Raw genomic sequence first — 144,179 nt, forward strand, 5'->3', positions numbered from 1 at the left:
TAATAGAAAAGATTAATTGAATTGTATTAAACCTTTAAAAGACAAATCTGATACATTTATAGTGTTGTTTTTGTATTCGAATGGTAATTTCATAATTCTAACGTATTTATTATATATACTTTACATCTTAAAACATTTCCCACGACCTATTTTTGCCTGTTGTACCCATTTTACGTGTATTTTATATTGTGCACTTGCCAAATTCTAGTGGTTAATCAATAAAAAGATATGTAAAAACATGACAATATCAGCCATGGGTGGTGTTCATGATGCAATTTATTGTGCTGATGGAAACCTTTTCTCGAAGGACATCAATTACATTCACATTATCGAAGACACGCATGTACTGTTCTTGTGTTGCATGAACATTTTTCACTAAATATCGACATTTTCAATACTTTAGAAGTCAACAGAAGAGGAGTGAAGAAGGGTATACTGGCATATTGCAACAGTAATGTAACATGGATGATAATGGGACGCAGCTATCCTAACTGTGTAATGTCAATTAGTGTAAATGAGTCTCATAAAAATAAAGTGTGTTGCCGCTGAGGAACGTTAGAGAGTTAGCATAATACATAATGGTTTCATACAATAATATCACACGCCAGCAGCACACATAATTAGAAGTCACAGTAAAAATATCAGAACATTTAAAACAACATCATTTCCCTGCAATCCTCATTGTGAACACTGAGGTTTTTTTTTTTTTTTTTTTTTTGTATTTCAGTCTAGTCTGTGTTTTATTTATTTATTTATTTTGAGCAACCCATCTGACTCTTTTCCCAAATGAGCAACCAGGAAAAAAGAACAAAGGCCAGAACACTCCAAAAATAATCCACACACACGTTATAGTTTTTAACAAGTTAAACTACATTTTTATCTATTTGTCCCCTGCATCAAAATGTCCGACATTGTTCACATTGTTGAGTCATTCCCGTTGTGTCCCAGTGGTTCACATCCAGTGTTTCTTGCTTTTAAAGACCCTGTAAAGTGAATTCAGAGACTTGTTTCTAAATACATAATCCACGTTTGTAGCGAACTGCTGAGAACATGAAAGAGAGAATTGTGTAGCTTGAGCACCTTTCATTAGCATCAGCGGTTATCAGGTGCATTTAGCTAGCTAGCTATGCATGCACCCTGAAAATACATCTTCCCTTTGGATAGTCCGGTGGTGTGGCCACTTTATAGAGTGTCTCGTTGTTGGCCATGAGTGTGCGCACATCATGCAAAGAAAAGCGCAGAGATGAGGTGAAAAAAATAAAAGGTCCAACGTGACAGCCAGCGGCCTTGCGCTGGCGTGCCGCTTTAGAGCGCCTCGTTGTCATTGCATGGAAAAGCCCCACGATGACCTGGTGGGATAGATTCCAGCAGACAAAGTAGCATCCATTTTTCTCAGATGGCGTAGTGCTATTTGATTAACAGTTGAGCTGGGTGTGGTTTCAGTCCATTCAGCGATCACAGCGTTTTGAGAGCGGAAACCTTTGCTTGATTTTGCATAATTTTGAAGCCTCATTTAATATACTTGATTTTTTTTATTTAGATTATTATTATTTTTTTTTAATTATTCAAATTTGGCAGGGATGCTAACAAAACTGCCGTGTGTGAATTAAGAAGTATTTATTTTCACTTTACAGGATCTTTCAAATTAGGTCTAAATCAGGCTACAATTGGCTAACAAAAAATAAATCTCTTCAAACAGTTCAGCTACATCAGTATCGTACTTCTTTATTTTAATTATTAGATTCAATAATACGGGAGTCATAATTACTGAAGGTTATCTGCCAAGCCACGTTTCGGTACCCTTTGGTAGTTACGTAAAGGGCGGGGCTAGAAACGCTGCCATCTGTTGATTGGTGGAAAGAACACCAACTGCCATGATGACACGCGATTGACGTGGCTGACGCCGCACCGGAAACAAGTTTGATCGGGATTAACCATTCCAAACCAAAGTCGGTGGAAACTCGGGATGAGAATTGGGAAATTCTGAATTTCTGATGTCACGCTGTTTAGCTAGTTCACGCCGCTAATTATACTCAGCCGACACAGCACAATCCAAACCATACTCAGACACACTTATCCCGCTTCTATCGCGCCTGTAAAACTAATCCACCTACACACACACAAGCACAATCTGGATTTAGCATCCTGAACTGCAATGAAATGCGGGAAGGACAGTCAACTAAATATCTTTAGTTGTTGTTGTTTTGTTTTATTGATTATACAGTGAACCCCCGGTTCATCGTTTGCACCTGTCACAGAGTTGTTGTTGTTTTTTTTAAGTGTGCAGGCATGTCCAAATTTCGAGTTGTACCACGTTGTGCTACAACATGCCAGGCAGCACTGAGGTCTACTGGAAGAACGGCAGCAGAATTACCAAGAAGAAGAAGAAGCAGAGAGCTAAATCATAAATGAATGAATACATCACCGATAGAAGAAAATATATGCCTGTGAGTAGTATGCGTTGCTGCTCTGTGGCTGTTAAAGTAGTAGTTGTTTGAAGGGTTATAATTCCTCTAACATCTGTGCTAATTCCGTTAACCCATATATGGCGTTTCGCATTATATGTTAGCATTAAGCATTTAGCGGACTAAGTTATACAATATTTGTCTTTTGTTTTATGGGACAGCCAGAGTCGTCTTTTCATTTCCTCAAAAAGATATGTGATAGTCTTTTTTGTTTGTTTTTTACAGCGAGTATTAAAATAGGTGCTAAGGAATACCTTTAACAGTGTGTTTTAACAAGTTTAAATGTGTTTCAAGTGTGTGGGAGGGGTAAAACTATTTAAAACAGTTTCATTATATGGTCTATATTGCATATTTGTACCTATCGCAGATGGATCTGGAACACACGGGGTTCACTGTATGCTATTATCCGAGCAGCTGTGCCATAAATTCGACTTGTTTGCGATAGCTGACTTCAGGTTTGCCTCCGTTGCCTTCAAGACATGATCAATCAATTGAATCGCTGACAGGATTATGAAGTTTTAGAATGTTGAGGCGTTTGGGATGAGCCACATCAGGCGCGTTTACTCTGGTATTTTCCTCTTGGAGGGAGGCAGCAGATGCGCCGGCAGCTCGGTGGGCAGCTCGTGTCCCTCCAGCTTGACTTTAATGAGGTGGTTGGCCAGCGCGAACTCGTCGTCGTCCAACATGCCGTCCTTGTCGATGTCGGCCAGCTTCCAGATCTTGCCCAGCACAGTGTTGGGCAGCTTGGACTTAACCATCTCCCGCTTGGCGTTGGCGCCCGTCACCTTGCCGTTGACGGGCGACAGCGTGTAGAAGATCTCGTCGTAGGCCGGCTTGTCGCGCGCCACCACCCACTCGGCCTCGTCGATGCCCTCGCCGGCGCCCTCGCCGTAGCCGTGGCCGAAGGGGCCGTCGAGCGTGCCGTCGAAGGCGCCGCCCTTGACCACGGGATTGGGGCGCTTCGTCTCCTCCTGGCGCACCAGCACCATCAGGCCGGCGATGTCGTGGGCCAGCATGTCGTCCACCGCCTCCAGGAGCTTGGACTTGAGTGGCTGGAACTTGGTGAGGTCCTGAGCTTGGAGTTGGTCCTGGAAGGGAGGCAGAGATGGCAGAAGTGCTCAAAGTCCCTGGAAAGTCAAAATAAATGTCTTCTACATACAACACACCACAGAGAAGAGTGTTCTTAACAAGTTGAATGCCGCCTAATTTGAATGTGTGCGTCACATTGCGCTGTTTAAGCCACGCCCTCAAATTCAGAAAAAGGGTTCAACGCTCCTTCTCCATAATTGAGTGCTACATTGATCTCAGTCTTTGCACGTTTTCAGAAATTATCTTCAAAGATTTAGAATGTATTTAGAAATAAATCTCTGAATTCACATGACAGGGTCTATATTTTGACAAAGTAAAGAGTCGAAATTCCAGAACTGTTTGCCCTTCCTTTACCCGTTCCTTACCTGCATCCGCTTCAGATTTGGAAAATCTCCAGGCGATATCTGATGCTCCCTCTCGATGCGCTTGTAGATGTCTCCCAAGCTGGTGATAAGCTCCTTCTTCTTGTTGTCCCTGCCAAACACCGCCGGCATCTCCTTCTTCAGGGAGCTGATGATGTATGCGTGGACCTGCGTGACGGGATTCAAAGATGCAATCAGGGCAACAACGCCGGAATGCAGGACAAGAAAGAAAGTGACAACATCAAGTACAGCTGCACACAAAATTCTACTTTTACTAAGATGGTAAAGCTCAGTTTTGGGGCTGAACCGGACAGTGAATAGCGTTATAATTACATTGAAAAAAAATTCTTGAATAACCAAGGATAAACCACCATTAAGTGTTTTCAGGGGAAAAAATAATAAAAAATTGAAAATAATTCAAAGGAAATAGAAAAGAAAAATACACAAATAGTATTTGGGGGTCCACTGTATTCATTGAACACTTATTCTGCATGCACATTTTTTTGTTTGTTTGTTTTTTTACATCATAAGTTTAAAGAGTGAGTTTACCCGGCTAGAGAAGTTAGCGCTCGGACTAGAAAGTTAGCATGCAGGCTAGCGAATTTCGGGGACAGGTTAGAGAAGTTCGCTCTCGGTTTGAGAAGTTAGCACTACACAGGCTAGCGCTGCTAGTGTGCAGACTAGCGAAGTCCTAACTTTTACCCATAGTTGATCAGGGAAATCAGTCATCCTTAGCAACAATGTGTTTCCTCAAAGTCTGTCTCATGACCTTGAAGTTTAAGAGTTTTTCCGACAAGTCGCCGAGTGTCTGTCCTCAGACAGGAAAGAGGAAATCATTGACACTGAGGTGAAATCGTGTATGATCCCATTTGTTCTAACATCTGGTTCGCTGATAGGAAACACTTGAGTCCTGGAAACACGCAAAATGTACATATGGGACTCTTTTTGTGTGCTAGGCCCTTTCGTAGCGTGTAGACACAAGAATTGGGACAGCAAGCGTTACCTTGGCCAACCTGGCCCGCTTGATCAGGTCGTTGAGTTTCCTCAGCGCGGCGTTCCGCGGCAACGACTGGATATCCTTGAACAAATCCTGCTCCTCGGCCTCGAACAGCTTCCTGTTGTCGGGGATCAGCAGAGGGTGCGACCAAAAGGAGCCGATGTACACGCGAATCACCTGCCGGAGAGGAAAGGGAGATTTGCTTGAGTGTTTTGCAGAGGTCGCCTTGCCTCGCCGCAAAAACTGAAGCGAGCTAGAAATGGTGCGCACATGCAGGGATGTCAGATTCATGTGTTATGTCACAATCATATCAGAGCTTTTAAGTGGCACAAAAACTAATCTAGGGAGGAGTAATTAGTTCCCTATGTGCATCGTATTCACTAAACGTGTTGATTTTAAAATATATTCAAACGCGCCGATCGCTACAGACGTCTTTAGCTAGTCGAGGTTGGGTAAACACGTTTTGCTCTGACCGACCAATCAGAGGATGGAAAACTGCTTACGTCATCGAGGGCCAGAGCTCTGGCCCTGTGAGGCAAATTTGAAATCTGATTGGTTAAAGAAACAGTCCTATTGCTAAACATCTGACGTTACATTGGCCAGCAAAGCTCCTTATAAACGCCCTGGGAAGATCAGATTGACATTCATTCCTTTTCCGTACGGCTTATCCTCACGCGGGTCGCGGGCGTGCTGGAGCCTATCCCAGCTATCTTCGGGCGAGAGAAACCCTGAACTGGTCGCCAGACAATCGAGATTGACATTCAGTTAGGACTAAATTAAGCCAATTTCATGGAACAAATATTACAATTGAGATTGTTAAATGGAGGTCAGTGCTACTTATGGCGTCTTGCCGTCCCGCCTACTTCGGCCGACCGTTCCGAATGTTTACCTCGGGTGTGTTGACTATTTTGCCCAGTGACCACATGAGCGCGCCGTACACTCGCATCAGCTGCTGAGTCTCGATCTGGTCAGCCTTGTTCAACACCACCCTGACGACAAAAACAAAACAAGCCTTTGTTTAACATCACGCGCGGGTACAAAGGTCCCGTCTTGCCGTACCTTATCTTGTCCTCGTGGTTCTTCAGCGCCTTTATCACCTCAGAAAACTCGTCAGAAATGTCCAGTTTGTGAGCGTCGAAGAGCAGGATGATCCGGTCCACGCGCTCGGCAAACCACTCCAAGACGGCCGCAAAGTCGTAGCCTGGAAAAAAAAAAAAAAAAATGTCAATTTTTAACACGTGAAGTTATGGATCATAACTGTTCTGTCACCATAGAAGCAATTAGAAGACCATTTTGCAACATGATGTACAAAAATCGGATGAAATATTAGCTGACTTAACCTGACAAAGCATGCAAAGTCCAATCTATTAGCATGTTTAATACTAAAAGACTGCAACCAAGTAGTAGTAGTAGAAGCACTTTTTACGTTTTAAAACATTTTTTTGTGTTAATGCGCAGCTTCTTGTGCAAAACCAACGAGACGCCTTGATGGTTTGCCCAAGAACGTGAATTTGGTGGCGTAATCTGCCCATGGTAATGCAATTGTAGTTCTATTATTTTTTGTATTATTTATTTTTGCAACCCATGTGACAAGATTCAGGGATTTAGAAAAAAAAAAAAAAAAAAAAGGAGCAAGAAACAAGTCCCCAAATTCCTCAAAGCTTACAATAACGCATTGTTAACTTCTGGATTAGCAGTATGTTGACATCTATCAGAAAATACCTCCATAAGGACATCTACGGAGGCAGCTATAGCCTGATAACTCCTCCTCTGGACACACACACACACAATATACACACATCCACCAACAGGGGTGCACAGAGACGAAATAAATAGTAAGACAAGAGAGAGACAGGAGTGTAAAAATAAAGCACGGAAAGACATCGTATATGTGAGAAACAGTGGGCGAGTGCGCAAGTGGGAGAAATAGTGCCGCGTTCGGTGATCCAGCTCCTTTTGTCCGTGACGGCCGTTGGTATGGCAATGCCGCCGTTTAGCGTTGGGAATGCCGCTCGATGGAGCCACAGCACACTGAAAAGGATGCCGGGAATTGCCGTTTGCCTCTTATATGTCTCTTAATATTTGGTCACTAATACACAAGTTTTAAAAACGCGTAAACACTGGATTATATAAAATGAGACGCTGGTTTGTATACAGCTAAAAAGCTTCTTCATTGTGGCAATGGCGGCCCCAGATCACCTCCTTTAACAATCTCAACTTTTTTGAGCTGACCAGCCAGGAAACACCGTGTTGTTGCATGAGTGCTAGCCTTTGCGCGAATGTTACTACTCAGATTTTGTACACTAAAATCAGGATCACACTTTGAGCATTTCAAAACACGATATTGCAACAGCACGGAACGAGACAAGAGACAATAAGTTCCGTTAGTGAGTACATATGCGTCCATTAGCTTAGCATTTTTAGCCTCGCACTACCTGTTGTGTGAGTACTAGCCTCAGCGCTAATGTTACTGTTCAGATTTTGCACACTAAATGTTATTTCTGGAACAAATGTAAACCATGAACAAGTTCTGTTAGCTTGTGCAAACATTAGCTTAGCATCTTTAGTTTCTCGCCACATCTTGGCCGCTAAACAAATACATATTTTCCACAGCTTAAAAGTAAATTCAACTTTATAAAAACGTTGGAGGTGCCCACAACTCTTCCATATTATTGAATTTTTACCATCAAATTTTAGAAGAAAAAAAATCTTAGGATTCAACTTTGTTTAGCGTTCTGGTAAATAAGACGACAACTTGACCATTTAGGATCTCAACAGTGTGCGCATGAACGCGAGAGCGTGCCCAATCAAAGCTCATTTTAGACGCTTCTTCCTGTTCTTTGAAACCGCAGGGACATAATCCTCCTGAAATGCTGACTTTGTAGGATTCAATGGGAGCAGACTGGTCGGGCGTTAGGTTAGCTGAACGGGTCCGCTGAATGAACACACACACACTTATATCACGCAGGCACATATACATACACACACACGGGCATGAGCAGCTGGAGGTAAAGCGTCAAAAGAGTGTGTTTTACCTCGGCTGATTCTCTGTTTCTCTCCAGAAAGGATCCCTGGGGTGTCAATCACGCTGATGCTCTCTAACACCGGGTTCGTCAGCTGAGCGCACACGAACCTACACACACACACACACAACAGTGTAAACGTGTCAAAACAAACCCACCAGTAGGCTGTGTAAAAATAATGCATAGCCTGTTTACATCAAATGCATTTTACCATTGATAGAACACAAGTCCTCCTCTTGTGATTGTTATGAGCATTATATTTATGATAAGATGTGCTAAAACAATAAGAGGGGCTTGGGTCAAAATAGAAATATGTGGCCACCACTATATGTAGACAACCACCACCGGACAGCCTCCTTTTGACAAAAATAAATGTCATATTTGATCCACACTGAAACAGGGGCTGCACTTTTTGTCCGGTAAGAAGATCCCAAGCAAACACAATACATGCGCCAAGGAAAACAGTGACCTCTGTTCTCAGCGCACAAAAATTTCTGCTGTGTGTGTTTCCACGTGTCCCAGTAGGATTCTGTATTCCTTGGGAGGAGGTGCGAATACTCTCAACCTTGCACCTTAACTCTTTCAATCACCGCTCGCTATCATTTCACGCCACCAAACTCTCTCAGCCGCGCAGCCTAATGCGGTGAGTCACTGAAAGTGCCGTCAGTGTTTAGTGAAAAAGGTCATTGAAGACTCAAAATGAAGCGTCAGGAGCAGAGTTTTTGCATGGACTGTGTACGTTTCTGCTAGAACGGAGCGCCTATGAAATCTTCAGTGCGGGACCTTTAAGCACAAGAATTTTCGAGTTTCAAACTTTGCTGCCATTTTCCAGCCCCCAGCAATGACCAAAACTGAAACATTTCATAATTTGGTGTCGCCCATCCTGTCTGCTATATGTACTTCAACTTAAAACATTTCGAGTAGTTTGTATTTGGGATTGTGAGGGAGTATTTGTGGGGGGTCTACTCATGCCGATCAAATTCCATGCTGCAAAGTGAAACTGACTTCGGGGGCTGACTTTTCCCCAAAATGGCTGCTTCAAATTAAAATGGCAGACTTTGTCTTTTCTAGCATGGCTTGATGAGACTTTTTTTTTTTTTGTAGGGCTAGTTATTGATAGAAATGCCTCCCAAATTTCATGTTGCAAAATGAAACCAGCTTCAGAGGCTACATTTTCGACAAAATCTATGTCGTTTCAGACCAAAATGGCTGACTTCCTGTGTCTTTTAGAGCAAGGGTTCTTGAGACTTTTTTGTGGGCCTCCTCATGACAGACATTTACAGTACTAGGGGGCGCTACCGAGCCAACTTTTGTGGTTCACGACCTCGACAATTACCAAATGTAAATTTTCACCGGGATGACCACACCTGTGCCCCCCCCCCCCCCCAAAAAAAACAGGCTTTACAGTACTCGCACCTTTAATTTGATCTCTTCTGTAAGGACGACATGAGAATTTGATTTTTTATTTTTTTGGGCATGACACACACATATGCGACACATGACACTGGCAGGTAGAGCAAAGCCTGACTGGTGAGTGCCAGAAATTCAATCACAAAGGAATGTTGCGCGGCGCTGCGGATTCTCACTTTGGCTCACTTTCCAGCCGCCACTTTACATACTTGACAGCGTGGCGAAGCGCAAACCTGTTGAGGAAGGCGTTCCCGAAGGCGTTCAGCTTCCTGAAGGGCTTCTTGGGGTCCACCACCAGGGCGTTGCCGGGGATCACGCCCTCCGTGTCGCCGTGCATCACCGCGATGAAGGAATCCGTGGTGGGCTCGGGCCCGATGCGCATGCCGGGGAAATCTTGCTCCAACAGGTAGCTGTGGGACAAGTGAGGCGTTCGATGACCAGATGCCTTTGATAAGATGAGAGCAGCGTTTCAAAAGCACTTTTTCGACCAAGCAGCACAGTTAGGCTCTGGTAAAAGTTGGAAAGGGTACCAATATAAGACATACGTACTACTTTTGGGCATCCTTCCGTTGGGCTTTTGCTTGCCAGCAGTGCCCCGATTGTTTTTCGTGCTCATGTGACACATTTGCTGCCTTTTGCTAAGCACAATTGGCCATCCACAATTGCTATGCTAGCACTAAGCTAGTATTTCTCAACAACTAACAATCAAGTGATAAGAATTCAACGTCAACAGACAAAAATGGAGTGCAGTACTTGGCTGCACCCAGCAGAGGCACTGTTGATTCACCTTCAACGAGTTCCAAATCAAGTCATATGCACAGTCCTTTCCATGTTGAAACCGATCTCTTTTAGACAACCTTAACTATTTTTAGAACATATTTGACCAAATAACATCGTCCGGAGACTATCACGGGATACATCTGTGGGGAGTCGCTTGGGTTAAATGACGTTCTTTAGGATAATCAACCGCGCTTCTCCTAGTCACAATTTGTTAACTTCCCAGTTTCCCAATCAACCCGGGGCAGATGGTTCGACACGGTTTTAGTGGCTACATGGGAGTAATCCCCAGCGGATCCGCGCAACGTGACCTAATGCTCTTTATCGTAACAACAAGGAGATGTTTTCGGAAATCTTCTTTTCGTGGTGGCACCTGACAAACCAGTTTGAGTAATGAGTAAATTGAACACGCATTGAACAGTGTTGTCTCTATGGAACGATTTGAGACAGTTGCCCGGGGGCAATCCAGAGCTGCAAGAATTTGGCAGCACATCTAGCGCTTGCAATGCGAATGTTTGGATGCACAGCCTGGTCACGTGCCGGCTGTTAATGCAAACCGTGACGAGGCGATGCGCAGGAATCGCAATCTCAAGATCACAGAGTTTCTCGCCATTTATCGCTATGGCAACACAGTCACGACTCCATTTGAACCCTGTTATTGGACAACAAAAAAAACACTAAAACAGAAAATATGAATTATAAATTGTTCGATATTAGCATTACACGTCTGATGGAAATAAGTGTTATGACCAATTAAAAACTGACACCCTAAGCATTTTGCAATGGTTTTCTACATTTCTATGCAGCATAATAGTTTTTTTCTAAAAGTTGTGACCTATTTTTAAAAAGTTGGAAATAAAAAAATCTATCAAATTTGAATTCACACATTTTAAGTTCATTACAATTGAATGTTTTTCCTAAAAACTGGCATTTTCTATGCTTTGTCATGAGGTACCTTTTTTTTTTTTTTTTTTTTAGGTTACCAAAAATGCTTCCTCACCCAACAAAGTGGTAAAAGTTTGGAATCTTCCTTCCATCGCCAGCATGCATTTTACAAGCAGGGGGGTTAATCTTACGATGTTGTGTTATGTCTCGCGAACACAGACCGTGAGTGGACTATAAATGTTCCTATCAATGTTTTATGTGTTAACAGATGACAGATTTATGATTTTATTATTGTTTTTTTTTTTTTTTTTTTTTTTTTTAAACATCCTTACAATGAACACACACACAGCATACACACATATACACCTTGGAGAGGAGCAAGCAGTGCCTGGTGGCGCCATCTCGGCTGACGTAATGTGTAACGGGCACGTACGAGTGCGTACCAGTGTTTGATAGCACCTCAGGCAAACGTGTATCCTCCTTTTGGTGTTCACTTTATGGTCTATGTTTAAAAGCTTTAAAAAAACAGCACTTGAACTCGACATGACAACCCCTGCTCGCCATTCGGGGCCCTCACAGGCAACTTTACCAGTTAAACTGTCACAAAGTTGTTACTTAATCGGACACGGAAAGTGAAAGAGAAATCTTCCTTCGGGAATGCCTGAACAGCGACACACTTGGTGGAGGTAATAAAAAGCTTATTTGTTCCAGATGAAATACTGAATCATGAATCATTCATGAAGTGTGACTGCAGCCGGGTCTGACCGAAGGTTACCGAGCATTTTGCACATTCCTCATTGTCGCGGTAAAATGTCACTGTTCAGGCTGCTGGCTGGGGGAAGGGTGGCGGTGGGGGTGGGGTGCTAGTTGGGTGTTGTCATCAACGAAAGAGTGATGAAGAGGGAAAGGGAGGAAGAAGGAGATGGGATGGATGCAGGAAGTTGCTCAAGCGCGTCCTCGCTGGCTTGAAAGGACTAATTAAGTGTGTGTGCGCGTATCAGAGACATTCATAATCCTAATTTATATTCTTACTGAACTGAGTACAAGGGAACGGGATTTGAACCCACAACCTCTGAACTATAAGGCTGACGTGCTAACCAGTTGTCCACTGTGCCGCTAACTTAAGAGATTTGTTTCCAAATACATGATACGTTTAAGCCATGCAAAGACTGAGAACTTTGCAGTGCTACTCGTATGACTGCAGTTTACTGAGTCACAGTAGTCGTGAAACGCTTGTTCGCTCGAGTCTGCGTGATTGTATTATACTGCCCCCGGTGGCCAAGTCCCACACAAAATACCTCAATAAATGAATGTTTTTTAATTCTTTTCACTCTACTTAATTATGTTATTGCTACATGGTTTTTTTTTAAGTACAAGTAATCAAGCTGTTTTCCTAGGAACAAAACACACATTTTTCATAGGTGTTTTTTGGAGAGGATTGAATGGATTAATGCAATTTCCATTCATTTCAATAGGGAAAGATGATTTGAGATAAGAATGCTTTGATTTACAATGTGGCATGGAATGAATTTAACTTACAACTCAAGACTCCGCTGTGAATTAATATATTCTACATTCCTCTATTTTTTTATAAGTTGGAACTTAATGACATAAAAAAATGATACATTCAGCTGGAAAATGTTTCCACAAAACTTTGAACTCCAAATTGTACCACTTTAGGAGACATCCACTTTTTAATATTTGTTTTTGAATGTTAAACTGTCGACAATGCTGGGAAAAGAAATAAAGCAGCAATACAAACAACGTCTCCGCATTTCAGCATGAGGAAGCGGACAACTCTTTTATCGACTACAAGTGACATTTCAAGATGGCCGAGGGTTCAAAGGTTTACATGAGTGAAATCTTAAAAAAAAACCAAAAGATTATGTCACAAAAAGTCGGCCTTAGCTAGCGAGCCGTGCCGCGGAGAGTGAAAAAACCCAGAGTATTTGATAACCTCACCCCCCCCCCCACCCCAAAACAATATTCACAATTCTCCTTTATTAGTTCTTAAATACACATTTTAAAAAGGGCTTTTTATCGAGTCAAAGGTTCATTTATTGAGTGAGTGAGTTCAGTCAGGCGACATGCCATAATAATACTGTCAAATTCAAAAGAACAACTAAAATAAATTGACAAATTCAAAATAGTTACATAAAAAAACGGACCCCTATCATTAAAACATTTTTGTTCCCAAAATGACTCCAAATCAAAAATGTTTATCTAATCAAATAATTTGGTAATGGATTTTTTTTTAAATAATTTTAAAAAATTACATTTAAAAATGTACTTGACATTGCCTGTACAAATGAACTAAAATGAATGACATGATTGTTACAATGACATGATATGATATGATCCATCCATTTTCCATAACACGTATCCTAGAGATGCGGATAAGTAGGCCCCGATCTCAGCTGACTGGGCGAGAGGCGGAGTACCCCCCGGACCGGTTGCCAGTAAATCGCAGGGCGCAAATAGACGAATAACCCTTTACACTTCCGTCTTAAAAAAAAAATACAAAATAAATAACGCTTTCCACTCACATGGACACTCGATGGGCAATTCAATCTTCGATGAACCTAACGTGCATCATTTTGGACTGTGTGAGGAAGCCGGAGCGCCCAGAGAAAAGCCACGCAAAAACGGGGAGGAAATAAGACGGGAGCCGTGTTTCGAACCCCTAAGCTCGTGCTAACCGCTCATCCATCCTATTTAGAGTTGATATCATGGAAAACCCAAAATGCTGTCATTCTTTTTTCATGATCTCGTCAAATGTGGTTTAAAGTCATGTGGAATGGTTCCAGCGGAGGGAGAACAGAAAGTTTGGGTGTGTAACATCTCCATTTCCTCCAATTTGTGTGGATTTGTTTTTGTTGTTCTCACCGTATGAAGCTGGTCTTGCCCGTGGAGTACTGGCCCACCAGCAGCACCATGGGCTTGTTGTCAAAGTCGGCATCCTCCAGCGCCGGCGAGTGGAACTCGTGGAACTTGTAGTTCTCCTCCAGCGGCAGCAGCTTGGTCTTGTAGAGCTTCTTCAGACCGTCGCTGACCGTCTGGAAGACCTCGGGCTCCTTCTTCCTGCGGTCGTCGCCTCCCAGCCAGCTGAACATGATGACGGCTGCACTTCGCTTGTGGTCTGCTGGCCGGTGAGTCTTGAGATCTTTTAGGGCACACAGAGGGCGGATGGCTTCTTCATATATGATAACGTCAGAAATAAAGAAGGGGGTCCAACTAGGGCCACTAAGCGCAACACGCCAACAAAACGTCTTTTTCTATTTAAATGGCAAATATCATCATATAGGCCATATACGTTTTACATTGAAAGTATTGCGTGTGGTTCTAGGCAGCTAATTTGATTCTATTAAAAGAGAGCGAAAAAAGTCAGTACCCAAGCTGTCAAAGATGCTTTGTGTGTTGTGCCAATTACACACGACGCTCTAATTGCATTCTCTTCATCCGGGTTCTTGCAGCTTCTTCTAAGCCCCTGATGTTCCCCAAAGGGCAAAAAGACCGATTTTGCCTCAATATATTGTAAGACTGTCATAAATAACGGCGTCCTTCCGCAATAATACCGCTATGGGGCCGTGGGCGAGCACAGGAATCCCATCAATGATGCACTGAGCTGCCGTTTGTTGTTGTTATTATTCCTTCCTTCCTTCCTTCCTTCCTCCCTTCCACCGCCACCGTTAGCGATCAAAAGTGGATTTGTATCGTTTGGAATTGAAAATAAACGGCAACGAACGATTAGGAGGTGAGGTCCAAGTGTTTCGGCAGCCGGTCCTTCGCTCTCCTCCTCCCGCAGCTCGTATTTAAATGCCGACTCGCTGGGAAACCCGAGCCCACCGGAAGTGGGCCACTGGCGGCCTCGTGGCCCCGCCCAGTGATGCGGCACCGGTGGTGCGCCACCGAGAGGCCAAAAGCGGTACGCGACGGGACGAGCAGCTTTCCCTGCGGGGAAATACGCGGGCGGAGGCCCCGCTAACGCACCAGTAAAGTCATCCTATTTGGAGGGAAAACACCTCTAAGGCCACAAATATAAAACAATCAACTGAGGAAAAAAAATGATGACGGAGGTAACTGAGCGTGCCGCGTGACCGCGGGCCCGTAAGTCTGTCGCTAACAGACACTACCACAGTAGTAAAGTCCTAACTAAAGATATGCACGAAAAACACCATAAAGAGACCATAAATATCATCAAATGGCGGGGAAAAACAAGTCATTAAGGCGGTGAAGTGAGTGGGCCGTGTGACCAGCTATTGTTAAGCCATGCCAAGTCCAGGGATGTCAAAGTCGTTTTAGTTCAGGGGCCACATTCAACCCAATTTGATCTCAAGTGGGCCAGACCACTATATTTTTCGCTTAAGCTATAAATAACGAGTATTATATATGAATAAGTGCATCAACATCAGGTGTTAAATCTCGAGTAGCGGCCGATATCAGAATGTCATTTCAGTGGTACTCCGTATGCCCTCCATTGGACAAAATTGGCAGAAACTGTTACTTTATTGAAAAATTGCAGTTGTGTTCTCTATCCCCACAGGCCAGGTTGGACGCCCCGACGGGATAGTTTTGGCCCACGGGCCGTACGTTTGACACCATGCTGTCATCTACCGCTAAGGTTTGAAAACTTACTGCCAAAATACCTTGGTGAGTTCCTTCTCATGACATACTGTAGCTTGTGAATACAATTATTATTATTTTTTTTTTAAAAGAACATTCAAGGAACACTTAGTCATGTTCGCCGAGCAAACAATGAGGCCATCATTCATGATAATGTTAAGTGGCATTTGGGAATAACAAACACCCCAAAAGGTAATGAAGGACAGCAGATAAAAGTATCCTGTTGTCCGTGCAATCCCACGTAGTGAAGGTGCCGGCGCTTTGTGCGCACGTTCAACGAAGGAAATGGATTAAAAAAGGATTTAATAGAGCCTATCATCGCTAGTTAGAACGTAGCGGAATGTTCCGGCAAGCGGTCAAGGATGGACATAGTCGGCAATACATTTTCAATCGCTTTATTGGGGGGAAAAAAACAAAAAAAAGGCGTGAAAACAAACACGTAATCGACACATCTGGATGGCCACAAGTCACTCCGGGTCTCTCAACATGCACACTGGCTAGCGGGTTCGCCGGGTAACAACCAATCGACTCGACACACTCGTTTCCTGACACGCACGTGACTCGCCGGGCCGGGCCCTGTCAAGTCCAAGTAGACAAGAATACCAAATCCAAAAGATGTTGGGATCCGATTACTCAAAAAATTAATGGCCCAATACTAATTGACTGAGAATATTTGATTCTAAAACTATTCCATAGCCGCGGCGTGAAAACCACGCATGTAATGGATCTGCTTGCTGGGAGCCAACATCTTGATTTCTTTCTTTCTTCTGTTTCAGCTGTGATGCTCCGATTTGGCACAAAACCGTCACGAAACGGGCTTGTTTCGACGCACTTTCACGCAGCTCCAAGTCCAAGTACGGTGGCCCCCCGAAGAGTCAAAAAGGTGCAAGAGTGGAAGGAAAGAAGAGCCCATGCCACAGGTCAGTGTGTTAAGGCAGTGCTACTCATTCACTGGAGATGACCAAGTTCCATTTTTTTACAATTTCGTCCACCTCCCAGCCTGCGGCGCCCGCCGGCCGCGGCCCCGCCTCTTCCCGTGACGCTTGCCTGACAAACACCTTTTCCAACCTCAGATCGCCATTTGCCACCTTCTCGCCGCCTCCTTCGCCCTCCCCCCGACTCGTCGTCTCCAGCCCCGGCAGCACCAGCTGCCTCATTTGAGGGTCCCAGTCAATGCAGAGCGGTCCTCCCTCCTCGTCTTGCTCGGCGACCGTCGGCACGAGGACGCCATAGTTGTCAGCGGTTAGCTTCGAGGAACCAGCGTGGCAGGCGAAAGGGGGTGGCGTGCCTTGAATGTCTTCCCTTCGCATCCGGTATGGATTCCCTGTCACCTCCTTCCCCTTGGTCACTGGCATCCTTAGGCCATTTGGAGGCGTATTCGCCAAATAACATGTTGGGAAGTCTGCCTGAGTTTGGGCCACATTTTCCAGAGGTTGTCTGCTTTGCGCTTGCGGCAAGTAGCGCTGAGATGCGGGGTGGCTGGCATTCTTAACGCGCGGCTCTTCGGGGTGGGCGTCGCCCCGTTCACCGCCCTCCGTCGTAGCCACCCCGATCACGCCGTAGCTCGGGAAGTAATCGCAGGGTTCTTCTGGCTCCGGCGGCGGTTGTGGATGCCAGATGGCGTTGGAAGGTCCGCAGTCCGATGCGCCGTTGTCCTCGTCGTCCGAAGAGCGCCCGCTTTTGAGGGGGGTGATGGGGTCGTGCGGTAAGGGCATGGTTTGATGTCGAATCAAGAACAAGTCCTTGAAGGCAAAAAGAGAGAGGCGTGAGAAGAAAAGGTCAGTTTCTTGGAATGTTTCATCGTGATCAGTGGCAGAGCATGTCAAATTTGAAGATAGGATGCCACGGATGAAAAAAATGCCCAAGGCTCAGGAATTGGCACGGACAGGTTGTGGGGAGCAAGCCGCGTTCTTTCCTCAAGACACATTTTTATACACGCTCGTGACACAACAATTCCAGGGAGCCCGCTCGGTTTCTCAGAATCATGATGACTCTCTAACCCGCTGGTGTCAAACTGGTGGCCCGGGGGCCAGATCCCGCCCGCCACATCATTTTATTGCTCTTATGCATAAACACAGCGCGTGAGCTGGGTTTTGATTTCGGCCGGCGATAGCAAGTGTCTAAACAAAGGGTAGGCCCGCTATTCGCATTACCAGGGTATTGGGTCTTTTCTGTCCATTCCCCATCAGGTAGTGATAGAGAACGTAGCCGACCACCAGAAGAATGCAGATGCACAGCGACGGAACCACAATACCCACAGCCACCGTCCGCACCTGGCCGGTAACAGGATCTGGGGGAAATAACACGTGCAGGTCACATCGTAATATGTTTTTCAAATTGACAAAAAAAAAACCCCACATTCAGTTTGTACCTTGGGTCGTGGTGATGCAGTGCCTCTCGGACTGGTGGCAGTGGAAGTGCGAGGAAAGCAATCTGGTTTTTGCACAGAAGCAGTATTCCGTGTCATAATCCATCAGCCTGTATTTGTACGGGCCGAAGGTGACTGGAAAATGGTACTGCCGAATAGTAACGGGAGATTTTGGTTTTGGTCAAAGGTGCTTTTAAAAACAGTACGTGTGAGATCTGCCAGAAACAAAAGCTGGACTGGTGTCACAAAAGATATTTTTCAAACCTAAACTACAAACTCAAGTTTTCCCCTTCAATGTTATAGCCCCGGAGTTGCAGCCATTAATCAGCGTATTTTCCGCACCATAAGACGCACCGGATTGTGAGGCGCAGTCTCAATTACGGTGTCTATTTCTGTACTCAAGCCATAGATAAGTATTAGCACCGTATCATTCGGCGCATGCTAAAACAAGGTAAACAGTGAGTTTGGTTGAACTTTATTCTTCTACGTATTTCAAAATACACTCACGTTATTTTTTTCATCAATCTTTTGTCACAAATCCATCGAAGTGCTCATCTTGTGTATCTGAATTGAACAGCTGGGCAATTTGGCCATCAAACACGCCGGGTTCCCTCTCGTCATTGTCGGAGTCAGTCTCGTCGCCGCGTGGCTGTTCGGCAATGACAACGGTCAAAGCGGATACCTTACAATGTGACCGGATTTCAGGAGAGTCATCGCCTGGTGATGAGTCAAGGGCCTTCGCGTACCACCTGCAGACCAAACACCAACGCCTTCAAGTGGAAGAGTCCGACTTCGGCAAGGTCGAAGAAAGCGAGACACGCAAAGTCTTCGTGATCGCATTCTTCCACGTGACGGACATTGTACCGTGCGTTCGTCTCCAGGGGAATTACTTTGTTGGGAAAAAGATGGAGTTTGTAGTTTGGATTTGAAATATCTCCTATTGAGACACCAGTCCTTGAACTTTTCTGCCACACCTTGTAATCATTTTTATTGCCACTCACCACCTGCTCTTGGCGCATATTGTAGACTGACAGGTTATAGGTCATCTGCGGGTAGATGGTAGCCATGGAAATGGGCGGGGCGTGGTCGTCTGGCTGGTACCTGATTGGTCCGGTCAGGTAGATGATGGCGTTGTTGTCCTTCACTTCCACCGAGATTTGAGGTTGCCCGAATGTAGCTGTAGGGGAAAGATACGTAGTTTTGTGGCTGGACGTTTAATCAATTAATTAGAGTTTTTGGATCGGGCCGATTTTGGAAAAATCGAGTTTCTTTCTTACTGTACGCGACTCGGAAGAACACGAAAGAGAGCCTGAGAATAAGAAGCAGACGAGCGGAATCATTTTCACATCGGTTTTCAGATGAGGAAAGGAATCCGATGAAGGCAGGCGCTAAACATTACGATGCCGTGCCCGTTTATTCGTTGCAAAACCAGTCATTTACCGACATGCTGATCGATTACATTCCAAAAATCGATTAGAATCGGAAATCTGAGATTTTAGTTCGAGGCCATATCGCCCTGCCCAGCGTGGTTTTCACGCTCTCTGTCTTTTTAGACACTTGGGACAGTCCAACTGTGCCCGAGTCGACTTGAGACCTAAAGTCCCGTGCGTTTGGCTCGTGCGAGTGCTCTTATGTGTACTCAAGTGCAGTACGCTTCCCCTTCTTCGGCATGCTTGACAGAGGTGCGCCCAGGCCCGGTACAACGAGTCATGCGTATAGTAGACCTGTCATACAATTACTGGAATGGGATCGTCCCTTGCCAGCGATTTATAACAAGCGGCGCACTCGTCAAGGAAATAAACAAAAGGACTCAAAGTCAAAAAACAAACAAAAAGTCCACGGGGTGAACACGACTGCTCCTTTTTCCAGTTGTTCGTGATACCCAGCACCTTGCACCACAGAAATAAACAGAATGACAGAAATATTGCGGTGTCAAAAAAATATTCCATTGCACGCTTGTTACCAAGCCACGAGTTTGCAAGAGTCATGATTAGTACAGTAATTGCTCCTCTCGTCGCTCATTATTCATAAGAGTCGCCTCGCACGATAGAAGTAAACAGAATGATTCAAATAATCCAGAATTTAAACAATAAAATAAATAGTCCATGTCACGCCACAGACACATAAATGTGCCATGAGCTGTATGAGTCCCGATTCACAAGACCGGTCCTCTTCATGAACTAATTAATTTTAAACAGCCACCTTGCACAATAGAACAACAACAAACAACAAAAAGAAACCCTTGAGTGTTGAGGGCATGCCTCAATGGATGTAGCTCAACTCACTTACTGTCAGATTTTGGATTGAAGCGCCTGTGCGTCACGACCCATTTGGAAAGAGCGGAGCCCACGGCGCGCACCCGCGCGTAATACTCCTGCTGCAGGTCCCACGTCTCGCGGCTCAGATCGCACCACGTCCTCGCCGTTTCCTTGCACCGAGGCACGGGCCTCCAGTTCACCCGCTTGCCTTTGCTGCCCTCCACGCTGTCGCCGTAGCTGAATAGGAGGGATGACACTGACGGCGAATTGCTCGGTACACTACGTGAGGGCTCGAAGTTGCTTACAAAGCGAACTGGACGGTGTAGCGAGTGCCATCCGGAGTTCCGTCGCCTGGGATCCACCGAAGCACGTTCCTCAGGTTCAGCGACGAGAAGCTGACGTTAACCGGGCTCGGGGGAAGGGACGAGCCTGCGGTGGTGGGGGGAAGGAAAAAAAAAAAAAAAAGCTTCAATGGGAATAGGACTTGAATAGGAGCTCACATAATTGTAGGTTTGTGCTTATTTCCAGCACTATCGGGGCAACAAAAAGTACTTCAAAGTAAAAAAAAAAATTATTATTTCAACAAAAATCACATTTTAATTTATTTCCCCCTTTCCCTCATAGAAAAAGCAAATGCCAATGACATTCAAGTAGGATATTTGCATAATAACAATGCACCAGAAAGGACGTTCGACACAAAAACCGACCTCTGACTCGAAAACTATGGAGGAGAATTCAATTCAATACAGCCGCGCGTTGTGTTCAAGGAACATGATATGGTTGTCATCACACCGATTCACCATGTGAATGATAATCAAACGTGTATAGGCGTAATGAAGGTCGTATTAAGGTTGCAGGGTACAGAACAGATAGACAGCAGACGGAAGACAAAGTGGCACACGTACCTGTACAGGACAGGTCCCGGAGGATTAGAAATAAACAAAACAGCCCACATTTGTGAAAAGAAGGGATCATCTTCGTTAAGATACCTGCCGATGATATAGTCGTCGGAGCAACGGAAGCAAAAACATTACTGAAAGGAAAGACGAGGGAGAACAGTAACGAGGACGATGCGTTGAGCTGCGATTAAAAAAAAATAATAAGAAGCAGCAACATTCAAATGTAAAAGAATGTGGCCTCACCCGTTTGAGCTCTCTTGGACACCGGTACAGGTAAGGCGTCTTAGCGAGGGCGCATGCGCGTAAGAAAAAATACAATCCAATCACTTTAAAAAAAAAAAGAGAGACTTAAAGCCTGTTACAATCAATATTTAAGTAAAATTCTACCAAAATAATAAAACATATCATTTAAAGAAGTACTTTAAGAAGGTTCTAAAGACGGGAAAATGCAGAGACGGAGAAGAGTCGACAATGAAAAATGATGTCGCTGGCCAATGTACTATTTTAAGTGCTCAAAATAATAAACTCACCTTAACTATGAACAGATGATACAGAGTCGTGTCAAATTAAAAGACCCACTTACTATATTGACGGAATAAAACGCAGAATAAATTATGTAATTCAACAATATAACTTCGTCCGAAGAGACCGGAACTAAGTATGCCCTTGTTCGCTGTTTGAGCCAGGACTGTTTTGACGGTAGCGCTCGCCTCCCTCACTTGCAGCCGTTTTTGCTAGCAACCTTGCTAACCGAGGTAGAGGCGAAACCTGGCGGATTTGCCCGCAAAAGGAGGCGCCTTCTGCTGCAAACATGGCGCTAACCATGGAAACGCAGCTCCAGAGCATCTTTGAGGATGTTGTGGTAATATTGGCTCCTTTGGCATTTTTACGTGTTATTGCTAGGCACCGGTGACGTTCTCTCTCACGCACGCGCACACGCTCGCTCGCCGGCTCTTACAGTCATACGATGTTATACGGATTAATCCGTTTAAATTTATGTCACAATTTCTCAGCAAACATGCTCAATTTCAACAACAAGACCATATGCATACCTTTTCCATTAGTGTAGCAGTAACATTTGGACAATTTATTCCACTCAATACAATCGAGAGGTATTACCATACAATACTATATTACTACTATATTGCAATCGCCCTATGCTAATTATTATTGTTGTATGTTACAGTATTGCATTACACCGAGATGTGTCCAATAATTTGCATAGTTTATTTAGCTACTCAATATGAGTCAAAGTCCTACATTACCTTACGATTAGGTGTTTTGTTGAATATTTATGGTTCTGTCGGTCCTTGTCTGACTTCTCTACCATTTGTTTGGGGTGGGGGGGGGGGGGGGGCATTTTCTCAGAGAACAGAGATGGTGGAGGAGGCCTTTGCTGGGTAATGTCACACACAAATGCACATATGGTCTGCATATTTGTTTAAAGCAGTTAAAAAAAAATTTTTTTTTTTGACACGCTGTACATTCAGCATGTGCATGGACAGTCCGGAGGACGAGAGGACAAAGTTGGTCAGTTGTCTGGGAGCCTTCCGGCAATACTGGGGAACTCTGCCTCAGGTTTGTACACAGACACACACACACAAACGAACAACGCGCCTCACTTGACGGAATCGGTCGCGTTCTCGTCTTCCCGCAGGAGTCCCACGAGCAGTGCGTGCAGTGGATTGTGCGATTCACACACAGCCAGCACAGTCCCAAAAGAATCTCCTTCCTCTACGACTGTCTGGCCATGGCTGTAGAGACAAATCTCTTGCCACCAAGGTACACGAACACTCCCTGGCTTGTATGTTCAAAGTAACATCTAGTCCATGGATTGCTTTGCCTTTGCAAAGATGATAATGCTGACTTTTATGCTGACACGGTCAGGTGATCATGCAACTCTGTGTTTGTGCGTCAGGATGGTTTGCGCAGCTGTGATCAGCTCGGACACCTTGGAGTGGGAGAGGACTCAACTGTGGGCCCTGACCTTCGCGCTCATCCGCAAGATCATCGGAGGGGTGGACTACAAGGTCTCTAATGCACATACGCTACTTACTTTGATCTTTATGTATGTTTAAAAAAATGCATTTAACTTGTAAAAAATGGAGTCACATTTTTTTGTTTTATTATTTGTCCTAGTTAAACCAATTAATTATTTCTCCAAGTTAAAGTGAAGGGTGTTCCTAATATTTAGGAACCCTGTAGCGAGTGGTAATGTATTTTTTTTTTATTTTTTATTTTTTTACTTCAACCTCAATTGCACCCAGTATAGGCCTAATGATTTGATGATGATTATTATTATTTTTACTTTTTTGTAAATTTTGGTTTGTTTTATTTTTTCCATATATTTTTGTTAAAGGAAAGTAAATTTCATGAGCCTAAGTATTTCACAATCATAGCCATGTAAAGCAAAAAGGTTTCTGTTATTTCTCATAATGAAATTGAGGGGTGTTTATGTGATTATTATTATTATGACTTTTTAATCCACTTTGACCTCAACAGTGCCGTTGTTAGCTTTTAATAGGTTAAGGAACTAACATTTGGTGTTTTAAAATTGACTTCAAAGTATCTTAAAACATTAGTTTGAACATGGCATTATTAAATATACGGCATATTATGATGAGATAAATAGTTCATGGGAAAATAACACATTTTGTAATGTACTGTAACACGTGTATAGGTTTGCAATTTACTGTTTTTTTTAATCTCTAATTTACCCTGTAGCATTTACGGTATTTGATATCATGATTGTTATTATTATATGTAATGCTTCCAAGTCCTTCCACGATTTTCTTTTTTGTCTTCTCCTCATTGATGTTTTTGAAATTCCTTATTTTTTAACCACCTTCTTTTGCAGAGGTTCCCGTTCCGTCCCGCAATGAAACTTTTGCGTGTGCCAGCTCAGCATCTCGCCTCACTAAATAGAATCCGCATGCTTCTTCGGTGTGCACGTTTCAGGGCGTTCGAGACCTGCTGAAGGCCGTGCTGGATAAAATCCAGACCATTCCCATCACCGTCAGCTCGGCCATTGTGCGGCAGCTGCTGACAGCCAGAGAGGTGTGTGTCCCGCATACGATCGGTTTTTTCAAGTAATCAATCATGCATTGTCGTGTGAGTGAATGAATGCAAATGATTGATAATGTGTTCCAGGTGGTGGAGTACATCCTGGACAGGAACGCCTGCCTCCTTCCCGCCTACTTTGCTGTCACAGAGATCCGAAAACTGTATCCAGAGGGACAGCTGTCGCACTGGGTCAGTCAATTTGTGTGTTTACGTGTGCAAAGTGTTTTTCTAAATGCGCCTCTTGCGCTCGTAGCTTCTCGGCAGCATGATATCAGACTTTGTGGACAGTTTTCGACCCACCGCCAGAATCAACTCCATCTGTGGTAAGAAAACGATAGCTCTCACCATGTTCACCACTTGTGTATTTAATAGAGACAATTGTAAACATTTTTTGGAGGGTGCGTCAACTAGCAGCGTTTGTTCACTATTCACGGTAGTCAATACCTGCCATTTTGTTGCATACGGACGGCTCTTCGTATTGAATGTTGTGGGACCGCGCCGGTGTACCTAATATTGTGGCCCGCCGCAGGTCGCTGTAGCCTGTTGCCGGTGGTGAACAACAGCGGCGCCATCTGCAACTCCTGGAAGCTCGACCCCACCACGCTCCGCTTCCCGCTCAAAGGCATGCTGCCCTTCGATAAGGTACGCACACGCGCACACACGCACGCACGCACGCATTACTGTACTGATGGTTGTTCAAATGCGTGCGCAGGACCTGTTCGAGCCGCAGACGGGCCTTCTGCGCTACGTGCTGGAGCAGCCCTACTCAAGAGAAATGGTGTGCAACATGTTAGGACTCAGCAAACAGGTATCGTCATCCACAGTGACCCTTACCCTCCTCTCTCTACTTCTTCTTCATGAAACCAAATAGCATTGTTTTTTCCTTAACATACCCCTAGTTTAGAGTCACGTTTCCTGTGTCTTCCTTTCCTTGCCTTTTCCTATTTGCAGCCTCAGTGTTTCCCACGGATCAATAATGTAACACCGTTGCGCCACGAGACACAACCAAAAAAAACCTACACGTTAAATTTGGAGCGTTACCATGGAATATTAGGGGCCACATTAAAAAGAAAAAAAGAAAAAAAGTCATACCACAAAACAAGTTATGATAATGTAGTTGCAATGAAAACAATATATATGTATATACATCGTTTTTGTTTTTGTTTTGTTAGCACATTATACTTTATGGATGTTCTTGTTAATTCACAATTTTTTTTTAAACCAATATAATGACTTTTATTCGAAGAATAATTCTCTTTTACCCGAAAATGTATTTGTGGAAAATGATTTTTACACTATGACATTCAACTTTTTTCACCCTTGTGTTGTGATTTTATTGTTGCAAAATTATGACTTTGTAAGCCTCGTATTATGATTTTCTTCTTGTAAAATTAAGACTTTTTAGCACTTATGACTTTGGTCTCGTCCAGTAGATTATTACTTTTTAACTGTAATGTTAAGACTTTTTTCTTGGAAAATTAGTACTTTTTTACTGTAATATTATGACTTTATTCTCCTAGATTAGGACCTTGTTACTGCAATGTTATGACTTTATTCTTGTAAATTAAGGAGTTTTTCGTTCTTTCTTTCTTTCTTTTTTTTTTTACCCTAAAATGATGAATTTGGTGTTGTGACTTTCAGCTTTCGTTTATTCTAATATAATAGACTTTTTTTACCTTGATATTATGAGGTTACTGTCCGAAAACTAAACCCTTTTTAACCCTATTAAGATATTATTATTGTAAAATTTGGAGTTTTTTTAAACTGATAGTGTGACTTTATTCTCATAAAATTAGGACCTTTTTTCCCCTGTTATATTATAACTTAACTCTCATATAATTACTAGTTTGTTACCCTAATATCACAGCATTTTTCTTGTAACATTACCGTTTTTTTAAAACCTAGTAATATGACTTTTATTTTTTAATTATGACATATGTTCTTGTAGTATTTCAACATGAATAGTGTTATTATACACACACACACACACACACACACACACATATATATATGGATTTGTTTTTCTTTTTTTATGTGGCCCAAATACCCTCTTGTAGACACTCAGACTGGCACTTTGGAATCGCTCCAATGCTCATTTTAAGTGGTAGCACCAACAAAAAAGGTCCGAAGTGAGCCTTTGTACGGGAAACCCCGACGTTGACTCGCCTCGGTCTTTTCCTTCCTTTGGCGAGCCTCTCCGCCACTCTGCTAACGGGACCGCATACGTAGTAGATGCTTAACTAGCCACTTTTGACCCACAATGCACTGGTGTTTGCTTGACCTGCGGATGCGGTCACAACCGAAGGCGACCGAATGTTAACAGTGAAACCCCCCCGACCCCCGTCTGCATGCATTTATTGGCGGCGAACGACCTCCTCGCTCGCTCGCGAGTCACCACTCTTCTCTTTCTCTGTGTGTCTCCCTCTTTTCTTTTGTTTCCTCCCTCTTTCTGTTTTCTCTCCTGCACTCGTCTCGGTAAGACTCTGAACATTGCCCAGGTATGTCCTCCTTGCTCCTTCTCCTTTTCCTCCTCCTCCTCCTCCTCTTCCTCCCCAGTCACGTGACCTGCCCCTCATCGACTCGACGGCAAATCACTGATTCAGCCTGCGGGTCCAAGTGCCAAATTATGATTTAATGTCAGTATGCGATTTTTATCATTGACAGTATTTATTTATATATTGTTATTAGAAAGCTCGCAGTGGAAAAAAAACTAACAAAAATACCTTCTCATAGAATTACTTTATGTAATCTTCGGATAACTTTTTGAAAAATGACAATTTTTTTTTATCCTATTATTTTGACTTTATTCTTGTAAAATGATGACTTTAACATTATATTATAACTTTAGTCTTCTAAAATGAAGACTTTTTTTGAAAACTCTAATAGGCCGACTACGCTTTTAAAATGATGACTTTTAGAACCTGATATGATGACTTTATTCCCGTCAATGTACAACTTTATTTATGGAATATATGACAACTTAATTCTCGTAAACTTAGGACTCTTCCCCTCCCATTGAGTGAAACGAGGGCAACTTCGGCATTCCTCCACTGGCTGCCGTCTGCAATTATTTTGCTGACTTAATGGTGGACGCACATTTAATGCGATTCAAAATCAAGAGAAAAAAAACCCGAACGGGACCGTAGTCAGAAAGGAAGGTGGGCAAAAAATTCCACACAAGGCCACCAAAGCGCCTTGGGATGACGTAAAACGGATTTCGGAGCAGATCCACGTCGCAAATGCTCCCGTTTTTCCCGCTGGCGCCCCACTCGCTGTCTTTACGTTTCATTTCTAAGAGCCGTCACGTTTCGTGCGACGTGGCTTTTTCTTTTCCTGCCGCTGTCTCCCAGCTCGTCTTCCTCCTCCCTCGGCGCGCATGTCGGGAAAGTTTACGCGGTGCAGGTTTAAGCAGGGAGGCAAATAAATCAAATAAATTCACTGGTTAATGAATAAAATACCACACCGCATTCCACCCCTCCAGTCTGTTTTCATTCCTTCTTCCTCTAAAGTTGTTTGCCCACCCCTGCATCATTCGACAGCCCGTGACGTGTTTGTCTGTTTGTCATATACAATTATTGCAAAATGTGTCGTTATTTTGTTGTGGCATGCTGAAGTTCGCCGAGAATGAGGCACTCGTCGCATGCTCACGACTGTTTTGTACCGTTTTCTCTCTGCTTTTTCTTTCATTTGTGAAGAAATATCGCATTGATGACAGCAATACTTGAATATTTGTGTTATTCAATCAGTTTTTATAGTGATTAGTAAATCACTCCTAATTAGCGGAAGTAAAAAACCTCTCCACCATTATACAAGCACCCTTCGGGGTGACAATGGTGATGCGCACTTTTTTTTGCCAAACAACTCAAATGATAGTGATATATTGAAAACAAAATCAAATAATTAAGGTTATTGCAATTGAGTTATTTATTTCTTTGAATTCATTTTTGTACCGGGATGGCAATTGTGATGCAGTAATCCCTCCCGCAGTATCGCAGATTATTTTACTGTTATTACAGTAGTTAATCAAATTTATTATACTCTTTGCGCAATATTTTTTATCTATTACTATTGTTTTCTCTGAATATATATGTATAAATGTTTGTTTGTATTGTTTTAAAAGTTTGTTTAAAGACCTTAACTTTTTTATTTATTTATTTAACTTCCGTAAACGCTTTAAAAGCATGTCAAGGGTGTATTTAAATAGGCTAATTTTAGATTGCAGATTTCACTAATTGGTCTGGAACGTAAACCCAGTGATGGAGGTTGGATTACTGTATCCACCTTTTACTGTATCCACCTTTTGTCAGAAAACAGTTGCTCGTGGTTTGATTTATTTATTTATGTATTCATTTATTTTTTTTGTACCTGCCACTATTACAATTGACCATGTTTTTAATTGATTAATATTAGTAAACTTTGCATATCTTACTTTATTTTACAGTTTTTTTGTACCAGTGTGTCAATAGTGTCATGCACTTTTTTTTTTTTTTTTTTTTTTTGTCAAATAACACAGTTGACAATGCTTTGAAAAAATTGTATTTTATGTTTTTTATTTTTTATATTATTTTTTAAATTTCGTTTTAGTTATTTATTTATTGCACAGTTGTAGAATTCAACAGTTGGATAGAACGACACCGAATAGGACGGACTGGAATGCGGAAAATTAGCAAAAATAATAATATCATATAAAAAAAATCTGCTGGTGAATGAGCCCCGTCCGGCTTTTTTGTAGACTTATTGGGCTCGCTGCGTCAGGATTTCGACCGCACGTTCCCGTCGCCGTCTCTCTGTCCTTTTGACGTCTCTCTTTCTCCCGCTCGGCAGCAAAAGCAACGCTGTCCCGTGTTGGAGGAGCAGCTGGTGGACCTGGTGGTGTACGCCATGGAGCGCTCCGAGAGCGAGGAGCACTTTGACGCCGACGTGGGCGGCACCAGCCAGCTGCTGTGGCAGCACCTCTCGTCGCAGCTCATCTTCTTCGTCCTGTTCCAGTTCGCCAGCTTCCCGCACATGGTGCTCTCTCTGCATCAGAAGGTGAGTGCGCTCTGGAGCCGCTCACCCCACCGAACGGAGCACTTCCAGTTCTTGTGGGAGGTACCAGCTGCAGTCTTAGGGTACCTTAAGGGTACATGTTGTCTATTTAAAACAAACACGCAACTTTGCCTTTCAGTCCGCTAGCTTAATGCTAACATAACACATAATGGTGAAGGCCATAGAGGAGCGAACGAATAGCATCTATGTGACAGGAGTTATAATGCTTTAAGCAATGCACATTTAAACACAAACACATGTAGGTAGAGAATATAACGATAATCAAAATATTCCTTATCCTCTGCAAAAAACAACTTATATTATTGCAGTTACTGAGTCACAGTAGTTGGGAAAGTCTTCTGCATTTTTGTCTGCAGGACACTCTTATACTGCCACCTGGTGGCCAAGTCATTTATCATCCATCCATCCATCCATCCATCCATGTTCTGAGCCGCTTCTCCTCACAAGGATCGCGGGAGTGCTGGAGCCTATCCCAGCTATCATCGGGCAGGAGGCGGGGGTACACCCCGAACTGGTCGCCAGCCAATCGCAGGGCACATAGAAACACACAACCATTCGCACTCACATTCACACCTACGGGCACTTTAAAGTCTTCAATTAACCTACCATGCATGTTTTTGGGGTCTGGGAGGAAACCGGATGCACACATTGTCAAATTCTTTGTCTATTTAATAAAGTTATTGTCAGGGGTGTCGAAGTTGGGGGGAGTTCCAAGGGCCCCGATCACCGGTGGGGGCCCCCTGGGACTGTCAGACCCCCCCCCCGTTTGACAGTTTTCAATCAGGATACTCTGTCCAGATCTCCCCCTAACATTGTTGGTGTCACGTAAATATATGGTTTTGTTTTGTTTTTGTCTGTGTCCTGCAGCTTGCAGGAAGGGGCCTTATCAAAGGAAGGGACCACCTGATGTGGGTCCTGCTGCAGTTCATATCAGGAAGCATCCAGAAGAACGCCTTGGCCGACTTCCTGCCCGTCATGAAGCTCTTTGACCTGCTGTATCCCGAAAAAGAGGTCCGTTGCTTATTGTAACCGACATGACCTTATCGTCAGTCTAAACGTGCGATATTCCCTCGTCTGCGTTTCCCAGTGCATTCCCGTTCCGGACATTAACAAGCCGCAGTCCACCCACGCCTTCGCCATGACCTGCATCTGGATCCACCTCAACCGCAAGGCTCAAAGCGACAACTCCAACCTGCAAATTCCCATTCCGCACTCTTTGAAACTGCACCATGAGTAAGCAAAAATACTAATTTTGCAGTGGCGGGCGGTGAGTTTCAGTGACCTAAACCACCTCTTAATAACACCATCACGTCACGAAATAATGTACATAAACGCTGTATAACTCCTTTTTGTGTGACATTGAAGAAGAGACATAGACATTTTGCATATTTGAGGATAAATAGCATTGTTACTAAAGCAAGAAACATTATTAGCTATATAGCCAATCCAATTCATCACCATTACTGTAAATTTTCCTGATGACATATTTTAAGAATGTACAATTAGAACAAGTAGGAGATCCACCACCCAAGTTAGAGGCTGTAAATTGAAAGCTCGCCCTGACGCATTTCTGTTACTTTGCTTCTTTCAGGTTCCTGCAGCAGTCATTGCGCAACAAATCTTTGGGCATGTCCGACTACAAGATCGCCCTGCTGTGCAACGCCTACAGCACCAACTCGGACTGCTTCGGCGTGCCCATGGGCGTCCTGGTGGAGACCATCTATGGCACCCAGTCCATGAGGATCAACTTGCCGGGCACCAACTGCATGGCGCTGGGCTCCTTCACGCCGCTGCCCATGAACCTGCTGGACTCAGTCACCGTGCACGCCAAGATGAGGTCCGTCGCGCGATCTCCAAAAGCAGATAAAATCCTGGATTAGAAGCGCGCGATGCTCAAGTGGTTGGCTGTTGTCCGTCCAGTCTGATCCACAGCATCGCCACGCGGGTCATCAAGCTGGCCCACGCCAAGTCCAGCGTCGCCCTGGCGCCCGCCTTGGTAGAGACGTACAGCAGACTGCTGGTCTACATGGAGATCGAGTCCTTGGGCATCAAAGGCTTCATCAGTGAGTTTCACAGACCCGCGCGGTGCGGCGCTCACAATTTCTGTGGCTTCAACCGGGCAAGGGAGCAGGTTGCGGCAAAATGCCTCAGCTCTCCAAAACCGCCACTTAAAAACAAACCCAAAAAAAGCGCATGTTTGTTGACCTACTAACATTGCATCGTCAACGCGAGCATGCCATTTTCAACACTTGATAGAAGTCAGTCATTTGAAACAATAACATGCCCACGTGGGGACTGACCAATAGTATCATCCATCCATCCATATTCTTTACCGCTTCTCCTCACGCGGGTCGCGGGCTGCCGGAGCCCATCCCGGCGCGAGGCGGGGTACACCCTGAACCGGTCGCCAGCCAATCGCAGGGCACATGCAAACAAACAACCGCTCACACTCACATTCACATCTCCAATAGTATCAATTTGTAAAAAAATATGAAATTCACTAAATTTGGACATGTTAGGGCACGACCCGGCACCAGTGGAATAATAATAATTATGAATAATTCTATTATTTTATTTTATGTATTTCTCCGAAAGGAAATTCAAATTAGTGTAATAAATGTAAAACTTAAAATATTTTTTTTAAAACTGTAATTACATTTTTTTATGTATATCCCCAAAGGAAATTAGTATGTAAAATGAAAACTTAATTTGTAAAATTTCCCCTTTTCCAAATTAAATTCTAATCATTTTTCTTTTACATTTAAGCATTTATTATTTAAAACTCCAAAGTCTTAAATACTTAAGTACATCATTATTGTAGTTCAGTACTTTACATGACTTTTATAGTCAAATGGATTTTTTGCTTTTTAATAATGTATAATATGAATTTATTCCATTATATAATCTTAATTTCTTTCATCATGTCATTGATAATAATGATTTATTTTTTTCACGATTGGTGATTGGTGATGAGTCCCACGATCCCAAGCTGAACCCTAAAAACAGCAGCGTGAACTTTGCTGTGGTTTTAGCCTGGTCTTTGTGGTCTTTCAGGCCAGCTGCTGCCCAACGTGTTCAAGTCTCACGCGTGGGGAATCCTCCACACGCTGCTGGAGATGTTCAGCTACCGCATGCACCACATCCAGCCGCACTACCGCGTCCAGCTGCTCAGTCACCTGCACAGTCTGGCTGCCGTGCCGCAGACCAACCAGAACCAGCTGCATCTCTGGTAACCTAGATAGTAGGGAGGGTTACAGTGGTACCTTGACTTAAGAGTGCCCCAACTTGGGACGTTTTCCAGTTACGAGCTGTTGTTTGGTTGGTTTATTATTATTATTTTTTTGTGTTGTGTCGTAAACCAAAGTTTGTGTTTCTTGCCAGCCAAACATGACATCATGTTATATTTTGTTTGCGTGTTTTCTTCATGTAAAAAAATAGCAATAGTGTTTTTAGGGGCGCTGGACCAGATTCATGGCATTCCAATAATCTTGGTCATAGAATGAATTACATTTGTAAGTCAAGGCCCCATGAGGCGTTTGGATGTTTTTCACGTTGTGTCGCCGCCTCGCCTGTAGTGTGGAGAGCACGGCCTTGCGCCTGATCACGGCGCTGGGCAGCTCGGAGGTGCAGCCGCAGTTCACCCGCTTCCTCAACGACCCGAAGACGGTTCTGTCGGTGGAGTCGGAGGAGCTGAATCGGGCGCTCATCCTCACCCTGGCCAGAGCCACGCACGTCACCGGTATTCCTCCCAGTCACACTTGACAATCTCAACCTCCGTGTCATTTTATGAGGCCTGCTAAAAGCAAACATCGTAATAATAACACTTTTAAAACATTACAGCAAAAGACATTAAGATGACAGTAAAGGAAAAGAAAGATATTTTGCAGCCAAATAAACAAAATGAAGTAGAAATAAAATGCATAAATAATGCAGCAGCATGCAGTTTATAGTGCAATAAAGACTAAAAGGCATTATTTCAAAAGTAATTCAAACATGATACAGCAGCATAAAAATCAATAGTGCAGGAGGTGTAAGCTTATTAAAAGCTAGAGTAAACGTGTATGTTTTTGGCCTACTTTAGTAACTACTACTATTGAGTTGGGTTCCCTGGAATCTAAAGGTAAACCTTCAAAATTATGATAAATATGATTATTAGGCTTCCCACACGGAACGTCTTTGGTAAAGGACAGCAAGTGTAACGTGCGTTGCGCTCTAGCCACATGCGTAGTCCGTAAACAAACACAGTGCAGCTCAGCTTCTGACTAGCAGACAAAATATGTGTAAAAATAAATCCGTAAAAACAATCTAGTGCGATAGCAACGCAACCCAGCCTTTCCCGGGCTCTTTTATAGCCTAAGACGTTACCGTTGTACTTGTCTGTGTCCTTCGTTTCCTAAAAAGAAGACAAACTATTGATGTTGCACTTGATTTGAAATCTGCCCCCATTTCCACAAAAGACAAGATGCTGGTTTTACATTTCCAATCAGAGTACGGGATTTTTGGTGTACCGTTACACCCTTCACGATTACACCTACATTCATTTGCTTTCACCGTTATAACCTGGTTATAGTCGTTATAACTACGATTTGGACACCCCAGAATTATTATTCTCAACCGCTAAAAAAAGTAATGTCTTCTGTGTGCGTGTGTGTACGTAGATTTCTTCACAGGCTCCGACTCCATCCACGGCACGTGGTGCAAAGACATCCTGCAGACCATCATGAACTTCACGCCCCACAACTGGGCCGCGCACACCCTCTCCTGCTTCCCGGCGCCGCTGCAGGTGTCGGCTTCGCTGCGGATGAACCCCGCGCCGCCGCCGCGCTTCCCCCGCTTTGACCCCCGCTCGTCTGCCCCGCTAGGCTTTCTTCAAGCAGAACAACGTTCCTCAGGAGCCGCGCTTCAACCTGAAGAAGAACGTGGAGGAGGAGTACCGCAAGTGGAAGTCCATGACCAACGAGGAGGACATCATCACGCACTTCTCCATGCAGGGCTCGCCGCCGTTCTTCCTGTGCCTGCTGTGGAAAATGCTGCTCGAGACTGACCACATCAACCAGATTGGCTACAAGTCAGTACGACTGGGAATATCACAGGGAATATACAAAGTCTACACATCCCTCTTCAAATGCCAAGGTTTTGTGATTTAGAAAAAAAAAAGGAGACCAGGATACATCATTTCAGAAACGTTTTCCACCATTTATGTGACCTATAACCTGTATAGCTCCATTAAGTGGGCCTAATTGGAGATGTCCACATAAATTTACGTGACAATCAGTCGCAGTTCTGTGACATAAAGCGACGTTAAGCTTTTTCAGAAGTTGAAGTGTGCATAATTACAGATGTCCGCATACATTTTGGTGACAATTGGTTGCAGTTTTGTGACATCAGGCAGCGGTAAGCTTTTTTAGTTTAGCGTGGACTGTGCCGACACAGGGATTAAAAAAAAGAAAAAAAACAACACAACAGAATTACGTCAACGCATGCACACAGAGGTGAATATTTCTTTTAAGAAACCGAATAAAATAGGGATAACATGTCATGTTTTGGACAAATGCATAGTAGCAAGTCAATGGTGCACATAATACATAGGTAGAAGGGTTTTCCTGATTTTTGGCGTCGATTATACTTGATGCGGCTGGAGCCGCAGTCCGCGTCCGCGTATTATACACCAGCAATTATGGTACATAAGAAACTTGTGTGTAAATATTTATTAGAGAAATGACGTAGGAATTGGCTTTCGACAAAATCTTTTCTTCTGTGCTTATTGAATCTGTCTAATATTTGTGTTTCACTTTTATGAGTCAATCTCCAAAAAGAGATGAACCTTTCTTATAATGCATTGAGATGTAACCCTTATGTCTCCCCTATTTTAGATCTTACTTTTTTTTTTTTTTTTTTTTTTATAATCCTTCCTCAGCGTCCTGGAGCGAATCGGAGCTCGCGCTCTCGTGGCCCACATGCGCACCTTCGCCGACTTCCTGGTCTACGAGTTCTCCACGTCGCCCGGCGGTCCGCAGCTCAACAAGTGCATCGAAATCCTCAACGACATGGTGTGGAAATACAACATCGTCACGCTGGACAGAGTCATCCTGTGTCTGGTGAGCACTCGCGTTACAGAGCCGTCGTCCCGTTCCGCCTCCGTCCGCCGATCGCACCCTGACCCTCTCTCGACGCCGCCCGCCAGGCCATGCGTAGCCACGAGCGCAACGAAGCGCAAGTGTGCTACTTCATCATCCAGCTACTGCTGCTCAAGTCGGACGACTTCCGCAACAGGGTCAACGACTTTGTCAAGGAGAACGCGCCCGAGCACTGGCTGCAGAGTGACTGGCACAACAAGCACATGAGCTACCACAAGGTCAGTGTGGGCAAACATCGTTGCTTACAAGTACAAGTTACCCTGTTGAAAATGGCATTGTCGTGTAACTATTGCAACTACTTTCTCAAAGTATCCATCCATCCATTTTCGGAGCCACTTATCCTCACAAGGGTAGCGGGAGTGCTTGAGCCTATCTCAGCTATCTTCGGGCGGAAGGCGGGGTACACCCTGAACCGATCACCAGCCAATTGCAGGGCACATACAAATTTGCACTCACATTCACACCTAAGGTGCAATTTGGTCTTCAATTAACTTACCATGCATGTTTTTGGGATGTGGGAGGAAACCGGAGTGCCCGGAGAAAAGCCACGCAGGCACGGGCAGAACATGCAAACTCCACACAGGCGGGGCCGGGGATTGAACCCCGGTCATCAGAACTGTGAGACAGACGCTCTAACCAGTCTTCCACCGTGCCGCCCCGCTTCGAGGTCATATTTGGAAATACTCGTGTTAGAGACTGCTGCAGAATCACACATGACCAGAGAGCCAATCACAAGCGTCGACTTAGAAGGAGAAGAAGAAAAATAGTTGACTTTTTTTTTTTGTTTTTTTCAAAATGTAACTAAAATTGGAATTAATGAGTTTAATTATACATTGAATCGATTGCACTTACGTAAATGTTGTGATTCAATTACATAATCTCGTTACAAGTCATTTGTTACTCCCCGACGCAAGGTACCAACACACTTAACATTAGACTGCATGTTGTATAAAATATAACATTTTAGCGACGAGTTTTAGTTATGCTCCACACAAAAAGGAGCGCGTCGGTGAGGGTTTGACTCCATTTGGTGTCCTCCTGTGCCAGAAATACCCGGAGAAGTTGTACTTCGAAGGCGTCGCGGAGCAGCTCAGCCCGCCCATGCAGGTCCAGCACCAGTACATGCCCATCTACTTCGGCAACGTGTGCCTGCGCTTCCTGCCCGTCTTTGACATCGTCATCCACCGCTTCCTGGAGCTCATTCCTGTCTCCAAGTCGCTGGAGACGCTGCTGGACCACCTGGGCGGGCTGTACAAGTTCCACGGTTGGTAACCCTCGAACGGGAATACACACAAACTGATTTAAAAAAATTTGGGAAACCACTCGCGTGACAAATGTTTCTGCTTACTGCTCTTCTTCGTGTGTGGCGGACTGCAGATGACCCACAGGGCGCCCACACACACGCAACCACCTATAATTGCGAGTCAGCTGTCTGTTGCAGTACCACAACTGACCTGTTAGAGGCAGCACATTGCCTCTGGACACGAGTACAAAATAGAAGAAGAAATAGAAGTAAAGCAATACTATGTGTTACTTGTTTGGTCACTACAATGCAGTTGTAAATGACTTGTGAGGAACATTATAGAAGTTATACAAACACTCAACACAAGTAGTTATTTTCTCTATTTGCATATGGCAAAAGCGCCAGCTACAGCGAGCTTCCTGATTGGCGACCATTCCGTTTTACATCAGGCACACATTATTCTTTTATTTTCACACATCCACAAAAAAACATGGTGGTTTTTGGGGGGATTTTAGAGCATATCCATGGCTTTTCAATTCATTTCAATGGGGAATTGACTTGACAGACTGGTTAAGTCACATGCTGTATGAAATTATACATTTTAATATCTCTGTTAGTTACTTGGGTCCCTTGAAAGGTGCTCTGTGAAGTTATTTTACTGTTAGGCCTACCCCACTTTTCTGTGGGATAAGTCCAAATGCTGATCTTAAGCCTGTTGTTGTTATTGTTGTTGTGGTGGTGTGCAGACCGGCCAGTCACTTACCTGTACAACACGCTGCACTACTACGAGCGACACCTGAGGGACAGAACCAGCTTGAAGAGGAAGCTGGTGCACGCCATCATGTTGTCACTCAAGGTAGAAAAACACGGCGCGAGGTTTAACTTAAAAGCCAGATTCCCAACAAGGTTGCAGTTTGGAACACTAGACCCTGATCCGTACGTACACGCAGACCTCCGCCAAGGCACAACAATCATCAAAAACAAAACCAAGATCACTTTCTGAGTGCTACTGTCCCACTCCCGGCCTCTAGGTGGCGATCGTGTCCTTTATAAGCTGGCTGCCAACTGCTGCGCCACGTCACAAAAATCAAAAGTATATTAAATTCCCAATTAAAACTTATGTACTAAAATAAAACATGGGAGTAAAATAAAGTAAATAAAAATGTCATTAAATGAGGATAAAATAAATCACAATTTGAAGCTACTGTAGATTTAAAGAACATTTTTGAAATGTGAAACCGTTGATAACATCAGAAAAAAAAATTCCAAAGTAAAACAAATTGCTGCTGCCTTTACATAGATATATAATAAAATAAATACAATCCAAATTGAGGATAAAACACTATAATAACCAAGTAAAACTCTAATCAGATAGAATACTAAACATGTAAATTAAATTACAATATAAAAGATAGGTTTATAAAATGATTTAAAAAATGTAATTATATCAAAAAGATAGTATTTTAAGAACATGTTTTGAAATATGACAACTGTGGATAATGCTGGAAATATTCCCAAAATTAAAAATGAATTGCTATTGTTTAAGATTGGTCAATGCATTAACACTTCCAAATAAGCCAATCACATTAAATGATTGAACTGATAACTTACAGATCGTATAACAATGATGTAAGCTCGGGACTGTTTCTTCATGGGACAGGACAACCGGACCCCCGGCTGGTGCCTGAGTGAGACTTACCTGAAGTTCGGCATGAACCAAAGAGACGACAACGTTTGGACGCCCGACGACACCTACTACTGCAAGCTGATTGGACGCCTGGTGGACAATATCCTTCCTTACTTCTCGGTGGACGCATCCATTGCCGTTTCATTAAATACATCGCAGCCGCTTTGAGGTTTGTTCGGAGCGCAACATTGTGTGCGAGTCTCGCGAGCTCGTGTTGCGCTTCCTTAAGCGTCCCTCACCCATGGCGGGCAAGTCGCCCGGTCCCTTCCCCAACTGCGACTGGAGGTTCAACGAGTTCCCCAACCCGGCGGCGCACGCCCTGCACGTCACCTGCGTGGAGCTGATGGCGCTCGCCGTGCCCGGGAAGGACGTGGGCAACGCTCTCCTCAACGTGGTCCTGAGGAGGTGACTGCCGTGTTTTTGCTTTTATTTTTTTATTTTTTAAGTGGACCCCCGCTGTTTGCGGGGGATCGCGACCGGGTCGGACTGTGAATAGCGCAAATCTGCGGATAATTGGCGCCCATTATAATTGAATTGAAAAAGTTTGGTTTTTTACCCAAATAATTTTTCAATAAATGAGGGTTGGTTTTCCCCCCCAAAAAGAACAAACAAAAAGGAAAAAAAGAAAATAAAAACAATTGAAAATATATATATTTTTAAAGATATATATATATATATATATATATATATGTCCACTGTATAATCTTCTGGTTGTTGTTTTTTTCCCCTCCATTTTTGTGTTTTAGCCAGCCTCTTGTTCCTCGAGAGAACATCACAGCCTGGATGAACGCCATCGGCCTTGTCATCACCGCCTTGCCGGTAAGCTACATCGGCACGAGTAAGTTTTAGTTCCACCAAAATATCGAGCTATTAAGGTTCTGTCGTGCCTCGGCATGTGGGCAAGGAGGGCGACAGTCACCAATGCACTTTCAGCTGCTTCTTCAACTTACAGCCAAACAACATTGATTTACCTTCTCTCTGCTGTGATTCATCATATTTTTATACAACACAGCATTATCATCATTCAAAACAAATTCCTTTCAATGGGGGAAAATTGGACCTCGCTGGCTACGTTTGAACTAATGGGAGCGCGCGAGACTCACATTCTCACTTTTCTTCTTGCCACTTCCTCTCTCTTGAGCAACACGCTTCTTCTTTAACTACTCCTCTATCTTTTTACGGTTTAATAATTGTGATAAAGTGCAATATACTGTACGTGCAGCATCAAACGCCTGTCCAGGCTCGCTGTTCAGGACGTCCGTATTTCCAGTCGCAGAATTTGTATGCCATGATCCGAACCGATCGGGTTCGACCGCAAGCCGTAGGGATAGACCGATTATCGGCCGGGCCGATTATCGCCGCCGATATTCGGCATTTTGATGCATATCGGCATGTGGCATTTTCTAAAGTGAATGATTAACATTGAAGTTGTATTGCAATTTTGGAAAACTTTATTTACTGTCGAAAGTGTTAGGAAGCGAGCTATTTGTTGACGTTTTTGTTGAACTTTCTTAGACATACTGATGACCCTGGGAACTCCCCGCACTTTTTGGTAGCATTTTAAAACAATGATTGTCGATGATTTAAAAAAAAACCAAAAAAAGCTGTTGCATATCTGTAAAGCTGTTTAATAAACATATGCTTAAAGGCATTGAAGTGAAGCGTTGGAGTTGTTAGTATTGAAAGCTTTGTGTGGGTCAGGAACCGTACTGGATCGTGCTGCACGACCGCATCGTGACGGTGATGAGCTCCCCGGCGCTGACGTCGGAGACGGCGTGGTCGCGCGACCCCTTCGCCCTGCTGGACTTCACGGCGTGCCACCAGAGCTACAGCGAGATCAGCTGCAGCTACGTGCTGGCGCTGGCGCACGCCGTCTGGCACCACTCGTCCATCGGCCAGCTGTCGCTCATCCCCAAGTGAGCCGCGACCCGCCGCCGCCGCCGCCGTTTGCTTCGTCGTTGATTGTTTGCTCGTGCGCGCAGGTTCCTCTCGGAGACGCTGAAGCCGGCGGTCCGGACCGAGTTCCAGCTGCTGTACGTGTACCACCTGGTCGGCCCTTTCTTGCAGCGCTTCCAGCAGGAGAGGACGCGATGCATGCTGGAGGTAAACGTGACCACCGTGGCTCGTTTTCATATCGTTAGATTCATAACGGTAAAGACGTGCCCCACTTGAGTATTTGAATTATTTCCCCCTGGTAATAATTGTCTAAAGTAATATTTTCGAGCTTTTTCATGCCAAAGTGTGTTTACCGTTATGTGTCCCAAAGGAAGTTATGTGAAGATGCATTTTTTCTCCTTTTCTTGAATGACTTTCCCATGGAAACTAACACAAATACATCTTAGTGTCAAAAGAGTTCCTTTTTGTTTTGTTTGTTTGCTTCTTTTACAAGCCGTCTTTCCCGTTAATGCCACCGTTATGTTGTTGCAATACACCAGAGGGATCTGTGCCAGGATGAGGCGGCCATTTTGCATTAACACAACGGTAGACAGCAGAATAAATGCTGTTATTTCTGAATTATGAATGAATATGTATGAATGTGTGAAACTATTGCATGTCTTTGCCGTTATTACGATTGTAGAAAGACAAGAGTGTAACGGGGCTGAATGAGTAGTTTGGATCATTTATGCACTTGTATCTGCAGAGTTTGAAGGGAAACACGTAAATTGTGCAACTCGCGTGATTTTTATGAAGCTGTTTATGTCTTTGCTGTTATGCAAGAAGCGTATTCCAGTGGACCAGCACCATTTGCGCTGTCAAGAAAGATTGATTGCCTTTATTGGAATGATCAACAAAGTTTTGAAAATAGGACTTTAAGCGTGGCTGTTTCAGCACGGGAGACATTTACCCATAGAAAACTGAGGCGGCATTAAAACAAACAAAATGGCGACATTAGATTATTTATTATTATTTATTTTTTTTCGTATGTCTTTACCTGTTATTGGTCAAATGAAATGACGATGACCCGTATCCACATATGAACATGTTTGGTTGAACTCCCCCCCCCCGGACTAAACATGGAGCTCAAGAATGTTTCTGGCGTTGCAAAGAAAGGCAACGGAAAAAGCGTGTGTGCGTTTCAGATCGGCGTGGCCTTCTACGAGATGCTGCAGGTGGTGGACCAACACTGTCAGCATCTCAACTACATGGACCCCATCTGCGACTTCCTCTATCACATCAAGTACATGTACACGGGCGACAGCGTCAAGGAGCAGGTCGGAAAACACGCCCGCCGTTTCAATACAGCCCAACGATACGGATACATATTGTGCCTATATTAACATTTCAGTGACATGAAATACGCAAATAAACCGGATTTAATTTCAATTAATTCAATACATTTCAATTTAAAAATGGAGTTATCAATAGAAAATATTGAATTTTAAAAAGGGAAACATTTAAGTTGAAAATATGAAATTACTTCTCAACATAACTCACCTTTCATATAATAATACTAGTTGTACAAGTTGGTGTCGTAGTTGGATAAAAAAGTCGTTAAATTGAGTAAACCTTGAATTAATTTCACGTTGAATTTAAGATACATTTAGGGACATTCTTGAAATGTGAATTGGACATGCACACAAAATGAATCTGCGATTAATGTTGGAACTTTTTCAAAATGAAAAAATTGTTAATGGTTAATAAATGCATCATCTCATTTAGATAAATAAATGAAACAAATAACAAAAATACATGAAATTATTCTTTTAAATTACATAAAAACAAACAAAATAAATAATCGTACAATTTATTGACGTTGAATCAAAGATGCTGTTAACATCTAAAAATCTCAATTAAAACTCAATTACTACAGTATACACTTGATAATTTTGCCAAAACTGAAGAAAAAAATTTGAGAAAAAACTGAAATGATTAAAACCATTTAAAATCAAGTTTAAACAAAAGAAGAAAAATCAGGCTGTCCTGCGTTCAAGCCGTGACGAAGCTCTCACGTGCTCGTCGCTCGCGTGTTGATGCGCAGGTGGAGAAAATCATCCTGACGCTTCGTCCGGCCATGAAGCTTCGTCTTCGCTTCGTCACGCACAGCAGCAAGACCGACACGTCCTCGGCGTCCTCGTCCACGTCGTCGTCCGCCGTCGCCGCGGTTCCCGCGGCCGTCGCCGCCGCGCCTCAGCCTTTATCTTCATCCTCCTCGATGGTGTCCGCCGCCGCCGTCGCCGTCGCCTCGCCTTCCTCGTCGTCCTCGCAGCACGCGCACCCCTCCATGTAGCCCCTCCCGACCTATCCTGGGGTGAGTTTATACTAAAAAAAACAGCAACACTCAATGGACATGAAAAGACAAATAATGGACACTTAACAGTCTAGCGAACAAATAAAGGAACTCTGCTGTTTATTTATTTTTTTGCATCATGATATGACTTTTTATATTTTACAATAAAACTGATTTTCTACATGCAAGTGTTGCCGTGAGCCCCTCATCGTCCGGGAATGAAAATGGGGAGGGGGGGGAAAAGACAACAGCAGACCATCAGAATAGATCCTGCCCGACATCATCTGGTTGCAAACGCTCTTGAGAAATGACAGGCTGAGCAAAACCTTTGACTAAATAAAGTTACGACTGTGTGAAAGAAGGCTAATTCAATTATTGAAGTTCAACAAAATTTGTTTATTTCAAATCAAATAATTGTAGTGTACGGAATAAATACAATTAAAACACGTTAATAATTCAATTTAAAAGTCAAAAATGTATGACATGCAATACAAAGAAGTGACGGACATTCAATGAAAAATTGGAGTTAAATACGTGTTGGATGAATTGAACAATTAAATACAACTACAAATATAAAACAATGGAAATCATTTAAAAATAAAAAAAATATGAAATTAAAAAACAAATGAATTAAATATAATTAAAAATGTAACAAAGACTACAGTGTTGATAAAAACAAATTGTTAATATCAATGCCAAGAAAATAAATGATTAGATATAAACTAAGAAATGAGCTGATTACTAATAAAATAAAAATAATTCAAGTGATAAAAAATAGAGGTTGTGCAGCTAATGTAATGTGGTCATATTTGGTTCGCGTGAATGTGGCCTTAAAAATGCTATTTTTTCATTTTGTCGATCATGCCGGAGAACAGGCGCGACGCAATCACGTCACAAGTCACTTCAATGACCTCGGAGAAAAAAAAAAGCTCAATCAAATTGTACACGAAGCAGAGTCTTTTTTTTTTTTTTTCCCCCCTCGTTCCCAAAGCGAACTTAATGAAAATGTTTTAAGGACTCTCTGTGGAGCAGTCATCTTGGGTCTGCCATTTGGACGAGCTGCTTTCAAGACTGAATGAAAACTTGATACAAATACCTCAACTTCTACGACATTGTCTTTTCGTGAGCGTGGACCGTGTCCCTCCAGCACGAGATGTCACTAAATTCTACAAACTGGAGACCGTTCGCTCGCATTCTATGCAACAATACGACCTTGTCCTTATGACTTCTTATTCATGAGCGTCACAAAGTGTGAAAAATCACACGCTGAAGCAACAAACGCGCGATTGTCAAGATGAGAAAACGACAGTTTAAGATTGGACTTGAATGCGTACTGTTGCACAAATAGCATTCAACGCATTTTATAGTAACATTAGTACGCGTAGTATAGTAATACCTCCAAAACATATTCAGAAGTGAATTCATTCATGTATACAATCTAGAACTCTAAAATGGCTTGAAAGATGTTTTTTTTAATAAACTTGAACCAGATCATGTCTAAATTCAAGTTTCAGTTCAGTTTTTTTTTTTTTTTGGAATGAGGGCGAAAACGCACGGGGAAGAACGTGCGATCGCCACGCAGGAAGGCCGGGGGACGGAAATATACTGTCCGCTGTTACCCGTTCGGATGACCCCCGCCCACCCCACCCCACCCCACCAGTTGGATGACTGGGGCCGACGCCCCTTCCGCCCTCCCCCCTTTGCACGCCACTGTGATAGTTAAACAAGTTCATATAAAACCCGCGCGCACTGTGAAATAACAAGTCGAGTGCTCACAATCGGCCACGTCCAAATGGCCACCGAGTTGTGGACACACAAACGCGCGCGCGGACACGCTGGCTTCACCCCGAGTGCACCCCGTCGCCATGACAACGACAGATGAGGAAACGGCATGTTTTGTGTGTGTGCGAGAGATGACACCGACGTGATCTCATTTCTCAGACACAAAAAACGAAGAAGGAGAAAAGGATGAAAAAAGAAGGTGGATGAGGAAGGACATGAGAAAGGGATGAAAGGAGAGATGGTGGAGGTAGATGAAGCATAAAAATGGACTGAGGATGGTAGACGAAGAAGGATAGAAGCTCGATGGGGTTCCTACGCAAGTATGGAAAAGGATGGAATTTGACTTCATACATTTCCAGGATGGAAGTATGGAAAAATATTAATTTTTCCAAGATTTACGACAGCTCTATTTTCTAAAAGAAAACATTGGGAATATCTAAAAAATATATAGATGATCCGTTTTTTTGAAGGCACTTGGAAGCGCAGCGTGGATGTTTGTGTGAGAGCGCACAGTATTTACAATGGTCTTGGTGAATACTCGATTCTGTTTGGCTCAGAAAAGGACAGAAATGAGCAAATTTAAAACGCTAATGAGTGATTTCATCATTTAGATTCTTTGGGGATTCCAACACACAAATGAAGAAACACCAACGGCACGAAGAGTTAACGCTGCAAAATTGAAATCAATCGGCACATAGGAATAATATACACGGTTTCAAACTAGGGTTTCAAAACAGGGTTAGGGTTTCTAATCAGCGTTTCAAAACTGGGTTAGTGCTTGAAATTAGGCTCAGGGTTAGAGTTTCAAAAGAGGGTTAGGGTTTCGAAGTAGGGTTAGGATTTTAAAGTAGGATTTCAAAACAGGGTTAGGGTTTGAAATGAGGGTTTCAAAACGGGGTTAGGGTTTGAAGTTAGCGTTTCAAAACAGGGTTAGGGTTTTAAAGTAGGTTTTCAAAACGGGGTTAGGGTTTCAAAGTAGGGTTTCTAATTAGGTTTTTAAACCCAATTTAGAGTTTCAAAGTTGGGGTTCAAAGTAGGGTTTCAAATTAGCATTAGGGTTTCAAATTGGGGTTCGGATTTCAAAGTAGGGTTTCAAAACCGGGATAGGGTTTTAAAGTCGGGTTTCAAAACCGGGTTAGGGTTTGAAATTAGGGTTTTAAAACGGGGTTAGGGTTTCAAAACCGGCTTAGGGTTTGAAATTAGGGTTTCAAAATGGGGTTAGGGTTTTAAAGCAGGATTTCAAAACAGGGTTAGGGTTTCAAAGTAGGGTTTCTAATTAGGTTTGTAAAACCGATTTAGAGTTTCAAAATAGGGTATTGGTTTTAAAGTAGGGTTTCAAATTAGCGTTAGGGTTTCTGATTTCTGATTAATATTTTTCAAGTAATATTTGGTTCTTATTTATTTTTATTTTTTTCTTCAGAGCCTTTTTCAAATATTAGATTTTTTAAGCAACACTCCTCCCCTCCAAATAAAATACGTTGTATAAGATCCGACTAATGTAATACAGTTTTGTGTTTTCCCATCCGCGCACTATATACTACCCTCTTTTCTCTAAAATAATTGACCGTTTACAGTTCACAAACACATTTGAAGTCAACACATAGACAACCAGATATTGGTTGGAAATTTCATATCCTGTTTTATTGTTCACGTGGGACGGAACAAAACACACCAATGCAAACACACACACAGTTCCTTGCTGTGATAATGGAAGGAGACAAGGTCCCTGGAGAAGCACTGATCAAATAATCGTATCACACACAGGCTTGTACGAAGATTTAACAATGTGGGCCACGAGGACAAAGTGCGTATTAAAGGGGATTTGATGGCGCTTTAAGGATCTGGTGACAACAAAAAGAAGACATTAAATGAAAAGGTGTTCTTTTTAATCACGACAGCATCGGAAGAGGGATGAGAGCACGTTTCACACACGTGGGACAAAAACAAAAAAGAAAACGTGGCTGGAACAGAGTACTTGTGTCACGTCCAACACTAGTCCAGCCTTGACGCTAGCGTCACGGTAAGTAAGCGCTTGTAGGAAATGGGAAAAAAAAATAAATTAAAAATGGGGACAGAAGGCCACTTCCAACAGTAAACAGCATCGGTGTGCTTCTAAACCACACAGAACAATCCTCAGTCATGATCTGGAGTTAAAAGCTGCTCACCAAACGATCGCTCAGAGTCAATTAGAAGCGTTTGGAGGGCGGGGGGGGGGGGGGGGGGGGGGGGGGGGGGGGGGGGGGTGAAAATGAAGAATTCTTCCTGGAAGCAATTGAAAAGGAAGCTCTTTTTGTAGAAATAGGTTTTGCTGTCAGAGAAAAAAACTAAATGTCAGCATTTTGTTACAATAGCTCTTTCTCTTCAGTCTCTTTAATATTACAACTTGATTCTCGTAGTTCTTTTACAGTTTCTCGCACTATTACAACTTTTGGGGGGGACATTTGTCGCAATAGCAACAGAAAAATTATTGTTTTATGAGGAAGTCTTAATACGAGAAAAAAGAAGTATGTTCTTGTCATATTCCAAAAACTGTCATATTACTTTTTTTCTCATTGAAATCGTAAAAAAAAAAAAAGTCGAAATATCACGCAAAATTTCACGAGAAAAAAGCTTTTTCTTTAAAACTTTTTTTTTTTTTTTTTTTTTTTTTAACAAGAATGAAGCCACAATGCTCCACAATGATATTTTTCCCACAGAAAAATTACTTTTTCAGTTAAAGAAAAATAATTTTCTTTCCATTACAACTTATTTTCTCACATTAGTTTTTATACGGCAATATTTCGACTTAATGCTTTCTATTCATTAATCTCACAAATCAAAAATTGTGGACGTGTGATTAGCATAGCTCCATCATAAATAACGTTCACCTATCCTCACATCCAGTCAGGTTTTGCAAAATCCTCTGGCACGTTCGATCGTTTGACGTCCATGCTTGCGCGGCCACCGGTTTGTCTCCAGGCCACCAGAGGGCAACATGCTTTCTGTCAACAACAACTTACAACAGTCGTAAACCTCGAGGGGTTCATCACGCAAACGGGAGAAGGAATAAAGTGACGGCGTATCGTGTGAAATCATGATTATTAACAAGAATAACGTGAACCTGCGATATCAGTGTATTGTTTGCGCAGATTTTTAAACTATTGTTTTTTTTAAATAGGTTGTTACCTTTTAAAAGTGTGAATAAATAAAAAATGTGTTTAAAGTATGTGGGAGGGGTAAAAAAAAAAATCAAAAAAAAAATAAATAAAAATCTGTTTTTAGGTGATCTTTATATATCGCCGATTTTGGGGCTGGGTGGAACGTATAAATGGGGGTTCCCTGTGTATCGCCGTGTACTAAAAAAACAACAACAAAAAAACAGCGTAATAAAAACATTAAAACAATGGATACTAGGGTTGTGCTGCATTTGTTAAATGTCTATGCTAACATGATTAGTGTTGTGTGAAATTTTGTTTTTAGAGTGGATTGATTTGGGTGATTGTCTCACTGCTGTCCCCGCAGGACACCAGTGGAACACGTTTAACGCGAGCACACCTCGAGACGTCCAAATTAGAACGTCACGAATACAAAACGACACGATGTGCTTCAGAATCCGATCAAGTCTCACGGTCAGTCTTAACGAGTCAGCGTGAACAATCCTGCTCCAAATATTCGCAAATGGCCATTTTAGCAATTAGCCGACGCAAGGTGCCGGGAACCCTGTGTTGTAGATCAGCGAGACACTTTGGGCTCACTGTGACTATCGAGCTACCAGAGTCCATCTTGGTGAAGTGGGCGGCCATCCTAGCTAACGTGAGCGACAAGCCTTCGAGATTAGCCGATTGACGCCGGGCTCGCCTTCGAGGTTAGCCGCGTGACGACGAAGCGGACCGGACATTTTGGCGATTAGCGCTTCCGGTTAGCTCCGGGTCCGATCACGTCACTTCCCGGAGTCCGCGGCGGCATTAGCGTCCGTCGTCTTCGTGGCCGCGTCCCCGTCCGCGTTTCCGGGCGGCCGCCCCGCGTCGGGCCCGCCCCCGTTCTGGAGCGTTTCCTGTTTGTATTGCTGCACGGCACGACTGAGGGCATCTTCCACCAATCGCCTGCTGATTCTCAGAAGCTCCGCCTCGTCAGGCTCAGACCGACGACGACCGCCTGGGATGAAAAAGGAGAACAATTGTTAAAGAAGAGAATTGAATTTGGATTGGAATGCTTTGAAACCATCAAGAAATGTGGGAGGAGGAGGGTATTCTTTAAAAGCTCTTGATTTGAAGATTTGAAGATTGAATTGGAATTTTTGAAACGTTAGCAAGAGCTGCCTTCATTTCTTGAATGAGCAGAAGAGTTTGAAGAGGGAATGTTTGAAATCCGTCAAGAAAAATACGTCAAACATCTGCATTCATTCAGGAACGTTGTCATGGGAAATGTCAAATAACAAATGTGCGAATTTAGGGAAGCGAAAAGCGCAAATGAGCCGGACCGCATGCCTCGCTCGTTGAGCGTCGGCGTGCTTTCTCGTCGGTGGGCACGCGACGCACGCGCTTTGAATGCGGCTCGTATTCCAGCCAATTGTGACATTGGATGATTTTGTCATGACGTGGTTTTGCATTTCAGCAGGAGGGGGAAAAAAAAAGTGCCAATCCGGATGAATGAATATTTCCACTTTAGTAGGCGGTACGCGCTGACAGCGGATGGCCCGTGGATAGCGCGCCGCAGACGATGTTTATGCTGCCACCAAAACAAAAAAAGGAAGAGAGTCAAAGAAGCAACAGAATTATTCGAGAGAGGAGCCTGAACTGCGATTTATGCACATGCTGGAAAGAAGAAGAAAAAAAAAAAAAACATTTGCCAGAAGACAAATTGGAATGTTATGAGAATCAAGACTTATTTGGACTACTCTGGTTTAAAAAAAATAATAATGTTACATTATGCTTTTGGTCATATTATTATTTCAGCTCAGTTCTTGGAAAAAGAAGTACACTTTTTCCACGTCATATTACGCGACTCGTAGCTTTTAATATAAACAAAACCCTCATTAAAATGACAACTTTTTTCTTGTAAATCACAGCTGTAAATATACTTTGCTAAAAGTCCTTCAAATTGGAACTTTTCTTATAATGACTTTATCATGCAAATTCCGACTTTCCTCATGATTTTCGTCTTGTAAATTTTATTATCTTTTCTCGTAATATTCAGACTTTTTTTTTTTTTTTTTTTTTTTTAGATTTTAAGAATTTACACTCACTAATACTACAGCTTCCCCCCCCCACAACATTAAGACTTTAAAATGTCTTTTAAAATGTCAACCCTTTTTTTCATAACACAAGCGTGTCCCCTTGGCTATTCGCAGATTTCTTTTTGGTAACCTATTCTCCGTTTTTCGCTGAAATACTAGCGAAGTATATTGAAGTGAAATAATCGCAATGTTTTGGCGCCGTCCTGTGGAATCTACATGCAATCCTAAACCTTTTCGGAGGGTCGTATCCTGTCCCGATAGCAGCGGATTACCATATTCTTGCAATATTTTTTCTTTTGATATTACACCTTTACGGGTTTTTCCTCATAGCGGCATTATGACTTTTCTCTCATAACAATAACTTTTTTCTCGTAATATTCTATCTTTATTGTGACACAAAGAATATACACCAAACTAATTTAAAACACACCAAAAAAAATATACAAGCCAAGCGTCGCAGCGTAAAAAGCTTCTCGAGTCCTCGTGTAAGAACAAGCATATTGATTTTCATCCTTAAAATACTTCATCGATCTTTGCAGGCAAGGTTTGCTCCTTTTGTGCCGCTGCTGAGGTGAGACTGCATCACATTTTATTTGACTTTTTTATCGTCCGTGCTCATAAGCTAAGATTTTTGCCCACCAAAAAAAAAAGAAAAAACAGAGCTAACAGCCCCCTTAATCACTTCCCACCTCACGGCACCAAAGCAAACTGGTTGGCTTGAAACATTGAGGTTAAATTGCAATGACTTTGTTGTAAAATGCTGCCATGCAATTCATTACAGCAAAAAATAAATAAAAATGAAGCATTATCATTTTTCTCCACCCTCACAATTGATCATCGATTGGATTTTTCATCCCCAACTTGTGATTGGCTTTGCTTCGATTTTGTATGACGACGGTATTTTCCCGACACATACTTGAGCGCTTGCGATGCAGCGGATGTTGAGTCAAATCTGCAACATAAGCACAAACATTTGGTGACGTGGCGAGCAGGCGACACGCCGACGGTCTCGTGGCTTTTTCCTTGTCGGGTGCCGCAAGCAAGTCGCCGTCGCCCACGGACGAAAGGATGCGGTCAAAGGAAAACAATGTAGTTTGGTGCAAAAAAAAAAAAAAGACAAGTTGGTAACATTCGGAACGCAGTCGACCCTCGAGATAAGAGATGAATTCATTCCATGACCGTGCTTGTAACTTAAAACACACACTATCTCAAATCATCTCTCCCCATTGAAATGAAAGAAAATGCCATCAATCTGTTTCAGCCCCCCCAAAAACAACAAATATTTTGGGAATAAGGAAAATCGCATTGTCCAACATTGTCCACCTGGCGGCAGTATAATACACTCATGCAGACTAACAAAGATGAGTTTCTGCAGTAATATATAACATCCTCAGTGAGATGGTATCCGTTAGCCCGTCTGTGCCGTTTCCCCATTATGTGTTAGCATTAAGCCAGCTGATTGAAAGTTGTTTTCAATACACAATGTGTCATTCTTTTTGTTTTATGTTTAGTTTAACAGTACACTTCAATTGCGATTAGCATTAAGCTTGAAGACATTTTTTTTTTTTTGGTTTACTATCGAACAAAATGCTGCTTGTTGTGAAGTGAGCCGAGTTTAGTTGCCTGCCACCAGATGGCGCTCATAAGCTAAGATTTTTGCTCACAATTCAAAGCAAAAAATACAAAATAAAAAAAGTCGGCGGAGTCATTCGTATCTCCAGGCATCTGTGTAAGAGGCGGGGCCTGGCGTGGTGCCTGCTCAGAACAGAACGGCGACAACAAGTCGGTAAAACAGTCCGAGAACTGAATGTACCCCATAAAGTCAGCTGCTTCCTCTTTTTGTGAAGAGACTCACCTCTCACCCAGTGAGCTTGTTTTTCGGCTCGTGTGACGCTGGCTAATAATTCAAAATGCTCCTTAAAACATTGCCTGTAGAGATCATTCAAATTTGACGACGGCGACAACAGAGGAAACTAAACCTTCGCCGGACACTACAACCTCGATTGAAGTTTTATGAAAGCAAATCCGAGCGACTCAAGTGTTATTCGGCGCTCATTAACATTCGGGGAGTCGTCTCATCTCTTCAATCTGCAGCCGAGCCTTTACGGCGGCTGTAAAAGCTGCAATGTGTACCGATAAGAAGAGTCGGGATAATGACAATATTACAGCAACTGGAACGGAAAACGATAAGAGCGGAACTCTGGCAACCGGGCTGTCGTCATGACTCAACTTATCGGCACCGTTATGCTTTCGTCAACGAGCTCCTGTACGCCGTCCTCTCCAATGAAACCATCTTCGTTGGACTCGACGACACTTTTTTTGGGCCGGTTTTAGATTCCGTCGGTATGATAACCGTGAGCAAGTTGCTACGACTTTGCTCTTTTCATTTTGTGAAGTAGCGTCGGAGCAGAAACCAACGGATGTTAGCCAGGCTACTGTGCTAGTTATCTGACTGCGGAGCAAGTCCAAAGTATTTATTGCACCAATTGTAGAGCCGCGGTACCTGCAAAATTATGGAAAGAGAAGACTTTTTCCCAACAAGAGGGAAAGTCTTTGGGGAAAAAATACATTATATTTTAGATTATATTTTTTTTCAGTTGTTAGCATGAGCTAATATAGCATCTTTTGTTTGTGTTTGCTCCACCACAAGCCTCCAGTGAAAAGCATTTGAAAAGTGGATTTTAAGCAAGCATACATTCTGTTTTAACAAGTAGAATTGCTAGGGGGAAAAAACACGGGAAAGGAAACTTAAAGCTTAGGGCGTGTTTAAACAACGACGAGGAAGTTTTTACGGGAGGCGACGACAGCGTCAAAAGCAACATATCCGTTCACGCGGACTTGCGGAAAAGCTGTAATAAGCATGCCAGGCCACTAGTTGGCGGTAGTACTTACTGATGCCAACACTGAACACTTAAAGGATAATGGTGTCCTTTTAAAAAAAATAAAAATGACACTCTGCGACACATCACATTGTTATGTAAAGAAATCCGTTTTCAGTCGAAAATGTAAGTGGTTAGCTTCCAGACGTGAACGGAATCGGTAGTTTTGAGAATGAGGCCAATTGGATTACTGACCATCAAACACAAAACAGAAAATACAGAAATATTGCTACTTTCCATGCTGGTGAGTGCTTTAGGATCCAAAATGATGACCATGATGATTTTCATTGACACTTACATATGTCAGATGTTTTACAACTGTAGTGTAGCTTTAGGGGCTTGATGCTAACCAGCGCAACCTTCAATTTCAATTTGAAATATTTTTCAGCACGCAAGTAATGAGTCATTCCATTAATTCTGCTCCACAACTATGGGCCTCGGCTGTATATTAGCTTAAGCAGGGTAGCAGCAGCGCTGCCGTCTGTTCCAAATTGCAATAGTTCTCGGTTGAAATGTCTCAACTTTTGTTTTTCTCGGCAAGCAATAAGCCATTCGGTCATTTGTGATATACAACTATAGGCCTCACTTTTACATTAGCGTTAATCGACACTGGCTAAAATGAACTAGGAGTCATTTGTAGCGAATCAGAAAGGTCTGATTTACTTATTAGTGGACTTTAAGATCCAGAATGATCACTGTGATTATTTTTACTGATGGCAACACAATCCGAAGGGCCAATAAATTATATGCTGATGATCTTATACGTAACTCTTGCCGTTATTAAATTGCACTTTATTGATCAAAAAGTTGCATTATATCGATTATGCATCACTTATTTGTCTCAAAGGTACAAAACGAATGTAGAGGCTAAACATTAGCATGCTAGCGTGGACCTCAACGGCATTTAGCAACTAGCTTGCTTATAGGCTCATTATTTGCGTGAGAAGGCGAAAAGCTTGTTTACATGCCAGTGTTTGATTTAAGACTTCAAGAGCGGAGAGTCTGCATCACGTCAGCAGAAGACGACGGAGTGTCTGCTCCGGGTTTACTTCTGGGCACCGATCTAGTCTGGACTGTGGGGAAAACCTTTCCAAGCACAATTATGTACTTAGCATACCAACGTGACACGCACACATTTATCTTTAGCGGTCCTCAAACAAAGACAAGTTTGGATCGCTGCTCTTCAGATTTTTCTGACACAAATTCCAGCCGGGCTTGTAAAGCGTTCCTCGCGGGAGCGAGCTTTTTATAACGATCACTTCGAGTCTGACGGGAGCTACGACGCGCAAGCGCGCATTAATTACACGCCGTACCCAAAAGGAGCTGCGATCGTTTCATTTAAGGCTTGAATGAAAGCGTCGGCGGGCCGCGCGTGCGGCTGATTTTGTTTACATTTGCAGCCCAGTGACTCATTTTTGTTTTGGACCCAGCTGAGTTCCTCTAAGAAAAAAAATGTGAGACCCCCTAAAGGATGGCGAAATGAATGCTTAAAGGTGAAAGACGGGATGGGCGACAAACGATGTGAAAGCGTCCTCGGAGGAGGTAAAATAGTTCTGCGGAAACTTCCTGAGGAAATTCCTTTGACACCAGATATCGACCATAGCGTTTACACTCAAAGATGCTAATGTAGGCCTGCTAGCATTCATAACAAACACATTCTTATCACACTTTAACCACTCTTGGACTATCCGACACTCAAAGGTGACCTTACCGTAGGTTAGTTGAGGCTTTTTATTTTCTGTAAAGTTTAAAGGGCTGGTGCAATATCAGAGAGGACATAAAGAGCAATCTTTTTTTATTTTTATTTTTTTTATTGATTTGAACAAGGTTTTGTTATGTAGCATTAAAGGCGCTACGACCGCAGGCTTTTAAGGGTTGCCAAATAATTTGGGGGGGAGAAGAACAGGTTAACAGGTAGAGAGCAAACTTTTACCCTCGACTCTCACGTAGCCGCAAAAGCTGCAATATAAATTGGGTGAGATACACAAACTTGATGCCAAAGAATCGAAAAAAAAATCTAAATGTCATTTTAGAGTAAGAAATTGGAAAAGCAAGGTAAACAGGAAGAGATCAATGTTTGATGCAGGACCATATTAGATCAAAATAATCATTAAAAAAAACAACATAGGTGATGTTAAATATAGCAATGCCGTAGATACCGCAAACAGACTGGTGGAAAGTGAACCCCCCACAGCCCAATGAGTTGGCTGCCGAGACGCGGACGGGCAAGATCAATCGACTTATTGTTTTTTTGACGCTGAAGAATTTGTCGTTGTATGTGGAAAATGTTGCTTTTAATGTTCTGAAGCAATAAAGGCCTTGAACACCTTGGAACCGACAAGTCAGGCTTTGACTTTCAGAATAAGAGCGTAATACAGAACCTGCTACGGCTAACCTAACAGCGTCCTTTAACATTTGTACGTGTACTTATTTGATTATTGTTACTATTTAGCCTATGTTTTGCTTCGCTCACCGATCTGTATTTTTCTTACAAAAGCACGCACACGCACGAACACACTGGCACACATTAAGTGTAAAACCCCCAAATATATTTCCATCTCTCTTCTGCTGTGGTTTACATTTAAAAATACAAAAAAATATTGATCATGCTTTCTTTGATTCAACTATTTGTTTTAATCCACGTCAAAATGGAAATACAATTTCAGTTTGTATTTCTGCAGTTTAGAATGAAAAAGACATTTTGATTGGAATATTACAGTATTATCGCATGTGACCTGGAAAAATATCGGTCAATGGAACTTAGGATGGGATTTGTATTTGTGTATCGCCGGTCTCAAACAATTACGGTCTTAACACGTTGATTGTAAACGACTGTAGACAATGAGACCGAGAACAGACTGCTAAAAAGTAAACACCCCAACGAGTTGGCTGCTAAAGAAATTGAAAGCATCATTGGAGTATATCTACATCTTAAAATAAACATGTCATTGGCAGTGGGATTACGTGTATTGACATTTTTTGATGAATGGTTGTAATTAATAATGGGCGTCTCATTATCCCGATCATTAAGCAAGGACTTTTTTCTGAGGGAACGGGCCAGACGAGGCATTCAATCGTCAGGCAAGCGGCGGACAGTCAGACGAATAAATCCCAGCTCGCCGTCTTCGTTCTCATGTTTATTCAAGGCCAGCACGGAGAGCTTATTAATTGTGTGCGGCAAACAATCCCGACGGGGAATAAAACCAAAAAAAAAAAAGGATTTGAATGGCTTCTTTACTTGACGGTACGGGAGCCCAAACGTGTGTTTCGATCCAGCGTTGAACAAAACCAACCGGAGCCCCGCGTCCACATTTATCCTTCCCAAGTGACGCGATGAGGACCGACGGGGACGCAGCAGCAGGCCGCCGAGGCCCGCGGGCAAAGCGCCATCTCCGGACGCTAACAGAATGATGATTATTTGGGGAGTAAAAGGAAGAAGGCCGAGCGGCCCAAGGTTTGGCTCGCACGTCCACCTTTTCCTATTTGCATCATCGATGTTTTCTAGGTTTGAACCTGCTACACCGGCGTCATTTTCCACATCGAACCAGTTTTTTAGCTACACAACAAGGAGACAATTGAAGTCATTTTTCCACAAATTGAAAATGGAAACATTCTCTCCAACTCGCCCGAGGATCGAGAATTACAGCACACGTTTCCTGATAAAGGTGTTCTACGGTGCGGCGGATTTCTTCAACTTCCATTGTTTCCGAGGGGAAAAATAGTTTGCTGAACATTTGCATATAAATACATACGAAATACTGCTGAGCGCGCAAACACTTCGATGACATTTTCCTCCTTCTGTGTGCAGGGGGAATAATACACAATGGAATATTTTACATTTAAAGGTGAGGAAGATCGTGCTGTGAGAAGGACGAAGAGACGCTAACTGAATTCATTCTTCTCTGCCAAGTTTTCTTCCTCCCCCCCCCCTCTGCATTAACGCCTTCCTCTTGTCTTTTTCAGAGCATCGTAATGCAAAAGCAATAAAATATTCGTCGTCTTTGTTCGCGCAGTCGACTCCGTTCGTCGTCGGATGTTTCGGCGCTCTCCCGAGGTCGCGATCGTCGCAAAACATCTGGCGGGCGGGGTCACGGTCAATATTTGACGACGATATCGTCCGAGTTTTCCAGCACGGATGCAATTCGATGTTCACGGGGCTAATGGTCGGTACACACCGTCTGCGTTTGACACTTCAAACGGGCGTGGCGCAGATTTGCGCTCTCGCGTGCGACGGGTGGCGGCAGCCCCGCCGACACGGGTCACTGAGCTTGTGAAGCCCACCTCGCTATCCTTGAAGCCCCCCGGCAAGTACCAGAGTGAGTGACAGCTGGGCTTTAACGTGGCCAGGACGACGTCACTTCTACGGTTATTGGGAAAAATACAAACAGCACCCATACAAAAGCCAAAGAAAAAGCAGAACGCTGAAGTTTTGTGGGGGGGTTTTCCCTCCACAAAACATGGCTTGAAATTCCAAATTGTACAAATTCAAGGCTACTCCCCAGTATGTCTGTTCCCTACTTTTTGTCGAAAAAGGCTGCTAAAAATGTCTGGCAAGGAAAATTACGCTGAACACGAAGTGTGACTCGTTTGGGGAAAAAACAAAGAAGAAGAGGCGAGAGGGAACGAACAATCGCTAATGTCCCACAGAGCAACAAATTGCTACAACAGCACACGGAGAAAAACAAACAAACGTGTTGCTAGGCAGTGCATTTCAATCAAATCAAAGTCAATCCCTTTCCCACAAACCTTTCAAACCATTTAGTTTATCATCTCCAGCTCTCCGATATCCGACATCCTAAATCAAAACTTTTATCATTTGGATTTCGCTCCGCTCACGACATCTCAACACAACCTCGGCAACTGACGTTCCACTCGAAGGTCTCACCGTGGCGTCGCGCCAGCGGGCAGCCGGACATCTCGAGTGGACGGCTAACTTCATTCATCACACTCAATTCATCCTCGGATTACAATACGACAGCCCTGCACCTAATGTATTTTTAGAGAGCGCATTTCTTTTGTCCCTGCCGGCTGTGCAGATGGTGCATTTTGCTGCGCGACACTGTAGGAAATGAACGAACGCCACGGATCTGCGCGACACTAATAAAAGGGTGAAAAAGTGCTTTTAAAGCCTGCAAAATACTGGAGAAATTAGGGAGAATTTCATACAAAACGTATGCACTATTTGTCCAAAAACGGATTTTTGTTATTAGAATAAGAACTGAATGGTGACTTCATCTTGAATATTAATTGCTATTAATTAATAATGAACTTTTTGTCCTAATTTCGACTGAATCAATGTGACTTCAGGATGAATATCCAAAACTGTAGCAATGTTTTGTACCAAATTATTGTTTTTTTCTTGTTTTTTTTTTTACTATTTGCTGACCGCTCATTGTAACTTTTTGTACATTTACTTTCTAAATTTGTGTGACTTCACCCTGAATATGCAACCTGTATTTATGTTTTGTGCCATTTCCCTCTACATCTTTTTTTTTTTTACACTTTTCCTTGAATGCCCATACTAACTTTTGTACTATTTCCAACTAATTTCTCATGACTTCCGGTTGAATGACATTTCTGAACTATTTCCTACAAAGTCACACAATGAATGCTGACATCAACTTTTCGATTTGGCACAAAATTCTCAACTAACTTGTTTCCTACTGATTACAGACAACACGTAATGCCCGGATCAGACTACAAGACAAATTTGCTCTTTAACGATTGCACTAAGTCAGACTGCTGCGGCTCGCGAGCAGGCAACAAACGTTATGTAGCCTAGCAAGCTAGCGCTAGCACTAACGGTTGTGCGTAAACATGCCGCCGTTCTGTCGAATCATGCTCGAACGTTTCGGTGTGGGTGAAGTCGTTTAATTGAATTACAGTAAGTTAGCCGCCATTATTTCTGTCATGTTGTAATGTTGGTTTGACCTGACTGATTAGAAGACACGATCCGACTGGAGCAGTGATTTCCAACCTTTACGAAGCCAAGGAACATATTTTACAATTGACAAATCTCCCGGCACACCAACAAACAAAAATGTCACAAAAAGTGGATGCTTTAATAATTGTATTTCCTTCCTGCCATCTAATAGAAGACCATTTATCATTTGTTCGGTCTGTCTGTCTGTCAATATGCCTCACTGGGATAAATAGAGGAGCAAAGATACATTATTGATTGTAAACAAGTACACAAGTATATACAGTAAATGAACAGGTCATTTAAATAGACACATTCCTCCATCTTGTGATCGGATCGATGATCGTTTTTTTTTTTAAACTCGCTTATCGGCCCCAAAATCGTGTAAAGCCTAATAGTGACATTTTGTTTGTTCTGTTTCCAACTTATTCTCTTCAATTAACACGAAGACAATTCAGTTTAGTTTTCTTTCTGTGGGCTGCAGATTGTGTATTGAGTACATAGAATTCTTCTCCCAATTTCCAACGGAATACTTGAGAGCGGTTGTTGCAGTCTTTCCAGGAATTCCCGCAACTACACCAGGGCATCCATCTCCTTTCGTGCGCATGAACACGACATCCCGTTGGGCGTTTTTGCATGGGCTGCTCCCACGCGAACGCGCGTACGTCTCGCTGCGCTCGCCGGGGCGGCCGTCGTCGTATCGCAGAGGCAACGTCTGATCTGCGCACACGTTCTACACACTACCCGCCTCGCCCCGTTTAGCTCGAGCGCTTCTCTTTTCAGGCCGCTGCCCGCTGTCCCCCTCATTAGTCTCGGCTCTCAGCATCCCTTACTCTTTGCCCCTTTCTCCCTCCGCGTCTCAGAAGTAGGCCACAGTGGCTCGACTGTTTATAGCGACGCAGCTGCGAGGGAGTGCGGGACACGTGCGGCGGCGACGGGGAGGGGGGAAGCAGAAACAGTCATTCAATGTTACGCCGTTTTAACCACCGCCAAAGAGCACTTGACGCGCCCACACGTGCGCCGTGCCAGAGTCTGCGTTTATGCCGCACAATATGACTCGAAAGGCGATATGGCATCGCTGTTCAATCATCAACCTGACGAGTAACCGTGCAGCGGCGATACTGCGAGCACGGAGGCGAGCGGGGAAGCGCAGTAGAATATTATTTACACGGTGCACTGGCAGTGATACGGTACAACTATTTTTTGTTAAAATTAAAAAAAAAAAAGTAATTGTCACCTAAGCCACTACAAGACAAGAGTAGATGACAGAATGCCGATTCAGCCGATCAGCTTCTGACACCAAGAAATCATCAAAACATTTTGGAATGTGTTTTTCCCAAGGGAAATAGCATTCTATTACAGTGTACTTTATAAAACAGTAGTAATTAAAAACACTGGAACCTCAGTTTAGTAACGACCCGGTTCACGAACAATTTGGTTTCTGAACACATTTTTCAAAAGATAAACGACTTACTATTTTCGGTTTATGAACGGTCTTGGCGAAAGGTCTCCGAACTTTCTGCTTTTTTCGCACCGCGTAATCGTAGTTGACTCTGCGCTTCAGGTGTCCAAAATGGCCACCAAATCCCACAATGCAATGCAAAAGCTGCGCTGCATTGTGCGAGGTGACGGCATTTTTATGATCGCCGTAACCACAATGAACGTAAACATTCCTTTACCCGAAAAGGCTAAAACACTCCACAGTGATTTGTTACCAAACACACTGTTATTTCATCATCATAAATTGTGTTTTCACCTATTTCTATATTCATTATTTTAAAACACACAACAAACAAAACAAGGTAAATAAAACGTGGTTCTGCGGCTGCAATGGATGAATTGCATTTGCATTCATTTCAATGGGAAGCATGAGCTCGTTCTGCAAACGTTTTGGTTTGAGAACGGGGGTCACGGAACAAATTCAATTCGGAACCCGAGGTCCCGCTGGAGAATCGAGAGAATTAAACCGTTTTTGCATCATGATTTAATGCTTCAATCCAATGAGTTGTGCTGCGCCGCCTGCTGTACCCACCTTGGCCACCGGGGGCAGTGTGATAGTCATACAGACACAAATGAAGAATATTTCCAAGACGATTACTCAGTAAGCTGCTGTAACATTAGTCGTTTTCCACAGAGGATGAAGAATATATGTCTGTGAATATTGAGATTTTGTCTGTCTACTGCGTTGCTCCACCGTTTGCTTTTAAAGTTCAGTTGCATCAAGGGTGACAAGACTCCGACTATCGATGCTAGGTGTTAGCCGGTCAATGGCGTTTTCCATTGTGTGTTAGCATTAAACTAGCAGGGGCATTCTTAAGGTAAAGTTGTGTGGTTGTTTTAAATACCAAAAAGTGTAATTGCCTTTGTTTAATGTTTAGTTTGACTAACTTTCAACTGGGAGTGACATTAAACAACACAGTATACAAGCAAGCAAACCTGCCTGTACACTGTAAAAACCTATTCAAAAAATGAATAGCTTAAAAATTCACGCTACAGCGGGGCTACGGATGACGATCGCCGATGATCAGAATAATCCGAATTGTTTTGCTCACACTGGCGTGCTTGGCCAGATCTTGCGTCGCATTAAGTCTCACGGCTAACGCTATGGTCATCGCTGCTACAACTTGTGGCGCTATCACAAAAATACCAAAAAAGCCAATGAGGGAAAAAAACTTGCAGTTGATCCTTCAGACGCTCACTGAGCTGAAGTTTCACGAGATTTGCTGATGTCTCTTGCCACTTTTGGGGGGCGGGGGGGTGGTGCCACTCACTGTACGATGAGGCTGATCAGGGGCACTGGCAAGGGTGCCAGCGCCAGTCTTATTTGTGGAGTCACTTTGCACATAAAACACTCCATTTACAAGCCGGCTATTGTGCTAACACATGCTAAACACACACACAGACGATCCTGATGACCTCGAGTGTCACACTCACTCACACACACGCATGCGCGCACGCACACACACACACACACGCGTGTCCGTCTGTGGTAGCCCCACAGACACACGAAGGGCAACACGCACCCACACGGAGCACACTTACTGATTTTCTCCTCGGTTTGTGAGAAAGGGAAGCAGCACAGTTGACCCATGGCGCCTCCTCCCGACCCCCCCCCTACTCTCTTGTTCTTACAAAAAAAATAAAATAAAATAAAATAGTGATTTGCTCCAGAGTTGTCCCTCTGATTATCCCTCGGTTAGGAATACCGGTGTCGCCCCCGCAGCCGTCTGACATGAAAAAAAAAATTATTTATAAAAAAAAAAAAAAAAAAAAAAGGGGGTGGTGGCGTGGGGAAGAGGAGTGTCGGAGCTTGCCCCTTTTCTCTCTGTCAGAAAATCAAGGCTGCAGAGAGAGGACAAAAAATGAGCGAGTGGCTCCTCGCTTGCCTGCTCTCGCTCCACTTTGCACTGACACACTGAGGAGGAGGAGGAGGAGGAGGAAGAGGGGGCGAGGAAGAGGAGGAGGAGAGTAGAGCAAGAGACGGAGGGAGAAAGCTGGTGTGTGTGTGGGGGGGGGGGGGGCAAGATGACAGTAATTTTTTATGATTGTATGCACGCATGTGCATGTGTGAGGGGAGGGGCTCACCTATGTGTATAACATGATGCAAACTGATTGTTGTTGTCTGTGCCAATTGTGAAGAGGGTGAGGGGAGGGAGGGGCCGGGATGTGGGGGGGGGGGCGCGGGATGTCCAGGAGGACACTCGGCTGTGAGTGTAAATGCGAACGTGAATGTGTGCAAGTGTGTGCGCGGCTGAGGTTTACAGGCGCCGCCCCGTTCTCGTCACTGTAGCTTGAATAATGGCTGCTGAATGGCCGGCAGCTGCTGCATACAAATGGGGATTATTTAAAGGACGGCGCTGCTTTTGGGGAGAGAAAGAAAGCGTGCGTTGTCAAAAATCATCACAAAAATCATCACGGAAACATTGAAAAAGCGGAGTACAACGGAACCTCTAAAGACAAACACAATCTCGCTAGATGAGCAATTTTCCCCTTTGAAATCAAATTAATTGAAACATCATTATTCCACCCTCTTCCCCGAAGACCTATTTTCTACCTGCCTAAACTAAAAAAATATATACATTACATTTTTTCTAAATATAGAAAGAAGTGGAAGCATCCCACAAATAACTGAAGATCATACTGAGAAACGACGGCTAAATTGAGCTTAATCAATCTTTTGATGCTCGCTAAACTGTGGTCTGCTGAGATTAAGTTTCTCTGATGTGTCGTGCAACTTTAAAGGAATATTTTTCCAAGACTTGTTGGCGGAATCTCAATTGTACCACCTTAAAAAAAAATGGAGTTTCAGAGGGTCCATTGTAGAATTACGGTAGGTCAAGTTGAGTAAATGGTCATAAACTTACATTGCAAGGCGAGGCTGCCAATTTAAGACTCATTTCACATTTCAAATGAAGAACATTTTTCATTGTATTCTCAAATACAACACATTAGAGTAATTGCACACAATGTAATAAATTACAAGTAACACGCAGTTGGCCAAACATTTGACTTCAGCCACAATGGTAAATAAATACTGACATAAATCAATAGCTGAGGGAGGTTAGATCATAATAGTCGTAAGATCGGGAAATAGGATAGGACTGAATATTATTCTTACAAATTTCAAAAGGTAAGAGTTCACGTCTCACTCGAGATCTTTTCCTACTAAAGCTAAACTGTCGTAAAACGTCTACGTGACAGTTCCGGCGGGAGATGAAACACGTTTGTGTTAGCGCTCCAAAATAATCAGAATACGGAGGTGCAGCCCAATGTTGAGGGAAAAGAGTGAAGTATGCGCTCACAATTAATAAAGAGCACCAGAACCTTGGAGTTGAAAAGCTCACAAAAAGGTGGCGCTCTTGCTGGGCACTTGATCACAATTACAGGGAAGGCTCGCAGTAATGTAACATTTTCCTTCCCGATCGGCTCAGAAAACAGTTGAATCGGTTCAATATGCGCGACGGCAAATCCTTCTGCGTGCGGTCCACACCGAGTTGGGCTCCCTGATTGCGACGTGAAACGCAACGATAGCCAATCAGAAAGCTCTCTGAAGTGGCCGCTGTTGCCGTACGCCAATAGTGGAACAACTGGCTGTGTTGACTTTGATTCACACTAAATATGACCGCATAAGATAATAGTTAGCCTACTTTCTTCTAATTCTTCCTCTATTACTACTTTTTCTTCTTTGTATTTTCCAGCAGTCCAAATTCCATGTGTACACGAACAACAAATGTAAAAAAAAAAATGTCCTTGTCATGTGTTGTGTATCACACCTTTTAAAAATCGGTTAAGATGTGTTAAAAAAAAAAAAAAAACGGTACGTGTGCAGCGCGCTTTAAATGCAAAACTAGCGAGTCGCCTCCGATTGTTGCAGTCAGGAAGTGCACTCCATTTAGCCGCCACCCCTTTAAAATGTGACTGAGTCAGAAATTAATTCCTCACAGATTTCTTTTTATCCGTCCAATCCTTGAACAAAACCGGTCTCCAAAACGCTGTAATAGGCATGCCTAGCCAGCAGATGGCAATGTCACTTTTCAGTGCCTTTTCGGTTCAAACCCGAGTCTTCAACAGGCCGAAACGTAGTAGAATGGAAACCGACAACCGCAGTCTGCGGAGGCTGGGTTAGGTGTTCCGGTGAGAGGGCGCACCTAGCTAAAACCTCTCGGCTCTTCGGGATTACTTGAGGATTACAAACAAGGCGTAAGAAGACGGAAGCGCGTGGCGTGAGGCGGAACCCGCCTGGAAGGCAGGCGCTTAGCGCTCTCTCATATACGTGCGTGCATATATTTGCACATACGTAGACGACAGGGTGGTATTTGCGGGGCTTAAATGTTTTATTGACTCAACCATCAGTGACGCTTCAGGAAACCCACGTGAGCGTCCATTAAGCCACAAAGTGCTTCCGTGAACAATCTGTGGATTTGAGTGTGCGTGGGTCCAAAGTACCGGACACGTAACTGCACGGCGCAGATAACAGCCACGTTCGCTAGTTACGTGCTACATTGTTTACCATCCATCCTTTCAATCATTACCCACTGTTGCGCACAAAAGGATGCAGAAGCAAGCAAGAATGAAAGCCAAAATTTTGCAATTTGTGGTTAATTGTGGCGTTTTTAACGTCATGTTTGTGGAGCGTTGCCTGTCGTAATTGGAACTTGTTTCGGTATTAACAATTGTTATGAAACTAAAATGACCTCACCCTCACTGCTTCAAAATTACAGAAAAATACGTCATTTTTGTTGCAAACGTTGACAATTTTAGCATAAGCATGCCTGCCATGTTTGCAGAGTGTGACATGCTTTTGTTTCTTTTTTACGAAATTAAAATAATATGCCTTCCCCTGCTCACCTGCTTAACTTAGGGGCTATGAAAGTAATTTATATCTAATTGTATTCATCTGATTTTGATGAAAGTTTCAAAACAGTCAGGTTTTTACACAAACACACATCTCAAATCGTCTTTCCCCGCTGAAATCAATGGAAGTGCCATTAATCCGTTCCAGACACCCCCCCCCCCAAAAAAAACAAACAAAAATCCTTGTAATGTTTTTTTTAAGAAGAAATATATACACTAGCGCTCAATAATATGGTAATCTATAAAACTACTGTTATGTAATACTGTTATGTAATTAAATAGAATGTAAAGAAAGATCTTTTTGCTTCAATTCAGTGGACATTATGCTGGTCCCGCTGGTGTGTGCGTTTTGTCACCTGGAGACACTTTAATACTGTACATGGAGACAGTCAAAAGTTAATCCGCAGTAATATTAGTCATTCTACGTAAATGATAAAGAATATATGCCTGTGAGTATGTTTACGTTATCTGTTTCTCCACCATTTGTGTTCAAATATCCATTGCGTAAGGGTAAACATTTGAATATTATATTTTTATCTGAAACATGCTTCCTTTCCTACATGATAAGGAATGAATATGACAGTGAAACCCACACCACTAGAGTACAAGCAATCTGTACCCGTAGTTTGGCAGATGACGCAAGCTAATAGTGGGCGGAAGAAAAGACAAACGAAAGAAAAAGGCAGTCCAGAATGTAGTGGTAACAAAAAAGTATTTGCGCGCATAAGCATGCAGTCTGTTAATGCGCATGCCAGCACACTGGTTGACTTTTTCAATGGCTTTGCTAACAGAATCCTTTTTTGGAGCGGCCTCGTTGCGTATGGATGACTGACAGGTGTTTGTCAGGAGCAAGCTAACTGTCGCCTGTTGCCCGGGCTGACGCCGCGCACATTCGAGTGCACTTCATCCAAGTGACAATCACGCAAACAAAAAGAAAAGAAAAGGAAAGGTTATTTATATTCATCACACATTTCAGGAGAGGGGACTGGTTTGATTTTTTCCCCTGCCTGTAGGCCACAACAGAAAAAATTGTAGGTGCTAGAGTGAGACGCTGGCACTCAGTCAAGTGCAAAAAGCAGCATTAAAGCCACAAGAAGCCACTTCGAGTTGAAGTGTTAATGTTGCGGCTTTCGCTCCGCATGTTGTTGTGATTTTTGGCTTGTCCCATTAGCGTTCCTAAAAGCTCCGCAGTACGACACGCCACAGTCTCCATTTAGCTGCAGCGTCCTCTTGAATGAACTTTGTCTCCTTACGAAAAGTAAACCGGAACATAACGAAACCTGACCCCCCCCCCCCCCCCCCCCCCCCACCCAATGTTGTTGAAATCCATGAAAAAGGTCAAGCACACTTTCAATACATGAAGTACATCAGCGGATGTGCGGTCGGCCAGGCGGGATGCGCGTACTGCGCCGTACACTTTCAAGGAGAGCGTGGTTTCTTTTCGGTATGAAAGAAATCCAACAAAGGTAATTGAATCTGAATACTGGGCTTACGAGCGAATGCATGTTTGGAGGTCTAGCTATAAAAAAAAAAAAAAAAAAAAAAGGGGATGTGCCTACCGTGATCTCGATCAGAAGTCCCCAACCCTTTTTTACGCCACAAAACGGTTTCACTTAAGTCATAGTTTAGCGGTATACAGTATACAGTACAATTCATGTAGTTGTTGCAATAAGTGGGTACTCTTCATCAAGACGCTCATTTGATGCCAGCTGAGAATGTGCCTCAAGCGGAGCCGCTCCTCGCAGACATTGGTGAGCATCGTAACCAAACGGTGAAAAAGGTCATTGCGTCTTTTTCAATCAAATATTTTCTTCTGTCTCTCTCTGGCTGGAGAGCTGAGCTTTCGTGTCAATACAGTCGTACGCCAACGTTGCCATCACATTAGTCCGCAAATTGCGGCCTTCCCTCAGACGCTTTTTGTCTGCTCCCCTCGCCTTACACAACTCCCCATCATGCATTTGACTTTGCACTGAATCAGCCTTGTATCACCTTCACTGTCCCTCAGACCTTCCTAACAGGCAGCCCAGCCCGTCCGAGCAAAATGTCACCAGCATTGATTGACTGCGAGCAGGGAATCAATAAAAAAGACGTGCGCGTGAAATCCGAGCACCTGCACACATTCGCAGAGATGGGCGTGACGCATCGATTTTCTTTTGAAATAATTCTGTCAATTATCAATTGGACGGATCAAATGTTGGGACACAATTTTTGATTGCTACATTTGGAAGAAATCGTGGCGTAAACCAGCACGGGGTGCATTTAATTCCGGCCAGACTGTGTGGCCAAAAATAACAACAGAAACATCTTCTTCTCAGCCTTTTTTTGTGTACCGCTAAACAAATAAGAAATATTAACATGCAGAACATTTGAGTAGTAAGTACTAATTTCAACAGAGGCGTCAAAATGAGCAACCAAGGCACCTGTCGTTACTTTCCCATGGTTCTGATTGGTTCAATGGGGGTTCAAAGGCGGCAAATGCGTTTTCTAAATCAAAAGAATATTTTTTTTTCAAATGCATTTTTTACATTTCCTTGACCCCAAAAGGGGTGAAATGAGCCGTTAGCTCATCAAGACTTCACGTCGTTCCGTATTTAACGGCAGCGCAATCACGTCACTCGACGCTTTCGCCCTCCAGTGCGCAGTTGTTGAACAACACCGACGTTTTTATGCGCCGTCCTTCGCTGGGCACAATCCGACCCCTCCGACACGTTTTCTCCTGACAGCCCAGTGGTCCGAAAAACATTGTGACACATGATTGACAAGCACGCACACACAAAACAAGGCCTTGTTCGTCTTGAGAGGCCAGTGTGTGTGTGTTTTTTTTGTTTTTTTAAACCTGTGCACTGATATTTTTAAAGACAATCTACTGGAGTGAATATTCATCAACTTTTATGCCAAGACACAAAAAGCAACACCGGGGAACTGTTTTAAATTGTTAATAAAATGCATAATGTCTCCTTTAAGCCCTATTTTAGACCTTTATTCAGATCAGAAGGATGTTTTTTTCCATGTCCCATTCACCAAAAAGGGTCCTCAAGTCCCCTGAAAAGCGCGATATAAATCTAAACATTTATGTATTTATTTTCAACATAAAGCAAAGAATAAAAAACAAAGCATACTGCAATGATTCCAGCTGCTGCGTATCGATTCCAATAATAACGCATGCGACCACGAGAGCCCAAAAGCGGTTAAATTTGACCAAACTGAAATCTTAATCTCTACAAGCACTTTCAGATGTGGGGAAACTGAAAGAACACAAGCAACAGCGATGTGCGATGTGAAACAAATGCGCCCTGCCACCTTTGCGTAAGAAGCGGATATACTCTGTGCCCAAGCAGACAGCGCCCCCTAGCGGCCGCGCGTTGAATCGGCCCGCCAGACGCTCACCGCCCGCTCGTCTTCCCCAAGTGAAAGTTTGTGTGTGCGAGAGCATGTGCGAGTGTGTTGGCCTCCTCACCGAGTTGCAGCGACGTCTCAGTGTGGTAGTAGCCGTCCTGCTGCTTCTTTTTCAGCATGGAGCAAAGATCCAGACGCTCCACCGTCTGCTCGCCGAAAAACCTGCACACCCATTGACATGCGGTAAGGAACATTTAGGCCTATTTTTAATTGAATAACTTTTTTTTTTTTTTTTTTTATAAACATAAATATATGTGTTATATTTTAATTACTAACACTGGGTTACAGACCGACTTTTTTTGGAAGTTGTCTGTTTTTCAACTGATTTAGGACAATTTTGCACTGCTGAAATCTGAAAATGACATCTGTTTCTTTTGCTCAGGTCAGGTTTTTATGCCAAGTTGTTCACAGTTTATTTATCAAATGTTTAAAAAAGAAATATCAAAAATACCTGTAAATTTAATGTTACATCATCACGGTTCCAAATTCAGGGTATGAACCTCCATTTATTTGAACATCTAAAGACAAAATACCTGTACATCTTCCTGTAAAAAAATAAAAATAAAAAATACCTGTACATCTTCATCTTAAAAAAAGCAAAAATAAATGTGGCCATAGTTCAAAAGGTTGACCTGACTGAGCCAAACCAATGTGGTATCTGGATTCAGTACATCAAAATTAGTCCTAAAATGGCAAAAAAAAAAAAAAAAAAAAAAAAAAAAAAAAAAGTGTTGTTGACCAGTGCCATCATTGCCTTATAAAGGGCTAGTGCCCAAGGTAAGCCTGTATAAGGCAAGGAAGCAAATTTCTGTATTGGCTCTCACTACATACATGACAATGTGCAGCTGTAACTAATGAGGTGTCCTGTGAAGTGAGGAGCTCCTACAGTACCTGCTGGTGTAGTTGGAGTAGAGCGAAGGGTCCACGCGTTTTATACCCTTCAGGGAGAAGACAAAGAATGGTCATTATCGTGTCTTTTATGAGGTTATTCAAGAGCATCGTTGACACGCAAACACACTTTTAAGACGAGTATAGCGTTCTGTTCCTATATTGCGCTTCATCATTCGCGCTCACGCATTTGAACAAAGTTATATTCGGCGATTGTTATGACGGGTTTTTCTACTATTCAGGCAAGGCCGAATTTTTACTTCAGTGCAGTACCACGTTGTGGCTCAAGGTGCGGGGCAGCACTGAGTCCTACTGGAAGCGATGCAGTGTAATTAGCGGCAAGAGGAAGCGCTAGAGGAGGTTGTCAGCTAGAAGTTCCAATACCAAGTCACAGAGCAGACACAATAAGTGCACCTGAGGATTGTTCTACGCTCTGTTTGTATGTGTTGCTGCTCCATGCATCAATGCAGCAGTTGTTATGAAGACCTTAACATTGAGGCTAATTTCCTTTAGCCCATCTATGATGTTTCGCTTTGTATGTTAACATTGAGCTCGCGGACTTTCGTTATGAGGTGTTTAAAGCGTGTGGGAGTGATAAAACGGTTATAAATGTTTTTATATAATCCCTCTATAGTGCAGATTTTCCGCTCCAGTATTTTGGGTGTGTCTGGAACGCGATACACACGGGCTACGTGTACCTGCGATCTGAGCTTTGGCGCTCTGGACAGCTTCATAATGGTGAGGTGCGGTTCAAAGCCGCGAGCGTCGCCCTCCAGAAGACCTCGCTCCTCCAAACGACCGCACAGCAACTCTGCAACATCGGCAGACATTGGCGCTTCATGTCAACGTTGGGACATTGGGAGCGTTCTCGCTTTTTCTTTGGCTTTTTTGTGACTCTTGCAGGAGCAGCCTCGACAAGGTTAGAGTCAAGAGGACTCGGATACGCGCGGGGAGTTTGGGGTACTGTTAAATATATTGTAGAAGTTATCATTTATTTGCTTAGCTCGCATTAGTATTATGGACGATTTTGATAAAGGAAGATGTCTCGCCTTCAAGATGATGACTCAGCAGGAATCATCAGAGAGAAGGACGTGGCCGGGACGGGGCAGGTGTTGGTCCCATGTTTTCACCTTGAAACCCTACCCTTAGTGTGTTGTGTCTTGTAGCTCAGTACGTTATGTCTTGTAAACTTAGAAACCTCCCTATTTTCAAATAAATGCAGGAGCGACGGGAAAGATTGTTTAGAGCGTGTTGAGAAGGTGTAAACTGAACAATCTCCCATACGTCCTCCTCATGAGAAAGAGAAACCAGCGTCTTCATTCCTTTTGTGCATTTTTATTGGTGTTGAGTGAGATAAATCCAACAGTTACACTCGCCATAAAGGTCATCACTTGCAACCACAAATAAGGTGGACTGTTTTCTTGTTTTTACAGTGGTTGATTATTTGTTTCACCAATGTGAAAAATTAACTCATTCACTGCCGTGGTTGTTTATATTAATCATGTAGAATCCAACCGTTTACCGTCAACGACAAATATTCGTCACGTACGTTTTTCAACGGGCAGGCATGGAAGAGGGTCTCGTCCAGCTTGTCTGTGAAATTCAGGTTTTGTAAACCGCTGTAATGACAAACAGATGCCTGCAGATGGCGGCGTTGCATCGCTTTGGATTTGAAATCAGCACAGCTTTTGAGTAGAAGATAAAGATTAGGCGGTGAATCTTGGCTTATGAGGGAGAGAAATGCCAGACACAGTTTATGGAATGAATGAGGCACGGCATTTAAAAAAAGTATAACTCGAGCCACACGGTGAATCAGTGTCGCTCACTTTGCGTTTTTTTTAGTAAATAAATTATTTTGCCATCAAAAGCCCTCTCTTTTGTATCAGCGTCAAAGTCACTGCTGGACATGTTTCTTTTCACAAAAAGCAGTTGTTTTCAAGGTTATTTGTGATTTTGGTGGACACAACTCGTGTTTCTACTGCTGATTACTTATGAGCGGAGAAAGCTAGAAACAAAAGTTTCCTCCGGTGAAAGAATCGTCTGTCTTTTGGTAGGCTCTGTGCTAATGTTGTCACAGAGCTATATTTGCGCCTCTTGAAAGCTCTGTCCAAATGCTCTAAAACGGCTGACAATATGGGGAACTCTGCTTTGAAAACGGCTGGCAATGAATGAATTACCATCCATTTAAATTCCGATCTCGCTTTTGGTGACGGAAGGGCGTGGCCAGCGTGGACGAGGTGCGTCACAGGATGCCAAAGTCACATAAAGACACGAGGAAGAGGACAAAACTTAGGCAAAGAGACACGGTGTTATTTTGAGAAGAGCAGCTCGCGGGGGGGGCGAAAGGTTAGAACATAATCAATAACAGCGATGGAGGCGGTAGACAGCGGGGCGGGAGGTTGGACTTCCTGCCCTGTAATGTTTCAAAACAACAACAACAACAACGTGGATAGGAGAGCGATCCCTCGCAAGTCCACCAAGTGGGCATCGTTTCATCTTTTGTCATGACTCTTCTAAGACTGTTCTCCAGACATTATAGCAGAGACAAAGCGGTTGTTTACGTCCTTGGGCTTCGTTGAGTGATTGCTCTTTCTGCCCTCCGGGATTCATTACACCGAGCGCAATGACATCGGAGGCTTATACTTGTATAAATATAGAGGTCAGGTTTGTGCCACAGCCGTTCTACATTAACAGCATTGTTTTGTTTTTGTCATGGCAGCAGTACAGGCACATATCGCCAAATGACAACGTGGAAAGCGCAATTTGTTTCAGTCGTTCAAACAAAAAAAGGGCAATTCATACATTATATACATTCACTACACACATGACCTAATATTTGACTATTTTGTTTTTCCTTACTGTGGTGATTAAAACTCACAGCTAATGAAAATCAAATTTGAATATTACATTCGACACAATCATTTTTAGCGTACAAATTATGTAGGAATCGGCTCTGTATAATAAACAGGTAATATAAAAATTCTCCACGCCGAGGTTTAAATGCTAGGCTTTTGCGCTATAAAAAAATTGGATTAGATAAATCATTTCAAAACATCTTCCACCATTAATGTGACCTATGACTTGTACAATGCAATTGGGGGGGGGGGGGGAAATGGTTAGAAAGGGGAAGTGAAATTGAAATATGGGTGCACACGCCCTCTTATAAAATGGGGATGTGGTGGAAAATCAGACAGCACACACCTGACATCATTTCAAGCGCCTCGAATTCACCCCAAATAAACCTCAGATGTTCTAGAAGGCTTTTCCTGCCATGGCCCGCAGACAGCTTCCGCAGCATCAGAGGCTTCACCAGAAAGTAGATGAAGGTTTTGGAATGACCCAGCCAGAGCCCAGACCTCAATCTGATCCAACATCAACATCACACAAGTTTTTGCAAAGCAAAGTGGGCAAATATTGCAACATCACACTGATAGACTCCATCCCAAAAAACATTGAGCGCTGTCATAAAAAAAACAAAGGTGCTGCAAGAAACTATTCATTTGAGGGTGTGAAGATTTATGCAACTTAGGTTATTGGAATTTTTTGCCCTTAAAATATTTCAGTTTGTTTTTCAAGTGAGTTGTACGTGTTAGAGGTCACACTGAGGTGGAAAACGTTTTGAAAGAATTTATGGTGTTCTCATTTTCTTAGATCACGAAAACCTGCCATTTGAAAGGGGGTGTGTAGACTTTTTATATCCACCCCCCCAAAAATATTGTTAACCACAGTGTATACTACTCTACTCATTCAACTGCTTTTTAAAAGAAAATTATGAACAAACACCAAATAAATAAATAGAACACACAAAAAAAGCAAAGAATGATGTCCTGCAACAGACAGAATCAAATAAAAACAAATGCACCATAAATTACACATCCTTACATGCTTCTGTTTTTACTTTTTTCCCTAAATCCCAAAAGGAAATTCCCTTCCCCACTCGGGCTGACCAATAATCTACTTTATTTACAGTGCACCTGTAATAGTTTCAAGACAACTTTCCTATAAGCCACTTACTTACTTCCTGTTCCCATTGTCTGCGCCTCCGCAACATACTTGACATTTTAGCTGATACTTTCCAAACGGATGTCTACAAAAAATGTGAGATTAAGTTTAACATGCGAGCGTTGATGTTCTGTGTATGTGTGTGTGTGTGTGTGCGCACAGGAGGGGCCAATGGGGGAAGAAGAATCCTCTTAAAAAAAATACATTCCAGCTTAATTTCGTGGGCCAAAGGCACAACACGGGGATAAAAAAAAAACAAAAAAACAAGGCTTTGGGATGATATGAACACATGGGCAGAAAAACTGGCAGAATAAAAAAACTATATATATATATATATATATATATATATATATATATATATATATGTAATAAATATATACATAAGTATGCCAACATATTTAAAAATATATAAACGAGAAAATATATACATGATAAAAATAGTTTCCAATGTTATTATTGAATTTAAGGATTTTTTATTGAATATTTAATTGGATCATTTATAAAAAATATATATACTTATGTAGTTAAACTATATAGAGAAAATAAAATATACACAATATAAATTATAAATTGTATATTATATATGTTGTTACACTGGTATATTTTTTCGGATTTCATATAATACATGATAATGTAACACTAACCAATTACAAACAAAAAAATACAAGGATACATATATAAAATATAAATCAATTTATTACTTACTTGTAAATCTGGCACATTTCTCTCATTTTCCTATATCTTGTTGAAAAATAATTGAAAATTCCTGTTGTTAATTTTTTGTTAACTGCATATTCATTTCTTTTCTTAATACAACCCTTTTTTCACGCCACTATATTATACTATACTACACAATACTACAGCCTGGGTTAGCTCACCCCAAAAACATGAATGGCAAAGTATGTACTCAATGACCACAAACCACAAGTCGCCACACGTGCAAAAGCTAACGAAACCCAAAGTAACCAAAATAATAGAAAGGACTCATGATATGATGCAGTGCACAACGACACCCACAGTAAGAAAAATTGTTGTTAAATATGTGCGTGTGAATGTGCATGTGTGTGCGTGACTGACCTGCCAGGCTGTGCAGCGCATTTCTGTGCGGTCCGGGCGCGAGGGCGACAAACACCACGTCGTTTCTGAAGTGAGCGACGCCCGAGAAGGGCAGCGCCAGCTCCGCCCCTCCCAGCAGCTCGGCCAATGACGGCTCCGCCTGGGCCAACGCCGCCGCCGCCCTGACGGGAAAAACAAACACACACACACGCAAATTGCACAAAGACACAAAATCGCACACTAATCCTCACTTTGCCTCCCTCTCGTATTACATCATGACAGGATGTGATGATTACTCATGTCACCATCTTCTACTTAGCATAGATTAAGCATCACATAAAACGGCTTTCATCTGATCAAGTGGGGACAATAACGTACGAAAACATTGGATTTATTATTCATTCATATTTATGTGGCTGCACACACACATGAAACCTCTTAGCCAATGTGGCTAAACAGAATAAAAATCTCCAAGCCACACTTGTGCGCAGTTCGCCACAACATCAAGTGTGTTTAAAAAAAACCTTTAGCCACACACATGGGGGTCCACTATATATTATCAATAAAATGCATTTCCTCCATCCGAGTTGATTCGAATCCAATCATTATTGAAATAAGCCTGCTTGGATCGTTGGCTGTGAGAAGTCAGACGGTTGCCTCAAATCTTTTAAGTGTCCCTTTTCACTTACGTTCCTTTCTGTACAGAAAAACTACACTACATTTGACATATTACATATCAGTTTTTAATGACTGTAACAAAACAAATCCACAGTTTTTCCCCTCTGCAAAAGTGTTTTTGTCATAAGACTGCCGACCGCTATTGTGCGGTGAAAAATGCTGGTGCCGAAGCAGCAGTTTGCCTGGACCTTCTGAGATAAGAAAGAAAAAAGTGCCCCAACGCCACGTCGGTAATTAGTCAGAGTGGAGAGCCGCAACTACTGCACTCCGCAGACACAACACTTTGTTCCGCAACGTAACACGGTGCTGATATGATAACGCAAAGTGGAACACGCGTGGCTTCAAACTCATTTGAATGATGCTCTCTTTCTTTTATGGTATTCTTACAGGAGTGCAACAAAGTGGTACTTGTTTCTGGGAACTCAAAATCTGCCTGTGACCCATGTAGTCCGGGCTCAATGGAAGACTCTTCTACTGGCACGGATAAATTACCCCAGACCTAAATTGGGACAATAGTTGTTGCGGTCCAAACACACTTCCGCTTTGCGGAAAACAAAATCAAATGGCTTGCGGTCCGGTACCGGTCCGCAGACTTGTGTTTCACGGACCACTGGTATCGCGGCTTGAAATTGTGATTTTTTTTTCCCCTCAAGCACGCTTTGAAACCAACATATGTATTCCAATATGTCCTCTTTTAAATTGCAAAATAATACACCAAAGTAAATATTCAGTGTCAATTAAAGAAAACAAAAACATTTCACTAGTTGCCATGGAAACGACACAAAACTAACAACCGCAACTGGTGACGGTTGTACCATTCCTCATTCCCCAAGTGAAGACGAACAAAGCTCCACTTACAGCTCCACTTGCTCCTGGCGGGCCAGATGGGTGACGAGAAGTGTGATGTGGAGCGTCGGGACCGGGATCATGGCTCTGGCCAAGCGAGGTTCGCGCTCCAGCAGCGCCTCTTGGACCTCAGTCACCGCTGACCGGATCTGCATCGGAGGCCGACATATTCAACACCAATCGAGGGACGGCGTCCCGGTAGGATTTCGTTTCGTAATGTTTGTACGCAATAAGCGTAGGTGGCAGAAGGCTGACTTGAACTTAAAACCGTGACCAGAACGTCTTGTGTTTGGGGTTGGGTTAACTGTCAATCAAATACGGCTTCTGCGACCTGCAAAAACGAATGCTACTTTGTCAAGCATCTCTCTCATATGCTCAAACATGCTATTTAATGTTTGAGCATTTAATGTTTGTTCGTCACAAGGATTTTCCACGCCGCTCTAAAGTTTAAAAAAAAAATATATATATAAATATATATATATATTTTTTTTCATTCGCTCTACTGCCATCTCTCAGTGAAATGCGTGCACTCACGGCTGACAACGAGGCACTCCATACCTCGACTGCGCCTCACTTTTGAGAAATGTGTACCCGTGTGTTGGTGATAGGGATCGAGACAAAGTAGTTGGGTCGTTGGGTCTGCTTCTTTTTCTTTGTCTTCTCCGCATCTTGCTCACTGTCCACTCGTCGTCCCCTCTTCCTGTTTCTCTTGCCCGACTCTTGCTTGGCGACTGAAGGAAAAAAGAAAAATAATTCACGCGTTCAAGTCTTATGAACTTTTGGAGAGCTATTAAACATTCGCACTGCGGGAACTACGATGTGCATTTCCTTCAGTCCGGCAATGTGCACGAAGCACGTACTATATGGGCCACAGGAAACGTTTAGATCTACGAACTACATGTACCAAGTTGCATTTCCTGTAAGTGGAGTAGGAAATGCAGCATATGCTTACACCAGAACTGGGAACTTTTGCGGATCCATTGAGTGTTTGGACCGTTATAACAATTGCCTTAATTTAGTTCTGGGGTAATATAACGGCCCTTCTCGTGGCTACGGTGCGGTACGGAAATACTTTCAATAGGTCCAGGAACCAACGACGACAATGAGCCACACAGGAACTTCTGAGTTAGGAACTACACTAGGGACAGGGTTTCCCCTCTTTAGATCATAGTTCGTGCAGTCCAAACATAAAGTTTGAAAACAACTCCCCTGATTTGTTGGAGGCTCCCGTCTCCACGTTCTCCTGGCCTCGATTCCCCTTCGGGCTCTCCGGTTCCGAACCCCTCTCAAGACCAACCACACCTTCCGAAGCAGATTCCTCTTTTTCTCCATTATGAAAACCATCTTTGTGGGAATCCCCAGCTAAGGTCTCCTTGTCAGGCTCCATCTTGCTCATGGGGACCTGACCCAGACCTGAGGCCTGGGAAAAAAGCTAACAAAAACAGAAATTATTTTAAAGCAACAGTGAGGTTTATTTTTTTTTTCCAAATGTACAAGAGTATTAGGTTCACACTGAAAAGGAAAATAAATTCACCACAAGATTAAAGTATATATATATATATATTCTTTTATTATATTATTTGGATGCAGGCCGTAATTGATTTATGCTCAGTAATTGTTACGATAATGTTAACAGATGGATGGATTAAGCGCGTGTTGATTGGTCAAGCGTGGAAAGTTTGGCACAAGGATGATGTAATCGAAGGACGACTTTTGTTGCGTTACCTTCTTCTCGGAGGCTACATTAACGTGGCGGCGGCGCTGGCCAAATACCCCTCACGTCAAAATAAGGACTTCAACAACGGGGGTAATATCGTACGGTTGGCATTTTTATGTTCTTGTGTGCTATGTCATCACTCATTTGCGATGTTAGATGAATCGATATGCAGAATTGTCAGTCAAGCAAATTAACGATTCCTCCTCAGAATCCATTATTGGGAACCGGTTTTGATTCCGCTCTCTATAGACCACTTTTTTGTGTGTGTGGGGGGGGTGGGGGGGCTCAGAAATATACAACTTTATTTTCATAATGTTATGACTTCAATCTTGGAAATATTGGACGTTTCACCTAAAAAATATTATACTTTTATTTCTTAAAATAAATATTTTTTTCCTCATAATGACTTTAATTTCAAAAATACCCCCCCCCTCGTAATATTCCGATTTTAACCTCGAGAAATATCCCGCTTTTTTTCCCTTTCAAATATACAACGTTATATTACGACTTGTCTTTTTGTTTTGTGCTCATTGCCTTACCCGAGGCGCTTTTATTCTCGTTGGTGCACCGAGAAGCAAACTTTTGCAGTCCGAAGGCGCTCTCGAACAACACGACGCGAGGCCGACCAGGAGACGACTCAGGTGCATGACGCGCACGCGCACAATGCCTCCAAGTCAGCTCGCGTTTTACAGCCGACTAACATTGGGTTTAAAAGGACTTTTTAGACAAATACGCATTTGCGGAAGACAAAGCTGCGTGACGTCACATACTTCCAAGTTCACGAAGGGATCGCACACCTGTCTAAATGAATCCATCCGCCATGTTGGCTCAGCTCGTGACGTGCCAACATGGCCGCAGCTCCGCCTAAACGGAACCAAACGCGAAAACGACAAACGTAACAACTTGTCGTCGGCTCTCGGGAGATATATAGGGAAAGTAAGGAGACAGAAACCGTTCAAAAAACGCCGTTTTGCTAGCGTCTCCGCGCTGTTCGGAAGTCAGCATTTGTAAATACACGTCATTTCCGGATTAGAGCTGGCTTCAGAATAAAAGATGCGTGCACTTCAGAATAAAAGCTAAAATACGAGCGCAGCCTTATTCATTGAAAACGTAAGCAAACGTGAGTTTTTCGAATCTTCGGTTTACGATAAAAGAGGTTTCCAACGCCATACTGACTGGTTTTCATTTGATTGTTATATATATATATATTATTGTCCTGTTCGGCTGTTAAGTCAAGCAGTGTATCACAGTGGAGTTTTGTAAGCTTCCGCTGTGGTATTATAATTAAGGTTTATCTTGATCAGTCGAACAGAACGTTTCGAGAAGGGAGAGAGAAACAAAGACAAAAGACAAAGCACTAATTGTAAACAGGATGAGAGAAGTAAATCGTGACATTATCTACAATAATGAAACATTAAATATGCGTGTTGCATGGGGCTGTCGTGCGACACCCTGTGAGGGAAGAACAGGACAAGATAGAACAGGACAAGGGCAGGAGAAGACGCATGCAGGACAAGGGTCGTGAACCCGGCTGTACAACTCAAGTGTGCTTTTGGTTTATATTAATGGCCTAGAAGATTTTTGTCATACAAATATTTGGGTCGTTCTAAAATTAGAGGACATAATTCATATTAAAATAAAAAGTCGCTTTATTTCATTTAATATTTTGGGGAAAATGTTCAGGTGCCTGGCTATCTGTAGTAGGGTTGCGCCAAAAGTAGAAAATTATATGATATGACAAATAAAATGCTGTTTTTCTCAAAAACATAAGAAAACGATCAAATAAATGGTCCGTTTTTCAAAAAATGTTGGTGCTTGCATTGTCCTCCAGTTCTGGAATGGTGTCATTCAAAATGTATGACTTACTGCGTAAGTGGTAGACTACCTCAAGTTCCGATTTACTTACAAATTCAGGTTGCTTTGCCACCGGAGGACCCCAAAATTATTCACTTATATACAATTGTAAATATGCTACAGTTGTTGAAAGGATTTAAAGAAGAGGAACAGAAAAGCCAGCAGGGTGCAGCAAAGGAGACGTTTTCCTCTGCAACAACAACAACAACAACAACAACAACAGCAACGATAAAAAATTGAAGTCGCTATCAGGTGCAGTTTCAAAGTTTGGCCACCAGATGGCAATCAGACATCATGCGCTGTTTCATTCTTTCCATTTTCTTTTTTGAGAGGGAGAGAAAGACGATTTGAGATACGAGTGTGTTGAGGGTCTCAAAATGAATTAAAGTCATATCTCAAGGCAACACTGTGTAAGATTTTATGACGTTTAATACAGAGGAGTGGCTTCATTGGCATTTTGGGGGACACAGTCGTATTAGTGTGCAGGTTTCTGATTTAGCATTCACACAATAACCAAAGACACACACACACACACGCACACACACTGCTCAGTAGCATTGGTCTGACGAGTAACAAAACCGCCACACAGCATTCTGTCCTCCAACCGATAAGAACCCCCTCCCCCCCCCCCCCCCACCCTCCTTTCCTCTAATAGAGGATGTGAAACTTCAGGCTTGTGTGCGTCTTAAAGGTCAGAAAAATAAAACGCAGTCAGACCACGATGATGATCACTGACATTAAAAAGATCCGCCGGCGAGCGAGCGCCGACGAGCACGAGGACGAGGACGTGTGTGCGACTCTTGTCAGGCACGAAGGAACGCAATATCGCGATTGAACCGCCAAAGTGGAACGCAATCTGTAATGCTGGTTGACTTCCAAGTTGTTCTGTTTTAAAACAAAAATAAAAAAATCAAATCGGCCTTTGACACCAGTTTCACTGATCAACACGTTACGCAAGCGGCGCACGCCGGCAAAGTTTAGCGATCGTTTTGGGGATTATCGGGAAATTAAATAAAATCGCTACATTACATCAATCAGCACGAAACTGGGCGGACATGTCTGTCATAACAGGACGCACGAAAAAGTCTCAAGGACCCATACCCCAAATTGAACAGGAAGTCAGCCATTTTGGTTTGAAGCAGTCATTTTTGGGTGAAATTCTGGGGTGCAAAATTGGGATGAATTTCTTCGCCCAAATCCTACTAAGGAATTCAGCCAAATGGAAGAAGGCCTTCTAGACAGATGGTCGACGCTGCACGACGAAGCGTTTCGCCTCATGTGGGCGGAGCTTGACGTCAAACTTCGATTTGGGTTTTGAGGATTCGCCAGGAAAAAACAAAAATCTGCGTTGATTAGCTGAGAAAATCGTGACTGTGAGGCATTCAGGCTCCATTTTACAGGGCCACCAAATATGCGCTTCCTCATGCTTAAAGGTATAAACACTGCCTTTGCATGTATTGTACAATATTTGCCAGTGTTTTGTTTTAGAGCCACCTGGAGCTCAATCTGTCGTCCCGAAGGAAATATTACTGGGCAAATATTTGTCACCTGCGCTTCGTTATCTCTTGCCCAAACACTCGACGACACGCGCACGTGTCGTCGAGTGTTTGCGGTAATGTTTGCAAACACAACTGTTGCACACGCCGCAACGCCACTCCACTCCACATAATCCGTGAATTGAAAATTAGATATAAAACGCACTTCAATTTTTTGTATAAATTAAATGAATTCTGAATAATCGCTTAAAAATTGTCTCATTAATAATAATTTCTAACGTTTGCCTCTTTTTTGCTGAAGATGGGGACATTTTACAGAAAGGGATCTGGGAAAAAATGTGAATAAAAAAAACTATACGTATTTGATAAAGAAATGCAAAGAAAATATATTTCAAACAAAGAAAAGTCATATATATTTATTTTATACAATTAAAAAATATTCTTAGTCATGATGTAACATTTTCATGTTCTTTGATGGAGATGGATACATTGTACAAAATTAAATGTAAACAAAATAATGAACACATAAAACAAGTATAATGAATCATATATGTGCATTTAAAGACAAATACAATGGAAAAATCAGGAAAAACTATGGATTTATATTATTGATTTGTGTAAATATGATTTGTCATTATATATAACATTTGCATCTCCTTTGCTGAAGATGCACATTTCCAGAAAATAATGTGACCAAACAAATACATTGCTAAATAAAGGAGCATATTTATTCAATGAACTTGTACACTGTCAATGTTTGTTAGCCATCACCTGGAAACGATGGGAGGATGCTGACATTTTGACACTTTGACACTTTTGAGACTGTGTTTTTGGACTCAAGATGAGTGAGTGGCAAGTAGCAAATTGTTAACATGGGATGCTACGACACTGTTTGCGTTCCAGTAACACACAAACACACACGCGCACGCACACAGAGTTACAAAAGCCGCCCAATGTTCGCGATGAAGCAAGCATAAATCTCCAAGCTTGGGACAGGAACAAATGCGGCAAGTGTAAGTCGCCGGATGTAAACCCGACAGCTTTATTAGGAAACTAGATTGCGTGAATTTGTCTGAATTAATGTGACACGTTCCTTTGGGGGGAATCAAAAATAGCGAGCCCCTCTCTCACGCGTGCAGGCGGCTGGCTCACTCTTTCCTGCTGTTGTTGTTGTTGTTCTTGCCTTTACTGTAATCTCGTTGAAGTAAAGCAGTCCTTAATTAAGCGACTTTATGAGCAAAGCTTTGCTTTGTTTGAAGTGAAACCGGGAACGAGTGTTTCCTCTTTTCCTGTGAGGAAAAACAATGACACTATTTTCTGCTTTTAAAAGAAGAGAAATAGCTTTGTTTGTTTGTTTTTGTGGTGTTTTGATGCTTTGACAAATCAACCGACTTTAAAAAATGTCCCAAAATGACCTTCAATTGGGCGATTCGAGCCAAAATGGCCGACTTCCTTTGCATTTTTGGCCACGGGTTCTTGAAACGTTTTGATGCATCTCGCAACGAGAAACATGTCAACCAAATCAGGCGTCAATCAAACAAACACACTGGTGGCAGGCAATCTTTTTTTCTTTTTGTTAACCAACTTTTCTAAACACCTAGCGATGGCTAAAAATGACCCGAAAACGGCTGCTTCAAGCCAAAATGGCCGACTTCCGTTGCATATGTGGGCACAGGTTCTTGACACTTTCATGATAAATGTGGACCACATCGGGCGTGTTTTAGACATACGGGTGGCAGACACCAAAATAGCAAGATTAAAATGGTGGACACACACATATATGGAAAATAGGAGCGACTGCGCCCGTGGGACTGGATGAGCTATTCCACCTTTCGAGAGGAAGAGGAGGAGAGATAAGCAGTCTGCCGCAGGGAGGGAGGATGGGAAATAAGTGGCCCGTAACGGGAGGATGCAGATCACATACGAGACCGCGTCCTGCAGCTGCGGGCCTGAGCTGGACTTCTGTATTCGATACAAATAGCCTTCCCCGTGTGTGTGTGCAAGGGCGGAAGAGTGCTTTGAGTGTCGGTTGCGGCATAAGCGACGGAGGAAGTTAGAAAGGTTGGGAAGACAGCCTCGCGCCCTACCGTACGAGATGATACTATGGTTGAAAAATACCAAAATAAAAGATTGCGCCAAAGCACTACTTCTACATTACTTGGCGCTTTTTGGCACAAAAACAGCGAATCCGGTGTGGTTTTTTTCAGCTCGTAATGAAGGTCCCAAAATAAAATTAAAAGGGTTATGCTTGCAAGTGAAGCTTTACTTTCAGGCATCATATTTATTAAAGTTAATAAAACCATCAGCAAGATACAGTGCAAGCATCCTCGTAAAAATATGCATAAAAAGTACTTTTGGCATCTCGTAAATGTCTCGTATTAGATTTAGCGTGGCACAAATAATCTGCAATGCCTCAGCAGCGACATAAAATGTGTCAAAGCCGCTAATCTCCGATGATGGAGCTAGCTCGCCGTTTTGTCTGCGTGTGCGTGTGCGTGTGTTCATATGTTTGTGCATTTGTCTGCCTGGCATCCCGGCAGGAGGCAACCCTCCTCAAGGGAAACGCACGACATCATCAAGCAGCAGCCACGTTTGCTTTGTGGGTGTGTGTGTGTGTGTGTGTGTGCGCATTGACTGTTAGTGTGTGTATACACCCGCTGTTCCTTGTGCCACATGCCATCGTGTGTGTGTGTGTCTTATTGTTTTGTATGATTGTTAATCCAAAGGTGGCACATAGAGTGGTACAAGTCTAGTTCATTTATTTGTCAATCACAAAAGAGTCTTAAAAGGCTTCACTGGCCCACAGTTGACAAAGCTCAACAAACATCCTCTGATCTAAACAAGGAAAAACTCAAAACGCCATTTGGGGAGGAAAGAAGAAACCTTAAGAAGGGACCGCCGATGGAGGGATGCCGAGTGGGCAACATTCATCAGATGGTCTGGTGCTGCGCAATGTTACATGAAACAGCACGAAAGTCCATTTCAAGAGATTAGATGAAGATGATGGTCGATGCCTTCAGGAAGGCGGTCCTCCCTCCGAACCGGCTCGCTCGGTCGATGCAGTAGAATCCCGTACAGCAACAGGCTCAGATTCGGTCCTCGCCACCTCGCCGGCTTTCCGAGCAGGCGGTAAAACAGGCCAAAATCCAGATGCCGGGGTAAAGCAGAGCAAGAGGTAACTTGCGTACTAGGTGGGATTTAAGACTGTAAAAATAAGTCTTAGATGGAGATTAAAACATTTCTACTGAGGTAGCAGCTCTAATATCCGCGGGCAGGGCATTCCTGAGTACTGGAGCCCGAATAGAAAAATGCTCTAGAACCTGCGGACTTCTTTCTGGCTCTCGGAGTCGCCGAAAGACCAGCGCGTTGCCAGCGTAGGTTTCGGGATGGCACGTACGGTGCAAGATAGGAGGAGGCTGCTAAGACGTAATATTTAATGAGTAAGTAAGAAAACCTTAAAATCGCATCTCAAGTGTGATCTTTTTCTTCTTGTTTCAATCCTCAAAGATGTCGGTGAGCTAATTCGCCTTGCCGATTGAAACAAGAGCTGCGCGTGAGTGCGCCAGTCGCAGCTAGTAGCAAATTAGCAAGTGTTAGCAAAATGTCAAAGTGTGCCGCTAATGACTGAAACAGATGGCGGTACCTTGAAATAAGCAGTGACCTTTCACTGCGCGAGCTCGGCTGGTGCCAATTAGCTTTCTTTCGCAAGTCGTCAAACAGTCCGAGCTCGGACCGCCGCCTCAATGCGGACCTCCGCCAAGGCCGGAACAAAAATGCGAATAATCTGCTGTTCGGCATACCAGACCTGGAAGTGCAGCGGTGCCTTGAGATAAGAGTGACCCCATTTATGAGTTTTTCGAGCTGTCGTTCAGATGATTATTTTGCTTTGAATTTTACCGTCAAACTCAAACATACTAAAAATAAACACAAAACAAAGTGAATTGTACATTGTGTATTTAAAAAAAAATAAAAATCACAAAGTTGCCGAATAGTTCACTGGCTTAATGCTAACAGATAATTGGAAACTCCGTACACAGGCTAACGAATAGCATCTGTGTTCAAGTGTTATATAACTATTTAGTCACAAACGGTGCAGCAACAGACAAAATAACAATACTCGCAGGCATATGTTCTTTATCCTCCGCAATGAATGACTCAAATTACAGCAGATTATTGATTGAGTGACTTCCAGTAGTTGAGTGAAACTCTTTTTCATTTGTTTGCATGACTGTATTATACTGCAGCCCAGTGGCCAAGTCGCACACACTGGAAACACACACAAACCTAAATTCTTTACATTCTATTATGTTATTACCATATGTTTTAATAAAGTACAATATTGCAAAGTTTCCTCATGAAAAAAAAAACATTACAAAAAAGGAGATTGGAACGGATTAAAGGTTTTTCCATTCATTTCAATAGGGAAAGATGATTTGAGATACGAATGAACACGTTATGTCATGGATCGCATGAAAGTCATATCTCAAGGCACAGCCGTCCGTTATTCCTTTCACAAGTGTGAGCGTTTGGCTCCAAACGCGCCTCGCACGACGGCGGCTTTGGTCAGCTTGTGTAAATAAACGAAAGTAACAAATGAGGCTGAAAAGCCGGCCCCTCAGGCCAGCGAGAGCGCAGATCCATTATTCATGGCGTTCAGCTTCGGGAGTTCAAATAAAAGGTGAGCGTGCGTGTCGGCGTTTGTGCTCCATTATTCGGGGGCTTAACCTTCCTGCCGTATTAGCGCCTCAACTCCCGGAAGAAAAAATACGCCATTTCAATTCCGATAGGCGTGATAACATCCACTCATACTTGGAAGAGCGGAGACCTCTGCCAAGGTTTTCCAAGCCTCGCAGGCCGGTCCGTACCGTCTGTTAGCCGGTTTGCGGAGGATGGCGGAAATCGATGGGATGGTACCATTTTTGAAGATGTCATGAGGGAAACAGGCCCATTGTGACGCAAATCGAAAGAACAAATACAAATCGTGGAGGGGTTGTTTTTCCGTTTATTTTGTTTGTTTGCCATAAAACGGAAGAGGACATTTGAATTGTACGAGGCGGGAATGGAACCGTTGTAGCGCAAATCACCAAACCAAGTGGAAAGAAAATTCTAGAGCGATGTAGCTGTGTTTGTCGTCTGTTTTGTAGATGCTAGAGAGTGACCTAAAATGAAATAGACAGACAGGACTTAACCATTTGGAATTTGGGTGGAGGGTCATTTTATTCCATCGTAACACCATCCATCAATTTTCTATACAGTGTTTCCCTGCATATTCGCTCCGTTTAAAAAAAACTAAAAAAAATTAAAAATTAAACCATCGTCCATTTGTAATCTGGGGCAGGAGCAATCAAACTATTGTGACTGGAACAACAAAATAGAAAATGAACAGGAAGAAATTACAGAGCGCCATATTTGAGCTTGTTTTTCATGACATTCCGAAGCGAGCGCGCTACTTTCTGGTTCACGGAGAGTGACGTAAATCTTACGAATGCACGAACGGGACTGACGTCTAACTCAAATGACAAAAAGAAAAAACAAACAGAATCAAGTGTTGAATGCTGTTTTCTGGTTAATGGAGAATGGCGTAAAAAAAATTCACGTCTGGGACAACCATTTTGAATTTTTAGGAGGAACAGTTCCTTTGTGACTTGTACACTGATATTAAAGCAACAGTCATATTATGGCTCCCGTAATACTGCATATATTATCTTGATGGCGTATTTATACATTTGGGATGCAAACAAATAAGTGTACATCTTTTTTTAATGCATTCCCACTAATTATGCAGACAATAACTATTTTGCGAAAATGTAAAAAAAAAACAAAAAAAACACCACAGCCAGCAATATAATGCATCCACAATGAATGCATTGTTTTCTCATTATGAATGAAACCAAGAAAAACAGAAACACTTCTTTTATATATATATATATATATATAGAGAGAGAGAGAGAGTGAGAGAGAGAGCGAGAGAGAGAGAGAGAGAGAGAGAGAGATGAGCTGACCGATGGATCAAAATTATCAAATTAATTTATAGTTGTTATATTCATTTAAAAAAAAAAAAACATTAGCTTTAACGTGTTATTTTAAGGATGAATTAATTATTAACTTCATCATTGTAGTTGGGGGACCATTTCTGGTGCAGTCCCTATCGTAATAAATGTGCTGTAATTTCATTTCCATAATAATATTAAGACACTGCAAACATATTCCCAACAGTGCCTGACATTCATTTTAATTAAGCATTAGCTCTTTTTTCTTTTTTTTTAAACCACACAACAATCCGGGGAATTGTGTGAACACGGTTTCCTCCTAATGATGTCATCCGTTGAAAGGAGCTGCTTCCTTTTTACGGATGAACTGTGCGCACCTCGAATGCCACTTATACACCTCGTGCAAAATGCGAGAGGGGCGGCTTAAACGACACGACGGCAGCAATTATAGAAAATAATGCAAACGCCTCCCGTATGACAATAATAATATAGAAACATAATGGAAAAAGGACATCATCAAGCTTTTTGTCACATGTGCCAGTTCTTCTGTCACGTCAGCCAATCGCATTCTACGAGACAAGACTCAAGACTTGGCTTTGACGGGAGGCTGTCACTGTGCGAAACCTTTTCCACATATACAACCTTCTTCCAAAATGGAATAAATAATAATAATAATTAAAAAAGATCTGTATACAAGAACCCATAATAACGATCTGGATTTTTGTGGGTGGGGAGAAATGTTTGAAAGTTTATGAAAAACAAAAACTCACTCTTAACTGAGTGATTGAATGTGAGGTCCCTTGCTCGCCACGTTAGGGAAATACAGTCGACGTTACAACGGACATTCTGTGCATTTTATCACCGTCGTTGCCACGAATGACTGAGCAGCCACGAAGGAGACGTGTACATTTTTACGCTGGCGATAAGTCCTTTATACTCTGCATTTTTATTCAATAAAGTCTTTTTAAAAGCAGACAGAAAGAAACATTGCTGCAATTTGTACTGTACGTTCGCTCTCTTTTTCTTCAGAGGTGTTTCTTGACCTCTCTCGCATGGAGGCGCCGCTTTTCCCGGCTTCAGAACTCCTCCGAGCGCAAAGCTGAAGGGCAGAAAATAAAGTGCTGCTCAATCCGGGCCGACAATCAATCAACGTTAGCGCTTGTAAATGGCGCTCACGCAAATGGCTTCATGCGTTGGTTTTTAAATGACGATCTTTGTTTCAAAATCACTCTGACGCTAAACTTCAGTCGTTGCTGTGGCAACGCCGGATCCAACCTGCTCGAGTGCTCCACAATAGACCAGGCGGACCTGCCGGTACGCTGGCGCTAAGCGCCGCGCTGATGCTAATTTTCAGAATCAACTCAAATAATCAAAGTTTATTTCAAGACATGGCTCAATTCTGTTGCGCTTGGTTAGCATTTAGCAGCGATACTAACTAACATTTACTTTCCTCTCGGACAGGGGGATGGCGTGTCTAAATGAAGCTCATCCCTTCACTTCAACATAGTTCCTTGGCACCAACATGCCCCAGTGATGGTGCCAAAGCAATACTTTATATTGGCCAGGGCACAAAAACACCAACTAACTGAGCATAGGTTGAAAAAAAATATATCATTTGTGACTTTGCGGGAAAACACTTTAGTCATTACACATTTCAACAGCACTACAAAATGGCTAACTCACTATATAGGGCGGTATAGAGCTGATCGGGAGTGATTATACAATAGACAGTGAGCTAGCTAGCTAGCTTGCTAGCAACATGGGAAGGAACTTAAGGTACCTAACTAGATGTCAAGCTAGCATGATCATTAGAGAGATAGCAAGATTGATAGCAACATAGCTAGACACAGGAGATGAGTTTTTGTTGAAGTCATCATCATTGGAGTAACGATGTAGTGATGTGGTTCGAAAAGTAGTTGAAATGTTTTTTAAATGTGACACAATCATGCTCTGTGTTGGATGTTGACGTTAGCGTGATGGATGATGCTCCCGCTTACGTGTGAAGGTTTCGGTTAGCTGCTGAATACCTTCCGCCTCCTCCTCCTCCTCGTCGGGCGCCACCAGGCTGGCGGCAAACGTCCACATCATCTCCAGCCAGTCGGTGGCCTCCTGCGGCGGCGGCGGCGGGTGGGCAGCCCCGGCGCCGGAGCTCGACCTGATCGGACGGACGTCTCCTGAATTCACGGAGGAACAGCAAAATCAAGGAAACCCTTCCAAAAAGTCAAGTCCAATTACTGCATAGCCTCAAGTTGTGGATTTTTCTTCAAATAGATGTGCCCTGATGACTCGGCGGATGCATCATTCACTGACAATATGAAAAATAAACACCTCTCTCGAATAGCTCCCACTCCGAAATGCAGCCAAAACCAAGTATTGAAACAAGTACTGTAAAAAAATATTCGCCATCAGGAAAAAACAGCTATCTGGCTCTACAGACATAAACTCTTGCCCACAAAAAAAGCAAAGTCGTAAAACGACTGTACTTTCCTCAAATAGTGGCAGTTACCTGATGCGTCATCCACTTAAGAAAATAAACGCCTCACTCAAACAGAAAATAAACACCTCCCTTTTTCCCATGTGGTAAACAAACACCCAGCAAGCTGCTCATAGACTATTGTTCGCCAAAAAGTAAACTCCACTCAAATGACTTCACTTTCCTCAAATAGTGGCCGTTATCATTTACTCACTTCAGAATAATTTTTTTTACCATCACAAAAAAACAACTTCGATTTGAGATACAAGCATGTCACAGAATGAATTAAACTTGTACTGAAGTGCAAAAGACGGATGGCGTTTGTGCACTCGCCTCTGCCGGCCTTCAAACCTCGCTTGGCGATGGCGGCCGGAGGCGGGAGACCTGAGGAAGAAAAAAAATAAGAGTTAGAAAATGAAAAAGCAAAAAGAGAGCGCCAATCACTAAAGGGATAAAGTGCCGTGAGCTGCTTTTATTTCACTGCAAATTTCAAAAACCTTTAGATGCGTTATGCATAAAATGGGATTTAAAAAAAAAAAAACAGTGCATAGAGAGAACACATGCAATGCATGCTGGGAGTGTGGGATGCAGTCAGAGTATGTGCACATCTACTGAGGAGTTGTAGACGGTCCCAACGCATAGCGGTGGCAAGTATTTCTACTTTGCTTCTGTACGTAAGGAAGTAGATTTTTCAGGTATCTATTGTACAACGTAATATGTGGACACGTTAGGGTCACCCGGTGAGACAAAAAAAAAAAAAAAAAAGAAAAGCCGAGACGTGATTTGAAGTCGTTATGGCGACATTTAAAGTCGACAGGACGCAATTTAAAGTCATCGTGATGAGATTCAAGTCGTCGCGATGAAATTTAGAGTCCTCGTGATGAAATTCTAAGTCATCATGATGAGATTTACAGCCAACAATTGACGTGAGGATCCCAGTTAACATAGTGTTAACATATAAAACTCTACAATCGACGGGGGCGTTTATTTTTGTGACCATTTTTTTCCCCTTTGCTCCTGCACTTTCTACTCTGTGTTTATTAAAACGAGGCTTGTTACTTTTTACAACCTCTGAAAAATGTCGACACGATGTAAAAAAAAAAAAAAAAAAAAAAAAAAAAAAGATTAAGAACTGCTGCTGCTATTGATGGAAATCTTGGAGTCATTTCAACTCATTTCAATGGGGGGAAAAAAATGGATTCGTCATAAGATTACGAGCTCGGTCGAGGACCAAATGGAGCTCATGTCAAGGTACGACTGCATTAAAAGTTCTCCTGATGAATGCAGGCGAAGAGGAAGCGAGTGTGAAGTGACGCAATAACTTCTATTGTCTGCCAATCACAGAAATGTCAGCGCATTAATCAGCTGTTTACGGACCAGCGTTTTGGCGCCCTCCGCTCTTGACAGACAGCAGCGTCTTCCGCCTGGGACGCGCTGCGAGTGTGTGGGGAGAATTATTATTATTAATTCAACAGAATTAACAGTAGCCGCGAATGTGCGCATTTGCACGTCCCCTCGGGGGGAGACCAGTGCGAAAGGGCCGCACCGTCGACACGGTCGCAGTTTAGCTAACGCCCGCTAACACCCTGAGACAGGCTTAGCTAGTTTCTCTTGGCAGTGCTGAGCTACATTTGCAACCTCATTTCTAATATTAGCTACAAGACGTCGTAAACATTTTCTCTAACAGTGCATTATCTTAATTTCGTTGCATTTCTCTTGTCGATGTGGATGTCAGATGTATTGGTCCAATCGGATTTCAGCCTTGATGTGTTGCCATGTCAGTGTAATCTGCCCATGGCCTTCAGAATCCGGAGGGCTGTTGGCCAATGTAACTTCAAGAACCTGTCAGGTAAATGTTGACATTCGATTCTACATACATTAAACATGTTTGAAGAGAATAAAAAAAAAGCATGTCCAAGTCATTTGTCAAAAGAATAATCATCAAGACAAAAACGGGTGGCTTGCATCACGAAGGGCATTTGGCTTCTAAATCACGCGAGTGATGGCAAATGAAACCCAAAGTCCCAAAGCGACTCATGTCCATTTTCTCTGGATTTAGTCACGCAAGGCAACACGGGAAAGGCGCACGATGGTTAACATCAAACACAAACATCAAACGCATCTTTACTCAAACGGCGGCCGCCGGCGTCCTCTTACTCAAGTGCAAAGCGTGCCCGGCGTTTCGTCAATCGAGAGCGTTCTTCGGAAAGGCGGAGCTACACGCGTTCGTGTCCGTTGATTGGCTGACGGAGAACGGGAACGGAGACTACAGCGGGGATTCTCAAATGGTGGGTCGGGACCCCAAAAGTGGGTCGCGGCGGACAGGTAGTAATAAATGTACAGCTAAATAATTCAGACTATTAAAATGTTTACAGCTGCTTTGCTTTGCAGCCTTCATTTCCTACAAAAAAAGAAAAGACAAACGATGTTGCACTTTTTTGGAGGGTTCTTGTAAAGTTACATTTAAAAAAAAAAAAAATGCTCCCAACATCAGTTTCATCGATCAACACGAAATTGGGTGGACATGTTTATCATAACAGGATGCACACAAAAAAAACTTCAAGGACCTGCCGCCGAAATCAAACAGGAAGTCGGCCATTTTGGGTCGTGGCCGCCATTTTGAGTCAGTTCCAAGGCTCGTGCTTTTGACAAACTCCGACCGGGGAATTCACCCAAACGGGCAACCCGCAAGGTACGTTTTGGGCACCTTTAAAGAACTTGTTAAGATGCAATTGTTGGTTTTTCTAGCGGAGGCCACCATTTGAGGAAATGGATCCGGATGTTTTTCAGTACATCTCGCTCAACACGCGAGCAAGCAAAGCAGTCAGCGCGCGGATGTTTTTACCAGGTGATACACACACGGGCTCGTCACAGTATGACGTGTACTCTTTGGGGGTGGATGGCAGGTGATGGACAGCATGAGGATGCGTGAAAGGAGGTCAGGGGGTCAAGGGAGAGGAGGAGAGGAGTTAAGAGTGCGGAATATGTGGAGGAGGCGCCGTGGGAGACATAAAAGAGCAACGGATGGAAAAAGGACGTCCGTCATCGCAGTGCATTAAACGCTCGGTCGGGTTTGATGACAAAATCAAAGCCATTGAATTTTGGCGCAGTACGTGTGGTTAAGAGGTTGTTCGACCTTTGACCTCTGCGTGTCAGTTCCACTTAGAGCCTTACAGTAGATGCTAATGCTTTACCGCTATGTCTTATAATAGACAACAATAGAAACATACAATTGTTTTAAAACAATACATTTAGTCTACTTGATGACCCGGACACGATAAAATAATCTGCGGTATACATTGCAATTGTTTTTAACATGATGTTTAAACCCAAAAATATAATTTTTGTTAAAATAAAATAAGATATTTAACTGTACATAAAAAAATCTATATTTTTTTGCGTTTCAAAAATAAATTAAACACTGTTTTGAATTTGATTTTTAATTTTTTTTGTATTTCTTTCCCCCAAATTTTAAACCCTGAAAATATAGTTTGTTATAAAACAGGAAGCGAAATCTTGTTTGATGAGCTGTACTGATTTAATAATACTGTATATATATATATATATATATATATATATATATATTTAAATTTTTACAAATGCTTTAAAACACAGAAAAACTGAATTTGATTAAAAATTAGCCTTTCTTTGAAAAAATTTAAACCCTGAATTTAAAATGTGTCAAGTGCATCAACCTTGTGATCTCGGGCAAAATCACAAAATCAAATGCGATCATTACCAAATAACAAAGAGATTTGATCATTCCAGAGACTTAAGTCGCAAAATACAGAAGACATGGCACACATTTGAGCGTCTAAATCAGCGAGTAAACTTTGGACGGTTTTATGTGAAAGAAATGGAATCGAGCGGCCTTTCCATCACTTAGCATTCAGTGATCGGATGTTAGCCGTCCAACATGGAGTCGTGTGACCGTGTCACAGCAAGATATTCGCCTCCGCCTCTAAGACGCTCATTTTCAGTACATCCGGCCACTAGGGGGAGACACACCGTGTGCTGGTTTAAGTAAACGTTGATTTAAAAAACACTATGGAGTCATTAAAATTATTTCATATGCAGGCAGGTGCCTTACAATTAATGGCAATTCCAAGGTTGTTTCGTCTTAAAGCACAACTTGTTTTTTAACCATAAATTCAACACATTTTGCAATTTTGCTGAAAATCATCCAAAAAAATTAAAGCGACAAATTACATCCAAACTGGGTGTCCACAAACATTTCGTGTGAAAAAAATAAGAATGAGTTTTACGAAGCTACAAATTTTGTACAAAACCCCATTAACATCTAACAAGAACAGACTGCGATGACAACAGAACGAAACAAAAAAGGGAAAAAAAGAAAAAGTCTCATCGGCAAAAACATTCCGCCAAATTACTGCAATCTACAATCAAATTACTGCAAATTTAACAGTTTGAGAATTTAGTCGAAAATCGTACAAAATCAAAAAGCATCCAATTTGGACGAAAAATTAGGTCCGTTTATTTTTCGTGTTTCCTTTTAACGATAGCAACATTTGTAACTTCCTGTTGCACTTAATTGGCAATTGAATTTGTTAAAATGTTGTTTTTATTTTTTGTTTAACCAGTTGAGAACAGTTTGTCATTGACAAAGCTGACCTGAGTGCAGACAGGAGTCTCTTCCTGAAATCTACTTTCGTTGTTACTGACGGGAAACATGGATTGGGAATCCAAAAGAAACGAAGCCGTCGAATTCCGAGGGTTCGCGGAACCGCAGTCTTATCGGAACCTTTTCTGCATGCGTGACTTCCCTCCCAAAAGTGACGTGATGTTAAAAATGATGATGTCCACTTTTGAAGTTTGCTTCAAAAATGTCCAAGAGGAAGCTGACAATGAAAATGTTCTTAAACGTGACATTTTGGATGAAAGGTTTTCAATTACGGGCATGGTACAAACCTATTCGGATGAGATTATTAGGATTCTGGAATGAGAATGCGATGGTGCGAAAAGAGGATTTGGCTACCCGCTAGCGTCTTGTAGTCGAGCAGGTCGAAGAGAACGACGGCGACGGCCGTCCAGGTGACGACCAGCGCCACCACCAGCAGCCACGCCGTCGGCGAGCTGAAGGTCTGGATCACCTCGTCCAAAACTGTCTTCTGATTGGCTCGCGGTGGAGGGACCGCCTCCCCGCCGCTGGTCTGGCCGCTCATTGGCGGAGAAGGCAGCTGAGTCGAGAGAGAATGACATGAATAGCAAACACCCCCACCCACGCAGGCACGGGAGAACACGCAAACTCCACGCAGGCGAGGCCGGATTTGAACCCGCAACCTCAGAACTGTGAGGCAGATGTGCTAACCGCTCGTCCGCTGTGCCGCCTTTATTTATAATGAATTGATCGATTATTTAGTAAACGGTTTATCTGACATTTTTTCAAAATTTACAATAAAGCAGCCGGTACAGTGGGAGACGGGTTAGCGCATCCGCCTCACAGTTCTGGGGACCGGGGTTCAAATCCCGGAACCGCCTATGTGACGTTTGCATGTTCTCCCCGTGTCTGGGAGGCTTTTCTCCGGGCACTCCCATTTCCTCCCACATCCCCAAAAAAAACATGCGTGGTAGGTTGACTGAAGTCTCTAAATTGCCCGTAGGTGTGAATGTGAGTGCGAATGGTTGTTTGTTTGTTTGTACGTGCCCTGCGATTGGCTGGCGACCGGTTCAGGGTGTGCCCCGCCTCCCGCCCGAAGATCGCCGGGGTAGACTCCCGCAGCCCGCGACCCGCGCGAGGGGAAGCGGTAATGAAAAGGGATGGATGGACAATAAAGCAGTGAACAAATCATTGAATTGAAATGAATAAATGCACCCCTGGTCGCCGACGTGACGTGACGTGACTTGGCCGCTGTAGGCGGGCGTGTTTGTAGCGAGGCCGCGCGCGCCTCACGCCATGAAAATGCTTTGTATGGGCGTTAGCTTTAGCGCTGGCCTTGATTAAAGCATGCGGCAGCTGCTTGCTCGCCGGGGCTTCGGCGAATCATCCGAGCGTGCTCCTTTGTGCGTGGATGGGGGGGAAACAAAATCAAGAGTGCCACCAGGCGGAAAGACGATCAACGATGGGAGAGCAGGAGACGCTGACCCAAATCACCCGAGGTGATCCGGGGATTGAATTCTGTGTACTTTTTTCCAGCATCTGTTTCGCGGTCATGCTTGGATTCTTGTCTTAATGCTCAGTTAGCAATAACGTCCTATAGCTCTGCGACAATAATCACCCACTCGGGGTCCCTATTTAAAGGAGATATGCATTCGACCTTTCGCAGTTTTTTGGTGGATCCGATCCTTGTTTATTCAGTGAAAAAACTCACCTATTTGCTGTTTTTGTGCTCAGGCCACTTGGGCGCCATCTTGTGGCATCCCGGTGCCAAGCAACTGCAGTTGAAACTTGACTTTCGTGATTGAAAGTCTGACTAAATCAATACGAATCATACGAAAACAAAAGCAATATTTCCCATCGAAAATAATGTACGGTAAATCCAATCAATCTGTTCCAGACACTCAAAAATATTTAGAAAAAATATGTTTTATATGCAGTGAAATGAATATAAATGACTATTGAAGATGATAAATGAACATTTAACATCACTTTTGCCTTCATTGAAGACTCTTCAGCAGGGGAGAGAGGAGATCCATTTTCATACTTTGCTACATGTTTTTTCTCGAATTAGTATATCATTTTCTTGCTTTCTTTATCAAATGGCTTGCACTCTGCACTTTGTGTCATGCAGTGTAAAAAAAAAAAAAAAAAAGGGGCCGCTGGAACAAATTAATGGCATTCCCATTCATTTCAATGCAGAAAGTTGATTTGAGATACAAATGTTTTGAGATACAAGCGTGGTCGCGGACCGAATTAAACTCGTTTCTTAAGGCACCGCTGTTATAATTACTCCAGTCACAACAACCACTGTTATAAGACAGCTTTGGCACCAAAAACCGCAGTGACCGCAAACAGTAGCCGCCTAACGCCACGTAAACTTCGGTCTCAGGTTGAGGATGGAAGAAAAAAAAAAAGACAAAAGTCTTTTTATCCATCAAGTTGACCTTTTATGTTGCTGCATGGATAATAACCCTCCACATCAATTTAACATGTTTCCACAGTGGTGAAGCCTGTGTGTGTGTGTGTGTGTGTGTGTTTGTTAGCGCTAAAAGCTGCGCATTGATTTGGCGGCACCGCGACCGGCCGACGTTATCGACCCACCGCAGGTGAGGGCGTCGCGATGTGGTGGCGGAAAAAGGCCCGCCGCCGTTTTAACGTTGCGCTCGAGCGCTCACAGCGCGGTCAACACCTGCAAGAGTTGCGGTTCGGCATTCCGCACATTGGCGGGTTTTTGGAATCTGAAACTAAAAGTTTGATTCTGCCTCTCTCCCGATGAAGCTACAAATAACCCTTGCAGTCTGATTTGCTGTTAGGATTTTCTTGTATCTCCTAACATTTTTTATCGTGTGTAATTGCCAAAAAAATGAGTTTAATAACTTAATACCGTTCGTGTAAAGTGCTAGTGCACGTATTTGTTTGCCCGTGTGTGATGTCAGTTTGCACTATTGTGTTATTTAGCCTAGTATGCTCGCTAGTCCTATTCATGAGCCTTATGCGAAGGTGCTTTGTTTGCGTTAAATAATTAACCTGCTGGACACGGTCATTGATGTAACATGGGATCATGATTGTGTACATGCTAGATGGTAGGTGTTGGTGCTTTATGGTCCTCTCCATTTTCCGCGCTTTGCTGCCATCGTGTGGCATGTATACGCAATTCTAAAGCCCTTTTAAGGGAGAGGAGTCAATTATTCGGGGTTTTCTGCTATCTGCGGCAAGGCCCGGTCCCATTCCCCCACGGACATGAATTACGAGGTCTTTCTACGAGCAGATGACGCGGAGGAGCACCTGTTGGCCCCACAACTGTCGACCGCCAGCCATTTGTCGGGACGAGCTATTTCTGACCATTGCTAGTACGGTTTCTCAATGTGTTTGCTTTGACATTCGTCGGGGTTTCTTTCCTTGTTTAACTTGCTGTCTACATTTTTGCATGTATCAAGTAAGGAGTTTTGCTGATTCTTCCAACAATTTGCCAAGCATTCCCACCCTGAGAGGTTTTGGAAAAATTCTCCATTGAGTATTCCTAGTTTTTGTAACATATCACCAGTGGTATAGAAATACTTTGCTCCAGATTTGGAAAACCCCATTTAGCATGTTCCGACATGATTGCTGGCGATTATTTAAGCCTTGGCGGAGGTCTGCCTGTACTCTCTCCCTGCTTTTGTTTTGTTTTGGTTGACGTAATGGACTTCGTCACTTGTGGGGGCCATGACACGATCAATGTACAGTACATGTTGTCACGTTGCGTGACGCAAAATTAGACATAAAGGGATTCCGTCCAGGTTATCAGGATATCGACAGCGCTCCTCCTCCTGTTCAACTTCGAATGGCCTTGGCAAGTGTTCTGTTCAATACTTTCGCTTTCATTTGGACCACAAAAAGGCAGCGAATTGAATTTCCCGGAGCGTCATTCGGGTGCAATTTTCCACCTAATAAATTTCGGCATTCTCTTTTTTTCCCCACTTCTGTCAGCTAAATTCTAACGACTCTTCTGAACAACACTATAAATGAGTTCTCGCGCAGTGGGAATAATGTTTGGAACATCAGCAGGCGGATCGTTATTGCCAAAGTTCAGCCGGAATGAAATGGATTTTCCTTTAGTTCTTTGGTTTCTTGTTGGGTTTTACACAGTACCTTGGACTTGGAGCTTGCTTGGCGTTCTGCGTTAACCATCAGTCAGTTGGCCAGTGCACTGTTACCATAGACGCCAGCATGTAAGTCCTTCATTACATCCAGGGGGGGAAAAAAATAATAATAATAATAAAAAAAAAAAAACGTTGAAAGCTGGATCGCAGCCGTTTCTAAAAATAAACCACAACCTTCGTCCTTCTTTGATTCTTCTGGATAGTTTGTAAAGTTTTGGCCCAACTTTCACTCGGAGTCCAAGAAAGTCTCCAGTCCGAGGTGGTTAGCTTCACTTTGTAGCAGGACACAGAGCGAGACAAGAAGAGGGGTCACCCTTTCAGTCAGCCCCCCCCCCCCCCCACAGCACTCTCGCCCTCTTTGAGCTCCAAAATAGAGATTAAAGGGGAGAGGCAGGAGGGGAAGCGAGGCAACCCAAAAAAGAGGGCAAAGAGGAAGGGATGGAAAGGACATCGATGAGGACAGAAAGAGATCGCTTATTAATCAATCACCGTACGACGAGAAAAGCAAAGACTTCTGTCAAGGTTGAAGTGTCAACAAAGGTTGTTTGGTTTGTGAAATGGCAAAAATGGAGATTTCATCAAGAGACGATTACTACTTCCTGGTTCATAGCGAAAGACTCAACAACAATGACTCACAAAAGGTCATTTGGGCTCTTGTTCATAGCAGAAAAAAAAGCTTGCACAAGCCACAGTTTGATGACTTGTTTTTGATGAAATAAATTCACAAACACTCGTGCGCACACAATAATATCGACAGGAACAAGAGCAAGTAAAAAACAAGGTTTAGCTTAATTTTCTACAACTACAGTAGTAGTTGTAGAAAATGTTCTGCTATGTTCTGGAGAGCCACTTTCGGACTTTGGGTCTGTGTGTACACACACAGTACGTGTGAGAACCACAGTGGTAACCTGAGCCCCGCTTTTGCCTTGGGAGCCTGCTCCGCGTGGGCTATAATTAGAGGCCCAGACAGCTGCCCGGGTTAGCGCTGGACTGGTCTCGGAATGTAGGGCGCACAGAAAGGGGTCGGGCGGGGTCACATGTGCCGGGCTTGTCAGAAAGGTTCCAGGACTGTTGTCACAAAACATATTTTTCAAATGTAAACGACAAGTTTTACCCTTTAGATTTTAGAGAGTCTAAGAGTCTAATGCACTTTCCGAGCCTTCTTTATCTATCTATCTATCTATCCATCCATCCATCCATCCATCCATCCATCCATCCATCCATGTGTAGAATTGTACAACACAGAACATCCCAATTTGTACAGCAGCCGTCGCTTGTTGGGGTCCCACGTGGAGAATGATCTCCCGTTCAGCTACATTGAAATCAATGTCATTTTATTACTCTTTTATGTCTGCTAGCATATTGAAAGTTGGACAAAAAAGAATAACTTGTGTATGCCCTAACCACAGCACAGCAACAAACATATCAAAGTCACCCTCCAACCAATCCTGACCAATGAGACTCCAACTCACCGCTTTCTCCAGGTGACTAGTGACCTTCAAAAAGGCAACAATGACATTTTAGTGGGCGTGAAATGTGGCCGTATCGTGCACCGAGCCATTGTTTCGCAGGCTGAAAGGTTGATTGAATTGCATTCTGAGAGCGATTGGAACACTTTCGTGATGTGCTAACACATTTCATTTTTCGACGACTACCTTTAACGGGGTGCTACCCTCAAAGATGTTCCTCTTGCACACCTCGGGAATGCATCATTCAAGTCCAATAATCAGATTGTAGCGGCAGAAGTGGATCCGTACTGTATTTCTGACTGCTCTTGGCCCTCCGTTTCAACTCTGGCACCCGATCCGTCGGCACGAATATTGCCTGGAAGGCAGATATTAACTCGTAGCGCTCGATCACACCGCTAAAAACTTTAAAAAGACACTTGTGAAACCTTTGCCTCAATCCAATTTCTCCAGTTCTTTTGCTCGACAATTCCTGTGTTCGTCAGGTCGCTGCCGAAGGGGCAAAATACGCCGAGGCGAGACGAGACGAGACGTCTGCTGGTGAAAGTCTGCTGATGAAACGCACAGCAATCAGCGCGCCTCGTGACGAGCGTCCGTCGCGCTTGGCAAAAAAGCGGCAAGAGCGGAAGATCGGCGATTCTCAAGGACCGCCTCCAAAAATACTGAATACAAAAGTATCGCCATTGTGACCAGCGTTAAAATTCGGAAGCGTAGTAGGCCCAAGTGTTCATCCAAAACGAGGCAAACAGTATATTTAACATTATTGTAAGCCACTGTAAGATTGTGACCAGTTGATACGTTAAAGTTCCTGTAAAGTGAAAATACACGTCATTTAAATTTGGCTTCCTTCGCGGGCGAGGCGAGGAACGTTCTCCCGGCGGATCAGCGCCTCAGACAGCGGCAAAAGGTCACGTGCCGGGAAGCGGGACGTGGAGGGCCAAGGTCAAGACGCATTGGAACTGTTCAACCACGTCACGGTAAACCTCCGCGACATCGCCATTGATTGTTGGTGCCCCTGCTACATTGCATTCTTTTAAGCAATCGGGTTTTTACAACAGATCTGCTTCTTGTCATGCTCTCGCATGTGGGAAAGGAGAGCCGATGCATTTTTCAGCCGTTTAGGAAACAATAAAACATCCTGCTTAAGTTAACAGCACTGACTTCAAAGACATCCTAAGCTAGGTCGAGAAAGGGCAGTTCGTATGCGCCATGCCAAGTGTGTGTGTGTGTGTGTGCGTGTGTGCGTGTGTAGGTTGTTAACCATCAGAGGACAGGCAGGGCACAAGGGGGATGTGATCAGAAAATAAACCAGCTGTGAACAAACACACAGGCACGCGCATGCACGCACACACATACACAATCCAAACATCTTTCTGACGTCTTCTCGCTTCTTCCAGCGCATCTTATGCATTCTCCTTCACCCTCCAAACAAATCCTCTTCTGTCCCTATTACCAACTCCTTTAATGTTAAACAGCAAATCCCTGCTATTGCAGTTCATCTTTTGCACCTCTGGTAAATCGGCAGTATCGATATTTTGAAGCCATCGTTGCTTTCGTGTTTTATCTTTTCAATGTTTTTTTTTTTTTTTGCAGTGTACAGGCAGGCAAAGTCTGGCCCGGAGATGATCGTTTTTCAAGGGGCAAAAACTGAGCTTCAATGTGTTTCGTGCGCGTTGGAGGGGTAAAATGATGTAACATGTTTTTTTTTTTTGTATTCATTTTTGGTTTTTTTTATACATGGTCTCTCTATATCGCCAATTTTCACCTCTCACAGGTGTGACTGGAGCGCATCTCCTGCGGTGAACGGGTTCACCGTATACCTTTTGTACTGTCTTGCAGCTGTTTTACATCTCACTTTGCATCCATGCAGAGCCGCGCACACAATCCCAACGCTTATTAATAAATGACTAATAACACCAGCATGCCCCGCCCTCCCAGGAGTCAGCATTATTGCCTTCATTACTATGTAAATGCAACCAGGCCAAAGAGATACGCACACAGGCGTGCTATTTGCAGGCCGAGCACACCGGCCAGGAATAATGTGTCGCTGTTTCAGATAATTACGTCAAACGGCAGCGTTGATGTATTTATTAGCATGAAATCAGTTTAATCCAAGACGCCTGCGGCCTTGGACGTCCGCCTTAAAAAAGTGTTGCTTGAGTGTCAATGTGACCTGACTCTGTCTGTTTTGTGTGTGTGGTTTTTTGAACGACTGGCAATGAAAAAAACACAGTCGGGGTCTATTTTTGCAAAATCCCTCTCTTGAAGAGAGTCCAGTGAGCAAGAAATTGGGGTTTCGGGGGCTTTGGGGGCCTCTAATCCTTATTTTGTTGGAAGGTCGGCAGCGTGTTTGAGCCAGAAAGTGATGGTGGTGTGCTTGCCAAAGCATGCTGTGTGTTGATGCAAGCAACACACGCGCGCACACACGCACACACGCACACTTGGCAGAGGCGGGGCCAAGCAGATGGAAGGACAGCAGAAAAGACAGCATGCGAGTGGAAATTAACCTGACGAACTGCGTCGCCTTAACGATGCCCTGCCACGCTTTTGCGCATCGGTTGATTTTGGTGGCGAACGCCTTTCCACCTGCAGCCACCAAGGACGGTGACATCTTTATGAGGATCGTAATGTTCTATAATTAGTCGAAAATGGGCATATTGCGGGGTTCGTTTTTGCTAATTTACTGATTGTTGTGAATGGGATTTCCCCTAAACCACCAAGTTCTCTCAAGCATTTCATTTATGCTTTCCTTATGTTTTAAACAGTGCAAACACGACTATACTGATACTTGCATCTTCGCAACGTTTATCAATCACTTCATTCTTCGTGTTGCCTGCGGCCGTTTGACAGCAATTTGATTGATTTTCAAGACCCACAAAAAAGTGCAATGGAATTGATTTTGAAGGGTAATGTTGTGAGATGAGATTGAAATGATACATTGCTTTGGAATCATAGTTTGTCCTATATTTATGAGTTTACACTTTTATAGAGGCAATTTGCGCGAGCGTCATTTACTCGGCCGTTCGCGTGGGTTTAGTGAAAAGGAAATGTGGCAGGTTTACGTCAGGCAAAGCAAAGTGTTTCACGTACTGACTGACTGACAGGCCAATCTAACGTGACTCGGCGCGATGGAAACGGAAATACATTCCGCTTGTAGCTCAGTTTATTTCCACTCGAACGTGTCAGTTGCGCAGACGCCCGGGAAACGCAGCCTTTCAAGTCAGGCCGATTTAGGCCGAGATTTGTTCGAAGGCGGCGCAATGATTCACGCGCGTTATCCTGCTAAGCGACTGAATGACTCACTGACCGGGCGTCGGAATCACTCACTCACTCAGACGACGATAAGCGCTTTTAAATGCACCGTGCGAGGAGGTGATACTTTCGCCTGGTTCTGCCATTACAATGAGCCAGACGCCTCATGCATTTTGAACCGATCCATATCCTAACTTCTCCTTCCCATTTCTCCATAGCCCCTTCATCGCTTTCCCCCTTTTTCCTCCTCGTCCTTCGCCTTCCCGATGCCACCGCGCTGCACCCATCTGTTGTGTAATTGTTTTCTCCGTCACCTTTCCTCCTCAAACAGATGGCGGGCTGATTATTTGCTCCCGTCGCCGAAACCTCACTCAATCCGTCTCCCGCTCAAATGTCTTTCTGAGCGCTACGCTCTTCCCGCCGCATTTGTTTCATTGCTGTTCAAACTGTACCATCTTATACAGGTGGCTTTCAAATTAAAATTCAGTGAAACACACAACAAATAGGTGAATATTTCTACGAAAACAGTGGGCTGGCTTTTGCACACACAAAAAGTCTCCACGGTGGGGATAAACAAAGGACTACGAACCAAACGGATCCCAGTAGAGTTCCATAAAATAACAACATCCGAGGCCCGCGTGTCCGACGACGATGTCAACGATGGCAATAAGCCGATTCACAAGGCGCATAAGAATGCAAGTCTTTGGGGAAGAGCCGTGTCATCTCTTAATCCGAGCGCGCAAAACGAGACGTCGGCTGAATTTGTTTTACGCCAACCGCCCCTGAAGTATTTGGGACGTTCCGAACGAGATTGCCAGCGTGCTTGCAATAACGGCAATTGGGACTTGGCTTCGACGCACGGTCTCCTCGGGTTTGTGGAGCCCACAGCCGTGACTGGGAATGAAAGCGCCATCTCATTTTGTCCTCTTACAAGTCATTGTGCCACCTTGATGAGTTTGTAGTTGGAGGGTACTCGAACTCTGAAAAAGACACAAGGGATTGATTGATTTAAGGTATCAAAAATGACTTCCTGTCTCCAAATGAAGATTCAATTTCGGCCTATTTATCGAACACAAATGCGCAATTAGACGGACGGGCGCACCTGGTGGACGTTGACCCCGGGGCGCCTTCTGTAACTGGGTCTTGATGTGATTTACATTTTGACTGGCCTCTTGATAAAAAAATGACAAATGGACTGAATTGTATCGAGCCGCCGTGAGCGACTGCGGCAATATTCTGGTCTAATAGCACTTGCAACTCTGCCTCCAGGCACGAACACACATGACGGAATACATGCAGCCGCACACTCGCGAGCAATTTATTAGCCAAGAAAAAAAGGTTTCGCCAGACAAAGACCATCAATAAAACTGAAATAAGGTTTGATACATGGCATGTAGCGCACATTGAAAAATACATTGTTATCACATAGCAGACGGAAGAAGGGAGAAAAGCATATTTATAAACCACGTCAATTTTACTTGAATGGTCTCGTTTTGGTTGTGTGACATTAAAGGCCAGCACGTGACTTGACGCGCATCTGGCCTGGCACATCGATCACAAGCATTACCCCGGGACGAAGCGCTGTGACGCCGGGCAGCGCGTTTCGCTCTAGAATGCCTTGGTCGTCTTCAAATTGCATTGTACCCTGAAAAGACTGATAAATACGTGATGCTAGATAATTAGATAAGAGATAATAGATGATAAGATAATTGCCGAAAACGTGAAAATACCGAGAGTTAGGTAGCACTGAATTTTGGAGCTGCGGCACTATACTGTTTTAATGGGGAGTGGCTAAACTGGGGCCCAGTAATGCTCTCGGGCCCCTACCGCACAGTATAAGAATTTGAGGCTCGCTATCCGGCGCAGTCGCGACGTGCACGTAGCTAGCTAGCTAAGCCCACACCCAAAATGCATCTGCCGGTGTGGCCGCTCTAGAGTGCCTCGTTGTTGTGGCGTGGAAAAGCCCCACGACGACTCGGTGGGATATATTCCAGCCACCGGAGACTTTAAGCGGATATATTTTTGTGGTTTATCGTATAGCTATGTTTAGGCACAACAAAGGTGCTGGGTCATAGAAGTGTTTTTTGATTGACAGTTGCACGGGGCGTGGTTTCAGTGCATTCATCAGACACGCCCGAAGCCTCTGAGAGTGGAGAGAACGGCTTGATTTGTTTCTGTTTTTTTACGATTTTGCAACCTCATTTATCCGATTTTAATCATTGAAATTTGGCAGGGTCGTTAGCAACACTCTTCTCTCTCGTGTGTTGAATTTAGAAGATGCAATTGAGAAGGAGGTTTCTGACGGAGGGAAGCACATTTCGATCATCTTGAGATTTCATTGTACTTTGCTCAGATGCAAGACACACCGTGCCGGATGTAGGAAAGCAGCCCCAGAACATAACTTTGCGGCTTGTCAATACGGCACAGGTGGTATGGTAGAATTTCACCAGTTTTACGTTATTTACATGACCATTGTGAGTTTTTCCTTTCTCTAACGGAACTCAACTTTTTCCACGTGTGAATGCAATTTGACCTTGACCCTCCTCTGAAGCTCATTTGCATTCCATAAAAAGCTTTGAAATGTACATTTAATTGACTAAATTTGTGATGGAACAGCTGGAGTTCAAACTAGGGAGTGTTAGTCAAGAATTCTTTCAATTATTGACGAAGTGTTTTCAATTCAAGCATACGCACACATATTTTCCTCCTCCATTGTCCATTACCCTCTCTTGCATCCCACTATCGCTCTCTCTTCCTTATCTAAATTCCATCCTCAATTTCACCAGGTGTAAACACTAGATCTTCCACTTGACTGCCTCAGGCGCATATTGCACATTCATGCCAGCCTATTTCTTCTTGCTGGGCTGTGCAGCTGGATCACTGTCAAGATAGGACAACAAGGTGTCGTCGGCATGTGAGAGTGGTTGAGGGGGTCGGTGTGTTTGTATCTGTGTGTGTGTGTGTGTGTGTGTGTGGTGGGGTTGAATAGGCTGGCAGCAGCACGCATCTGGTGACATCTGCTCGAGACAGATAAAGTAATAAAGATGCACCTGCAATCCAGAAGAAGTAGATGCAGCGCTGCTTCTTTGTCACTTCCTGTCTCAGTCAACCTCCGACGCCAGGAAGGTTTGCAGGTGCGTGGTTTCATAACCGAACTGCAGCCACAACCTAAACCAATAAAGTACCGTAGTTTATCACTAACCTACGCTAACCCAGTAGTAAAGTCATAATTACAGGGGATATATTTGGATGAAAAACATTCCCGAGGCCAAAAATATCCTAAATATAAAACAATCCACTGAAAAATGTGTCGGTTGCCACAGCACGGGTTTCCAAGTCAGGAGTTCCAGTTCTGGCAGCTGATATTAAAAGACAAGTCTTGTCGTTTTTTGGGGTTTTTTCGCAAGTGCAGCGCTTCCACTATTTCAACAACTACAGTAATCGTAATGGCACAACGGTGCGTTAGATACTTAATCATTTTTTTATTTGCTTCTATGTCATTTGTCAAAATATGTCGATGTGATGAAGTGACTCGCCGGCCTGTGGAGCAAGGAAGGTTGAGCACTGCTGATCTACAGTATTGAACACCCCCACACCTGCTTTTTTTTTTTTTTTTTAATCGATGGCCCTCCAAACATATATTCAGCCAGAAGGACCGTATTGGAATGAAGTTGCTTTAATTGGATTTATTTCCTACAGAATAAAAACAATCGCTCTCCTTTGTTGGAGTGTTAGCCGCCGCAGTGCGCGCATCCAGACTGGCCGACGGCACTTCCGCTCGTCGTTACTTAAGGTATTTTCATATTTATGGTAAAGTGTGCTCTGTTTTTTTTCCTCACGAATTTCAATGACGTTCACAAGTCTCAGGAACAATTCAAGCGCTATGATTCACAGCTAGCCTCTGAATTTATTCAGTCACGTCTCTTTGGTGTTCGCGCGCTCATTCCGAGCTTACGTGTGGTGAGTGTATCAGAAAAAGTGCAAAAGCCCAGACTTGAACACGAACAGGAGAATAGAGCCCTTCACGCCTATTTCAATCCCACCGACAATCACGTTCTGTCACATGAACCCCTCACCATCAAACCACCACCGGGGTGCCTCGCCCTCAGCGTCCAGGTGGTTACGAGGTCCTCTCCAATCACTGACCAAAAAGCATCTGAAGTATGACCAAAGAGGAGGAATTACTCCAAGGGTGGAGTTAATAACCGAGCAAGGAAGAGCGAGAGGCAGCGGAGGGACGTCGGAGATACAAAAAAATAAGTGGGAAAAATATGGACGGATGACTAAATAGGTACGCATGAATGGGCGGTCGCTTTGACACATTGCCAGCGGGAATCAGCCTTTATGTACGGCGCTGTCAATCAAGATTAGCGGCATAATTAAACTCCCCTTTCACCCTGTGCGGGGAGTGTGTCTCTTTGTGTGTGTGTGTGTGTGTGTGTGTGTCTGTGCGTGTGGGAGGGGTCGACAAAGATTGATGGCGACGGGCAAAAGCAGAGATAGCCTCAACAACTGAGTCGTTTATTGACTGCACATGCAATGTTTTAAGTAATAACACGTTTAACTGTCGTACGAGCATGACAATCATTTCAAATGAAGCTCAGTAAGACTAAAACAAAGCGAAACGACTCAACCTGGGAAGAAGCCGGACGGACGGACACCGAGCGAGGGGACAGAAATGTCTTTCGGTATCAGTTTCATTCATTCATTATGGGACTGTTGTCGTCACACTTTTCTTCTTTTGCAATCACTGGCTTTCATCTTTGCAACAAAGAAAAAGCAAAAAAAAAAAAGTTGAGTCTTGTGAGATCTGCGGGCACCTCGCGTGGCACCGTGCCCGACATTTGTGTTTTATTGGACTTTTGAGGCATATTCTTCCCAGAACCTCTTTATGGTTATTTTTCATCACACTTTCCCTCTTCGCCTTTAATGCTACCCGTCTGGTGCGGCATCACAAAATTACTAAAAAAATAAATAAAACAAATTCACGGATGAAGTAAAAAAAGAAACATTCCAAAAAAAAACCCCTCAGTGTTAACCCCCTTTGATTCATACTAAACTAATTTTCTGACATCTCACGTGACGTTACGCTTGATAATTGTGTTTTGTTTGACATTTAAGGCATATGCCAGAAAATGTTGGGCGATCCTCAAATTTGACCACTTTTGTGGCGTTCCACTCGAGTCGGCCACAGCGGGGACGACACCAAGCTAAACAAAGTGACAGAAATGGGATAATCACTCTCCACAGCGTGAACGCTCTCGCCCTCTCGCTGGCATAATTGATGGCTAGTTGTAGAGCAATTTCAGGATATGAAATTCATTGAGCACCCTCTATTAAGAATTCAACATCAATAGCTGCTTAGCAGAAAAGCGACGTTAATGAAGCGAACGAGGAATTAGGACAGATTACGATGGCGAAAAGTCAAAGAGAGGGCTCCCTGCCGACGGGGCCGTCATATGTCGATGAGGATGGTTGAAGGCCGCGTCCCGGGGGCAGCTGCGCACCGAACACGGCCACAAATCCCATCGCGGGGAATGAAAAGAGCCCTGCTGAGCGGAACATCAGCCACTTCAAGCCAGACCCCAGTAGGAAAAGCATCGAGCGTGTTTGCCTTCAAAATAAAACCAAATATCGCACTTGAAAGCTCAAGCACTTACTTATTTATTGCCCGTGGTGTGTCTCAGTTATGGCTCTTCGTCGTGGTGCTCCTGCCCTAAAACAGATATTTTGCATTAACATGGATATGTAACATGGAAAATGTACTTTTGAGTTAATTCGTCCGTGTTTCAAGCAAGGTTCGACATGAAGTCTTTTTGAGTGGTAGTGGCCCTGTATATCCATGATATAGTACGATACACAGCATATTTTGTGTCTTTACACTTTTTTTATCTAACCTTTTAAGAAACTAGCACTTCTGTGTAGTTAGTTGTTTTGCATGTGTTGCAGTCGAGGGGTCGATCCCTATTCCGGCTGGATTGTTAACCTGACATGCGGACAAAATGCGCGCAGTGCGGCTCGATCGGTTTAAGTGGATCAAACAACGTGACGACGAGGCGCTCTAAAGCGGCCCCCGCTAAGACGAAGCCCTTGTCCACACGCTGGCTATCACGTTTTAAAAAATCTCGCTCTTCCACCTTTTTCCCGTGAGTTGCGTGCACACTCATGGCCGACAACAAGGCGCTCTAAAGCGGCCATGCCGGCCTGAGGGCCCGGTCCGCACTCTGGCTGTCAAGTAGGACCCCGCCTTCCTATTGCGTCTTTCTCTGCCCGACCTGCGCGCACTCACAGCCGACGACGAGGCGAACTGCACGTCACAATTAGGCCTGATGCGAACGGAGGAGCTCACATTGTTATGTCAGGGGCAGGGGCAACTCATGGTGGGGCCCAAGTGCGTCATCGGGCCCTGTTTATAGTTAAAAAGTATCTCCACAATTGAGTTTTATAGTTCTCAGTCTGCAGGTTTTCAGCAAATGTCTTCAAGCAAGTATATATTTAGAGACAAACCTCCGAATTCACTTGAACTGGCTGTTTCTTTTTGCACTCGGTGGGTAAACAGACACTCCGGAAACCCAACGATTTGCATACCAACAACACAAAGTTCATTTTGAATGTCGTGAAATGAGTACAGCCGTAAACAGATCGTGTCGGGCAAACGTGACAATTCCGATGATAGCTTTCAAAATAGCCCTCAAGTCACCAAGGAAATCACACTGCAGCCTTAGCACTCTCTTACTTTGAAAGGTCCCGTCGGAAGCGGCACGTCCCTGCACGCTGTCCGGCCTGACAGACGGCGGGCGCGAGACGCTCCTCTCCTCCTCAAGGCTGTGTTTGTCCATCTTGGTCCCCATTGTCTGCCCGTCAAGGCGAGCCCTCATTTCGGGCCATTTGTTCCGCTTCAAATAACACCTCAATGGAGTCTCACTGAAGCGTCGCCGCCACCGAGCGCTCCGGTCCGGACGGACGTATCCGCCGCGGCGGCTCCGCAGGAGAAGCACCTGTGCGGCGGAGCTGAGGGCGACATGACCCCGGCGACGAGGAGACGCGGCAGCCGGGGGAGGAGGACGTGAAGTGGCCGCGATTCGGCGTCGCCGCTGGACGACCGCGCAGGACGTTTTCCCCTCGCGTCCGCACTTCCTGTGAGGGGACACTTTGGACCACCTTTTGATACATATTAGACATTTCCGGGTTTGAACTAAGTGGAATTATTATCCAGATTATTATTGTTGATTGAACTGGAGAACATTTTTTGACTGTACTATATTTTTCCCCCCATGATGATTATTGTCTCCGGGACCTAACTTTTATTGATGTAAACCTTCTATCCGTTTTATTTATGATGTGAATGAATGGTCCCTCCCACCCAAAAAAGAAATCCACGTTCCTGAAGTGCTTTCCTATAGTAGACCAGTACCTTTTATTGCTACCTGAACCATCTTTCCACCCGAGCTCCAGGGTCCCACTCCCTCCCCAGCCAGCCCCCGAGGCCCGGCGGTGAGCACCTCCACTTTGCCCGAGAGCTCCGAGGAAGGAGGAATCGCCAATTAACAGAGATCCGGGACGAGACAGGGTGCGGAGGACGCCATGGGGTGCTGCAGCGGCAGGTGCACCTTGGCCTTCATCTGTGGCATGCAGCTGGTAAGTGTTATGATTACTATCGATCCCTCAAAAGGGGCCCCGGACCGCTCGGATCAATGCGGAGACAAAAGGTTTTCTGAAATCTTGTCAAGAGGCAAGCAGGCAGTAGTTTGTCACGGCTAAAGACGGGGCTGTGGATGGGTATGTGACTGGGAGGTCACGTCCCGGAGGTTAATAGGCGAGTAATAAGGGGGAGATGCGGGCGGTTCAAGGAATGAGCTGATAAATCTGCGCAAATGCGAGGAATGGATGGATGGATGGGATTCAGTGATAAACACGAGATTAGATGTGATGTTTCGTCACAGAAGCCAAATGCCGCCGTTGTCCGTTTGTCGTCTGTCTCCCGTCACCATCTGCGTCGGCAGTGGCAAACGGCGCCGGGCGAGACAGCGAGGTGAGTTTGTGTGCAAACGCGAGGGGATGTTGGAGAACACCAGCCGTCTCGTCCGCTCGTACGAAGAAAGAAACCTTGTCGATTGTAACCCTCTCGCAGAAATGTCACGACGCAATGGATTTGAAAAGGCTTTATTGCATTTTCGAGAGAGCCTCGCTCTGTTTTTGCTCCATTATGGTATTTTAGAAACACAACTGGGTGCTGAATTGCCCACTTTAAAGCTGACTGTACGCCCTACCATTTATCAGTCTTGTTTCAAATTTACTCTGCTAATGATTGACATGCTCACGTTTGGGAGGTAGCTCTTCCACCTCAAGAGGAGAAAACACGTACATATATATATATATATATATATATATATATATTTTTTACTGATTTTCAAAATGTGCCCAAAAATTGCCATATGTGTTTTTACTGCTCAAGATGAGCAGCACACCACACATGTATCTCATTAGACAACGACCAATCTCCTTCCCGATACCAGAGGTCTGTTGTAGCAACGAGATTGACCTGTGAGAAGCAGTATGGTGCCAAGGGGCATTCAGATTACTGGAACATACTAATAGGAAGAAAGAGTAGGAGTCGAAGGGTAGCCTAACTGTTAGCTAGTTTCTAGTTTGAAACTGAAGATTTTTCAGCCGTCTGTGGACTTGGAATGCTAACACAAACGCTAACATCAAAGCGTGACCTAGCATGATTTTATTGTCCAGTCGCTTTGCGGAGCGACCGTGACCTGTGGCCTCAAGAGTTTCTCTGTCGCTGGCGACCAAACTTCCACATGAGCCTTGAAACTAACTTAACGCGCAGGGTATGTCTGACTTTTATAATGCGGTATCAAACGTTTTGAAGTATCACATCAGAGAAAGCAGAGGTGCCTTTGAATTTATGATTCAGGGTAGTCTGGAAAAAACCTCAAGATCAAGGTGAAGCCTAAAGGAAAGATTGTAATACCATATTTGGACTGATATGAGACAGGATAACCCTCGTGTGGAAACTGGAGGCTTATTGTGCATCGGAATGGGGACTTTTTACGTTATTTAAATGCGTGTAAATGCATGGAAATCAAGCGTGGGTGAAGTAACATTCTTGGGTCACAAGCTCTAAAGTGTCATAGAGTGACTAACAGAAATCCCATTGTCTTGAGAATCTGATAGGATTTTGTACAAATATTGCAGTGTAACTCATCAAAAGCTCGCATACAGGAAGTATTTTGTGGGTTTCGAGGTTGCAAAGGAACAAACTAGTAAGAACTAGCAACACATGAAGGCTCACTCGGTTACCGACGTACTTATTGTTTTTCATTTGATTTATATGTCTGGCCGAGAAGTGTTTTTCTTACAAATATTTCCTAGAATTATGGCTTTACTACTGCGTTAGCATAGGTTAGCGATAGGCTACGCAGCATTACGACTTTACAACATTACGGCATACAAACGATCTGTCTCCACCGGAACTCCTTCCTGAACTAAGGACCCCATGTATAAAACCCTAAAGGTAATAGCATTGAAATTTCCCATTCCTAGAATCATAGAAATAGAAAAGTACGTCGCTAGAGCTGCACGACAACCCTATAATGTTGTTTTGTTTTGTTCAGATGGACCAATAAAGGTTACAGTTTCAAAGAATTTTCTGTCAACTATCTAAGCATTAGCTAATTTTGCGAGACGTAAGCCAAACAAAAGTCTTCAAGAGTATGTCTAGGTTTTTCTAGAAGTGCTTTTGCAAGGCCATAATGACCACAGAATTGGAAACGTATGTGTCCTGTCTGCTCGGTGCAACATGGCTAAAGGGTCGCTACAGTGATGTGGTGGTGGAAAGTAGCGGTTTTTGCTTGTCCACGATATTTATTGACTCTGGTACGACAAGACTGTCATGTTTCCAGAAAGTGGTCACATTCAGACTTGACATTGAGCGTTTGACTTGACATTTTTCTTGGCGAGACAGATGTGTTTGAACCTTCGTGCGATTGTCTTGTAAACAAACAGGACAATGCTCTGCTTGTTTTCTTTCAGTCAACATGTCTTGTAGCAGTGGCCCGTCACTTACACGCCATTTTGCCGTAAACGGACGTGCTGTGCGATACTGTAGGTGAAGTAGCGAGAGGGGTGCACGCTTATTTGTGTCTAATGCGGTGGAACTAATGCAATGCCGCCGTCAACAACATGTTTTGCTCTGTTAACTGTTGTAATAGCGAAACCTGCTGATAAGTCCATTAGTGTTGCTGCGAGTTTAAAAACACTCACACACCGCGGGCACCGCAGTTAGCCCTTAGCTTTGTTGCAAGCGTTTAATAAGGCGCAATCCCGCTGGCTTCACTAAAATCACCAAAAAAAAACACTTGGTGGTGTAGACCCCCCGCTTTCCGCGATCCTCTTGAACTAATTGAGATACTCTTGAGGGAATTTCACTACGAGCGCTTCCACCCAAGAGGCAACGTTACGAAACAACTGCGATGATGATATGTACTGGAACAGATTCCCCATCTCTCTCTTCGCAGTCGCTGCTTCATTAGCGAGGGTAATTGCTAAGATATTTGATGTAGCCGAGCAGGCATCAACAATCCTGCGCTCAGATGCATAAAAGCGGACGTAACGGTTAGTGTGAGTGATTAGTTGCTGCTAAGAAGCAAATCTCATTTTGATGATCATTTCTGAAACCAAAGGTATGATAGCGAGGTAAAAGGACAGGTTTAGCTCAAGGTCATCAAAGCATTGCTTTGGTATTTTACATGAACTCAAATCATTGCCATGGACATTTACATTCATCAGCTGGAATCCGACCGTTTGCTGCCAATAACGTATATATTAGTCATGTATTTTTTTCAATGGGTTGGCATGGAAGAGGGTCTCGCCCAACTTGTCTAATGAAGGAGCGTAACGATACACAGACATCATCCTTGAGATCGTAGGTGTTTAAAAAGTAATTTTGCAAGAAAAATTCCCAGTGAGTAGTTGATATGATTCAATATACACAATTTATTTCATGATTATAGTGACCATAAAATATCACAGTTATAAATAAAATCGTTGGTGACCGCTTTGTTACTGTAATGCCTAATTGGTTACAGTTACTTGGAACATAGTTTAGCGCACAACAATAACCTTGGGCAACAAGCCAAATGCTGCTTCACCAAGGATTTCTGTAACCGTAGTTGTTAAGTTGGGTTTCTAACTTTTTTTGGGGGGTGGGGGGATACTATCTTGCTGCCATTTCTTACTTTAGATTCAACAGTTTTCATATTTTTTGTGATGGTGCACCAGATGTCGACATGCAAAACGTGATCCAACTAAATACGGCATGGCAAAGGAACCACAGAAGATGACGCATGCAGGCATGTGCAAACACACACACGTACACACTTACGTGCACAGACTATATTATTCCACTCGGGGTGTCAGTGGCAATGGTCCTCATTGCTGTAATGGCTCCACACGACATCCACCAGCTGCTGTCACAAAGACGGTGAGCATCCAGCCGTGAGGGAGTTCACAAGAGTGTGCCGTGTGCTTGTGCAATTGATTAAAATCTGTGGAGGAGAATATAATGCAACGTAAGACGTATCAGAAATGCGTGGACATGCTGGTATTTGTGTGTCTGAGACATTCCTGCGACATTTCCACCACTGAGGGACAAAATGAATTATTTACCACTCGCAGGCTCTACCATGAATACGCACATGGTAAATCATCGCTTGTGCCTGGCGATTGCAATACATTACAGGAATAAGCATCGGTGTACGGAAACACATTTAAAGTTGCTGATGAGAACTGTCTTTCCAGTGCAATGAGTACAGGGGGTCCTCGGTTTAGGATGGTCCTGACATACAAGGTCACTGTTACGAACTGCTTTTCATTTGTTTTCTCTTTATGGCATAGGAGGGGTTTTTTTCATACAAATATTTACTGTTGTGACTTAACTTTTGCATTAGCATAGATTAATAATAAAGTACGCTACTTTTTAGACATGCGTACAAATTCCCTTTTTTGTCGCCTCTGTAGGATGGCAATTCTGTTGGAAAGCAAAGATCCCCTACCAGGTGTTTATTTGGAGTACCTCGTCGATTTGCGTGGAGGCCTTCATTTGTATTTGTGCTACTGCACTGTTCCCTACTTAGGTTTCCTGAGTTATTATAGACACACCTGCCTTAACACTTTGGACAAAGCTGACAAGGCTCTGGCGAAGCCTGTTCAAGTTTGTGCTTGCTGCACGGCCGTAAGACCACAGCTGTCAATGCTTAACCACCAATCCTTTTATTTCCTCTGGGGTAAAAAGAGGAGTCACTTTGATGCAAGGTGTTTGTTGTTTAAGGATAAAGTAAACTTGCTTGCGTTAAGACATACTACATACTTGGCAAATAAAGCTGATTCTGATTCTGAGAAACATCCAAACATCTCTGCACATTTTGTCAAAAGTCCAGAATCCACTTGGGCTTCCACTTCCGTTGTTTTTTGGCATTTGAGCTAAATGACCCTTTAAGTGAAGTTTGAGTTGAAAGTCAACAACATCCTATACTTTGCAAAGCGACATAATCTTCAGACCCGTCGCTTATTGGCAAGGCTCTGTGAGATTAAAAGACTTTGCAATCCTTTATGTCCAAGGCAGCTTTTCCACAAGAGCCCCACACAATCTCAGCTCTCAGTCTAAAGATTTTCTGTCCCGCTGTCTTTTTTGCAATGTCCAATTTGTCACTCCATCTTGCCCTCAGGTAGCCAGAGGTTTTATAAATGTCCTCTCTGTCTCTCGGTGTCTCTCTGGCCCTTTTATGCCTCCATGCCCTCGGCAGCTATGGACATTTTGTTGTGGGTTGTTCGTCCGTACGTCCCATTTTCAGGAACGCATTATTTCAGGATGGCCTTGAGCGACGTTTTTCAATTTAGGTCCACTTTGACTTGGGTTTTTACGGTCAAAGGTAAAGGTCACTATGAAGTGACAATCCTTTTGTTTCTTCAAAATTTGCCTATAATCGATGAACTTAGTGGGGGAAATGATAAGGTTGACTGCAACTGTACTGGACAACAAAGAGTTGACAGTTTTCTCATTTATCGTGGGGCTTATATATCATATATATCACGTATATATTATCACATTGATCATTCAATTAATTGCATAACATTGATTTTGCACAATACCAACACATAAGAAGCAGGTGAGGTGCAGGTATTATTTTTGTCCACTTCGGGGTCACCATGTGACCTTAAATGCGTGTGGCCTTGAAACTCCATATAAAAGGCGGGGCTCGGACTGGTGAGCGATGTGGTGGTTAGCTAATGAGAGCGTTTGCAGTTGTTAGCTCAGGTTAGCTCATCTACGCAACGAATCCCTGGGCGTAGGAGCTAGTGTATGAACGTTACTTATGTGTCTATCCTTGACCACTTGTGGGGACATTACACAATAACTAGCGCCGGTAAGCTATATTAAGTTAGCTAATGATGTATATGTAATTGTGTTGGCTATTAGATGAGGTGCTCTGTAATCCAGTTCTGCTTTGTAGAAGACAGATTGCACTTTATCTTATTTTTTTAGTGTGAAATCATCCTAAACATTTTACATTGTCTGTCAAGCACTCTTTCCTCCTGGCTTGCGCTTATTGCTACATTAGTCTGCAGTAACATTAGTCCATGTAGAAGAATTATCACCACAATATAGCAGAAAGTCTGCGGATAAAAAATTAGATGCAGGCATTTAAAAATCTGCAATGCAGTGTGACCGCGAAAAGTGAACCGGTTGTCGTCTTAGTTACCTCATCTTTGCCTTCACCGGTATTGACAAAAGGCAATGAAAAGGTAAACTTGTGGCATTAATCCTTTTGATGTTTTCTGACCTTAAGTCTTGTGATATCTGCTGAAGAAACTTCTCCTTTAGGTCACGTTTGAGGACGCTTTAACCGCTCAGGTTTTTGTGACTTTTAATCCAAAATTTCCAATGGCATCAATAAAGTATCGAGTGTCCATTTTGGATGAGTTCCTGTTTTTCTAATCAGAGATGAAGGGCCAAGGTAATGTGAAAAGTTCCATTTTACCATTGAACTTTCATATTAGATGACCTTTTGGGAGGCATCCTAAAATTGTCAATAACCGTGACGGGTGACTTCATGAAGACCATTAGCTTTAACCGCCCCAACAACCTTTTAGTCGACAATGGTTGTAGGAAAAGAACACAACAAGCCAATCAAACCTGCTCCGGGAAACATGGGTTGTATCGGAAACATTTGCTGGTGCATTCAGTCATGTCTACCCAGACTCAAGTCTCCCAAAACAATAATAGTCAACTTCAGCGGCACTGCACTGCTGTGAAATGTTCTATCGTTTGGATAAATGTCCTGTTGTTGTGCAGTTAATTCCCTTCTGCCTGTCTTAGTTCCCGGCATTGATCTTTGATAGGGTTTCTTAAATTGTGATTGTTGTTGATGTGTGTCAAATGTAGGGATGAACTACAACAATACAATGTGCTGTGTTTATAAGCAGGTTGACCGGTGACACATTCAGTACTGGTTTGGATAACAAAGTGAGTAAGACTGGGATATTCTGCATTTTTGGGGATACTGTGATTTATCGGCCACGCTAAAAATGAGGCTTTACACGATCAGGATTTTTGGGGCCGATAACCGATTTAAAAAAAACAAAACGATAACCGATCCGATCACAAGATGGAGCAATGTGTCTATTTAAATGACTTGTTCATTTACTGTATGTACTTGTGTCCTGTATACTGAGTTTCTTTAAAAATATCTTGTCAGGTCATGTATTCTAATCAGTCAGGTCAAACCAACATTACAACATGACAGAATTAATGGGTGCTAACCTATTGTAATTAAATGACTTCACTCACACCGAAACTTTAGAGCATAATTCGACAGAACGCCGGTACAACCGTTAGTGCTAGCACTAGCTTGCTAGGCTACATTATGTTTTGTTGCCTGCTTGCGAGCTGTATCGTATTAAAATAGTATATTTTAATACGATACAGCCCACCTCCAGTCTTTCCAAAACCCAAACTGCCCGTTATTCTTTCTTTACAACTTCCAGTCAATACATTAAGATTTGGAACTAGGCCAATGGGGGAAATGGAAAACATGTTGCAAAGTGTATCTTATCCTGGAAAGCGTCCAAGGGCTTAGCGGAAACCTTGAGAGCTGACTGATGCTTCCCTATGACAGGGTGTGTGGCTGAACATGCAGGAGGTGATGGTGCCTGCCTAGCACAAACCTTCCCGTATCGATCACAGACTACTTAGAAAGGCTAACATGGAGCGTGCAGTTGGCGGAATACTTTAGTCCTCCTCATGGTACCTCATCTCATGTTCTGGATCAGGGAAGTCTTTCTTGCTACATTGCTGAATTTTGGCTGTGCCCCAAAGTCTTAACTAAAGCAGATTGAGTTGTAGTGTCTTGCTCAATAGTTTGGGAAACATGCTGTCTGCTCTCCAGCAGCCAATCACAGCAGGTCTAAAACCTGAACTCTGTATCTGGTACAAACCCGGGTCCTATCAGATACCCATATGTAAAGAAAGAAGATAGAACATGCATTTTGGTGTACCCCTGGGATCATTTTTGTGCCTTATGTTGTTCTCTAATGAGATGATTTTCCCTTTTAAGATGTTTGGTTGGCCATGGAAAAGATTATTATTATTCTGTGAGGCTGTGATTGCAATCAACTGTTAAAGGTATTTTTGCCATAAAAATGAAACCCCTTACTCTATATACCTAAAAGTAACCGTTATCAGCAGGTTTTGAGCGCTTCGACTGCTGCAGCCGCCAAGAACTGGACAGCTTGTCTCTTCAGAGCTCGCCGGTGGCCAATTTTAATCTCACCGTACCACATTCCCAAGTCCTGACCCCGTCTTTCAAAATGGATGTGCTGCGGTGGGGAGCTGTGTGTGGAAAAGTAAATCCCCAACATGCAACAAAGGTTCTGTCCTGAAAAAGAGCGAGCGATATCACGGACTGACCCAAAGATATCTGTAGGAAGTTGGAAGTCTAATTCATCGTGCAAAGACAGACCGACGCATAAAAATGCTTTCACATCACAGTAAACTGGCACGTGGTTGGCAGTCCTGCATTGTTGTTTACCCCTCCAGGTGAAACACGTCCCTTTTCGTTTCGAGAACTCTTGCTGTTGAAGCAGATTGTTGCTATTGTCGTCATCGTCGTCACTGCGCCGATGCAGCGGTTCCGCCGGCTGCACAGCCTGTTTGATGTCATTACATCAAAGCTGCGCCCGAGTTCTAATGGCGATCGACGACAACGTGAAGCCTCACTACCTGTACGCTACCTGTAAATATAGGCTACTAAGATGACTGGTGTCCCACCCACATAGAAAAACAGTTTTGCTAAACTTTAATTCTGTCTTGTCACACTAATGGACACGAAGGATGTTTTCCCTTCATTTCTTTCCCTCACAAATTGAGGTGCATCATTGTTGCCACTTGTTTTCTTGTGACACAACCTCAACCTTTAATCTATCCCAAAGCTCTTTCATTTTGTGTTTTTTTTTTGCCCCCCCGGCTGCTCGGGTCTCTCTCAGGCCCGTTTGAGCTGCTCAGGGAGCTGTGAAAATGATGTCGGTGTTTCCCCCCCCACCTTCATCCTGTAGGCGTGCGAGTGTGTTATAACAGGCAGGTACAGTGAAGGAAGCGTTGCCGTTGAGTCCAATTCACCTGGGATTCGGAGCGGTGGAATAGGACTGAAGGGTTATTTTGATGTACAGTATATACGCTCACTGATCATTTCATTTCTGCAAGAAACGAGTGGTATTTAGAGTGACACAGAAAAAGGTGGAAGTTTTTTGGGGGCTCACGGCTGAGTCCTGTTGCTACAGCAATGACGTAACCCAAATTTGAATGTAAATCGGGATCGTTGTCTATCATCATCTATATTAGTTATATCAAAACTACGGTCAATATTTGTATGGAAAAAACATGTCCAGGTCACACAAATAAAACAGTCAGAGGAACAACGGTAAGTACTCTGGTAATGTGTGCCTTCTCGTGTAGCATGACCCGCCTTTTGTAACTTTGAAACATCATTGGCGAAATTGTCACGGTGAACGTCACGAATCAACTGAATTTTTGCACAGCGCCACCATGTCATTGTCACACTTAAATATTGAACCACTCGGACACGATTGGCTGCTTGCCAAGGACCAGTGGACGGCCGCCAGAAGGCGAGATGAGGCCAAGACTGAAGTTGGAGTTTAAATCTTGTCGTCCGGAAAGAAGCGTGACCGTTTTTTTTTTTTTAAAATATGTATATTCACTAAAGATTTATCGTCCCTCGCCCACAGACTGCATTCATCTCAGAGGCTGATAGATTTACACAGTGACCAAAGAGCTGTAAGGAGAAGGAAAAGCACGCCGCAGTGTGAGGAAACTTTCTCTTCTTGAACAATTTAAGAATTTATCATTTCATTAATTCAAGATTATACAGCCTAGAAACGGCTTTTCACACTGACTGAGATGACAAGAAACTGGTTGCTGGAGGCAACGGGAGGAGAGCTTCAGGCCGTCGGCAAGTAATGCGTGTGACGTCGCCATTGTTGTGCTTTTGATGGTTTACTCAAATAGTCCATCCATCCGTCCATTTTCTGAACCGCTTAATCCTCGCTGGTGTGCTGGCGCCTATCTCAGTCTTGTTTCTTAAAATACTGAATTCAAACACGAACCATTCATTGAACTTTGCCCATGAGAAATAACGTGAATAGAATAAATTAGTTGCAGGAACCATCATCAATTACTGGACACGTAATGTTTCGCTTAGTCCCAAAAGAACTCATCCTTTTTAATTGTCAAATTATTAGCGAACAATACCGTTTGTGGTTAAAGCTTTATTTACGGGATTTGCGTTCCCTGTTCGCACACAAGATCACTTTCTCATCGCATCTTGTTCTGTTTTTGTCAGGGTTCTTGATTCTTGTTGGGCTTTCAATCGTACATTGAATTCAGTAGTTCAACTGGCAATCCGTTGGATTTCTACGCGGACACTGTACTCATTTCTGATACTTTTTTTTTTTTTTTTTTCCCCAAAAAACACCATTTCAGTACAGTTGGTCCAGCTTGCTTTTGTGTTCAATTGCCAACACTGTCTGAATTTTTCTTTTTAACACGCTTAGGATAAATTTCTCATTTTCTTGTGATCAAAACTACATGACTAATGCAATTCATTTTGTATCCAAGGGAGTAGATGAGACAGCGTCTCAGACAAATTACAATGAATAAATTTAGGACTATAATGACGGCTATTAAACTTCAGTAACTTTGTGCTTTAATGCCTGTAATGGAAATGGTCTTAACGAGGCCCCAAAATAGCATCCCCATGGAATAAATCGTAAAGCACCGGGGCCAGCTTGTTTCCAACGGCTTCCCTTTCTTGCTTCGAAGAGAATTGTCCAAAAGAATGACGAATCATGTTCTTTGATTGTATCATAAACAGAAAGTTTTCTTGGGGAAAGAGCATCTTCTTTTTATAGTCACAAGTCTTAGGAAAGACGAAAATCCAATTTTCCCTTCACCCCAGCCTGGACATCATCCTCTTATTTTAATATCTGTTTCTCTGCTGTATGTCCCGTCGAGTGGATTTGCCCTAGATAAGCGTCTTCTAGTCGATCAGTAAACGGATACAGTGTCTACTGCAGACTTCAAATGGTAGCTAATTTATTCAGGAAAGATCGGGCTTAACTCGCCTAAAAATGTTTGCTGAACGTCAAATATAAATTTTAACACCCGCCTCAAAGCAAAGCCTCCCTTTTCCCAACAAGTAAAATAAAATTTAAAAAAAATTCTCAACTGCAATCAACTCAGTCCGTAGACGCTATTGTTCACACGTGGACATTCACTTCTTAACTCATTCACTGCCAGTAGTTTTCAAAGCAGTGTAGACTGTATCGCCAGCCGCTTCAGAACATTTTGACTCATCTTTCAAGAGAGACAGAATACAATACAGTATCAGCGCTCAACGTACCAAAAGAAAGAGTCTCTTCTTTCTCCAGAAAAGTTTTTTTCCTACCTTTTTCAGTTCTTCAGTAATCAGCGGAAGGAAGAACATGGGTTGGTTTGACCAAAAACACTAGTTTCTGTCCAAAAAGGCAAGAAAAAAAACTTTTTGGGAAAACATCGGGGCAAATTCACTCTTAGCACCTCAGACCAGTGGATAATCTTATAAGCGGTCTGGCATTTGTCATCTTTGGACGGGAAGGGGCCAAATTGGGACATAAACAGCTCAATTATCTTTATGCGTGTACCAGGCCATATACAACTAAGCGATGCTGACTCATCACATGGCTGGAGTGTGGCTTTTTTGCTTCTCCCCCCCCCCCCCCCCCCCCATCGTTCGCCGTTCACTCCATGAACTGCATCGAACATCTTTCTTTCGCGACCGCGACACACACTTCCCTACTGCGACACTCTGTTGGAGTGTGAGGTGCCGAAACGTCTTGCAACATGTTTGCATTTCTCTCCCTCCTAATCGACGTGACAAGCCCAGATTCACTGCCCAATCGTCATCTTCGATTGACGATCCTTGAAGGCATCATAGAAGAAGCCTTTAGTTGGAGTCCCCCAAAGCACAAGATGAGAAGATATTCGCCATGCGTTCTTGTGCAGAGAGAAAGCTCCACGCACGCCTCACTTTCATCTCTACTTGTAATCATCCTCCCCTACCCGCTCATGGCCTCTCACCTCTCCTCCCCATCCTGCGTCTTCCTTCTAGTATGAATTGATTTAGTGTCATTGCTTCACTCACCTGCCCTCTGGTTAGGCGGCACTCTTATCTCCTACGCTCATACACACACGTACAAAAAATGGTTTGTATTCCCCCCCCCCCATCTTCAAACAAACACACTCAGACGCTGTAATCACATCCACCAATCTCATGTATTTATGAATGCAGCAGCTACTGTGAGATATGGATACAGTCACAGTTTTCAGCTTGTGTGTAATAGAAAACTTGTGGCTTCATAGTGTGGCAATACATAATAGGGTAGGTGTTTAAAACTTTTTGCACCACTTTAGGCACCTTTAATTAGCTGCGAGGTAGGTTGGGGCTGTTAAATTTAACATCCTGGACAATTTAGTTGCCTGATTATGTTGTTAAAAGTAACGTCCGTGAAACACGTTAACCCATGTTTTGAGCCGTATTCTAGCTTTCTCCGTTCTTCAGTAATCAGCAGTAGAAGATGACCTGGTTTCAACAAAAACATTGGTATCTGACCAAAAAGTGGACAAAACGAGCTTTTTGAGTTAAACGTCCGTGATTTTTATTCATGGTATCTGTCATTAACCGCATCGCCGCGACACACACTTCCTACCAACTCCTGTGTCGCTGTTGTCGGTGGCAGCAAACGGCGACTTAGGGCTGGCCCGATCCAACCTTTTCACTTCCGAACTGATACCGATATTGTCCGATACCGAAATCGGTCCGATCCGATTTCAGCAATTATAATACATACTTTACTTGTTTTGTAGTACTGAATGTTAGTAAAGTCTTGATCAAGTGATATTACTCAAACAGAGAAAATAATCAGCAACAGTTTGATGCTAATCGTCGTTAGCTTGTCCATGGTGTTTTTCATTCATTATGTGTTAGCTGTGAGCTAGCGATTTTTGTGAACAAAAACAAAGAAACAAAGTCTGTGATGTAGTTGAACATTTAATAGGTGTAATTCATTTGTTACGTGCGTTTAGTTTTACGGTGGACTTCAGCCCGAGTGTCAATAAACGATGTAAAGCAAGCAACATTCACTCTTACTGCTTGCTACTTCGGTAGCATCTTAGCAACCTGTTGTTGTGATCACGTGGGCAACTGCACGCCTTCCGGGCGCTGCTGGATAGAAGTGCTGGAGCGGAGCTCGGAATGGACTGCTTGTAAAAGAGAGCTTGTAAAATCCGAGATTTTCGATCCAGTCCGATCCGTGTTGACATCGGGCCGATTTCAGATCTCAAAGATCGGATCGGGACACCCCGACTAGTACTATCAACATGATTGTGGCTATATCATTATTAGAACATTAAAATCATGCAGCCACTCGAAAGGTACTCAATACCAGCGGCAGCGCATTGAAAAATACACTGCAAACGCGCTACCTGAGCAAGCATGGATCCCCTCCTTTGAATAATGATAATCGTTGAGTGTGTGTATGGAAAGGTCATTTGGCAATCTGCAGCACGGAGGGATTGATTGAAATATAGGGAGATGATGCTTAATGCCCACGCTGTCAGTCATCCAATCAGCCGAAAGGATTTTATGATTAACGGACACAAGTTACATTTATAAGTGGCGCACCTCTGCTCTGCACTCTCAGCACTCCCCGTGATTACATCTGTGTGTGTGTGTGTGTGTGTAGCAGTCGAAGTTGTGTTAGCGTGTGAGTATGCATATGTGGGGGTGATTACGGTGTCGATCGCCAGCCTGCGTCCTCCCGTTGTGCGAGCAGCTAAAAAGTTGCCATTGTGGTCCGTTTGTGTGTGCGTGTTGCTGTGGAAACCGGAGTGCTGGTGGTGATACTGCAGTGTTAAAGGAGCACTGATGTGAGGCGCTAGTAGAAAGGTGGAGATGAAGGAAGGAGAAGCAGAGGAGAGAAGAAGTTGCGGGAACCGAGTGGTGACGGGACAAGGTTTGGTGCTGGACCATTTTAAAATGTGCAGCGACACACTTGAATCTGGTGCACTTCTAATATTTTCACTGATACAATATGCTCTGGAATTGTATTTTCATTTCAATGTGTCAGCTAATGTGCTACAATTTTGGATCCCCCTGCCCAGCTTCATCTTTTTTCAATCTTATTTAACATTTAGATATTTATTCCCTCATATATACTGTATCTGCATGCATGTAGCTCAACTTGACACTAAATCAACAGCGCCTCTGCTGGTGGCAGCAAAGTAGTGCACTTCATTTTTACCTCAACTGCTAAAAGACACAACTCATCACCAATCAGTTTCACCCAATCAACAGAATTCTTAATGATCGATTTATCAGTTAAGAAGTCCATCTCCAACTGTGTCGTTAGTACCAAGAAGGAGAATTTTGTTTGTATTAATGGTTGGGAATCAAGTGCCCCAACATCCTTAAAGCTTCATACTGATGGACAAAGCCCTTCTTGTACATCAGGCAAATGCCCGCTATATATGTCAAAGCGGTCCCTCCCTTGAGGTGCCATTAGTTTAATGGAAAACAAACCGATGCGCACACGTCGATGCACACATTGTGCTCTACAAAAAGCTTTCATTTAACGGACAATGGCTAACCAGCAATATCTTGAAGTCATTTGATTCCGCACTTAACGATTTGGCTCTGAAATACTCAACACACACACACTTTCTATACTGCACCCTATTTCCTGAAATAGTGGCCGCCGTGCCTTAATTAGTCGCCTGATGCGTCATCCGCGAAAGCTTTCCTCAAGTAGACTGCCTTCAAAAAATGGTGGTAACTCTTTTTAACACTAATGCAACACAGACTTCAAATACTTAACAGCATTTAAAATCATTCGCTAACCAAAACAGCAGCACCTAGTAAGCCTATCAGATGAATTCAAGTCTGGAGGCTTGATGGATGTTATATGAAAACGGCATCTTCAATAGTCATGTTTATGTTCTGGAAGCTATGTACGTGACTAATGCAAAAAAAAAAAAAGGGGGGGCCTAAATGTACGATTCGCGTTTCAAAAAAGTAACAGTAGATTTATTAAGTAATCAACAGGGATTTTCTAAAGTACCAAAAAAAAAAAAAAAATGTGTGTATATATATTGGGTAAAAAAAAAAAAAAAAAAAGGTAAGTCAAGGTAACACCGTATGTTTTAATCAAGCATTGTTTTATGAGGGAAAAAAGCATTTTGGAGTCACGTCGTCTACTGTAGTTTGTCTCCCTGTTAAAAAAATCAGGTCAAGCGTGCCGGCGAGAAGCGATCCGGCTCGCCTACTTTGCCCCAAATTTTCAACACGCCTCTCGGTCGACTGGCTGAAGGCGAGCTTACAGATTCATAGCGTCGTGACCGAACCGCGTCAATCTGCTTCCGGAACATAAACGCATACACAACTGTGCACGTGCGGCGGATTGGAAGGCCTTGCGTGTGATGACGCTTGCCGATCTCGCGCCTGCGGTTCATATTCGTGGAAATGCACATTTTTCTGGTTCATGACAGTGAGCGGCGGAAATAAAGTGCCCAGCGCGTCCATTAACGCTACGAGCCCCGCGAGCACAATGACGCTCATTTTTATAAGGTGACAAAAGTCGGCTGCCAGGCCACCGCTAGGTAATTTCTTACATTTTTCTTTTAGGCTTCTATTAAGCTGGGAACATTTGAGACACAATGAACCACATTGATGCTTTTGCTGCTCCGTTTACTGAAAAGAGCAGCTCCTATTTTTATTTCTGTCATTTCATGACATTTATTCCATGCCTGGCTTCCTATTGAGCAGCACTGCCAAGAAAGTCGATGGCGTGTGTTAGCCTAGCTAGCTGCCGTAGTCCATCAGAACAGAAAGGTATGCATAATCAGAGAGAGGTTCTATTATAAATTATATACCTAGATCATCATTATAAGTTTACTAATTTTAGGATTTTATTTTATTTTTTTTCTCAGCAACGTAATGTTCCTAATATTCATCCAGTTGGATTGAAATAATGGAAAAATTATAGCATTTTGAAATCGTTGTACAGTACGTCACTCTTTGTCCTGTTTTGACAAAGTTGTTGTGACAAGACTGAATTAGGATATGGATTTCAATCAGTTGAGCGTCCATCCTCTTGACAACAAATGTTGAGTTTTCTATGGCCTGAAATATCGATTTCAACAGAATGATGGCAAAATTATTTCTTTTACTGTAATGAACTACACTAACACCACAGCCACTTAGACTGTATTGTGCATTTTATTTGGCTGCCATGTGCGTGCGTGTGTGGTGATGCGTTAGTGCAGTCTTAATGTTTCTTAGCCCGCTGGGCTTCCATCTGTGGGCTTGTCTGGTGTCATTTACACTCTAAATAACCCGCACAGGCGCGCACATACACACACACTTTCGAATACTACTAAATAACATGCAATACCGTTACGTTGTTGATGCCCACTTAGAAAACGGATGGATATACACACAGCTGTCCGCTGTAATGTGCACTATTCCGCTGATCCCACACGCCACAATAAGAGCCCCCGGGTATGATGGTGGTCTCGCCTAATACTTCCTATTTATCATCAAGTAGTTAACCTCCCTCTTCTAAGTATGACACACACAAACAATTCCCTCATAAAAGCACCCGCTGCATAGATGGTCCATTAAGATATACAAGAGTCAATGAAGGGAAAAGCCATCGGCGGGGCTGCTAATTCATCTACAGGCCGACTTGTTTGCGTAGTTGCGACTGCACGTTTTTTTTTTTTTTTTTTTTGCGCTGCTGCGTAGTGGCACATAAACCGATTAGGAGAGAGAGAGAGAGAGAGAGAGAGAGAGAGAGAGAAGGATGGAGGCGAGGCGAGAGAGATAATGGAAGCATGGGGGTAAGAAAGAGAGAGAGAGAAAAAAGATATAAATAGAAAGTGGAGGAGACAAAAGAAATGATGGAAAGAGAGTAACAAAAGGAAAAGAGAGAAGACGATGAGTAAAGTGAGGAGAGATGGTTGTGGATGATAAAAAAGGAGGGTTTGAAAAAAAAAAAAAAGCAAATTATAGCCTTTGACATCTGCGGGAAATCACTGTTGGCTAAACACGCCAGTGAAGAAAAATCCTCATTCTTGGTTGTACAAGCTGCAGGGCATCATACACTTTAACAGCTATAGAGTCCAAATATCAGATGCTGGACTACAGTTCTTAGGAATGTGAAGGTCCAATTTTCCATCTTCAAATCTCTGCCAAACTTGCTCAATTTTTATCCGGCAGTTGCGTTGCTCTCACCGCCTGATTGTTTTTTTGTGGATCAAAGCGGCAGAATGATATCTCTCTAATCATTGTCCCGGAACGCTCACTGACATCTCGCAAGCATGCGCTGTGCTTCGGATCCCGGGCAGGGTGTTGCCGAGGCACTGGTGCTTGTCCTCCCTAAAATGGACACATTCAGGAACCGTCGTCCAGCCCCTGGCTTTGTTTTTGGGGAGAATGACAATGCAGTACTGATACCAGTGAACACTTAATGTGGAGATAAAAGGTCCCTAGTCAAATTTGGGCATTTGCCTTTTTTTGGAGGAGGGGGCAACAATTCTTTCAGGGTGTATTCACACTTGTCCTGATTGGTTCATTTAACAAATATTTTGGGGAATAATGGAAGAGAGAAATCATTTTTTGAGCTGAACACCTGAAGCTTCCCGCTTTTGGTACCCCATGGTTGGGTTGGCGGTTGCACTGGTGCGCTTTGGTACACTTGTTGTCGATTAGTCAACAGAAGGATTTTCTATTACGACAAAATCAGCTGAAAAGGAAGAAAACAAAAAGCACCATTTTGAAAAAAACAAAACAAAACAAAACAAAAAAAAATTCTGCAATGTACCATGTTGCGATTATTTCTAATTCCAGCGTCCCATAGGTCTGTAAAACTTAAGAACCAAAATACCCCCAAAAAAGGAGCGACGGAGCTGCGGACAGCCACAGTCAGAGCATATCTGTTGAAATACCAAGCTGATTATCCGGGCGATTCTGACATTTAAATGTCACGTTTACATAAAGAAATGTTCTGGGAGAATATTAATCACTCTCGTTAATTCGCATGAAAATATGAAATTGATCCGTGGCGAGAGAAAGACAACAGTTGATGGGAAAGAAGGGGATGCGTTGATCAAATTCAGAAGCGGTCGTTGGAGTGCCGAGCACAGCGGGGCTTTTACCTTTTTTGACCGGACTTATTTTTGTCATTGTTGGTTGTTTTCCTCAAACCGTCAGACTCGATTGTATTCCTATTTCCAATTTGATAAACTACCGGTGTGATCGATTCCGACAGTGATGTTTCTGCTGACACCCTCTGTTGTCACCCTGTAACATCCAAAGGACTTGCAGTCAGCCAAAACTGGATATTAATGAGCGGGCTGCAGATAAATGCCTTAATGTCGGCCCACGAGCGCTCTCCAACCAACGCGGCTTTCTTGAACGATCTTGGTCCGTCTTTGTTCTTCCATCCTGACACACGAGGATACTCGCGGCGTGTTTCAAGAGGGCTGATTCCATCTTCTCTGACTGTCCTTTGACAGCCTGCGCACACTGGAATGTCACAAAAAGCAAACAAAAAAATGACATTCTGATGGGCCAAGTGCAAACCCGATGAAACAAATTCCAATGATTGTTGACATCAAATGTGAAATACAAGTTCTTGACTCGACAGTCACAGCATGGGGCCTTTTCTCACTGAATTTAAAAGTAATCCAGCCCACCGAATTTGCTCTTCAGGAATTTGACCAAAACGACTGTTTCGAAATGCTTGACAGTAACGACGTGATAAGAAAATGAAATTAAATCGGCATCATGTTGAAAGATTCCAACAGATACAGATTTTAAAACCAATTTCACAAAGCTTCACAAATGTTCAATAAACTGAGTTTTTACGTCTCGTCGAAAAGTCGGGTTTAGGTGATTTGAGCGAGAATTTTCTGTTATCAGAGTATGAAATGATTTTCACATTTTTACAACACCCTGTACTACATATAGGCCCCAACGCTACCCCTAACCACCTTGAAATGAAGGTAAAATAAAAAGAACGGATAAGATTAATAACAAAAAAAACCTCGAAACAGAACCGATACCAGGACCAAACGTGATAATTACGTCTTGCAGTTTTGATGAACATGTTTTATTATTATTTATATCAGAGTCGAGCCGCTGCTCCTCCGCATCGAGAGGAGCCAGATGAGGTGGCTGGGGCATCTGCTTCGGACGCTTTCAGTTGCGGCGCTTCTGCATTTTCATCCTAATTCAATTGTTTGTACGGGGGAGATGCTCGCAACGCTCGACACCTGGCGCAAATGGACAGCGTCCATAGCGACATAATCAAGTACGGCATGTAAGCGGAATACAACCGGGCCACTCGTTTGTTGTTCATAAAAGGGGATTTTTATTTGGTCAAACGGATTCCAGAGGAATGCATGGCTGTGCATGTGGATCCACACACACACACACACACACACACGTTAAGAAACATTTCATCCATCCATCCATTTTCTACCGCTTATCCGCGTTCGGGTCACGGGGGCAGTAGCTTTAGCAGGGACGCCCAGAAACATTCCATTTCCAAATTCTTTTGATCAGCTCTGTAGAAACGTGTCACCAGCTGCAGCTCTCCGGAGCTTCTCTGATCAGGGTGAGTTCCTTTCGACAGGCTGCGAACTAAAGACTGCGCCTTTGAAACTACAACTCAAAACTCTGGGACTCGAGATTTGTGGACATTTTTAACCAGTCGCTTGAGACCAACCTTACGAGCTAATCTTGTTAGAATAAGAAGTGACTTTAGGCTTTTTCCTGTCAGGGGTCGCCGCAGCGAGTAACTCGACGAAGAGCTAAAGGTCACAGAGAGGAGATTTTAAAGAGTTCCAGCCTAGAAACAGTGGTCCATTTTTTTTAACATAATGCCGCTGTGTTTTGTCAGCCTCAGCTGATGAAATAGCAGCATGGATAGTCATTTTCGGGACTGCGGTGGAAGTGAATTCATTCTGGGATGTTGGTAGAATGCGAAGTTGAAAGGAGTTATGTCATAGCTGACACGGCATGACTCCTTCTTGTGACTGGCTCCGAGTCAGCACTTAGATCCTTCAGAAGCACCAAAATTTCATTGCCGGCTAAATGATATGTCGCTAGAATGTTTGTTTCTGGCAAAAATGTGCGTGCCGGTCTGGACTTGCTTTCAGACGCGATATTTAAAGATGCAAAATCGGCCATTGCAATTTGTGTCGGGTCCAATAAATCACGTCGCGTGTGCTAAATGAATCTATTTGCATATGCTCCTCAAAGTTAATCCCTCGCTGCTTGCCGAGATGAAATTCCGTTTGCTGAGGTTTTGACGTTTTGTACGACTTGACTCGAGGCGTATTTTCCCCCAAACATTGTGGGGGAATAAAGTAACTAAAGTAAAGTAAGATAATTATTCGACTACATCATCTCCATCAGGCGCGCTCTGAAAGTGTTAATGCCGCTTTTTATGATAGTCGTGGAAAGGAGCACGAACTGTCAGGTGCATGTTAAGTCATTAACCGGCGCTTCTTTCTCCAAAAGAGTTGGCTTATCAGCCTACCTCTCAGCCCGAAGGCCGTACAGTTATGTTAATGTCAGTGGGACACTCGGTTGGAGTGTCCCCCCCCCCCCCCCCCCCCTCCCTATAGCTGGGGTGACTGAAGATATTGTAGCTATTACAGATATGATTGAATAGCTGTGGTGACAGGGAAGCCCGAATGAGGTATTCAATGGCGACGTTCACCTGCAATCATTGCTGTCTTTTTTCCATCCACCCTTGTTTTCCATCTCTCTATTTTTCCACCTTTCATAAGTCTACCCGTCCCTTCCTTCTGTGCTGTCTTTCCGCTCCGTCTCTCTCAATCTTAACTACCCACAAATGGTTCCTAATAGCTACCAATGGAGATGAATCGATTGTTGCACGAAACCCGATCAATAGGAGATTGCCTTTGCCGTACGCAGCGGGATACTGCAGGCGGGCGGGCAGCCTTAATTAAGTTAACAGTAAACCGCTGCGGCCTGTGTTTTATTACGCGAGTAAAGTTTACGACAATCGAGGGGGCCGAATGATGGTTTCGGGATGATAGTCGGGAAGTGAAAAATAGACCGCCAATGGACATTCTTGCCTTTTCTTTCTTTCTCCTGCTTCTGCTCGCCATCTTCGCCGCATTTGCCTCGCCTTCCCTCCCTCTCCGCCATGGGAGGAGCAGCAGAATTTGATTGGCATTTCTTTTTCAAAGGCTCAGAACCCAGCGGAAAACTCGGGTGAGAGCGGAAAGAGCTGCGATGAAAGGGAGGTGCCAGGCGGGATGGGATGCCGGGCAGGGGCCGACGTAGACCTGGGAACCTGTATGGATATTGAGATGTATCACGTCGTTAGCTCTCATGACACAGTAGCAATTTGTTGGCTGAGTTTTAATGTGATTTGGGTCTCCGTGTTCGCTTTTTATCAGGTTGGCTGCCGTTCTGCTCGGCAACGCAAGAATGAGGCGCAGCGTGGTTACTTTGTTTTATTAAGCGAGCTTCCAAAAGTCTCCAGAAAAAAGTCGCTCGTGCGGTCTGAAAGCTCACCAAGTTCAGAGACGTAGACGTGGCGGCACACTCGCTTTCAAGCGCGATGGCACAGCACTGGATGAGGCATGTCACAGACGTGCTCAGGCACCTGTGAACTGTTTTAAATTGTGGGAATAAGATGCATTTTAAAGACGCTGGAAAGTGAATTCAGAGATGTGTTTCTAAATACATTATACATGTTTGAAGAGAACTGCTGGAAATGTGCAAAGACAAAGAACTGCGTAGTACTAAATTGTGGCGATGCACCGTTAAAACTGCTTTTCACCATTTCATTTCTCCGGATTTTAGGTAGTTTGGCATGAGTTCCCCCACCTCCACGATATAAGGATAAAAAATATATAAGAACTTCAGGGCCTGTGTTCACATCAGCGGTTATCTGGCACAATCGCAATGTGCAGATCGATAGCCAGCTACCTATACCTAGAAAATGCATCTTCCATTCGGCTAGTACTATGGTGTGGCAGCTTTAGAGCGCCTCGTTGTTGGCCTTGAGTGCGCGCATGTTACGGAGAGCAGGCGGCAAGTGCCAGGGGAACAAAAGTCCAACATGACAGCCAGCTTGTGGACAGTGGCTTTGGGCTGGCATGGCCGCTTTAGAGTGCCTCGTTGTCGCAGCAAACATGTAGGTATGTGTAGGTAAAAAGACAAATGCTAGACCAAGTAGCATCCATTTTTCTAGGTTGTAGTAGTAGCATTTGATGGACAGTTGAACAGGGCGTGGCCCCCGCAGCGTTTGAGGGGGTAGAGAACGGCTTGATTTTTCACCATTTTGAAACCTCATTTCTTTAACGATGCAAATTCAACCTGCCGCTGGCAATGTGGCCTACCAATAGCTTATCGCAGGTTACTCGGCGATCAGGTGGCGGTGAAGGATTGTCGGTCGCAAGGAAGGGAGAAGGAACAGGAGGGTGGTGGCAGCTGATGAGGTAATGGCTTGAGAACAAAAGAAAATCGGTGAAAGATGGCTGCATATTAAATATGCAGGAGCAGGGGAAGAGAGGAAAAAGAGCAGGAGGGACCAAGTTGCAGCAGTGAAAGGCAAAATGTCCACTCCTCTCTTGTCACACTTTGTGTTTCAGATTAAAGACACTTTTGTCTCTCTGCAGTGCCTCCGAATAGTTGCGCGACACGGTGCAGGTGCCTCGCCGTCTGGAGCAATAATAATTATTCTTGAATATCTCTTCGTCGTTTGCCGTCAAACGCACCGAAATAGACTTCGAAAGCCACAGAAGGATCTCCTCGTTCCCTTCCCTAACTGCCCCTTTCATCACCTTCATCTTTTGTGCTGTCAATCTTTTAGCCAAGCATCTTGAGAGTTAGTGTGTTTGGTCTATAAACACACACTTTTGCACAAGCAACAGAGGGAAAAAAAAAAAAGTAATTCAGGCGTGTGGCATTTTAGCGTCGATTATTATTGTTCAGCGTTTGTGTTTTAAGCACACAGTTATGAGGTGCAGGGTTCGAATCTCAGCTCCGGCCTTCCTGTGTGGTGCTTGTATGTTAGCCCTCGCTTGTGTGGGTTTTCTCCAGGTACTCCGGCTTCCTCCCACCTTCCGAGAACATGCACGTCAGGTTCAGTGAAGCCTCTAAATTGTCCAAAAGTGTAAATGTGAGTGTGAATCGTTGTTAGTCTAAATTCACTGCCGTGGACGTTAATATTCGTCAACCGTTTACTGCCACCGACGTCTATACCCGTCCAGTAGATTTTTCAACAGGTAGGCGTGGAAGAGGGTCTTGCCCAGCTTGTTTGTGAAATTCAGGTTCGTTAAACCACTGTAATAACTGACAGATAGCTGTAGATGGCGGCGTTGCATCGCTTTGGATGAAAAGTAACTATTTTAAAATACTTAGAATTTATTCATGTTGTAATATTTTTCTCAATTTTTTTTGGTGTATGTTCCATGATTAAAGGAGCAAGTCTATTCCACCAAACCAACGACTTTGGAAGAACTTGAAGGGCGACTACGAGAAGTTATGTCTTCCATCCCACGAGAGTCCCTTGCGAAATCAGTTAACGCGGTTCCCAGGCGGCTTGAGAAACTGGTGGCTAATGCTGGCGCCCATATCCAATTTTAAATAAAACTCCATGCAATACACTTTCTTCTCATGTTCATTTCTTGTAAGAATTATAGTTCAGAAATAAATTGCAAGTACTTGAAAATGGGGAGTTACTTTTGGTGTCTCGCTGTATAAACAGAGTCTGAGTCGTTTGTGGAAAGTGTGTGTTGTGATCATGAGGAAACATGAGTGAGTGGCGATCGCCACATAAAAAAAATCTTCTTTGCATATCTGTAAATGATTATTTTGCCATCAAAAGCCCTTTCTCAGTCTTGTTTTTGTTGCTCAATAGTTGGAGGTGTCACAAAAGCAAAGAATATTAGCGTCAAAGTTTTCTGCTTGACACCTTTCTTTTCACAAAAAGCTAGTTTTGGGTCAAACCGACTTATGTTCTAGTGCTGATTACTAAAGATTGGAGAAAGCTAAAAAAAAAAAAAAAAAAAAGAAACTTTGTAGTGAAAGAAGAGAGCCTACCCTTACTTTTTGTGCGTACGGTGCTTATAATGTCAGAGATCACAATATTCCGTGGCTGGTGGTGAATGAGTCAAATATATGACGATGTGTTTTTGTCTGTAATTTAGCTCCACACCTTTAACAATACACGCATTGAAGAACGTGAAGAAAGTCGTCCTTGGCGGATTTGTAATTCATGTCAATTTTTGGTTTACATTTGGACAACAGATTTACAGCGTAAGTTACTGCATAACGTTCTTTTTGCTCCACTGGGGAAAACTTTGCTTCAAATTTATTTAGCTGCTGTCTTCCAGGTGAAGTAGTCAATTGTAAAGAAACGCGACAGGGGAGCATTGAAATGGTCAATTCATACTGTGTTTTTAAGTGCTTGAATTAAGAGGAATGCATTAATAATAAAACGTGAGACATTTTGAGGGCCCCTGGAAATCTCGGGGCCTCGGGCGATTGCCTGTGTTTGCCCGATGTTAAGTCCGCCCCTGCCCTCTGTCAGGCTGTCGGGCTCTCGCCAATTTGGAGGAGTCACGCTTTGGAGAAGACAAGCGGCCGGGTAGCAGGAGCTCTTAATCCCCGAGGGATTCGCGTGCCGACGTGAGACGGATTTGGCAGACATATGCATATCAACTTGTTTTTGATCAAGCAGACTCACATCTGGATCTTTTCACTTGGCAAGATATGCCCGCTTACTGTACTTACACTGGAACTCACAACTGCTCGAGATTTACTATATATTCGTAACTTGATGAGGTACTTGCCGCCATACTGTTTTTCATTTTATGAAAATAATTGTTTGATTGTCTAGAATTATTTTATGGTCTTTTTCATACACGTATTTACTGTAATTATGACTTTAATGCTGTGTCGGGTGGGTTAGTGATGGATTTTGCTGCGTTGCGTCCTCCGTACAAATTCGGTTTCCATTCGCCGCCATAGGAACAGAACTCCATTGTAAACCGAGGCGCCGTGTAGCCTTTTCTGTGAAGCAAATGACAGCGGTTCCTAATTTACGTGGCCGGTCTTTCAAGTTGCGAACTCTCGCTCGGTCGATAATTTACAATAATTCAGATACGCTGCCGTTGTCGGGGTGAAGTGGAGGGAAAAAAAGAGAGTAACGATCGCTAATGCGCTTTCCGATGTTTGTTGAAAAAAGCAAACGCCCTTTCTCATTCTGGTTTTTGCCGTTTTGTAGTTTGAGGCAGAGGTGTCGTATTCAGATTTGCAGTGGGGCAAAATAGAAAAATTGGGAGAAAGTCAGGGTCCAAACTCCATATTTATTGAAAGGTAACTGTGATTGTGCATGCTTTCCATTCTCGCCAGATGTTAATGTAATATTAAAATTGTTCTGCTGTGGTTTGTACCCCTAATCCCCTTGTCTGTTCTGTCCCTCTGTCCGTCCAATCAAACCCTTTTCTGTCCGGCGGCATTTTCAATGGCAATGAATGTAACGTAATGTAGTCATGTTTTTTTTTGGTGGTGGGGTTGGAACCTGGAACAGATTAATCACATTTTTATTCATTTCAATGGGGAATATAAATTCAATATATGAGTGCTTTATGTGCTTAGTGATGAAATAAGTAAGTTAAGATCCCGCTGTATTTTTAAAATACGGAAAAAACGGTTTCACCCGACTGTGGTGTTTGCCGTGCTCTTGTACCGTTACTAGTACGTCACTTATCATTGATATATTTCACCGCGAATGTGAAGCCGGTGTGGTGAGCGTACGTTGTTTGCAAAGCTCACCGACGACATTCAAATAATTGTGACTCGGTTTTACAGCTGAGCCCGCCCGCTGTGTGACAAAATCGGAAATGAGCCAGGAACCAGCTGCTCGGCTCGCCCGTATTTAAACACGAGCAATAAAACGTTGCCCTCAATGTAATTAGCAGCTAAAAGAAAAATCCACTCTGTCTCCCGTGTGTGCAACTGATTGATTACGTCTGTATTGCGTATTAAGTGCGCTCCGGCCTTTATTATCGGTGCTGGGGTGGGCCCTCCCAGGGTGGGCCCTCCCAGGGGCTTCCGTAATGGGCTCGGAGGCCCCTGACTTCTTGTGTTTGTGAGAGAAAATGAACAATTGCACCACTAAATAATTGGCTAAGGGAGGACTGTTTTTTTTTTTTTTTGGTACAATGACATGGAGCTGATGCACAAAGAAACACAAAGCCAGCTGGGTCCAGTGTGAGCGTGCGTGTGTGTGTGTGTGTGCGTGCGTAAAAACAGCAGACGCCGTCAAGTGCAAGCAACGCAGACCCGCCCTGACGCGTGCGCGCGCACGAAATGTTATGTGGCGCATTAAAGTCATTAGTACGCCTCTCTGCTTTTGTACATCTCATATGCGAGAAACTGTTTCTCTTTTTTTTTTTTCTCCTCCCCCAAGTGGTGACTGCTTATTATGCGTGTTTGTGTGCAATGTGGTCGTGAACGGCTGCAGTGTTGCCGTCTGTTGTCACATTAGGATGTGCTAAACTCAGCCGTGAACAAAATGGTGTGCGCGCTTCGTTTTTAAAAACACGCTAGCAATAGAGTTGAGAGCGTAGATGCGTCTCCGTCTTTGCTGTCACCTCACATCCTCGCCTGATTCTGTGTTTACGTCTGCTCATATATATTTAGCGCCGTCACATCACACGCCGCTGCGCTGAGTTCGTAAACAAGCACAGCGGAGGGGGCGGGGCATGTGGCCGGGGGCGGGGCATGTGGGGGCAGCAGAGTGCAGCGACTGGAGATGCCGCGATTACTGATTCCACTTCAATTTTGCAATCGTGATAAAAGCGTTAATTGTAAACACGGTCCTTAACCCTGCCACCGCCGCCGATTCCCACAGCACGACTTCATTAGCAGGGACTGAACTCTTTTTTGTTTTGTTTTATATTATTATTATTCCCCTGTTCTTTTTTAACACTGGGGACGCATGACCAAGTCATCTTTTCCCATTGAAATGAACGGAAATACTATTAATCCGCTCGTGCCTCCCCATAAAACCCAACAAAAAATGTTCTGTTTTCAAGAAAATAGCACTCTATTATATTGTACTTAATAAAAACATAGAGTAATAACATAGTTAAATAGAGTTGAACAGTTTGCGCATCATGATTTAATGCTTCAATTAAGTTGGTGTCATGGTGCTATATAATAGTTACAATGACACAAATCATTCAATCTTTATTTGTAAGCACTTTTCATCCAGAAAAGTGCAACACAAAGCGGTTTACATAAATCAAAATATAGAAATGAGGGGAAAAAAAGTCACCACTACTCTTCGTGATTCAGTAAACTGTGTGCTCTGCTACGTCTGCCTGCCTCAAGCTAATTGCTCAAGCTACATGAACGAAAGCGACGGTTGCTACTGTGTAAAGCTGTTTTGCTTTTTTTTGACTCTTCGTGGTCGGTGGTAGTGAGTAGGGTTGGCGATGATTGGTCCCCGCTAACGTCCTCCTGCGCCATCTCGGTCCCGACAGGTCAGCGTCTTCGAGCGTCAGATCATCGACTTCCTGGGCTACCAGTGGGCTCCCATCCTGACCAACTTCCTGCACATCATCGTGGTCATCCTGGGCTTGTTTGGCACCATCCAGTTCAGACCGCGCTACGTCACCGGGGTAGGTTTAATACGACACCTGGAAAAAAAACAACAACAAAAAAACTATGATAAAACATATTTCTCCCATGCAGGAGTTCTGTTTTTTTAGTATGAGCATATGTACACACACCATTGATTGAGTAAAAACAGGAATTTCGTGCAATTTTAAAATGGAGGTGTTGTTTGAGTTGTTTTTTTTTTGGCGGCTTTATTGCAAGCAGTATTTAATCTAATTAAATCGGTTAATTTTCACATAAAAGAACAGTTTTAGGTTTTGCATTTATGCAATGGGAACATAACCATGACTACTGTATACAACTGAAATCTGTACCAAAGCGTTATCAACTTGCGCTGATTTTCAGCATTTTGATGGAAACCCTTGCGGTCCGGTTCTGCCATAATGAGCCAGACTTCATGGATTTCAGTTGGACGCGAGTCACCACACATGCCTTTCCTCTCCACAGTACGCAGCCTGGCTGGTCATCTGGATGACTTGGAATGTTTTCATCATCTGTTTTTACCTGGAGGTCGGCGAGCTGTCCAAGGTAACATTTTGAGTCCTTTATCTTCTGGCACTTTGTTTTTGCCTCGCTGTTATGCAACTCCACAATAACACAAGAAATGTGCTCTTGGAATATCAGATGAGGCGCCACTGTCCGCTTTTCTTTTAATCACCGTCCAGATTGAAGAAGTATTTGTATTTGATGCCAGCCCTAGTTTGTTTATTTTTATCAGATGCCTAATGAGGAACACCAGTTATCAACAATACTTTTTGCAAATATCGTTCTTTTCTTCTGCGAAAGCTGACAATACAATACAATACAGCAGAAAACATGCCAATATGAATGCGCTTAGTTCTGACCTTGTTGCCTTTACTACAATATTTACAATTCAGCGTCAGTAAAGTGAGTTGATTGGAATCGCAGAAGTTGGTTAATTAGTGCCAATCAGTGCTTCCATAAACAGAAATCAGTGCTGATTGTGCTTGATTGCAGTTGGCGGGGGTGAGGAATAAATGGAGGGAGAAAAATGCAATCATTTTTCAGTGTAAATGACTTTTATTGAGCCGCAGGGGAAACGTGTTTGCAATCAAGCATCTTATCAATTGTCAGTGTATTGATATTTGGGTTGTATTAGTTACATGAATGAAAAGTGTAATTTATTCTTAATTTTCTCCAGTGAGCTAATTTATCTCCCACACACAATGGGCCTCGTTGTTGACATTCAAACTATGCCAGAAAGCTACTCTCAACAATGTAATAAAATCTCCCCACAGCATGTATGGGGAAAAAAAACAGAGCTTCTTTCATTCGCCCCCCCCCCCCCCCCCCCCCCCCCCCCCCCCTTTGAAATGTTATTTCTGCAACACTCATAATTTCTGAGGGTCTCAACAAAAGCCCATCATAAATGAAACCCACATTGTTGGAAATTAGCTGTGATAAAGCTGTAACAAAACCTTAAATGTTGTAAGAATGGCCTCCGCTCGAATAGACGGCGTACCCTCAACAATCAGTTGCATAATTAAATCATTTCCAGGCTTGTATATTTTTTTAATTCATGATCTTTTACCGCCATTTGTCATGCGGGTCCGAATAAAAAACCCTTAACCCAAGTTGGCAAATGGTAGTTGAGTAAACAAAGGCTACTCTGAGGAGACAAATCAGCACTTTGAAAATCTAGGAAGTGTGTGTGTGGTCATTGCGGTAAGAAAAACAAGCGTGCCGAGAGCTCACGGCACATCTGTTTTCAAACGAGCCCCCTGCTAATTAGTAGCGCCTTCATCAATTAAGCGCCGGCCAATCAGAATGAAGCGCAGTGAAAGCACACACTGTACAGCTTGCTTTTATGACCAGAGCGCTGCGTGTGTAGCGCTCAAGGACGCATTAACCTTGACCTAGTTATTATAGAAGGGGGTGCAATGATGAAGGTACGGCACCTCCACATGCGCCCGGCCGGCTTCACCAGCTGTTCTACGAATCCGTCAGCACCATTCCCCGCGGCTTGTTTACTGACCCACAACGCCGGACCGCATGTAAAACAGCGCTCGGCTCGCCGTCACACAAATAAAGATGTGTGAGTCGCACATGAAAAAGGCAGACTTGAAGCAATTCCTTCACAATAAAACGCAGAAAACGGCCTCCTGTTTAAAGGCTCATTAACGTTAGCACTTGCAGGCTATTAGTGCTAACGAGTGTTGGCTTAACGCGGGCATCCCCCTCGCTTTAACGTCGCCTTATCGGCTCATCTCGGGGCTAAACCCGAGCGGCGGGGCTGCGCGTCGGCGAGCTTAATCTCGTGCCGCTGGGTTGCCACGGCAACAGTAACAAAAAAAAGTGAGCAGCCCCCACGAAATTAAAAACGCAAAGACAAAATTGTGGCTTCAAGCGATGACTTAAGCTAATTTAAGCGCAACAAAACAAAAACACCCAACTGTTGGGATGATAAGAGATGAAAGCCGTGCGTAGACGAAATGTCTTGAACATTGCAGATATTAATAATGCATTCAAAGCAGTTTCACTTTTTATTTACTTAACTAAATGATGGGCGTAAACATATTTCTGCAATAACTAAGAAATGTTACCAATAGATTACAATTCCCCCTAAAATGGCCGCTCGTGGGGCTCCTCACGATAGGCGTGCCGAACAAATTTCACGTTGCTGAGTGCAACTTAGTTTGGGAGGTGAATTTTCAAAGTCAACTTCTTAAAGTTTGGTGTTTTATGTCAAATGATCAAACTTTGCCGCCGTCCTATACCGACACGAATCACAATTGTATCGTTACTCCTTGTATTTAGTCTGAAATGAAGCCATTATTGTCCAACAAATGAAAAATCCAATTTGATTATTTGAACGTGATCGATAGCCCCCTGGTTACGTCCTGGTCGCAGATTTTGTCACAATGGCGGAAAGCCAGTACGCTGATGCATTTCTGGAGAAAGCTGTTGCCAAAATGTTTTTGGTGTTTAACACGGCTTACTTTAAGCAGGATCCCTCGCTGTATCGTCTTCGTGGTCTGTTTTGCGCCGGTCTCGGTGCCGTAAAGTGCGTAAATCCACGCTGGCTGACTGGGAACGTCGGCTTTACTAGCCAGCCAGTTAGCTTAGCTGCTAGTTAGTTGTCGCAGTCATCTGCCACAAAGTGTTGAATGAATCTTGCTCAACTTAATGCGATTCATATCCCGCCAGTTTAATATTTTGCTTAATACACGCTGGCCATTACTTTTGGGTGACTTGACAAAAGTCGAGTCCATTTTTCTCCATTAAGAGCTCTGACATCCTTCTGTGTCTGAAAGCGCCTCCCAATCAAAGATGGAAAATTGTACTAGAGCGCCATGCTCATCACCCCCTCCCCGAGCGAGTTCTGATGTCCGGATTACGCATCCCTACGTTGCCCGCGGCGCTATATGTTTATTAGCGCACCCATCAGACTGTCAGCGACACGGGTAAATACTCGCAGGCCGGGCGTCACGACACATTAAGCTCGTCCCATTTCCATAACGTCGCATGCTGACGGATGTGAGATATTGCAGGCAAATCCGTTCCGTGTGATGACAAAAAAACTATTTGTTTGAAGCATCAAATTACCGTCGGCGATGGCGAGAAGTCGTCCCGGGCCGTTTGAGGTTCGGTGGGCGACTTGCAAAGTCAGCTGCGATTCACCGACATGATCCCACGTGCAAATTGTTCTTCACAAGTCAACGAAACGCCGTTCACAAACTCGAAACACGGCAAAGTCTCGTTGGAAAAGTGGAAACAAATTTCCCCATTGAAATGATTTGAAATGCCATTCATCCATTCCAGTCAATAAAAACATCGTCAAACATAATAAAGGGAATGTAAAGCAGACTAATTCACTGCTCCGTCTTTGTCGATAAAAGTCAATCTTCGCTTTGCTCACCACGCGTACCACCACCCGCACTCCCCATTCCATGAGTTTTATGGACCTCTTCGTTCCCAAAGTCATCCCGATATCGTTTAAAAAGTTAGTGAGGGACTGACTGTACGTGATCGCTGCACCTGATTTTAGCCTGTTTTCAACCTTTTATTCAACAAATGCTATGATGTGATGTCATATCAAATGTACTCACTATAGATCACAATTTGTTGTCTATGTACAGTGGTGTGAAAAAGTCTTTGTCTCCCTCCTGATTTCTTATTTAAGCAAAACTTATTTTTAAATAAGTACGTAAACAGACAGACTCGTTTGGTAGAGTGTACTTACGCCGAAAGTCACACACACAAAGTAATATTTGTGTGTGTCTAGTCACCGACGTCAGGGGCTGCGACGACAATTCGAGTTGGCCGTTGGCCACGCGGTTAATTGAGTGTTAGCGTCTGCTCCTTGCGAGTGTTCTCATTTTGGATTTGTGCGTTTGACTGTTTGTCCTGTTCAATAAACAGCTGAAAAAGTGCATCGGCGAAAGCGGCTCTCCTTTCCCCCCCCCACCCCCCACTCTACTCAAACGACGGTGTATCTGAAGCTCACTCGATAGCGTGAACATAAACCCCCCCCCAAAAAATCGACTTAGACGGCAATTTGAAATTGATGAATGACCGCACTTGTTTTATTAAAATCTCAGAAATCATTTATATGAGTAGTCTGAAGTCATGTTTTAAATGTGATTGGTCATTGTGGCACCGCTGTGAGGCAATCTTCTCAAGGTGTACGTGACCGGCTGGGGTGTTGCTGCTTCCCTTGTGGCGTTCGCGCAGTAAACATGCTTTCTTCTCCCACCAAATGCTCACTGGCAATCACAGCCGCGCTTATGGGACGCATTTGGCCGGCCGGGTACGCAGATGCTTAGAGAGAATTGAGGGTATTATGCCATTTCTTCACAAATAATGTTAATTGCAGCTCGCTGGATTCGATTAAGTAGAGACCAACGGCCCATATTATGATCCCCTTTTGGACAAATAAGAAATCTCACAGATGCAAACACTTGGTATACTTGTGTGCTTTATTTTTCTCCTTTTTTTTCACTCTTGGTGTACATGTTTTCAGCACAATTTGCTGTATATTGTAAATTTGAATGCCCCTGAAGTGGGTTTTCGGGAAAGTACGCCTCTAAATCTACACAAAACTTCACAGTTTAAAGAAATGTGATTATAACTAGTTTAGAAACGGAATCGATTCTTTGGGCGGTTATTCAATTCTACATTGTCTTTGCATGTTTTCAGCACTTACTGTATCTTCAAACGTGTTCGGTGTGTTTCGAAACAAATCTCTGTGAATTCACTTCAGGGTCTCTAAGGGCTGAGGCCATTTTGCGTTGCCTACCATAACAAAAGTATGAAGGTAAACAAATGTACTGTGTTGACAGAAAGTTGACTCACATCAGTATGAAAATGCTTCTTTTTAAGAGACTTTCTAACGGCATCCCGGGCAGATTTGGAGAGGAGCCTGTGGAGCAAGTAGCATATTCACAAGATCATGCAACACGCACACGCAGACGGCAAACTGTCAGTAGCCCGTGGTGTGTTATAATAGATGCAGCCACCTCCTGTGTGGCAGAGGCACATTGACACACGGCACACTCAGCTGTCAATCAATGGCTGGGCGGAGGGGTGCGGGATGGGGGGGCGCTACGTAGGTGGAGGTGGGTGCATCCCTGCGTGTTCTCCTTAGCATAATGCATACGTCAAAATGTGCGTGCGGTTGGAGGTGTACTTGCCGCGTGTACAATGTGTCATTTGTCATGAGTCAGAAGAAAACAAGGCGCACACATGCGGTGTGAAAGATGGTGGGATGAGGTGTGAAGGCAAAGATGGACGACGAAAGGCAAGAGATGGTGGGTTAGGGAATCCGTGTCAGCAATATGCAGCCTTGACATTCACTTGTGTAATATTCACAGCTCTTACATTATGCAAGCGCCGGATATAATTTTGTCACAACAAAAACAATACACAGATAAATAATTTGGCGTAAAAGCGTCAAATCAGATTGCAATTTTCTCCGTCAAGTTTTTAGCATTTGAGCCGAGCAATTCAGCCGATTATTCCCAGTTGCTGTATGATTGTACGCACTGCTGTGACTTAACGTTTTGCTTGTTAAAACGCAGGCGGCTGATTGAACAGATCGACTGTGACAGTGGCTTAGATTAGAATCTCTATTCCGACCCATAATAACCTCTCCGTAAAATCTATTGGTCTGTTGCGGTCAAAGGTATTGGAACAGTAAGACCATTTCCATTATTTTTGCTGGCTTTGACATCAAAAGACGAATATGAGATAACTTTTCGGCTTTTGTTTT

At 43.4% G+C, this 144,179-nt stretch overlaps 5 protein-coding genes across 11 annotated transcripts in view; 2 read left to right on the forward strand and 3 right to left on the reverse strand.

Annotated features, from left to right (window-relative positions):
- Positions 1-258: 258 nt before the first annotated feature.
- Positions 259-14,846, reverse strand: ehd3 (EH-domain containing 3). Of its 2 annotated transcripts, none has more exons than XM_061704590.1 (9): positions 14,754-14,846; positions 13,895-14,171; positions 9,580-9,756; positions 7,949-8,046; positions 5,973-6,114; positions 5,803-5,902; positions 4,920-5,090; positions 3,920-4,084; positions 259-3,553 (listed from the first exon to the last, which is right to left on the reverse strand). In XM_061704590.1, exons 2-9 carry the CDS (start codon positions 14,119-14,121, stop codon positions 3,026-3,028), a joined length of 1,608 nt encoding a protein of 535 aa, XP_061560574.1. In that variant the 5' UTR covers positions 14,122-14,171; positions 14,754-14,846; the 3' UTR covers positions 259-3,025. The 2 variants fall into 2 exon arrangements, with proteins under 2 accessions (XP_061560574.1, XP_061560573.1); XM_061704589.1 differs by having other exon boundaries at positions 14,400-14,846.
- Positions 14,847-16,026: 1,180 nt separating this feature from the next.
- On the reverse strand, positions 16,027-21,401 carry il20ra (interleukin 20 receptor, alpha). The gene is made up of 7 exons (XM_061704351.1): positions 21,163-21,401; positions 20,563-20,686; positions 20,289-20,494; positions 19,001-19,176; positions 18,003-18,147; positions 17,785-17,921; positions 16,027-17,373 (listed from the first exon to the last, which is right to left on the reverse strand). Exons 1-7 carry the CDS (start codon positions 21,230-21,232, stop codon positions 16,576-16,578), a joined length of 1,656 nt encoding a protein of 551 aa, XP_061560335.1. The 5' UTR covers positions 21,233-21,401; the 3' UTR covers positions 16,027-16,575.
- Positions 21,402-21,872: 471 nt separating this feature from the next.
- Positions 21,873-42,746, forward strand: med23 (mediator complex subunit 23). Of its 2 annotated transcripts, XM_061704377.1 has the most exons (31): positions 21,873-22,018; positions 22,525-22,556; positions 22,647-22,734; positions 22,814-22,938; positions 23,075-23,186; positions 24,115-24,213; positions 24,307-24,408; positions 24,473-24,542; positions 24,749-24,861; positions 24,932-25,027; positions 26,700-26,717; positions 29,044-29,250; positions 30,136-30,279; positions 30,356-30,501; positions 30,860-31,105; positions 31,189-31,331; positions 32,323-32,497; positions 32,844-33,007; positions 33,927-34,051; positions 34,131-34,336; positions 35,186-35,366; positions 35,453-35,623; positions 36,453-36,669; positions 37,395-37,504; positions 38,309-38,435; positions 38,575-38,740; positions 39,082-39,154; positions 40,037-40,251; positions 40,318-40,438; positions 41,416-41,547; positions 42,315-42,746. In XM_061704377.1, the coding sequence occupies exons 1-31, from the start codon at positions 21,968-21,970 to the stop codon at positions 42,561-42,563; spliced, it is 4,224 nt and encodes a 1,407-aa protein (XP_061560361.1). In that variant the 5' UTR covers positions 21,873-21,967; the 3' UTR covers positions 42,564-42,746. The 2 variants fall into 2 exon arrangements, with proteins under 2 accessions (XP_061560361.1, XP_061560362.1); XM_061704378.1 differs by lacking the exon at positions 26,700-26,717.
- Positions 42,747-44,274: 1,528 nt separating this feature from the next.
- LOC133416949 (A-kinase anchor protein 7-like) lies at positions 44,275-78,308 on the reverse strand. Its single transcript, XM_061704331.1, has 9 exons — positions 77,836-78,308; positions 76,793-77,011; positions 76,171-76,314; positions 75,592-75,728; positions 74,077-74,237; positions 69,696-69,808; positions 69,001-69,047; positions 68,171-68,271; positions 44,275-48,479 (listed from the first exon to the last, which is right to left on the reverse strand). Exons 1-9 carry the CDS (start codon positions 77,941-77,943, stop codon positions 48,265-48,267), a joined length of 1,245 nt encoding a protein of 414 aa, XP_061560315.1. The 5' UTR covers positions 77,944-78,308; the 3' UTR covers positions 44,275-48,264.
- Positions 78,309-109,337: 31,029 nt separating this feature from the next.
- The window catches only part of nkain2 (sodium/potassium transporting ATPase interacting 2), a 60,020-nt gene continuing 25,178 nt past the window's right edge, over positions 109,338-144,179 (forward strand). For 3 of the 5 annotated variants that reach the window (XR_009770320.1, XM_061704672.1, XM_061704673.1), the window contains exons 1-3: positions 109,338-110,225; positions 137,812-137,949; positions 138,395-138,475. Coding sequence is in view for 2 of the 5 variants with exons in the window: in XM_061704672.1 (XP_061560656.1) it covers positions 110,172-110,225; positions 137,812-137,949; positions 138,395-138,475 (273 nt within the window). In the remaining 3 variants the exon portion in view is untranslated. The remainder of the gene's footprint in view (positions 110,226-137,811; positions 137,950-138,394; positions 138,476-144,179) is intronic. The other 2 variants (XR_009770321.1, XR_009770322.1) reach the window with 2 other exon arrangements.

This window comes from Phycodurus eques, chromosome 18, assembly GCF_024500275.1.
Source record: "Phycodurus eques isolate BA_2022a chromosome 18, UOR_Pequ_1.1, whole genome shotgun sequence".
Classification (NCBI taxonomy): domain Eukaryota; kingdom Metazoa; phylum Chordata; class Actinopteri; order Syngnathiformes; family Syngnathidae; genus Phycodurus; species Phycodurus eques.

Excerpts from the sequence above, each read along its gene's own strand:
- ehd3 (XM_061704590.1), bottom strand. The coding sequence starts at position 14,121 with ATGTTCAGCTGGCTGGGAGGCGACGACCGCAGGAAGAAGGAGCCCGAG. Across the intron at positions 9,757-13,894 it reads GGCAAGACCAGCTTCATACG|CTACCTGTTGGAGCAAGATT; the intron begins GTGAGAACAACA and ends CTTGTCCCACAG. Across the intron at positions 3,554-3,919 it reads CAAATCTGAAGCGGATGCAG|GACCAACTCCAAGCTCAGGA; the intron begins GTAAGGAACGGG and ends CCTCCCTTCCAG.
- il20ra (XM_061704351.1), bottom strand. The coding sequence starts at position 21,232 with ATGATCCCTTCTTTTCACAAATGTGGGCTGTTTTGTTTATTTCTAATC. Across the intron at positions 18,148-19,000 it reads ATATGCGCCAAGAGCAGGTG|TACCATTTTCCAGTCACCTT; the intron begins GTGAGTGGCAAT and ends ACTATTCGGCAG. Across the intron at positions 17,374-17,784 it reads AGAAAAGACCCAATACCCTG|GACTTGTTCTTGATTCGACA; the intron begins GTAATGCGAATA and ends TTTGCCTTCAAG.
- med23 (XM_061704377.1), top strand. The coding sequence starts at position 21,968 with ATGGCGCTAACCATGGAAACGCAGCTCCAGAGCATCTTTGAGGATGTT. Across the intron at positions 23,187-24,114 it reads TCGGAGGGGTGGACTACAAG|GGCGTTCGAGACCTGCTGAA; the intron begins GTCTCTAATGCA and ends TGCACGTTTCAG. Across the intron at positions 24,214-24,306 it reads AGCTGCTGACAGCCAGAGAG|GTGGTGGAGTACATCCTGGA; the intron begins GTGTGTGTCCCG and ends AATGTGTTCCAG.
- LOC133416949 (XM_061704331.1), bottom strand. The coding sequence starts at position 77,943 with ATGCACCTGAGTCGTCTCCTGGTCGGCCTCGCGTCGTGTTGTTCGAGA. Across the intron at positions 76,315-76,792 it reads AGACGGGAGCCTCCAACAAA|TCAGTCGCCAAGCAAGAGTC; the intron begins TCAGGGGAGTTG and ends TTCTTTTTTCCT. Across the intron at positions 68,272-69,000 it reads TACTCCAACTACACCAGCAG|GTTTTTCGGCGAGCAGACGG; the intron begins GTACTGTAGGAG and ends ATGGGTGTGCAG.